This window comes from Electrophorus electricus, chromosome 7, assembly GCF_013358815.1.
Source record: "Electrophorus electricus isolate fEleEle1 chromosome 7, fEleEle1.pri, whole genome shotgun sequence".
In the NCBI taxonomy this organism is placed as follows: Eukaryota; Metazoa; Chordata; class Actinopteri; order Gymnotiformes; family Gymnotidae; genus Electrophorus; species Electrophorus electricus.
In genome coordinates, this window is record NC_049541.1 from 17,726,726 (window position 1) to 17,870,904 (window position 144,179).

The 144,179-nt window shown below is 40.6% G+C and overlaps 3 protein-coding genes and 10 long non-coding RNA genes across 14 annotated transcripts; all 13 read right to left on the reverse strand.

The window, feature by feature from the left end:
* Nucleotides 1-274: 274 nt before the first annotated feature.
* LOC113568344 (scavenger receptor cysteine-rich type 1 protein M130-like) lies at nt 275-20,997 on the reverse strand. The gene is made up of 25 exons (XM_035528181.1): nt 20,787-20,997; nt 17,380-17,493; nt 16,411-16,719; nt 15,756-16,055; nt 14,791-15,099; nt 14,136-14,435; nt 13,176-13,491; nt 12,260-12,561; nt 11,821-12,135; nt 11,384-11,716; nt 10,672-11,001; nt 6,836-7,141; nt 6,473-6,544; nt 5,899-6,210; nt 5,639-5,698; nt 5,393-5,545; nt 5,168-5,266; nt 2,868-2,930; nt 2,336-2,401; nt 2,155-2,232; nt 1,763-1,825; nt 1,597-1,659; nt 1,422-1,475; nt 1,251-1,313; nt 275-613 (listed from the first exon to the last, which is right to left on the reverse strand). The coding sequence occupies exons 1-25, from the start codon at nt 20,995-20,997 to the stop codon at nt 498-500; spliced, it is 4,707 nt and encodes a 1,568-aa protein (XP_035384074.1). The 3' UTR covers nt 275-497.
* Nucleotides 20,998-24,958: 3,961 nt separating this feature from the next.
* LOC113569032 lies at nt 24,959-26,075 on the reverse strand. Of its 2 annotated transcripts, none has more exons than XR_004776275.1 (3): nt 26,007-26,075; nt 25,138-25,257; nt 24,959-25,046 (listed from the first exon to the last, which is right to left on the reverse strand). It is a non-coding gene; the product is annotated as an uncharacterized LOC113569032 (long non-coding RNA). The 2 variants fall into 2 exon arrangements; XR_004776274.1 differs by lacking the exon at nt 26,007-26,075 and adding an exon at nt 25,553-25,630.
* Nucleotides 26,076-30,062: 3,987 nt separating this feature from the next.
* On the reverse strand, nt 30,063-30,995 carry LOC118241655. The gene is made up of 4 exons (XR_004776276.1): nt 30,983-30,995; nt 30,776-30,844; nt 30,284-30,370; nt 30,063-30,104 (listed from the first exon to the last, which is right to left on the reverse strand). It is a non-coding gene; the product is annotated as an uncharacterized LOC118241655 (long non-coding RNA).
* A 562-nt stretch (nt 30,996-31,557) lies between these two features.
* On the reverse strand, nt 31,558-32,037 carry LOC118241660. Its single transcript, XR_004776283.1, has 3 exons — nt 31,898-32,037; nt 31,652-31,759; nt 31,558-31,571 (listed from the first exon to the last, which is right to left on the reverse strand). It is a non-coding gene; the product is annotated as an uncharacterized LOC118241660 (long non-coding RNA).
* A 2,326-nt stretch (nt 32,038-34,363) lies between these two features.
* LOC118241668 lies at nt 34,364-34,929 on the reverse strand. Its single transcript, XR_004776295.1, has 3 exons — nt 34,854-34,929; nt 34,659-34,718; nt 34,364-34,404 (listed from the first exon to the last, which is right to left on the reverse strand). It is a non-coding gene; the product is annotated as an uncharacterized LOC118241668 (long non-coding RNA).
* Nucleotides 34,930-35,388: 459 nt separating this feature from the next.
* On the reverse strand, nt 35,389-35,782 carry LOC118241670. Its single transcript, XR_004776297.1, has 3 exons — nt 35,747-35,782; nt 35,588-35,641; nt 35,389-35,450 (listed from the first exon to the last, which is right to left on the reverse strand). It is a non-coding gene; the product is annotated as an uncharacterized LOC118241670 (long non-coding RNA).
* Nucleotides 35,783-48,431: 12,649 nt separating this feature from the next.
* LOC118241675 lies at nt 48,432-48,837 on the reverse strand. The gene is made up of 3 exons (XR_004776302.1): nt 48,813-48,837; nt 48,553-48,612; nt 48,432-48,461 (listed from the first exon to the last, which is right to left on the reverse strand). It is a non-coding gene; the product is annotated as an uncharacterized LOC118241675 (long non-coding RNA).
* A 9,750-nt stretch (nt 48,838-58,587) lies between these two features.
* LOC118241715 (antigen WC1.1-like) lies at nt 58,588-97,116 on the reverse strand. The gene is made up of 14 exons (XM_035528182.1): nt 96,902-97,116; nt 95,147-95,451; nt 94,707-95,021; nt 94,258-94,590; nt 93,698-94,027; nt 90,731-91,036; nt 90,371-90,442; nt 89,808-90,122; nt 89,551-89,610; nt 89,307-89,459; nt 89,082-89,180; nt 87,151-87,213; nt 58,908-58,978; nt 58,588-58,638 (listed from the first exon to the last, which is right to left on the reverse strand). Exons 1-14 carry the CDS (start codon nt 97,114-97,116, stop codon nt 58,588-58,590), a joined length of 2,688 nt encoding a protein of 895 aa, XP_035384075.1.
* Nucleotides 66,786-67,149, reverse strand: LOC118241653. The gene is made up of 2 exons (XR_004776272.1): nt 67,078-67,149; nt 66,786-66,967 (listed from the first exon to the last, which is right to left on the reverse strand). It is a non-coding gene; the product is annotated as an uncharacterized LOC118241653 (long non-coding RNA).
* LOC113568970 lies at nt 85,882-86,461 on the reverse strand. The gene is made up of 3 exons (XR_004776294.1): nt 86,432-86,461; nt 86,042-86,104; nt 85,882-85,938 (listed from the first exon to the last, which is right to left on the reverse strand). It is a non-coding gene; the product is annotated as an uncharacterized LOC113568970 (long non-coding RNA).
* Nucleotides 97,117-102,701: 5,585 nt separating the features above from the next.
* On the reverse strand, nt 102,702-103,296 carry LOC118241651. The gene is made up of 2 exons (XR_004776270.1): nt 103,225-103,296; nt 102,702-103,114 (listed from the first exon to the last, which is right to left on the reverse strand). It is a non-coding gene; the product is annotated as an uncharacterized LOC118241651 (long non-coding RNA).
* Nucleotides 103,297-121,943: 18,647 nt separating this feature from the next.
* Nucleotides 121,944-133,255, reverse strand: LOC118241716 (antigen WC1.1-like). Its single transcript, XM_035528183.1, has 16 exons — nt 133,041-133,255; nt 131,285-131,589; nt 130,845-131,159; nt 130,396-130,728; nt 129,836-130,165; nt 126,868-127,173; nt 126,508-126,579; nt 125,945-126,259; nt 125,688-125,747; nt 125,444-125,596; nt 125,219-125,317; nt 123,284-123,346; nt 122,746-122,811; nt 122,565-122,642; nt 122,175-122,237; nt 121,944-122,071 (listed from the first exon to the last, which is right to left on the reverse strand). The coding sequence occupies exons 1-16, from the start codon at nt 133,253-133,255 to the stop codon at nt 121,944-121,946; spliced, it is 2,901 nt and encodes a 966-aa protein (XP_035384076.1).
* Nucleotides 133,256-138,841: 5,586 nt separating this feature from the next.
* LOC118241652 lies at nt 138,842-139,436 on the reverse strand. The gene is made up of 2 exons (XR_004776271.1): nt 139,365-139,436; nt 138,842-139,254 (listed from the first exon to the last, which is right to left on the reverse strand). It is a non-coding gene; the product is annotated as an uncharacterized LOC118241652 (long non-coding RNA).
* Nucleotides 139,437-144,179: the final 4,743 nt, after the last annotated feature.

A 144,179-nucleotide genomic window follows, 5' to 3' on the forward strand; every position in this document is an offset into this window, starting at 1 on the left:
TTTTTAGAAATGGTACTGAATGCCTTTAAGATATAATTTCCTCAAGTTTTAAAACGTTAAATGTTTTATTTAATGTGTATTTTTATGATGCGACTCATAGGTAGTACAGATTAAAAAGGAATAGGGAGCCTTTTCCAATAAACGTTAGTTTTAGGCTGTTTGTTTATTTGTTAATTTACTAGGCTGCTAAGATTGTTGAGAATTGAAAATGTAAGTTTAGGCCTCTAATAGCGTAAGCGAAGTATTCCGAATGATTAAATGTGGAGAGCTTGCAAAAGATCACGTGTTTATTTCAATAGAAGAACAAGTGAGATACATGAGATAAAGCTTTTCAGCTTTGATTATGTACTACATATTACCATTTTTAAAAATGTTGAGAAACAATTGGTGACGCATGGCTGCGAAAGAAACTTTGGTATTTTTATACCTGGGTGTGAGTCCAGCTGAAAGCTGAAATAAACAATGTCGTATAAAATGTTCCATATTGTGAAAAGAAATCATTTTTTGAGTTTGAAGAAGTTCAAATGTAATTTCCTGAGGAAAGGCGCTTGGTGTGGTCTCTTGGTCATGTGATTTATCTCTTTCTGAGGCTCCTCCTTCATGTCCTCATAGTCTGTAAAAAGAGTACATTCACATTTTTCTTTCTAAAATCTTAAAATAGCTGAAAATATTTTATTTTTGTATTATACACATATTAAATCAGCTTGTAAAATGTTAATGAGTGAGAAAACAGAAATTGCCTCAGTGTTTATCTAATCACCACTATAGTGCTAAGAAATTCCATGATTTCCAAGAAATATAATATATGAAGATGTACAAATACTGTGCCTTAAATAAAATATCTTAAGAATAAAATGTAGCCTATTATCATTTATGACAACCAGCTCTGTTTTACTTTTAAGCCTCTGCATGATTCAAGGTACCAGACACATCATTTGTAGATCGCACTTAGACAGACGCAGCATTTGTAGGACACAATTAGACAGATGTAGATGGTACTGAACTCCAGTACTGTCTCAATCGTCTCCACTTGTATAAATATGGGTGCAATTGTTATATAAGTGAAGGGAGACTGTAGTTGATATATAAATAGGAGTCCTCTGTCATGCATCAACATTATTACATTTCCATCTCATGTCATCACTAATGTGACCATGTTTTCACTGTGCTGCCTGTGTTCTTGATTTGACACACCGACTCCACCATACAGGTGGAATGTAGTGGAGGACACAACAAGGGAAGACACTCACCATTTACACCTCCTACGTCCTGTCCAGCAGTGATGATGTCATCACTGTTCTCTGGTGTGTCCACTACACCAACATGCAAAGATCAATTATGATGTTAAAATGTAACGAATATATATAATATAAATATATATTTACAGAATTACAGTTTCTACATTTTAAAAAAATACTTACTTTCTGTAACATTTGGGTTTGTTCCAGCATCATTACAGTCTTCTGGTGTGGCCACTATACCAACAGGAGAAGACATATGATACTGATATCAATAAAATATTTGTTACAATACACAATCTATTGTTCTGATTCAGTGCCTCCATTTGACATAAATGGCCTTGTAATAAAATCTTACTCGCTGTAATGTTTGGGTTTAGTCCAGTGGTAATAACGTCATCATAGTTCTCTGTCATCTCCTCTGTTATAGAGGAGATATAGAGGAAAATACCAGTACATTAGCATTTATTTCATTAACTGCTTTCATGTATGAGGCTACAATGTTGTAACATTACTAGTCATACCTGTCACAACAGCAGAGTTCTGATCATCAGTAATGACGTCATCATAATTCTCAGATACGTCCTCTACACCAAAACACAGATGTACCGAGACAAACGGATGTAACTGAGATGGCAGCTCTTAAAGCAGAGAAAGGCTCCATAAAAGTAGCACAGGCATCATTCATTTACAGATGATTTAATGATTTTCTTTTCTTTTTTATTGATTTATTTGTTTGGTTATTTATTAATTTTTATTTTATTTGTGATCTCAGATGTTTTTAATGATGACTGAATATAAAAGTGCTCCCCATACAAATTCATACTTGTATTCACACCAAACAAATGAACAGTTATGGGTTTGTAGTAAGAATGTTTGTTCTGTCTGACAGACAATCCCCAATACAGAACCATACCTGCTACAATATCAGGGCTGGGCCCAGCAGTGATGACATCATCGTAGTTCTCTGGTATGTCCTCTCTTTCTATGTCACCTAAGTTCAGTAAAAGCAGACTGTCTTTAAAACAGTCCAGTCATCTTTTCATAGTTTGGTTTAAGGAAGTAGAATCACATGATCAGTTAATAAAGGAACTCACTTATGAGGTCACCGGTGGTGGTGACATCATCGTAATACTCAGGCTGGTCCACAGTCACAGACTTTTCTGGAAAAAGATGATAACTGTTTTTTACACAACTTAAAACAAACTACTGTAATGAGAATGATGTACAAACAGTCATTCTGTGATAGGTCTTTTGTAAACTACTGCATGACTCTGGTTAGAATATGGGGGTCGCACTTCTGCAAAACATCTTCTGATCTACAGATGAATAAAATGTTTAACCAGTGCAGTAAATCAGACTCTGAGACAGAGAAGCTCTCATTTATCTAACAAAGAGGAACACACACTACCAGATAGACTCATATGAGACAAAGTGGAAATCTAAAAGAACAAATAAATATTTCATGCTAGGTAAAATTTTACATTTTCTGTAACCATTCATCACAGAATATTATAAATAAGGTTCAGCTAGGTGAGTTTTAATAATAAATTATTTTATTGCTTATCCATCATTCTAATATTTCTAAATGGGATCCAATTTGACACACACATGCGGTGGCCCTGTTACCTGAGACAAACGCCTGATCCACATCCTCATATCCTGAATGCTGGGATTCAGAAAGGACACTTCCTGTTAGAGGAGAGCAGAACAGTCATGTGACAGGTACAGAACACCAAATCAACCACAAACTGACTCATGTGGTCATAATCAACTGGGTTGGATACAGGAAGATGGAAATAATATCACTGCAGCCAGTAGAGGGCAGCCTAAGACCCCACACCAGAAGACACATACACTGACAAGTGCACACACACACACACACACACACACACACACACACACACACACACACACACACACACACACAGCCAAACTTACCTGCATAATAGAAATTTGGGGACACTGCTTTCCATGGTGTACAGAGATGTATAGAGTGTATAGAGGCTACACAAACACCCCTCTTTCATTCACTTACACTCAATCTCTCTCTCTCTCTCTCTCTCTCTCTCTCTCTCTCTCTCTCTCTCTCTCTCTCTCTCTCTCTCTCTCTCTTTCTCGTCCTGCACACACCTTCTGCTCTGTGGTTTTCTCATCCTGTACCTAAACTAAAGGTGTACAGGAATAATATAGTTGAGCTTCCCCTGCCTAATAGATGATTATCAGCAGAATTACCACACTCCTCACATGCAGTCACAGACACATTTACTCTAATACACATTCACCACTCACTTTACTGACAGTCTCTCATTATTTTAAATTATTTTCTTATTTGTGCAGCTCAGAAAAATTAGGAAGCATTTGGAAAAACAAACACACACACACTCTCTCTCTCTCTTCTATTTTCTTATGTCTCTCACACAAAACTAACTGCAGGCACAGACACTCTCACACACACATACACAAACACACAAGCATGTACACATTTTCTCTCCTTTTTCTCCCCTCTATCTCCCACAACTATGTAAGCCTTTACACACAAGCTCTCTCTGTCTCACAAACACATACACGCACGCCCACACATACACGCACGCACGCCCACACACACACACACACACACACACACACACACACACACACACACACACACACACACACACACACACATGCACACACTTTCTCTCACTTACACACTATCTCCCTCCCTCCGGTCTCCCACCCTCTCTCTCTCTCTCTCTCTCTCTCTCTCTCTCTACACACACCTGCTGCTCTGTGGTTTTCTCATCCTGTATCTAAACTAAAGGTGTACAGGAATAATATAGTTGAGCTTCCCCTGCCTAATAGATGATTATCAGCAGAATTACCACACTCCTCACATGCAGCCAAAGACACATTTATTCTAATACACATTCAACGTTCCTTTCACCCACTGGCACCTATTATTTCACATTATTTTATTACTATTTGTACACCTGAGAAAAATTCCAAAGCATCTGGAAAATCAAACACAATCTCTCTCTCTCTCTCTCTCTCTCTCTCTCTCTCTCTCTCTCTCTCTCTCTCTCTCTCTCTCTCTCTCTCTCTCATTTTATCTTGCTTCGTCTCTCTCTCTCATGTCCAAACGCTATTATTACCATTTTACGCCATTACACACAAGCTCTCTCGGTCATGCACACACACACACACACACACACACACACACACACACACACACACACACACACACACACACACACACACACACAGACACACACACACACGCTTTGTCTCTCTCTCTCTCTCTCTCTCTCTCTCTCTCTCATTGTTTTATATGTAACGTTGGGAGGCAGAGGCAGGATGCCGAGCTGAGTCGTTGTTGTGATGAACACAGACATTTGCATACAAATGCAAATAAAACAAAATAAAATAAAGCAAATAAAATAAAACCCAAACACAAAGAAAACTAAGTGATAACAGGACACACAAATGGTTAAACAAGAGGTTAAACAAGAGATCAAGCAAGGGGTCAAACACCGACAAAAGACATACTTACAACAGAACCTTAAATACGCACACTATCAAGAAAGATAATGACAGACAATGACAGATAGTGACATAACCAGTTAATGAGATCGGGGCATGGTGATGAAGACACACACACACACACACACACGCACACACACACACACACACACACACACACACACACACACACGGACGGACTTGGGGAGGACTTGTGGAGGAGGGGGCTGTGCCGTTACATTATATAATTTTCTTATTTGCGCTGCACAACAAAACTACAAAGAATTTTGGAAATTAAATATTGTTTTGATCACTGGGCATGCATTCAGATGTGTTTGGTTATTCGATTATTTGGAAGAAACCTCTCAATTATAATATAAATATAATTCAGTAAGTCTCAGTTTGAAGACTTCACAAATATCACCCACCCCTTCGAGTGGAGACACGGGTTCTTTTATTGATGTATCTGTGGTTGATTTCCTCATAGACTGCCTCAGGCAGAGTCTTACGCCTCCTCTTAGAGATCACTGGGTGGAGACAGACAGAAACATGGTGTCACTTCAGTGTAACAGAAGACAGACAGACTCAAGGATTAATGATGTTCAGAGAATGTCCAGAAACTGGACTGTAGATGATGTGTGAATGTGTCCCACCTCTCCTGAGGACTCTGTTCTGGTAAACCAGCCCAGAGAGAAGCACTAAGGCCAGGAAGAGCAGCACTCCCAGTACCAGCAGGACCACTGTAGGGGTGGTGCACGGAACAGCTGCTGATGTAGTTTGTAGAGGACTGGATGCCTTCTGAACATCTGGAAAGAAAAATACACACCAGCAACTCTGAAGAACAAGCAATAATGTTTCCACAGTCACTTATGAAAATGACCAAGAGACAAAGAGCTAACCTGTAATGGTGGAGGTGCTTGTGGTTGTTCTTGGTGTAGTAGTAGGAGTCACATAAGGGTCTGTCAATATAAAAACAGAACACCCAGACATTCATACATGTTCATGTTCTCCAGGAAGTTGGACAGAAATTAAGCACTTTTTGATTTAACTCTCATTAGCCAAAATGACAATTAAAATAAACTTTTGCAGATTATTATGAATGGGAGAAAAGATTTTTGCATGGAACTTGAAACCCCAGAATCAAGCAAAATCCTCTGACCTGCACAGGTGACTCCAGCATCCTCTTTGTGGGAGCAGTCAGTGTGTTTCTTCAGTGAATAACTGCAGTCCCACAGGTGAATCTCATCCCCTCTATACTTCACTCTGTTCAGCCAGATCACCCCTTCACCAGCACCAAAAGTACTCCCATCAGCCCTCAGTGCCTTCCCACAGCCCAGCTGTCTGCAGACCACCTCAGCGTCCCTGATGTCCCACTGATCATCACAGATAGAGCCCCATGTAGCATTATGGTAAACCTCCAGTCTCCCAGAGCAGCTTCTTTCTGCTCCCCTCAGCCTGAGAGGCAGGTGATCTACCTCACAGACACACACACACACACACACACAGACACATACACACACACAAAACATTAGGAGCCAAAGTCACACCAACAACGTTAGCTGCAGAAATCATAACAGAATAGTAATATAGTAAATTATGGATTTTTCTGTAATTTGAACATGTCAGATTCACACATTTATTGATCATGGTGAGGAGAGGACTGACACTTGTAGCATTTGTGATTAATGCTCTCCTGAGTCAAATGTGGACCTTCTTTGTGTGAGAATCCTTACTGGAGCACTGGCTCTGGGAGGAAGAGGAGGAGCATTTCACATGACTTTGCTGCAGATGATCATTTCTCTCTCCTGTGTGTAGAGCAAGACACAGATTGGACTTCCAAGAGCATCCAGTTCTGTAGTTATTTACGTTTACATTTATGGCATTTAGTAGACAATCCAGAGCAAATTACAAAAGCTCTTTGTCATCTTATCTTGCCAGTACAGTAGGTTGGTAGCAATATTAGACAGTTATATTTCATTTTGTAATGGCATTGATTATTGCCAAAGTAATAGACAGGAAACAACTCTATACAGTTTACTCATCAGTACAGTAAAAGTACATAAAACCAGTACAAACTGGAGAGAGAATCTGACTACCTGTACAAGTAATTTGAGCCACCTCATTGTGATTTTCACAGCTGTTCTGCCCCCAGGGTTGAGATGGGCAGTGCCACAGAGTGGAGTCATGTTTCCTACATTTCACCTGATCCAGCCAGTTAGGAGATGATTCCACTCTTGCTCTGGATTGGGATTGACTGCCTGTTCTTCCACAGTTCAGCTCTCGACAGACCAAACTTACTGTTTCTTCACTCATCCCATTCACACACACATTCCCCCAGGTTCCATTGTAGAACACTTCCAGATTCCCTTTACAACCCTCACTGAGTCTCATTTCTTTGAATTCTGGTGAGGGGAGAGAAAGATGAAAACTATGAAATGAATGAATGAACACTATTGTCACTGTATATAGTACAACAAAATCCTATGCTGTACTCTCAACATGAACCAGGTTAAAAGAGATACACAACAGCACAAATAAACAAAAACCTAATCAATTATAGCAGCAGACAGCGGTAACGTACAAGAGTAAATACAGTAATGTGCAACATAGGTGCATGCGCAAGGGTCCAACAGAAATGTGTCACAGTGTCCAGAAACGGGTGTGTGTGTACAGATGGGGTGATGGAGTTCACAGCTCTAGGGATAGAGCTGTTCCTTTTTCTACTGGTCCAAGTTTTTATTGTTGGAAATCTCGATCCTAAAGGCAAGGAACAAACAGTGTGTGGTCTTGGTACCGCACGCCATCTTCATGATGTGGTCAGCATACGCTGAGTTCAGGTCGGGGAGCGGGTATCCCGCAATCCCACCATCCTGAATTCAGATCAGAAAGTGGGCATCCTGCTATTCTCACCCAAGCCAAGTCCTTCCTGTCTTGTGCTGTACAGCTGGCAGACCATACAGTCATAGAGACAGAGAATACTTTCAAATGGTGCTTCTATAGAAGTTTGGAGGAGAGTCCAGCCTGCTTGAGCCTCCTCAGGAAAAAAAGTTTTTACTGGACCTTCTTCACCAGGTGGGAGATGTTCAATGCCAAGGTAAGGCTGGCTGTAATGTGGAGTCCCAGGTACTTTTATGTTGTCCACACACTCTACTTCCATGAATAATGAAGCATGCCCTGTTCTTATGTTTGTTCTGTAACACACAATGACCTTTTGGTCTTGGTAGTTTTCGGTACCATATTGTTGCTCGAGGACCATCTGGCTATGAGATAGATCTCCTCTCTGCAGTGAGTCTCATCATTATTTGATATGAGACCTATTACTGTGATGTCATCTGTGCACTTCACAATAGTGTTGGAAGCATGGATGGGGGTGCAGTCGTGTGTGAAAAGGAAGAAGAGGATCAGGCTAAGCACACATCCCTGCAGTGCACCTGTATTTAGGATGAGCAGAGATGATGCATAGTCCCCTATTCTCACCTCCATGTGTTAGGAAGTTCTAGGTGAGACAGGGCTATGTAGAGCACTATGGAAATGACATCATCTGTGGGCCAATTCCCCCTACAGCCAGATACAGTGAGAGGTTGAAAATACCCAGAAATGATCATTTAATGCTTGTTGAGGGAGTCAGGTAGTGCGTGATCATCTGCTGATCAGGATCTATTGGTGGCTGCATTTGTAGTCTGTAATAATCTTAATGCTTCTACAGATAAGAGGTTTGTAGGTAGGGGTTCGTTCTAGCACAATGTGATCAGACATGCTGAGGTGCACAGATGCTGCAGCTTTGTAAGCCCCCAGGATTTTAGTGTAGACTTGGTCCAGTATATTATTGCCTCTGGTTGGGAAATTGACATTTTTAAAGCTGGTCTATGTGGTTCAGCATGTAGCTTAGCATGTAGGTCTCCTCTTTTGTCCCTTCTTTACTTCCGATCCCAACTCAGCCTCCTCCTCCACCACTGTGGGTGTTATGAATGCATACACACATGAGGAAGAGGATCCAGTTGCTAGAGGTTTTATTGAAGAAACGGGGCAGGTTAGAGGAGTCAGGTGGGTACTCATATTCAGTTCGGTGCGAGGTTGAAAATGCTGGTCAGAGTCGACAGGCAACCAGGGGTCATGGAGGAGATGAGGTCTGAAACACAGGCAGGATTCCACGTATATGGAAGGCTCGGTATGCAACGTGGCAATAGCAATACTTTGCAAAGAGAGTGTGAGGGAGGGGATCTTAAATAGGGAGAGAAATTAAGAGAATATTTATCGGGTGTGTAACTAGTACTCCGGCGAACCAGACCAGAGATGTCCGTCAGAAGATGTAGGCATGGCAGTGCGTGTATGAGTGTGGTTCCAGGAGTTCATGACAGTGGCATAGCTTTGCTGGGATAAAATCCCGTTTCTCCGTTGTATAAAGTTGGCATCATCTACCAATATCTAAAAGTTCAGTTCCCCCAAACAGGATTAACACCTGAAGTGTCCAAACAGGCAGACAAAACACACAGTAGGACAAAAAACTGAGAGTACCCAGCCACTGCTGTAAGGGTTGGCACCAGGCCAAGGCCTCCTCTGGCCGCCAGAGTGAGGCCTCAAGTCAGGCACACTACTAATCAAGCTTGATGCCCAACAGCTGGGCTAGATCTATATAAGCCCAGTCACCCAGTCACTCAGTGCTGGGTCTTTGCTAAAGTTTTGAGCCAAGCTCCTAGCCGATAACTCTGGGTATCAAGGTCCGCGAGCCCTTGTGCTAGGCCTCTTTTCTGCTCTGCGAGGGTATCTGTTTTTACACATCCCCTCCCTTCTCCAGTTTTCCCCTCTCGAGTCTGTCTCTCTCCCAAGGCTCCTCTTAGCCATTAAAGTTCCTCCCTATTTTCTGGTTTTGTTTGGGAACTTTTAGTTTGGTTTTCCCGAGTGCATGGGGACTGCTATTCTTTCCGTGGCATCTTTTGTTCTCTCTTTTTCCACGCTCGGCGTGGTGTTTAGTTTTTCCTCTCATTTTGTCCTCCTCCATTCCTTTTAAGTGCGATATACATGCAGGTCATTTCGATGGCCACTGCAGTCTAGCAGGAGTTCATTTGCCGCACAGCAAAGCGGCAGGGTCCAACTCCCCACCTTTTTTTTTCTGCTCTCATTTTACCTGTTCTAAGATCTAACTGTTTTGCTCATGGGCCCCCCATCATTAAAGCATGGTGGCTCACCCAGTGGACTGTTGGAGTCATCACCTATCAGACCTGGGTTTGAATACCATTACAGCTGCATTTCCCCTTAATAATTATTCATTCAATAAAAATGTAACAACAATTGTTCCCTCAAAATTAATATTTAACATGGGTGTCACTAGAACTGATGTAGCAAGTGACTCAGTAAAATGTTTCCATGCACCAGTATAATCATGCAGTCTTAATGCCTTCTGCTGTATTGCTGATCAGATCTAGCTACAAAACAAAAGCATTAACACACACAAATTAACTACAGGTACTACATTTCCCATAATGACCCAGCATATTTCCAAACTCTTGAGCAGCTAAAACCTTCAGTCAGAGCCAGTGTCAAGTATTTAAAAGCAAGTTAGCCATGTAGAAGATAATAGTAATGGATATGTTTTAAGGTTAGTCCCTTATAACCACAGCAAAGTAGTAACACAAGGTAATGACACAATGTAATAATTATACAATTACAAAATAGCATCATTCTGTAAAGCACATTTACACATTTAAGGGTATTTGTATGTACCAATATACCATGTTTATTCTTCTTCTTATGTTGTTACAGTGTTATTAGACTTATTTTACTGGAACAAAACAATTATATAATTGTCATATTTTATACAAAAATGAATGAAGATAAAAAAAAAAATCATGATTGTGATCACTATATACACAACTTTGAAAGACAATCAGCCACATCAGGGTGATTGAGAACAGCAGCAGTCAGCACACTTTACCTGAACACACCACTCCTACATCCTCTTGATGTCCACACTCATCTTCTCCACAGAGTTGATACCTACAGTTCCACAGGGATGTCTCGTTCCCCTCACACTGCACCTTATTCAGCCATATGGGCCCAGTTCCAGGACCAAACCAGGCTGGTACGTGGGCACTGAAGGCCACTCCACACTGCAGCTGCCTGCACACCACCTGAGCATCCTCAATATCCCATGAGTCATCACACACTGTCCCCCAAGAGCCGTTCAGGAAAACCTCCATCCTTCCTGCACAATCTCCCCCAGAACCAACCAGTCTGATGGAGCTGTGGTCTGAGTTAAACACACCTAAACACACACACACACACACACACACACACACACACACACACACACACACACACACACACACACACACACACTGTGCAATCACATCTTAAGTGTACAAGATGTGCAGACAGTTTAACCTATCTGGTTTTGTTAATACTTGGAATTGTTTTACCAAAATAATGAAGTTATTTTTGTTGCTGTGAAATAAAAATCAGAAATCATCACATAATTTGGATATAGTTTAATGTAGATTAGGTGTCCATGTTGTTATGTTCAGTTATCAGTTATTATTAATATTAAATTTGTAAACCACTTTTTAAGGGTAATGTAGCGCATAATAGGTACCTCTGTTACTAATATTGTTAACAATTATCTATTTTTAGGTTAATGTAACACTTACCAGAGCAGGTGATTGACAGCTGTTCCCTGGAGCTGCAGGAGAGGTTGAGAAGGTTTGCACTGCTGCAGTTCCCCAGATGAGCTTCACTCCCAGAACAACTGAAACCCGTCACACATATGTGGCTGTGTTGCTCAGGACTGGATGGAGGGAAGCTGGAGAATTTCAGCACAGAGCCACAGCCCAGCTGTCTGCACACCACAGAGGCCTCAGACACAATCCGGGAGTCCAGGAGAACTCTCCACCAGTCCTGGATGAAGTAAACCTCCACCTGCCCCTCACACTCCCTCCCTCCAGACAACCGCACTCGCCCCTCATGAAAGGCCTGAGAGGAACCTGAATGGGAATATAATTAAACATGGAAATTAATTAGCTATTTTTTTAGCCTGCAAAACATCACTAATTTCACTAATGTGGTGAACATGAGTGGAAGAGCTCACCATTGCAGATGACTCCAGCATCCTGTTTATGAGAGCATGCTGCTCGACTCCATGATGAGATGGGACATTCTGATAGGTGTGTCTCGTTCCCATGACAATCAAACACATCAGCCCAGATGTGGCCACTCCCCTCCCCAAACCAGTCCGCCCCCAACACAGCCACAGCACTCCCACACTTCAGCTGTCCACAGAGGACACTGGCAGCTCTCATATCCCAGCTATCACCACAAACTGAACCCCAGTCACTGAGGTACTGGAGCTCCAATCGACCAGAACAGGAGTCCCAGCCATTAACCAGATGTGCCGCTGTGTAACCTGAACACATAACTGACATCTTAGTGCAACAGCATTCAATTCCTATTTATTTCATTATACATGTATGCAAATGTAAATACATGGTATGTAAATAGCAAGAAAGAGATAAATATTGACATATAACCTGAACATATGAGTCCCACATCATTATCATGGGAACAGTTGTGTTTGGGCGAAGACGTTGTTGGACAGAAGTAAATCTCAGATTCGTTGCCTCTACACTGAAGCTCCTCTGTCCACACCTGGCCCTCCCCTCTGCCAAAAGCAACTGTTCCCAGCACCTCTACAGGACGCCCACAGCCCAGCTCTCTACACACAACCTCTGCATCTTGCTTGTCAAAGTCAGCATCACACACTCTGGTCCAGGTCTTCCCATGAAGCACCTCCACTCTCCCAGAGCACAGGTGAGAACCGTCAGTAAGTCTGGATTTCCTGTGAGCTGAGCATTTAATTGATTTAAATTATTAAACTGAGTAGTGCACACAAGAAGTGACATATTTCACTAATTCCTTTTAGACTGTAATAGCATTAGATTTATTGTTTATAATAATGTATAATCAGTATCATATTGTCTCAAATCAATTATAAAGGCTGTGAAACACTTCTCACTGCACAGGTGAGAACTGTATATTTGGACTTTCTGCTATTTATATAATCTGATATGTAGATCCATTATTCATTTTGAATATATATTTGAAATATTCATTTTAATAACCATTAGTATAAAAAGTTAATGACATACAAATTCAAATTTTATTGCATCATAAATTTTTTCTGACTCTTGCCTTGGAGCTGCAGTGGTGATGAATATTCTCTGTTAGAAATGTTTGGCTCATTTTTTGCTAATAATTGTATGAGAAACTCAAAATATGAGCAAGAACTGCTTTAATAACAGTTGATTAAATTAAATTATTTTAATGTTGATTAAATGTTAGAAGTGAAAAATTCTGATAACCTAATTCAAAATAAAATTGGTATGATAAAGATATTTTTTTTATATTTGATGTGATATTTTTTATATTTTTGTATAGATTTATTAAATCTTACCTGAACAGATGACTCCAGCATCTAAAGCATGATTACAGTTATGTTTACCCCATCCTGTTGATCTACAGTTCTTGAGTGTAGACTCTGATTCACTACAGTCCACATCATCCATCCAGATTGGTCCTGATCCTGCTCCAAAGTGAGCATTAAACAATATATCTACAGCCTCCCCACAGCCCAGCTCTCTACACACCACTGCAGCATCTCTCATATCCCAGTCATCATCACACACTGTTCCCCACTGTCCTCTGTGAAGAACCTCCACTCTCCCAGCACAGCGACTACCACCATTCACCAGCCTCACACTGTCTGTTAAAGGAGACAGAAGTGTATGTGAGAGAGAGAGAGATTATAATCAGTTATAATTAATTGATTTAAACAGAACACATTTCAAATGGAGATCTAACTACTACTAAAAGAAATGTTGAAAATTAAAATGCTAAAAGATTTCAAATTAAACATTTTGTCACGGTACGCTCGCCTATCATGAGTCACGTGGTTTGGCCTGCCACGTGCAGTGGGAGGATCTTTGTTTGCAACCATGCCTGCACACATCTGCACCTTGTTTGTCTTCGTGTATTTAAACCCACATCAGTGTGTGCAGTGTTGTTTGTCATTATTGATGTAGCGTGTTGTTTGTCAGTTAATATCTGAATGTAACATTCGTAATCATGTTTGTCTAGCTCGTGTTAATGTTAAAAATGGTTAGTGTTAAGTGTGTCTATGTTCACTGTTTGTGTTACACTGGAGTGCCACTATAGTCTTTATGTTTTATGTAAATAAATGTTTGTCCACGTTGAGAGAGTCTGTGTGTCCTGCTCCACACCCTTTGGCACTTGAGCCATACGTTACACATTTAAAGAGCTGAGACAAAATAAAATAAAAACTTTCAATTAAGAATGAAAAGTTTAAAGGTAAGCAAATAATGAGAAAGAGATAAATATTGACATCACCTGAACATATTAGTCCCACATCATTATCATGGGAACAGTGTTTGGGTGAAGATGTTGTTTCACAAGAGTAAATCTCAGATTCGTTGCCTCTACACTGAAGCTTCTCTGTCCACACCTGGCCCTCCCCTCTGCCAATAGCAGCTGCTCCCAGCACCTCCACAGGAGGCCCACAACCCAGCTCTCTACACACAACCTCTGCATCCTGCTGGTCAAAGTCAGCATCACACACTGTGGTCCAGGTCTTCCCAAGAAGTACCTCCACTCTCCCAGAACAGCGAGGACCACCGACCAGTCTGACTCCTAAAATGTTAGTACAGGGTATAGAGACAAATGTAAATTTTTGTAATGACTAAGAAATGCTTAACCAGATTAATATTAAGGTAATGCACTAATTAATGGATGGCTCATGTATTTTTCTTTAATGTCATAAAATATCAGTACAAATCTTTAGGTAAAAATTATATATTGCCAACATAGAAGATATGACTAAAACTAATATTCAAGAAAGTTTAAGAATTTTATATCTAACCATAGCATCAAAATTTGCCAAAGACATTTGAAAGTAGAATCATAGTGACTAAAACTTTTAGTTTACTATATTAGGTTGTGAATTAAAGTCATTACAGATGTCATATGTAGATGTAATGTGGTTTACCTGAGCAGATGATCCCAACATTGTTAGTTTGATTACAGTTATGTTTACCCCATCCTGCTGATGTACAGTTCTTCAGTGTAGACTCTGATCCACTACAGGTCACCTCATCCATCCAGATTGGTCCTGATCCTGGTCCAAAGTGAGAATTACCCAGTACATCTACAGCCTCCCCACAGCTCAGCTCTCTACACACCACTGCAGCATCTCTCATATCCCAGCCAGCACCACACACTGTTCCCCACTGTCCTCTATGAAGAACCTCCACTCTCCCAGAACAGCGACCACCACCATCCACCAGCCTCACACTGTCTGTTAAAAGAGACAGAAGTGTATGTGAGAGAGAGAGAGAGAGAGAGAGAGAGTGATTATAATCAAAATTAATTGATTTAAACAGAACAAATTTCAAATGGAGATCTAACTACTACTAAAAGAAATGTTGAAAATTAAAATGCTAAAAGATTTCAAATTAAACATTTTGTCACGGTACGCTCGCCTATCATGAGTCACGTGGTTTGGCCTGCCACGTGCAGTGGGAGGATCTTTGTTTGTAACCATGCCTGCACACATCTGCACCTTGTTTGTCTTCGTGTATTTAAACCCACATCAGTGTGTGCAGTGTTGTTTGTCATTATTGATGTAGCGTGTTGTTTGTCAGTTAATATCTGAATGTAACATTCGTAATCATGTTTGTCTAGCTCGTGTTAATGTTAAAAATGGTTAGTGTTAAGTGTGTCTATGTTCACTGTTTGTGTTACACTGGAGTGCCACTATAGTCTTTATGTTTTATGTAAATAAATGTTTGTCCACGTTGAGAGAGTCTGTGTGTCCTGCTCCACACCCTTTGGCACTTGAGCCATACGTTACACATTTAAAGAGCTGAGACAAAATAAAATAAAAACTTTCAATTAAGAATGAAAAGTTTAAAGGTAAGCAAATAATGAGAAAGAGATAAATATTGACATCACCTGAACATATTAGTCCCACATCATTATCATGGGAACAGTGTTTGGGTGAAGATGTTGTTTCACAAGAGTAAATCTCAGATTCGTTGCCTCTACACTGAAGCTTCTCTGTCCACACCTGGCCCTCCCCTCTGCCAATAGCAGCTGCTCCCAGCACCTCCACAGGAGGCCCACAACCCAGCTCTCTACACACAACCTCTGCATCCTGCTGGTCAAAGTCAGCATCACACACTGTGGTCCAGGTCTTCCCAAGAAGTACCTCCACTCTCCCAGAACAGCGAGGACCACCGACCAGTCTGACTCCTAAAATGTTAGTACAGGGTATAGAGACAAATGTAAATTTTTGTAATGACTAAGAAATGCTTAACCAGATTAATATTAAGGTAATGCACTAATTAATGGATGGCTCATGTATTTTTCTTTAATGTCATAAAATATCAGTACAAATCTTTAGGTAAAAATTATATATTGCCAACATAGAAGATATGACTAAAACTAATATTCAAGAAAGTTTAAGAATTTTATATCTAACCATAGCATCAAAATTTGCCAAAGACATTTGAAAGTAGAATCATAGTGACTAAAACTTTTAGTTTACTATATTAGGTTGTGAATTAAAGTCATTACAGATGTCATATGTAGATGTAATGTGGTTTACCTGAGCAGATGATCCCAACATTGTTAGTTTGATTACAGTTATGTTTACCCCATCCTGCTGATGTACAGTTCTTCAGTGTAGACTCTGATCCACTACAGGTCACCTCATCCATCCAGATTGGTCCTGATCCTGGTCCAAAGTGAGAATTACCCAGTACATCTACAGCCTCCCCACAGCTCAGCTCTCTACACACCACTGCAGCATCTCTCATATCCCAGCCAGCACCACACACTGTTCCCCACTGTCCTCTATGAAGAACCTCCACTCTCCCAGAACAGCGACCACCACCATCCACCAGCCTCACACTGTCTGTTAAAAGAGACAGAAGTGTATGTGAGAGAGAGAGAGAGAGAGAGAGAGAGAGAGAGATTATAATCATAATTAATTGATTTAAACAGAACAAATTTCAAATGGTGATCTAACTACTACAAAAAGAAATGTTGAAAATTAAAATGCTAAAAGATTTCAAATTAAACATTTTGCCACAGAATGCTCGCCTCTCGCGAGTCACGTGGTTTGGCCTGCCACGTGCAGTGGGAGGATCTTTGTTTGCAACCATGCCTGCACACACCTGCACCTTGTTTGTCTTTGTGTATTTAAACCCACATCAGTGTGTGCAGTGTTGTTTGTCATTGTTGATGTAGCGTGTTGTTTGTCAGTTAATATCTGAATGTAACATTCGCAATCATGTTTGTCTCGCTCGTGTTAATGTTAAAAATGGTTAGTGTTAAGTGTGTCTATGTTCACTGTTTGTGTTACACTGGAGTGCCACTATAGTCTTTATGTTTTATGTAAATAAATGTTTGTCCACGTTGAGAGAGTCTGTGTGTCCTGCTCCACACCCTTTGGCACTTGAGCCATACGTTACACATTTAAAGAGCTGAGACAAAATAAAATAAAAACTTTCAATTAAGAATGAAAAGTTTAAAGGTAAGCAAATAATGAGAAAGAGATAAATATTGACATCACCTGAACATATTAGTCCCACATCATTATCATGGGAACAGTGTTTGGGTGAAGATGTTGTTTCACAAGAGTAAATCTCAGATTCGTTGCCTCTACACTGAAGCTTCTCTGTCCACACCTGGCCCTCCCCTCTGCCAATAGCAGCTGCTCCCAGCACCTCCACAGGAGGCCCACAACCCAGCTCTCTACACACAACCTCTGCATCCTGCTGGTCAAAGTCAGCATCACACACTGTGGCCCAGGTCTTCCCAAGAAGTACCTCCACTCTCCCAGAACAGCGAGGACCACCGACCAGTCTGACTCCTAAAATGTTAGTACAGGGTATAGAGACAAATGTAAATTTTTGTAATGACTAAGAAATGCTTAACCAGATTAATATTAAGGTAATGCATTAATTAATGGATGGCTCATGTATTTTTCTTTAATGTCATAAAATATCAGTACAAACCTTTATGTAAAAATTATATATTGCCAACATAGAAGATATGACTAAAACTATTATTCAAGAAAGTTTAAGAATGTAATATCTATCCATAGCATCAAAATTTGCCAAAGACATTTGAAAGTAGAATCATAGTGACTAAAACTTTTAGTTTACTATATTAGGTTGTGAATTAAAGTCATTACAGATGTCATATGTAGATGTAATGTGGTTTACCTGAGCAGATGATCCCAACATTGTTAGTTTGATTGCAATTATGTTTACCCCATCCTGCTGATCTACAGTTCTTGAGTGTAGACTCTGATCCACTACAGGTCACCTCATCCATCCAGATTGGTCTTGAGCCTGGTCCAAAGTGAGCATTATATACAGCATCTACAGCCTCCCCACAGCCCAGCTCTCTACACACCACTGCAGCATCTCTCATATCCCAGCCAGCACCACACACTGTTCCCCACTGTCCTCTATGAAGAACCTCCACTCTCCCAGAACAGCGACCACCACCATCCACCAGCCTCACACTGTCTGTTAAAGGAGACAGAAGCGTATGTGAGAGAGAGAGAGAGAGAGAGAGAGAGAGAGAGAGAGAGAGAGAGAGAGAGAGAGAGAGAAGGAGTATTTTGGGTGTTAGGTCCATGGTTGGAATACCAAGAGCAGCATCTATAGGAAGGACCAATAAATGCTGTTGATTCTAATTGATCTGTTTTATGTCTGATTAAAGAGGATCACATGAACTTTATTGATTCTCAGAGGGAATGTGAAATATAACCAAACAGAAATTAATACAAGTCAACGCAAGCAGAATGAAAAACATCACATCACACACAAGAGAATATGTGAGATCACGTCCAGGTACAAGGTACATCTACTCAGACACCTGGTGTAGGTCATTACTCCAATGTCTGGATTTGTAACTGATGTATTCGTATTATCTAAACTATGTGAAATTGAATCAAACAAGAATGAATATTAAAAGAAAAGTGCATGTGTACCACCTGTTGTGGTGGGGGAGTGAATATTAAGATCAGCTGCAGCCTACCTGAACAGATGACTCCAGCATCTTCAGCATTAGACTCACAGTAGTCATTATTATGACCAATGAAACATTCATTCAGTGTAGACTCTGATCCCCCACAGTTTATAAACCCCTTCAGTACTGGTCCTGGTCCAAAGTGAGCATTACGTACTGCATCTACAGCCTTCCCACAGCTCAGCTCTCTACACACCACTGCTGCATCTCTCATATCCCAGCCAAAACTACACACTGTTCCCCACTGTCCTTCATAAAGAACCTCCACTCTGCCAGCACAGCGACTACCACCATTCACCAGCCTCACACTGTCTGTTAAAGGAGAGGGGGGGGGGAGAGAGGAGGATTTAGGGTGGTAGGATCATGGTTGGAATACCAGGAGCAGCATCTAGAGGAAGGAACAATAAAGGCAGCTGATTCTAATTCAGCTGCTTTACTTTTGATAAGAGAAGAGAAGATGATAACATGAACTTTACTGATTCCCAAAGTAATGTGAGGTATAGCAGAGAAACCTAAAATACACACATTCATACATAAATAAATAGTGGTAGCTCAGTGGTTTAGTTACTGGACTTGTAATTGGAAGGTTGCTTCTTCAACTCCCACCAGTGACAAATTGCCACTGTGGGGCCCCTAAGCAAGGCCCTTAACCCTCAATTGCTCAAGTCTGACTCAGTCATAGTTGTAAATCTCTTTGGATTAAAGTGTCAGATAAATGTCATAAATGTAAAATCTAGAGGAAGGAACAATAAAGGCAGCTGATTCTAATTGATCTGCTTTACTTCTGATAAGAGAAGATTGTAAAATTAACTTTATTGATACCCAGAAGTAATGTGACGTTTAACGACATTGAAATGACCCCAAGTGAAAACAATTACACTGAAAAACACCACATCAAAACAAGCAAGAATATGGGAGACCACATCTAGATATTCATAGAAGGTTAATCTACTCTCTTGGAGATCTGGTGGAGGTCATTATTCTAATATCTGGGTTTATAACCTATATATTAGTATTATCTAAACAGTGTGACATTTAATCAAATAAGAATAATGAAATACTTCATATAGTACATTATCTATATACTTGAGAAACTGGATTTCTTCATAACTACAAGTAAACACACTCACTTCAGGAGTACTACATTTAACAGATCCAATATATATTGCAGATTTATGTTAAAATTACCACAACAGTAACGTTCTTTTTGTGCATATTATGACTACATCAAAACAATACAAATAGTATAGTTGCTGTGTTGGACATTCATGGTTGTGGCAGAGTAATTAATTGGTAAAAAACATACAAGTGAATGTGTACCACATGGTGTAATAAAGCTACAGCCTACCAGAACAGATGACTCCAGCATCTTCTTCATGATACTCATTAATTAATTTCATTAATTCCTTTTAGACTGTAATAGCATTAGATTTATTGTATATAATAATGTATAATCAGTATCATATTGTCTTGAATCACCTCTAAAGGCTGTGAAACACTTCTCACTGCACAGGTAATAAACTGTAAATTTGGACTTTCTGCTAATTATATAATCTGATATGTAGAGCCATTATTCATTTTGAATATATTTTGAAATATACATTTTAATAACAATTAGTATAAAAAGTTAATGATATACAAATGCAAATTCTATTGCATCATTATTTTTTTCTGACTCTTGCCTTGGAGTTGCAGTGGTGATGAGTATTTTCTGTTAGACATGTTTGACACATTTTTGGCTAATAATTGTATGAGAAACTAAAAATATGAGAATTAACTGCTTTAATAACAGTTGATTAAATACAATGATTTTAATGTTGATTAAATGTTAGAGTTAAGTGAAAAATTTTGAAAACCTAATTTAAAATGAAATTGGAATGATAATGATATTTTTGTGATATTTGATGTGATATTTTTGCATGTATTTTTAAATCTTACCTGAACAGATGACTCCAGCATCTTCACCATGATCACAGTAATGTTCGCCCCACCCTGCAGATCTACAGTTCTTGAGTGTAGACTCTGATCCACTACAGGTCACCTCATCCATCCAGATTGGTCCTGATCCTGGTCCAAAGTGAGCATTTCCCAATACATCTACAGCCTTCCCACAGTCCAGCTCTCTACACACCACTGCAGCATCTGGCATATCCCAGAGAAAACTACACACTGTTCCCCACTGTCCTTCATGAAGAACCTCCACTCTCCCAGCACAGCGACTACCACCATCCACCAGCCTCACACTGTCTGTTAAAGGAGACAAAAGTGTGTGTGTGTATGTGAGAGAGGGGGGGTGGGAGGGGGTGGATTTAGCATGTTAGGTTCATGGTTGGAATACCAAGAACAGCATCTAGAAGAAGGAACAATAAACACTGCTGATTCTAACTCTGATAAAATAAGATAATATGAACTTTATTAATTTCCAGAGGTAATGTGACAAAATAGCATATGACACTATGAATAGTATATATACAAATGCATACACTAGCTCCAAAATACCAGTTATTGACTGTATAAATAATGAACAGAGAGTATTCACATGTACTGAACTGTACTGGAACATGAGTCACTTAGAACTGCTCTTGAGGAGACATAGATGACCTACTGATAAAAACTCCTGCAGACGTCTGTGTGATGAGATATTACTGTGTGTACACAAACCAGGGAGAAATGGTGGCATCTCCCATTAGCACTGATAATGTGAAGGAGTGAAGGTCTGAAAGAGGGTTGAAGACGTTCAGTGTTGCTCTCTGTCCTGATGAAGGGGACTGAAGGAGCTCCTGAGCTCTACCAGTGTACTGTGCAGTGGGGGAGGGAGGGAGGAGCTCAGGAACTGAGTGCAGTTTCTCCTCCTCCTCCTCCTCCTCCTCCTCCTCCTCCTCTCTGTCACAGCTTGTGGAGAGTCCAGGCTTCACCCCACTACACACTCCACTTTCTACACCAGCTTATCCAGCCTGTTCATACTGGTGATCACTACTGTCTCAACTAACTCTGATTAATTACAGAGTTGAGTCACATTTATAGTTTCTTATATATCAATTTGTTAATCCAACTTGATTTCTATAGCACTTTTCATAAACAGTGGCAAATCTAAGCGCTTCACATAAAATATTAAAATTATAAACAGTAACAATAATAAACAATTCATAAACAATTATAAATAATAGATTTAAACATAAATTTCAAACGAAGATCTAACAACTAAAAGAAATGTTAAAAATTAAAATGCTAAAAGATTTCAAATTAAACATGTAAAGAGCTGAGACAAAATCAAATAAAGACAATCAATTAAGAATGAAAAATATAAAAGTGCATTTTAATTATGAAAATTAATTTAAACATTTTAAATTCAAAAATGCTCTGTACTAATCTGACTTGAAGTCTTAAAATGAAAGGGGTTTTGTACAGACTTAAAAGTATCTAGTATCGGGGCTCGTCTAATACTCTGTGTCTACTGGCTCCTTTTAAGAGCTAAACACTTTCTCTCCATGATTAGTCTTTACCTTGGGCAGCACTAACTGACTAATTCCTACTGATCTGAGAATGTTTGTATAATTGAGTGTGTACTTACCAGTAGTAGTGAGTGAGACTGTGGACATCAGAAGAATTAAAGTCAGACAGCTGTCCATCTCCCTCTGCCCTGCACACACTCTGTTCAACTCAGCAGGAAACACGAGCTTCACCTCCACTACCCCAGAGAGACTGAAGGAACTGTTTCCCCTCAGCCCCCTATAGAGAGAGAGAGAGAGAGAGAGAGAGAGAGAGAGAGAGAGAAAGAGAGAGAGAGAGAGAGAGCTCCTCACAGTTGCCAATCACAATCACTGTTACCTTATTAGACAGAGAAGGGGAAATCATCAAACATTCTCCAGTGACAAATCAGAGGATGCATGTTTGACTTACTCCATATATATCAAAAGAACGTCAGCGCGGATGAACAGAACTCCACCTCTCGTGTCTAGAGGCGTCTGACTGAGGAGAGTGTGGTGAGAAAGTCACCAGCATACAGGAGACTGATTTCAGAGAGAGGAAGCATTCAGTGTAGATTCAGCTTTAATGCCACCTGCGCAGAGCTGATCTAAACACTGATTAATACTGTATCTGACAGACAAACACACAGCTAGTTTGGGTAAGGTTACAGATTTAGAAAGACACTAGTTTATCACTCAAAGCACTAGTTTATTACTCGAAATAAACTAAATTGAATAGAATAAACATCCAAAGACTTATATTTTAATAGCCTAAAGTGAGAAAGATGACGCTTGGTTTTCAGTTATTTGAAAGGAAGCATATAATAATGAAAATATGACTGCAAAATAGTAAAACAGTAGATAATTTAATAAAGACTTTAGAATATATGTTTTATTACAATTCAATTTAAAAGTTTTAAAAACCTTTATATAGATAAATGATAAGATATGACAAAATCATTTTTGCCGTATAACTGTAATACATGATTCATCCACAAGATGGCAGAAGAGGATTATAAATTTTATAATTACGGCGGTGAAACATATTTTATTCTACTGACAGAAAAAAGTGAGAAAAATTCGCCCTCACTAAAAACACATAATAAATGCTCTATTCTTCAATGATCAGTTTTTAAAATAAACCAAGAGAGAAAGAGAACAAGTGATAATGGCATAGAGAGTATTATTGTATTCTAAAAGGATTTTGAATACAGCTTTCAAAATGCATCAAAGACTAAATACACACTTTTTTCTATCAGATAAGACTTGTATTTATAACCCTGTTATAACCCAGTCCAGAGTATCTGAAACTTGCACCATTCTGGCTTGTTCCCAAATCACAGACTGTGTGCAGTGTTGGATTCTGGACCAGGCTACACATATGAGAAGACAGTGGCAGAAGGGCTAGGGGGACATTATAGCCTCGACTTTTGTCTCAACTTATCCAGCTGATTAGAAATTTGTGTTCAGTTAAATATCCCTTAGAGTTTATGAATCACAACTGATACAAATTCTTTTGTTTGTTTATTTGTACATGTAGTGGTAACATGAACATAAACTTGACAAACATGTAAACATTCAACCACACAACACATGCACACAGAGACGTAAACAGTTTTACACACATAATCACAAAAGTACTTCCCATTTTACTGGGTCGTCAATGTCCAGTTCATTTCAGTTCAGCTTTATGAAACTGCCATTCAATCTTTGTTCTTTTTTTCTTTGGCCCTCTTATGGTCTTCTAAAGTACTGCAGCACTTGAGTGTCCTGCTGCTCTACAGCAGTTCAGGCTCTGAGCTGTACGGAGAGTGTCTGAGTGAGATCCCACAACTCTTCAGCTATCCTGCAGAAGATCATAAGAGCCACTGGCAACCACCTGCTGCTCGTCAGTCTGTAACTGTAATTATGCATAACTGTAATCTGTAACTAATTCTTTTACTTACCTCATGTGCTGGGAGGTGGGGGTCAGTTGGGGCAGGTGTGGAAGGGCTGCTGTCTTCATTCTCATCTTCCTGAAATCCAAACACACATATTTGCATACTGCATATACACACTAACAGTCTAATTCATTTTCCTTTTATTAAATCTTTCTTCACATGTTTGGAATAATTTTTCTGTTTGCATATTAAAAACATGTTGCTATCTTGTGATGCACCGTGTCCACACTAACCTTGAAGTAGTGGAACTGGAAAGGCTTGGATTGCTGGGTGTAGAAATGGTAGGCCACAAATGCTCCAGCCACGATAAGGATGACGAGTAACAGAACACCGATGCCCATCCCTGCCTTGTGGGCGGGGTGGAGGGAGGGGCCGAAGGGGGTGGAGCTTTCAGTGGTCCATGCATCACATGGATGATCCCATTGGATGCAAAAATGTCAGATTCGGTAATGTAACGGTCATTGACATATCCAGAGGAAGCCTGGAGGCAGAAAGGATTTGTTAAACTTTGTTGGTAATTATTTGCATCCACTAACACAGTTTTCAGGAGACATTGTGCATGCCTGATTTAGACTTGAAGTAAATGTAATTGTTTAGAACATCCACTAACTATAATGTAGCATAAATTATTTAAATATTTACCAGTGTCTGGGGGCTCTGCAGGCTAGGACCCCTTTCACACTGAGTGTATGTCCCAGATGTATTCGAACATGGCTGACGTTAATGAGAGCTTGCAGCACCAGAGCTCTCCCATCCAGCAGGTGGTGCTCTAAATCCCTGTAGGACAGTGTCTATTCCAGAGAGAGGGGGAGTGTGAAACACCTTTAATCTTGACTCATGAAGAATGCAGACATCTGTGTGGTATGGAGAGGACGAAAATACCTCGTTCTCATAGAGACCGTCATTATCAGGCACAAACAGGGTGGACTGGGTGGTTATGTTGCTGAGACGCCTCACAAACTCTTGACCTGATGCTGAAGTTCTGGAGCAATTCAAGATTTGCTGGGGATGGGAATAATTTATGAGACCAGTCAGTGTCAGTTACTGGGGAACATCAGAGCCAAATCTGGTGGCAACAGTCTGATATGAGTGCATCTGATATCAGTGCATCAATGTACACAGCATAGAATGCTAGTCCTCAAGAACTACTCTGATAAAACCAGAAGTAATATGTTCTGGTAACAACAAACTGGCTGTAATGCAGTTTACTCAGGAGTGTTTTCTTCAATACTCCAGGGATTCTGTTTGGAAAGTGCAGAACATGTTTTTCATGCAGCTTGTAAGCTGTTATACTCACTGACATAAAGTTGGAAAAGTTGGGCTTGGAGTAGAGAACCTGTAGCAGGTTTCCAGTGCAAGTGTATCCATCACCAATGTACCCCATCTTACACTCACATTTCACATCTGGTAAAACAATAATATTAACAAATAAATAAACATGCACGCGCGTACACACACACACACACACACACACACACACACACACACACACACACACCCACACACACACACACACACACCATCTATATTTAACAGCATAGATTGTTGTATTAAATGCAAACTTGAGGCTCAGTATAGTTTGGCTTGAAGTTGAAATTAAGGTTTAAGGTTGGTGTTATAGTTAAATATGGGGATTATGGTTTGAGGCTGAGGTTATGGTTTGAGTTTGGAGTCATAGTTGAACTATGGGGTTTAACATGTTTAACATGTTTTATGTTTGTCATACACCGTCATAAGCTGCATGGTCTTACCCTTTGGCCGGTAGCAGAACGTGTCCCAGGTCCTGCTCAGGTCAGTTTGTTTGCCGTAGTCCACGATGCCCACATGACCAAAGCCACATTTGAGGTGGGAATAGCTCATGGGATAGGCCACGCGCTCCTGTTCGAGCCATCCGGCAGAACACAGACTGTACCCAGCCTGCGTGGCCCACAGATAGGACGTCAAACATACCACACAGCTATCTCTATCTCTTGCTCAGATGCTCAGTGTGCCTACTTGCATCTACACCCACCTGCTGAGCATAGGACAGTTGTGTGTATGTAGCAATAGTGCCTCCCTCCTGCTTGCAGGCCTCCTGGGCCTGTGTGTAGTTGAGTTTGTACACTCCCAGTGGAGAACGGTAGTGGAAGACCCCAACGGTCTTATCTGAGGTAAAGCAGATAAAGTGTAGATTACACATTTAGCCTCAACCCTACAATTTCACCCTGATGGCCATGAAATAAACAATTTTCCATACAGTTACTTATATTTCACTCAAATAGAGAAACAATGTGAGAACCTTCATTCTTGCAGGGTTTCCCTAGTACAAACCAAAGAAAGTTGATATTCTGAACAAATATTATTACAGACAGTATTTTATTACAAAACAAATATGGTAGGCAATGACTGGGAAACCTTGAGAGGATTGACTGGGAGGAATGTTCTGCCCAATCTGAAGCAAGAGGCGGGATGTTTTTTGACTTCTGTACTATCCATAACTGGTGTACAACAAAGACAAAGTCTGAACACAAAGCTGCTCATAAGTGTACATATTATCAGAGCACCTTGGGACAAAGGTCAGTGATTAACTTTGTGGTTGTTTCATCTGACCTGAGGCCATGTTTTGAACACTCATGTGGAGAGGTGTGTAGCTGTCAATAGATCACAATCTGGTGCTGAATTGGATCAGATGGCAGGGAACATTCTCGGTCAGACCTGGTAGCCCCAAACATATAGTGAGGGTCTGCTTGGAAACACTTTCCCAAATGATTTGAAGAGAGCTTCTTGTACTTTCTGGAGTAATTGGGGACACTGAGTATGGGTGGACTCTGTTCAAAATCTCCATTGTGGAAGCAGGTTCATTGTGGCTAAATCTTTTTCAGTGCCTGGTATAGCGTCAACCCAAAAACCCAGTTGTGGACTTTAACAGTGAGGGACACCATTAAGCAGAAAAGGAGGCAAGTTGAAGGACATGGTGATCTCCTGGGAAAGAGTGGCGCACTCTCTCTGGGCGAGAACCTGACCCCAAGTGGATGAGTTTAAGTAACTCAGGTCACAAGTGATGGCAAGAGGAATTGTGATATCAACCATAGGATAAGTTCAGCAATTTCTGTAATGTGGTCACTGTGGCAGACTGTAGCTGTGAAGATGGAGCTGAGCTATAAATTCAAGTTCTCAATTTACTATTTCCCAACCATAACCTGCTCATGAACTTTGGAGGAGCGTAAAGCAGAGCTGCTGTTAAGAACAGCCAGTTGAAGTGGTTCAGGCATCTGATAAGGATGCCATGTGGTCACCTCCTGCCGTAGGTATACCAAACATGGCCAACAGGGAGGAGGACTATGGGTAGACCAAGGACATTCTGGAGGGACTACGTCTTCAAGCTGGCCTGGGGAAGCCTGGATCCCACAAAATATATACTAGTAGTCAACTGGTATTAGTCAACCTGGTTGGAGATAAAATCACGCAAAAGTGTCCAAGGTCTTGTTGGAACATTAAGCCTTTCTTAATACCCTTATAGTTTCTTAATATTCATTTGATATGGCCAGTAAAGGTCAGTCCTGGGTCTATTAGATCTCCAAGAACTTTCTAAGGCTGAGATTTCTTACTACATTTTTAGATCCCTAGATTCACGATGGGGAACAATTTAGAGATTCTCTGCTCTGTTGTCAAATATCATAACCTCTGTTTTGTCTTTATTTACTTTCAGGAAATTCTGTCATTCAGTTATTTATGTGCTACAAACAGAGACAGAGTGTCTATTAGGATAATCATCCAGTGAGAGAACTAAGTGTATATGTGTGTGTCATCTGCATAACATTGATAGGAAATCTTATTGTGTTGTAGAACTGGCCTAATCGGAGCATGTATAGCTTAAATAAAAGTGGACCAAGAACAGATCCCTGGGGATTCCACATTACAGCTGTCTTCATTACTACCTATCTGGACAAAGGGAACTCCAGACTTCTTAATATGATCCAGAACACTTTAGGAGAGGTCCTAAAATATCAGTTAGTTAGTTGATCGCCACTTTAAGGTAGAAATGGCCAGTGCACAGTTAGAGACTGAATATCTGGTTGCTGTACATAGTTTATGTTGGCCATCATTAAACTCTTGATTAATGGTATGATTTACAAGGCTGCAGCTGACTGGTTAATTTTGGTCGGTGGATCTCAGTTCCACATGTAAAAACCCCAGCAACACTCCTGTGCATGATAACACTCTGTACCTAATATCTAGTGAGTGTAAGTACAAGATAGTCTGCTGAGTGCATTTTACCGGCAAATGGGTTTTGCTGTGCTGGGCTTAGTCCAGAGGCTTTCTTACCTTGTAACACAAATTGATAGGATTACACTGCTGTCCATTTCCAGAGTAGCCTGCTTTGCACACACATGCTGTCTGAAAGCATAGTGAACAGTGCTTTTATTTCTTCACTTAATTTTTGCGATTGAAGTCAAATTCAGGTATTTAAAACCAACTGGGTTGCAGCCTCCATTACTGAGAATCAGAAGCTGGTTCATAAGTTAAGTTTGTTACATAAGTTAATATTAGTTTTAGAAGTATTAGTATTAATAATAGTAGTAGTATTAGTATTAATAGAAGTACTAGTAGTAGCATTAGTTTTAGTATTAGAATAAGTATTTGTAGTAGTAGTAGTAGCAGTAGTAGTAATAGTAGTCATAGTTGTTGTTGTTGTGAATCTACTAAAAAGCAATACTCTAGCATTCTGTCAGGATCTCCTCTGTCTTTTTTGTCTTTGGTGTTGGCACCTCTCGGGTCTTTCTACCTAACCATACACCTCCTGCTTTGGTTTTGGCTCCTTGCTCCTCCTGGGAGGTGTTCTTTACTCCTCCTCTAAGTAGTCCTCTTTAGCTGTCCATTCCCTTGGTTGCTTGTATACTCCCCTGTTGTATTTGGCGTTAAGCTGTAAGTCTTATGTTCACTCTCTCAAGTGTTCTTAGCCTGTAATGCTCTGCTTGTTAGATTGCTTAATGGCAGGGTTTTGATTGTTTTGTGCTGCCCTTACGACCCCTAGGTTACACATATGAAAACCAAGCACAGATGCACATCCGCATGCACTTGGTCGGGGAACAAACCTTGTTTGGGCCTGTGTGTACACAGTCTGCATAAGCACTGCAGCTTCCACTACTGTCCAGACATGGATTGATTGCTGGAGAATGAGAGGGCCAAAGTCATCAACATGACGCACAAAGGAATGGACAGTACACTGGCCCGAACAGCACATTACAGTGCCCAAACACACACACACACACACACACACACACACACACACACACACACACACACACACACACACATGCACACTCAAGCATGCACACAAACATGCACACTCAAGAAACATCACAACTGAAACTGAGACATGTCAGACTTACACACACACACTTTTCCATCCCCTGCATAACCTGGGTTACACACACACTTCCTGCGTCCTGGGATACTTATCTTACACACAGCGCTGGAGGAGCATCCGCCATTATCCTTCGCGCAAGCGTTCACCGCTGAGGAAACACACACCCACACACAAATACAAACAGAGCCGCGTCTCAAATTTCACTTTGTAACGTGACAAGGGGCAAAGCTTTAAACCACTACCTATCTGTACAGTATGTACCGTTGCCCTGGTAACCAGCTGCACATCTACAGTAATATGAATTATCTGCTACGTTCAGTAGACAACCAGCCGTCTGGCAGGACTCGCAGGCTGTGCCGTTAAAGCCAGGGTTGCACCGACACGCTCCTGTACCATTAATACCGTCCACACACACACCGTTACCAAAACAGGGCTGGCCTTCTGGTCCTGGACAGCGCTCACAGTTAACACCATAAAAGCCCTCGCAACACTTCCTTACCTACAGAGAGGGAGGGAGAGAAAACAAGAGAGGGAACCTCCCTCCAATCAAAACTTAATGATGACAAAATAACAGTAAAATCACATCAGTGTTAAAACATACTCAATCCAACATGTGCAAAATTCAGCACCATCATTTAAACAACTTACAGAAGAAAGGAATTTAAAAATCTCACGTACGATGGTCCGTTTTTGACAGGAAGCCTCACAGCCAATGAACATCCCGTGTTTCCTCCTGCTATATGCACATTTGGTCCTTTTTATGGACTTTGGGCAAAAAAAAAGAGACAAAATCAGGACATATCAGTCTGCTCCATTTAAATGTTCATTTTACCCAGAAAACCCAGCTGAGACTGAAGTCTTATTAACAATACAGTGACACCGATAAAAACAAAATTATATGAACAAGAACATAATATTGAATTCAATGCAAAAATGTAAAAATGGAAATTTAAATGTAAAAACAGTAAATGTAATGTAAATGTAAAAATACCATTAGCCACATCTATGAAACACAGCCACACTCCCAAATGAGCACTGAATGGATTTAAAAAGCTAAACTAATGTTTGGTTAAACTGACTAGATTATGGTTGTAAACAGTGGCACATAAAGTAATTAATGTGTGTGTTTCAGATGAATAGCTTGTTTTAGAGATGTGCCATTGATTTTACCGTGAATACTTGCTGGGTTCCAGGGGGACAACGGCTCTCGGTTGGGTGAAAGCAGTCCATGCACTGCCCCTGCATACAGTGTTATTCCAGAAGATCACAAACTCATGCCTGACAAACAGCTCAGCAAAGTGGGTCTGCCCTGTTGCCTGTGAAGGCGTGCGGCGGGTGAGAGAGTCTGGGAGAGCTGTGCACAGCAGAGGGAATCACCTGGACGATCTTGGTGGGCACTGTGTCACAGCGGTTCCTGGGCACCTTCAGTACAGCAGACACTTCATGGATGATCCCCTTAGAAGTCAAAATGTCTGTAGCAGTCACCAGAGCCTTATTCACCCACCACTGAGAAGGAAAGACAGAAGGAGAGAGAGAGATTTATTAAGTGTGCGGCTCTCGATGCCCTCTTTGTATGAAAGGGTTCGACTGTTCCTCATTCACTAGCGTTACTGTGGGAAGACGGAGACATGTTTGTGTGGGTCTGTGAGTGTCTTTGAGTCTCTGTCTGTGAGTGTCTGTCTGCATGTCTGTGAGCATTTAGGCTCCATTTTCCACAACTGACTGGGAACAGAGTAGCTGTTCTCATGGGTACTGGGTGGTTTAACGCACATCTCTCCTACATCCCATATGTTCCTATGATTTCCCCGTTCACAGGGGTAAAGAGTCGACCTACGTTACTGTCTTTGCAGAAAATGCCTATCTGATAGGAGAAACCCAGCATGGTGTCTTTGTACAGGCCATCCTGCAGGTCCGCCTGCCTCAGGGTGTCACCCAGCACAATGTGGTAACGTGTCACATTCAGGTCCTAGTTTGGAGAAATCACACACTATCACATATAAACAAACATCAAACGTGTGTGTGTGTGTGTGTGTGTGTGTACAGTACCAATGAGCTTTCACCGGTGTTCTTCAGATATTCAGTAATAGCACTGTCCGTAGGTGCGAACAATGTAAAACCAGAGGCGCTCTCCATTTCCTCAGTCAAGTTGAATTTCTAAAGCACCAGAAAAGCTCAATTTAATCATGTTAATGATGCTTACACCATAAAAGCTAAGGAGAGACAATCATATCCTTCCCTGTGAGAGACTGGCAGTATGACAGACCTACAAGAAGAGCATTAGGGGATACCCACAAGAAGCATGTCCCTGAAGAGAGAGAACTGTGGTCTCTGGTTCAGCACCTCAAGTAAACCTTCGCTCAGCTTACGATCAGAGATGAGAACCTGGCAAAGAAACACCAGTCTATCATTTCCACTACATAACAGTACGAGGATTCCACTGCATTTCTGAGGGTTTTTTTTTAATACTTGCTATGTCGATCAGGTGAATGAGTCCACTCTTGGCAACAATGTCTGCTGATACAATTTTAGCTCCAGCCACTCTGGTGGTCTAATGAATAATATACTCAGTGAGAAAATCCCCTTCATTACAGCCTTTTTTTTAAATGAAATTGCTTGGAATGTGTAGGTGTTGGTGTGTGTGTGTGTGTCACACTAACATGCTGATGACATCCTCTCATTTGATCTATACACTGATTGATAGCCTCACAATCTTTCCCATTTCCATGGTAATTCTTCTTGCACATACAGTAATTTTGGAAAAAAATAGAAAGAATGACTGACAAGCTCAGCAAACACAGAGGCTGAATGATTGTCTGGATGGATGGATGTATGGAACATTGGAGAAATGTACAAAGGACTGATGTAGAGTAGGCAAAAGTGGCTCTAAGGCAACATCCATGACACAATATGCTGTGCAAGTGCCCTTAGTCTAGAGTCTGTGCTGGACTGAGTGTCTGGGTTAAGCAGCAGCCTGTCTCACCTGTCCTGGGCCTACGTGGACGCATGACACGTTAGGATGGCACCCGCCTCTAGAGGGCTCCACACAGTTATTGACAGGCTGGCATTCATCTCCATCCTCTTTCCACCCCTTCAGACACTCACACCTGCGGGTGCCTGGTACAGTTTTTATACACCTAGCCTGAGAGAGAGAGAACAAAGACATTCAGAAACACACACACGCATTCACACATGTGTGCGCGGACCAACACACACAAATGCTTTCTTGACCTACGTTGTTACTGCAGCCTACGTTGGGAGGTGAAGTACACGGGTCGCTCTCCACACACAGGAATCCATTCCCTTTGAAACCCAGCTTACACACACACCTTGAACAAAGATACACAAGTAAAATTAAACACACCCCTCCCTGACTGGAAAAATTTGTTCCTTCACATCTTCATACCATATGATGAAGTGAATAAAAAAAACCAGCCTTACTTCTATCTTAACCGAAACCAAACCTATTACAACCCTTGACTAAAAGAAGAAAAGTCTTACTTGCCTTTAAACATCACTACCAAGTCCCAGGGTGGAGCTTTCCCTCCTGCTTCTCTAACCACTCAAGTTGGTTAACGGTAGTGTAAGGGTGGGGTTAAGGGCAGATTAAGGACGGGGCAAAGGTGGGGCACTCACATGAGCTCTCCTTCGCTGTAGACACAGTCAGCATGGGCGTGGTACGGCTGCTTGGGCCTGCAGGGCTGGGTGTGCTTATCACAGAGCTGCCCAGAGAAACCTGGCTTGCAGGAGCCTGACTTACACGTGCCGTGGGCTTCTTGGCGGTTGTCACACATGCCCTGCACACACCAGAAGGCCGGGGTACAGGAAAGAGAGGTGAAGGGAGATTACTGAAGCTCTTATGACAGTCGAGGCTGATAAAGATGGATCTGATCTATGGATATGGGAGGGTACTCCGATGCTTCTTGAGTCGCACTTTGGTCACAGGATGGGCCGTATTTGTTGGGGTGAGCACAGTACTGGCAATGGGACCCTTTGAAGTTGGGCTCACACTGACAAGTGCCATTGCCACCTATACCCTCGAAGCACTGAAACAAAGGGAGAGTTGTGAAGTGGGGTGTGCCTATGTGCACACATGTATGTGTGTGTGTGTGTGTGTGTGTGTGTGTGTGTGTGTGTGTGTGTGTACCATGCCATGAGAGGAGCAGGGGGCAGTGAATCCACCAGGCCAAAGGGAAAAGTCTGATCCAAAAAAGCCTTTACAGCATTGTGGGGTCTTCACAACATGGAGAAAGAGAGACATCATGTTCTACTTTAGCTTCAGTTTTAATACAAAACACCCAAAATGCTGTAGATGTACATAGTACTGTAGATGTACAATGTACAAATCTACTCTGCTCTTAAGTAATTAGTGTCAAGATTCAGGGATAAACGTATCTACTGGAGGTTTATTTTATGACAGTGTGACTTTGTGCCCTGAGTATATGTAAGTGTGTAAGACCGAACTGCTGCACATGCGTTTGCTGGATTTTCTCTTATTATAAATGAAACAAAGAAGTTGGCATGTTGAATCTGTGGAGGTAAAGCCTAATAATGAACCCAGTCTCACCAGTCCCAGAAACTTTGGGTTATTGTATTGTATTGTATTATTGTTGAAACTGACATTTCGATGACCAGCTCCTATAAGGCTGCTGCAATGCTTGCTAGAGCAGATCTGGGACACATGAAGTGATTGGTGTTGGTTCTCATACTCACAGTATGGTACTCACTGCAATACAGGCCAGAACAGGAACATTCAGGTCTAGAGACTTTTTCATGTACACACAGCCCCTGGAAAACGTGTTCTTCACACAAGAGCCACAAGGGAGAGAAATGTAGATATACACAGATAATTTAGATATGCACCTTGAGATAGACACTAAAAACCTCAAACACAATCAACCTTAAACTCTTTTCCATCACTCAGACAAACATGCAGCTATAATGATTACTAGGTATTTGTAAATCCTCTGTAAACCTGTTAATGATAAAATGTTTTGAATTATATAACTTCAGTCGGCGTACAATAATAAAAGTTATGAAGAAGGCATCTTCTTACCATTGAGACACCTGTTGGACAGGTGGACCTGGTGACTGATGAACAGCTCACACACAGACCCTGGAGACAAAAGACAAAATGGTCTTCCACAGAAGCTCTCACTCCAACAAGCAATAGTAGCTTTTTTTCTTAGATGATGTGGGATTCTGCAGATTTAAATCAAACGTAACTTCTAGATGCATGGCCAAAACTCACCTTATATTTAACATTTTCAGTAATGTCACACCGATGAGGGAGGATGGGTTCTATGGTGGGCGGGATTAGAATCTCATCTAGCGAATAGAGACGTCCATTCTTTGCCTCAACATCTGTCTCAACCACTGCTACCCCGTTGATCAAAATTTGACCCTGATTATGAGCAGAAACCATATTGGGAAATGTCCATCCAACACAAACACTACTTACATACCTAAACATGAATGAGAATCAGCCAGAGACTTTATGACCGAATAATAAATGGGAATAACTGACATGCCAGAACAGACAAAAAGCTAATAGCTTTTCTACATTTTTGTGGTGTTTGTTGGATGGTACAGTATGTTTAATCACACAGTGTACCAGACATTCCTATTTGAATAACTGTAAATTCAGCTAGAGGTGGTCAGCATGTGTGTGTTTGTTGACTGACTCCTTCTCATAAATTTTAGCAATGCCAACATTTCCTGGTGAAGTGTTACATGAAATGAAGTGTGAAAATTCTTGAGTACTCACAACAAGGGTGATGTTAAACGCTAGAACTTGATTAGCCATGGACACAGTCTGCGCACTTGAGATGATGTAGCTAACACTCAGCTGATTTCAATGCAAGAAAATAAGACATGAGTGTAATTACAGAAAAAGATGTTTGGTAGCATCATGTGAAAAGATTCAATATGCTATACAGAAGGAACACCACATTCCTACTACATTCTCCAAGCAGAAACACAAACCTGAGCAGAGGAAACAATATGGTTTCTCATCAGTTCCAGTAGTTTTGAATTGCCCTTCAGAGATGAAAGGAACAGAAATATAAAGGCAAAGATCAACTTGTTTCCAGTTAAGTGATGCTAAATATAAAATACTGCAGAAATTTTGCAGTGCAGACCCACCTCATCAGACACAAGGTAGTATAGGTAACCGTCCTTCAGTAAAGAAAAGGCGGTGTTTGTTGGAGCAAACACTGTGTACAGCCACCATGTTGGTTTTCTGATGCAAAGAGACAGACTTAGAGTTTCATACATGCACATTTACAATGTCCCGATATCTCAAGAAGAGACTTAAATTGGGAGAACTTTCCATTGTCAGAAAGAATCTTCATCAGGTTTTCCTGAATTCAAAGAGCAAATTATAAAAAAAGAGTTTTATTTTACTTAATAACTCAGAAAGAAGGATTTCCTGATTTACGTCAGTATTATTAAAAGCATCTGGCTTGTCTGAAAAACACACCTGACTGTCACTTATAACAGTAGGAGGGTCCGTGTCCATCATTTTATCAGTGATGTGGATCACTCCATTCGAAAGAATAATATTGGATTCCAGAAGTAGGCCTTTCCTACGGCTGCCATGGATACGGACTTTAACCTGCTCAGACTTAGGAGAGAAAGAAAGAGAAAGAGAAAGAGAGAAAGAAAGAGAGAAAGAGACAGTGAGACACAGTGAGAGACAGTGAGAGACAGTGAGAGAGTGCTATTTCTATAATATTCAATTTTTGTTCTCCCTCCCTCCCTCCCTCCCTCCCTCCCTCACACACACACTCCCCTACCTCAGTTACTGATTCAGCAGTTTTCCCTGTCAGCGTGTAATAGAGTATTCCATTCTTCAGAGTGTCAGAGTTCATTTCCACAGCGACCATGTGCAACTTGACAAGGTATCGGGCCTTCGCCTCATCTGCCACCAGAGTTTTCACCTGCAGCAGCAGAACAGTACGATGCACATGGGTGTGTGTGTGTGTAACATGGATGTGTTTTGCACTTTTTTATCATTTACACTACTACTTCAAAAGTTTGGGTTCCTATATTTATGCAACTTTATGCAATGTAGGTCTAAATAATGTATGTAGATATGTCATTCTAAACTATCATTTAGTATTTTAGTGAACTAAAGGTCATTAACTATTGAATAATTCATTAAATTGAATTTAATGCAATTTCTCCTGAAATAATCTGCCTCAAGATTTGATCATTGCTTTCCACCCCTTTGTGAAGTATTCTGGATATTAATTTTATTATTAACTCTCTCCATACATGTCTATGAAGCATTTTGGAGTCATCTGCACAATTCTACATAATTCTGGACAAAACTATTTGTGTATTTATGTGCTTCCTAAAAGTTATTGGAAAATTCATGAATTTTTAAATTCTAGTATCACATTATAATAATTTTATGTACATATCCACAAAAAGGTGGATTATTGAGAACACAGATGCAGTGATTCCAAAGTTTTGAACAGTAGTGTATATGTAATTTTATGATTGATGGTCTGTATAACTGAACTCACAGATGTTGATTTGAAAGCTTTGTTGCTTGGTACAAAAACAGTGAACAGTCCACGTGACGTCAGAGGCCAGGACATGACTGCTTCTGAAATACCAACAAGGCACAGCAGAACGTGTGTGACTCTCTGAGCTTCAAGTCAAGCACAGCTCTTTCTTGACCTTAGATCTTCTGTAAATTATATGACCAACCAACGAAATTTCACTAAAAGCCATGCTAGCATTGGACAGCCAGTGTCACTCACCACGCAGATCAATCGCATTGAGCAGGTGACATGTCACTCACCAAAAGACTGATGGCACTGGACAGCTAGGGTTAGGCCTCCAGGTTCTGAGTTCAGATCTTGCAGTCTCTGCATTATATTGCCAAAGCAGATTTTTCCATTGCTAAGGAACCCCTCCAGTCATGTACACCTGTCAGGCAAGAAAAGAAGTACGTACAGTGGTGTGAAAAAGTGTGTCCCCTTCCTGATATTTTTTTGCATGTTTGTCACACATCTTTCAGATCGAACAAATTTAAATATTAGACAAAGATAACACAAGTAAACAAAAAATGCAGTTTTTAAATGAAGGTTTTTATTATTAAGGGGGAAAAAAATCCAAACCTACATGGCCCTGTGTGAATAAGTGATTGCCCCCTAAACCTAATAACTGGTTGGTCCACCCTTAGCAGCAACAACTGCAATCAAGCGTTTGCGATAACTAGCAATGAGTATTTTACTGAACTGTGGAGGAATTTTGGCCCATTCATCTTTTCAGAATTGTTGTAATTCAGCCACATTTGAGGGTTTTCGAGCAAGAACCACCTTTTTAAGGTCATGCCACAGCATCTCAATCGGATTCAGGTCAGGACTTTGACTAGGCCACTCCAAAGTCTTCATTCAGTTTTTCTTAAGCCATTCAGAGATGGACTTGCTTGTGTGTTTTGGATCATTGTCCTGCTGCAGAACTCAAGTGTGCTTCAGCTTGAGGTCACAAACATATGGCTGGACATTCTCCTTCAGGATCTTTTGGTAAACAGCAGAATTCATGGTTCCATTTACCACAGCAAGTCCATGAAGCAGCAAAACTGTCCCAGACCATCACACTACCACCACCATATTTTACTGGTGGTATGATGTTCCTTTTCTGAAATGCTGTGTTACTTTTACGCCAGATGTAATGGGACATACACCTTCCAAAATGTTCAACTTTTGTCCCATCAGTCCACAGAGTATGAACACTGACATTAACTAAGGCAAGTGAGGACTGCAGTTCTTTGGATGTTGTTGTGGGGTCTTTTGTGACCTCTGGGATGAGTCATCGCTGCACTCTTGGGGTAATTTTTGTTGGCCACTCCTGGGAAGGTTCACCACTATTCCATGTTTTTGCCATTTGGGGACAACAACTTTCATTGTTGTTCGCTGGAGTCCCAAAGCCTTAGAAATGGCTTTATAACCTTTTCCAGACTCATAGATCTCAATTACTTTGTATTTCATTTGTTCCTGAATTTTTTCGGATCACAGCATGATGTCTAGTTTTTGAGGATCTTTTGGTCTACTTCACATTGTCAGGCAAGTGCTATTTAAGTGATTTCTTGATTGAGAACAGGTGTGGCAGTAATCAGTCCTGGGTGTGGCTAGAGAAATTGAACTCCACTTTCCAAATATGTGATAAACCACACTTAATTTATGTTTTAACAGGGTGGGGGGGTGCAATCACTTTTTCACAAGGGGCCATGTAGGTACAAGGTTCAATAAAGCCTGCTTTTAAAAGGTTTGGACAACACTGTCTTAATTGCACAGAAATTCAGATTAAATTAATTACAGAAATTCAAGAGACATTAATGCCTTTATACCCCTGACAGAAAAAAGTCATCAAGCAAACCTACTCCACTGTTCCTGTTGCCACTATTCTACAGAGAAGAATCAAACCAAATGACAGTTTGGCAGCTTTAGCAGCTTAAAGTTTCTCCATCCCTGCTATGAGGGCTGTTTCTAGCATGAAGTTTCTCCGTCACTGCTATGAGGGCTGTTTCTGTAGAATGTGCCTGTTTGTAGCCAGACTGACTAGATGAAAGGAAGCAGATCTCCTGAGATTGTCTGGAACAGAGTGGAAGGCCTTGGATCCAGTGGACATGTAGATGGATTGCAGGAAGTCAGGAGTTGAAGAATTTCATCTGAGGAGAGAGGAGAAAAATAAGTCAGAGAGTTGGATGTTGGGGAATGCACACTGGTTGGAAGAGTGGGAACAGAGGAAAAGGACTGGCAGATTGCTACAATGTTCTCCTCAAAGAGGGTGATGAAATCCTAAGGAGTAAGAGATGAGGAAGGAGTGGGAGGGGGGATTAAGGAGAAAAGAAAAATAGTGAAGAGCTTGCGTGGATCAGATGCTGATTATTCAAATTTTCCTCTGTAGTAGGATGACTTTGCAGATGTTATGTCCAATGAGAACTTGGAAAAGAGAGACTGGTATAAGCTGAGGTCTGAATCTAGGTGAGATTTCTTCCACCACCTCTCTGCAGTCCTTAGTTCTCTCCTGTGGCAGCGGAGTGTTTCTGTTGGTGAGGGGGCATGTGGGGAGGACTTTACAGGTCTATAGGAGAGAGAGCACAGAAGAATCATTGATGAGGAGAGTGTAAAAATGAAAGAATCTGTAACTGCCTCCAAAGAGAGAGAGGACAGAGAGTCATGGTGGAAGGGTGGACAAACTAGTAGGGAGTAGGGAATAGTAGGGAAAACGCATTCAAGTCCATAACTCCTACACAGTCATACAGACAGACACACATGTAATGAACCAGTTATGACATTGGGAGGCTCTACAGTGCACAGTTACCTACTTTGCACTTCACAGGACTTGTATTTAAACCTAAATGGGCAGAAGTCAATAAAAGTAGTTCACATCAATACTTGCAATTATATCAAACATGTAATTATAGTATGATGTTGCCTGCAATGTTTGAGTGCATGGCTCAACCTACAAGAGACTTCAGATACTTGTTCACAAAAAATTCCTTAAGCCCTCCAGTAAGACTGGTATGAATGTATATGATACAATGTAACAATTAATGAAGTTTAATGCCATACCATATAGAACATCACAGTAAACAGGGCTACCTAATTGTACTTGCAGTCATATTAACATATAATCAGTGCAGGTTATAACAGCAACATGGTACAGTTCTTATGTTTTTATACTATCACCAAAACTAAACTCAGAAATTCCCCACCAATTCACATTAGACCCAAAATGCCAGTTTGTGCATTGTAAACACCTTGACTTGTCTTGGTTGCAAAGAGACAGGGTGTTTTCATAAAACATTCACAAATGTGATGTAACCAGACACATGCATATAGCCTTTCACTCAGTTCCATATCAACTAACCAGTCAGGCATCCACAACTTCCAGTATGGTGCAACAAACAATAGAACAGCACTGAATATTTCAATTTTAGACCATCATCAAAAACTCAGTCACCAGCTTTTCTCATTATATGCAAATTGCTATTGTATACATTTTAAAACCTTTAATGACTGGATGGAGGGCATGGGATATTCCAATCTATACATGTATATGTCTATGTCTGTACATTTTTATTAACTTAGGAAGCTCCTCAATCAAATTTCCAGTTCATCAAAACACTTTATTTCATTGTCACCTAACCTCAAACACCTTTTTCACGGCATCTTCAGGAAATAGTGGACACAGTCAGAATGTTATGTGTCCACGGAAGGTGATTTCTGCATCCATGTTGCTTCATGTCAGACTGGCAAGACTGTGCTTGGCCCCGGAAGTGCTGCTCACATCTATATTTATTGTTATTGTTATTATTGGTAGTAGTGTTAATGTTTTTATTATTGTTGTTATTATTATTACTAGTAGTATTATTGTTATTAGTATTAGTAGTATTAGTATTATTATTAATAATAATAATAGTAATACTGTTATTATTATTATTATTATTATTATTATTATTATTATTATTGATTTTGTAATGTTTATTTCTATTATTTTGTGAAGTTAAAATATAAACATTTTCAATGCCTTGGCAATATTGTATTTTATAAAAATCCCATCAGTCAGTCTGGCTACGTAACACTGCTAGTCTCTGGAATTTAATGTTGATATTATTACTCACCAGAACCTACTTTAACATTATAGTGTCATTACACTGGGCTTTGAATTAGGCAGTTTTGGTATTCTGGATTAAGATTTCGGTGGTTCTCCTGGCAACAGCATCACCTGGTAATTGATGTGTTTTAGTTATTGTGTGTGCCCTGTGTTTCATGTGCTCCGCCTCCTTATTGTACTCACCCGTGTCCTGTTTATCCCCTTGTTAGCAAGACAGTTATGGAGTTGATGAGATTCTTTATTCTCTGTAACGTAAACAACAACAAGCTCACTGGTGAGCTAACTCAGTAATAAAAAGGAAACTGAAATAAGCAGTTTTTATGTATAATGTGTTACTGTAAAAGTGTAATTATACTAAATCATGCACCCATTACATTATGTCTCTCTGTTCTTACACACGTTACATGATGACTTTGCCCAAGATGCAAAATAACCAAAACAGCTTCATACTTTTTGGTCTTCATTTTTTGGTTAAATTTCATTCTGCAAGCAATCTGAACAAGGAGTAAAAAGGGATCTGAGCAAGTGAGTGTGTATCAGCATCATTAATCTACATGTAATCTGAATTACAGGAGACGGGCTGGTTGTCACATTTTTTATTATGGCTCTAACCTCCCAATCGTATAATTTCCATCAGACAAACATAGACATCATGAACTAGCAGAGTGTCTCCCTGCACAAAGGGAGTAGAACCTTAACAGTTCCACCATTGGTATAATGAGCTATTAGATTTTCAATACATGTTGTGCATTTGTGAAGACCTGCTGCATGGTGGGATTGGTAGTCACAGCATAGGGCTGGTTGTCATGGTGAAATTTGTCACGAAGGGTCGGCCTCTCCACAGGGGAACCACGCCCACTCACCGTGAGATACAAGGGAAACGCCTACTTCGTTCCCAATCACCTGCCTACTAACCCGGTGCACCTGTTCTTTGTCTCTCCTATCACCTATTTCAACCCGCAGGTCGGTAGGGAGGATGCTGCGCATTAATGGCTTACCTTGAGAGGAGTTACCAAGCCAAGCCAAGCCAAACCAAACCATACCAAGCAAAGCATTCTTCTTTCCTGATTTTCATTTTCGCTACCAGACTTTTGTGCATTCACCTATGGAGAATAAAGAGCACTTTCTGGCAACCTCACCTCTTGCTCCCTCTGTGCCGCCACCATCACAAAATTATATTAGCCCTTTAATAAATGACTGTACAAAACAGAATAACACCTTTTAACAAAATTTCATTCTCATTTAAGAGAAATGAATGAAAAATTTACCAAATATTTCTGTGAATAAATATCAATAGAAGTGAATCTAACACTGTTCAGTTCACTTAATCTAATGCTTCGAGTAGAATATTTACAGTTGTGGCAAATTGTTTGATTGATATTTGCACCATAAATTCAAGGAAAAAGAACACACCTTGAAATGACACACCTTGAGATGACATCATCCTCATCATGAATGTGACAACCACTACCACTAAGACAGTTACAATAAAGGGCATGTTAATGACATTTGAGGAAACAGTTCAAACTAATAACTGTTACTACAACACTGTCTCCACTGTTTTAAGTGAAATAGTTGATTTCAAGGTATTTTAGTTTCCTCTCAATATATGATTGCAAAATACAAACTTTATGGTATGAAAAATCACAAAACTGATCTTACATCAGGTCTCTTCGGGTCAAAGAGAGAGAACTATGGCTAATGGTTTCTGCCCTCAAATCTGAACATTTCAGTGTCAATACTTCTATAGAGATCTCCATAGTTTACAGAATATAAGTAATGTGACAACCAACCCGGGTGTCAACCAACCCTGGTCTCCCCTATGCAGACAAATTAGAAAAATGACATGCTTGTAATGAGTCAAGAATACTTTTGGGGGGAAAAAAATAATTAAATTGATACTTTTTCATGTATTACCCTACGTGATTATAAACACATTGAAGTAATTATCTTTACTCAACAATCATACAACATAATTTTTCTACACAAAAATAAATAAATAAATAAAATGGTTAGGAGGTCGGTAAAACATTTTCGTATTGAAGCACAGCTCATTGCAACCTCTGCACACCAAAGACTTTCTGCTGCCAAAAATATTCATTCAGTTCTGAAAAACATTCTTGGAGGAAACTAATATGATGACTGGACTACCTAATGCCAATCGCTAAGGTCTTCCACTTCATACAGTGTAGCATGTGTTTAGTTGTCTTTAATTACCCTTAATATTAGCCAAAACCTTAGAATATTATGTTATGATAAATGAAGTCAGTTATTAAGTCTTTACATTTTGATTAAATAGTGTCACGGAGCCCCCACTAGTCACCTGGTACGGCCCACCGCGTGCAGTGGCCGTTAATCGTCTTGTTTGTAGCCACGCCTTTGTACTGAGCACGAGCCTGCACGTGGTTAGTCTGCTAATGTCTGCGTGCACTTGCACCGCTGTGGGACGCTGTTTCGCTGGCGGTTATTGATCACGTTCACGATGGTCATGTTGTCTGTGTTAATGTTCACATCGGTAATGTTAGTCGTTGTGTGTTCACGTTCACCGTTGACGTTATATGTGAGTGCCGTTGTGTTTTCGTATGTTAATAAATGTCTCCGTCGAGTGTATGTCCTGCACTTGCGCTGCACTAGAATACAAATACTCAGTGGTACATGTAGGTTTTATGGCTCCATTTTATTTATGTTTCTTAAATTCATAATATAAATTTGAATTTAATCTCAGCTAAATACCATAAATGTAAGAGTGTTGTGTGTGACACTACCAATGCTTTTGACACCTAAAATAAATAACTTATTCTAGTGTAACAAATTAATAGTACAACATTGTCCTTGGCTTTCACTCATAATTTATCATTAGTTTAAATATAAAGTAAATCTATTTAGCCCTACTACGCTTATAAATTAATTATAAAAACGATTATATTACTAATTTGATTTTAGGATATATAATAAGCTATCCATATGTGATTTCTCCTTTTCTATTTGTTTTGAAAAAAAAAAGACTGATATTTGAATCGCGTCATGTAACTTTTGTGCCATTTTGTGCCATCCTTTTTATCTTAAACTCAGAAACTGCGCAGATCACCGAATTCTGAAATGTGTGAAAGTGTAGATGAAGAAAAAAAAGTAGGATTACATAAAATACTACAAAATATCAGAGGTTGTAAAATTCATTTTTAGAAATAGTACGGAATGCCTTTAAGGTGTCATTTCCTCGCTAAAAATAAAAGTTCTAAAACGTTAAATGTTTTATTTCATGTGTATTTTTATGATGCGACTCCTAAGTAGTACGGATTAAAAACGAATAGGGAGCCTTTTCCAATAAACGTTAGTTTTATTTAGGCTATTTGTTTATTTGTTAATTTACTAGGCTGCTAAGATTGTTGAGAATTGAAAATGTAAGTTTAGGCCTCTAATAGCGTAAGCAAAGTATTCAGAATGATTAAATGTGGAGATCTTGCAAAAGATCACGTGTTTATTTCAACAGAAGAACAAGTGACATAGATGAGATAAAGCTTTTCATCTTTGATTATGTACTACATATTACCATTTTAAAAAATGTTGAGAAAATTGGTGACGCTTGGCTGCGAAAGAAACTTTGGTATTTTTATACCTGGGTGTGATTCCAGCCGAAAGCTGAAATAAACAATGTATAAAATGTTACATATTGTGAAAAATGTTAGAAATCATTTTTTGAGTTTGAAGAAGTTCAAATGTAATTTCCTGAGGAAAGGCACTTGGTGTTGTCTCTTGGTCATGTGATTCATCTCTTTCTGAGGCTCCTCCTTCATGTCCTCATAGTCTGTAAAAAGAGTACATTCAAATTTTTCTTTCTAAAATCTTAAAATAGCTTAAAATATTTTATTTTTGTATTATGCACATATTAAATCAGCTTGTAAAATGTTAATGAGTGAGTAAAACAGAAATTGCCTCAGTGTTTATCTAATCACCACTACAGTGCTAAGAAATTCTATGATTTCCAAGAAATATAATATATGAAGATGTACAAATGCTGTGCCTTAAATAAAATATCTTAAGAATAAAATGTAGCCTATTATCATTTATGACAACCAGCTCTGTTTAGTTTTAAGCCTTTGCATGATTCAAGGTACCAGACACATAATTTGTAGATTGTACTTAGACAGACGCAGCATTTGTAGGACAGTTAGACAGATGTAGATGGCACTGAATTCCAGTACTGTCTCAGTCATCTCCACTTGTATAAATATGGGTGCACTTGTTATATAAGTGAAGGGAGACTTTAGTTGATATATAAATAGGAGTCCTCTGTCATGCATTAACATTATTACATTTTCATCTTATATGAGCACTAATGTGACCATGTTTTCACTGTGCTGCCTGTGTTCTTGATTTGACACACTGACTCCACCATACAGGTGGAATGTAGTGGAGGACACAACAAGGGAAGCCGCTCACCATTTACACCTCCTACGTCCTGTCCAGCAGTGATGACGTCATCACTGTTCTCTGGTGTGTCCACTACACCAACAGGCAAAGATCAATTATGATGTTAAAATATAATGAATATATATATATATATATATATATATATATATATATATATATATATATATATATATATATATATATATATATATATATATATATATATATATATATACACACAGCATTACAGTTTCTACATTTAAAAAAAAATACTTATTTTCTGTAACATTTGGGTTTGTTCCAGCATCATTACAGTCTTCTGGTGTGGCCACTATACCAACATGAGAAGACATATGATACTGATATCAATAAAATGTGTGTTACATTACAACCTATTGTTCTGATTTAGTGCTTCCATTTGACATAAATGGCCACGTATTAAAATCTTACTTGCTGTAATGTTTGGGTTTAGTCCAGTGGTAATAACGTCATCATAGTTCTCTGTCATCTCCTCTGTTATAGAGGAGATATAGAGGAAAATACCAGTACATTAGCATTTATTTCATTAACTGCTTTCATGTATGAGGTTACAATGTTGTAACATTACAAGTCATACCTCTCACAACAGCAGCGTTCTGATCATCAGTAATGACATCATCATAATTCTCAGATACGTCCTGTACACCAAAACACAGATGTACCGACAAACAGATGTTACTGAGCTGGCGGCTCTTAAAGCAGAGAAAAGCTCCAAAAAAGTAGCACAGGCATCATTCATTTACAGATCATTTAATGATTATCTTTTCTTTTTTATTGATTTATTTGTTTGGTTATTTATTAATTTTTATTTTATTTGTGATCTCAGATGTTTTTAATGATGACTGAATATAAAAGTGCTCCCCATACAAATTCATACTTGTATTCACACCAAACAAATGAACAGTTATGGGTTTGTAGTAAGAATGTTTGTTCTGTCTGACAGACAATCCCCAATACAGAACCACACCTGCTACAATATCAGGGCTGGGTCCAGCAGTGATGACATAATCGTAGTTCTCTGGTATGTCCTCTCTTTCTATGTCACCTAAGTTCAATAAAAGCAGACTGTCTTTAAAACAGTCCAGCCATCTTTTCATAGTTTGGTTTAAGGAAGTAGAATCACATGATCAGTTAATAAAGGAACTCACTTATGAGGTCACCGGTGGTGGTGACATCATCATAATACTCAGCCTGGTCCACAGTCACAGACTTTTCTGGAAAAAGATGATAACTTTGTTTTTTACACAACTTAAAACAAACTACTATAATGAGAATGATGTACAAACAGTCATTCTCTGATAGGTCTTTTGTAAACTACTGCATGTGACTCTGGTTAGAATATGGGGGAAGCACTTCTGCAAAACATCTTCTGATCTACAGATGAATAAAATGTTAACCAGTGCAGTAAATCAGACTCTGACACAAAAAAGCTCTCATTCATCTAACAAAGAGGAACACACACTACCAGATAGACTCATATGAGACAAAGTGGAAATCTAAAAGAACAAAAATATTTCATGCTAGGTAAAATTTTACATTTTCTGTAACCATTCATCACAGAATATTATAAATAAGGTTCAGCTAGGTGAGTTTTAATAATAAATTATTTTATTGCTTATCCATCATTCTAATATTTCTAAATGGGATCCAATTTGACACACACATGCAGTGGTCCTGTTACCTGAGACAAACGCCTGATCCACATCCTCATATCCTGAATGCTGGGATTCAGAAAGGACACTTCCTGTTAAAGGAGAGCAGAACAGTCATGTGACAGGTACAGAACACCAAATCAACCCCAAACTGACTCATGTGATCATAATCAACTGGGCTGGTTACAGGAAGATGGAAATAATAACACTGCAGGCAGTAGAGGGCAGCCTAAGACCCCACACCAGAACACACACACACACACACACACACACACACACACACACACACACACACACGTACTTAAGGAGGACTTGAAGAGGAGGGGGCCATGCCGTTACATTATATAATTTTCTTATTATTTGCGCAGCATAACAAATTACAAAGAATTTTTGAAATTAAATATTGTTTTGATCACTGGGCATGGATTCAGATGTGTTTGGTTATTAGATTATTTGGAAGAAACTTCTCAATTATAATATAAATATAATTCAGTAAGCCTCATTTAGAAGACTCCACAAACATCACCCACCCCTTCGGGTGGAGACACGGGTTCTTTTATCAAGTTCAAGTTCAAGTTCAAGTTCAAGTTTGGTTTATTCGTCACATACATAGTCATACACAGTATAACTCGCAGTGAAATGGTGGAGAGCGCTCTGTCCAAACTGAGGAAAAGAAAACAAGGGTGCATAGAGAAATATAGATATTCTCTATATGTGAAATATATATATGCAAGATAAATATATATTCTATGTATGTACAAAATATATTTTATTGATGTATCTGCAGTCGATCTGCTCATAGACTGCCTCAGGCAGAGTCTTATGCCTCCTCTTAGAGATCAATGGGTGGAGACAGACAGAAACATGGTGTCACTTCAGTGTAACAGAAGACAGACAGACTCAAGGACTAATGATGTTCAGAGAATGTCCAGAAACTGGACTGTAGATGATGTGTGAATGTGTCCCATCTCTCCTGAGCACTCTGTTCTGGTAAACCAGCCCAGAGAGAAGCACTAAGGCCAGGAAGAGCAGCACTGCCAGTACCAGCAGGACCACTGTAGGGGTGGTGCACAGAACAGCTGCTGATGCAGTTTGTAGAGGACTGGATGTCTTCTGAACATCTGGAAAGAAAAATACACACCAACAACTCTGAAGAACAAGCAATAATGTTTCCACAGTCACTTATGAAAATGACCAAGAGACAGAGCGAACCTGTAAAGGTGGAGGTGCTTGTGGTTGTTCTGGGTGCAGTTGTAGGAGACACATATGGGTCTGTCAATATAAAAGCAGAACACCCAGACATACAAAATACATGTTCATGTTCTCCAAGAAGATGAGCAGAAATTAAGCACTAACCGATTTAACTCTCATTAGCCAAAATGACAATGAAAATAACCTTTTGCAGATTAGCAACGGGAGAAAAGACTTTTGCATGGAACTTGAAACACCAGAATCAAGCAAAATCCTCTGACCTGCACAGGTGACTCCAGCATCCTCTATGTGGGAGCAGTCAGTGTGTTTCTTCAGAGAATAACTGCAGTCCCACAGGTGAATCTCATCCCCTCTACACTTCACTCTGTTCAGCCAGATCACCCCTTCACCAGCACCAAAGGCAGCACTCCCATCAGCCCTCAGTGCCTTCCCACAGCCCAGCTGTCTGCAGACCACCTCAGCATCCCTGATGTCCCACTGATCATCACAGATGGAGCCTCCAACAGCGTTATGGTAAACTTCCAGCCTCCCAGAGCAGCTTCTCTCTGCTCCCCTCAGCCTGAGAGGCATGTGATCTACATCACACACACACACACACACACACACACACACACACACACACACACACACACACACACACACACACACACACAAATGAATAGGCATGGCAACAGTAATTAATGGCCTAATCATGCCAAAAACACATTGACTTTATAGTCAATTTATTTCCTTACTTGAGCACTGTCTCTGGTAGGAAGATGAGGAGCACTTCAGATGACTTCGCTGCACCTGAATATTTTCCTTTTCTGCAGTTGTGATAAGGTACTTCATTAATCATTGAGCTGTTATACTTAAAGCTTTGAATTTCCAGTGGTATTCAGTGTTGTTGCTATTTCAGCCAGTTTAATATTTTCTGGGCAAAGACATCAGTTAATTTCAAATCAATGAAAGGTTGTCCCTACCTGTGCAGGTAATGCGAGCCACATGCGAGCTGCATGTTTCTTTCCCCCAGGAGGAAGATGGGCAGTGCCACAGAGTGGAGTCATGTTTCCTGCATTTCAGATCATCCAGCCAGTCAGGAGATGATTCCACTCTTGGTTTGTCATTATTCTCACTGCCAGATGTTCCGTAATTAAGCTCTTGACAGATTAAAGTTGCTATTTCTTCATCTAGTCTATTTTCACACACATTTCCCCAGGTTCTGTTGTAGAACACTTCCAGATTTCCTTCACAGCCCTCTGTAAGTCTGATCTCTTTAAACTCTGAGGGCAGAAGGAGAGTTTATGAAAAGATTAAATAACACTTGTTTAAACTTAGTGTTTTGTATGTTATAGGAATTGCTAATGTAATTCAATTTTAAATATTTTCTGTTACCACAAGAAGCTATACAAGCATTACTGCTTGTATAAACTAGTGCACATGCTGAATAACTTAACTACAAAGGGTGGAAACGCATCAATAACCGCAGCAGTCAGAACACTTTACCTGAACACACCACTCCTACATCCTCTTAATGTCCACACTCATCTTGTCCACAGAGTTGATACCTGCAGTTCCACAGGGATGTCTCGTTCCCCTCACACTGCACCTCATTCAGCCATATGGGCCCAGTTCCAGGACCAAACCAGGCTGGTATGTGGGCACTGAGGGCCACTCCACACTGCAGCTGCCTGCACACCACCTGAGCATCCTCAATATCCCATGACTCATCACACACTGTCCCCCAAGAGCCACTGAGGAAAACCTCCAGCCTTCCTCCACAGTCTCCCCCAGAACCAACCAGTCTGATGGAGCTGTGGCCTGAGTTAAACACACCTAAACACACACACACACACACACACACACACACACACGCACGCACGCACACACGCACACAAAGAGACACATGGAATTGTTTTTACCAAAATAATGATTCAGGTTCTTATTTTTGATACTAAGTGATAAATGTCATAAATCCTCACACAACAGGGATACATTTTAGAGCGTATTAGGTACCCATGTTTTGGGTTAATGTAACACATACCAGAGCAGGTGATTGACAGCTGTTCCCTGGAGCTGCAGGAGAGGTTGAGCAGTTTTGCACTGCTGCAGTTCCCCAGATGAGCTTCACTCCCAGAACAATTGAAACCCATCACACACATGTGGATGTATTGATCAGGACTGGATGGAGAGGAGCTGGAGAAGTTCAACACAGAGCCACAACCCAGCTGTCTGCAGACCACTGAGGCCTCAGACACACTCCAGGAATCCAGGAGAACTCTCCTCCAGTCCTGACTGAAGTAAACCTCAACCTGCCCCTCACACTCCCTCCCTCCAGACAACCTCACTCGCCCCTCATGAAAGGCCTGAGAGGAACCTGAATTGGAATATAATTAAATCTGAAAATTAAAACGGTTTTTATTTTAGCATGCAAAATATATTTAATGTTTTAAAACTTCAGTAATGTGGTGTACATGAGTGGAAGAGCTCACCATTGCAGATGACTCCAGCATCCTGTTTATGAGAACATGCTGTTCGACTCCATGATGAGATGGGACATTCTGACAGGTGTGTCTCGTTCCCATGACAATCAAACACATCAGCCCAGATGTGGCCACTTCCTTCCCCAAACCAGTCCACCCCCAACACAGCCACAGCACTCCCACACTTCAGCTGCCCACAGAGGACACAAATATGAAAAAATAGCATATAATGCTATAAATAGTATATATACACAAATGTATACACTAGCTCCAAAATACCAGTTATTGACTGGTATTTTTATTGATTATCTGTGTGATTAGATATTACTGTGTGTACACAAACCAGGGAGAAATGGTGGCATCTCCCATTAGCACTGAGAATGTGAAGGAGTGAAGGTCTGAAAGAGGGTTGAAGACGTTCAGTGTTGCTCTCTGTCCTGATGAAGGGGACTGAAGGAGCTCCTGAGCTCTACCAGTGTACTGTGCAGTGGGGGAGGGAGGGAGGAGCTCAGGAACTGAGTGCAGTTTCTCCTCGTCCTCCTCCTCCTCTCTGTCACAGCCTGTGGAGAGTCCAGGCTTCACCCCACTACACACTCCACTTTCTACACCAGCTTATCCAGCCTGTTCAGATTGGTCATCACTACTGTCTCAACTAACTGATTCATTACAGAGTTGAGTCACATTTATAGTTCCTAATTTAGCAATTTGTTAATCTAAATTTATTTCTATAGCAATTTTCATAAACAGTGGCAATTCTAAGTATTTCACATAAAATATTACAATTATAAACAGTAACAATGATCAATCATAATCAATTATAAATAATAGATTTAAGCAGAACAAATTTAAAATCTAACTACTACTAAAAGAAATTAAAATGCTAAAAGATTTCAAATTAAACATTTAAAGAGCTGAGACAAAAACAAATAAAGACAGAATCAATTAAGAATGAAAAATCTAAAAGTACATTAATTACATAAATTAAAATTTTACTTAATTACAAAATTAAGTACAAAATTAATTTAAACATTTTAAATTAAATTCAAAAGTACTGTGTACTAATCTGAGTTAAAATCTTAAAAGTAAAGGGGTTTTGTACAGACTTAAAAGTATCTAGTATCAGGGCTCGTCTAATACTCTGTGTCTACTGGCTCCTTTAAGAACAGTATAATTGCTAAACACTGCCTCTCCATGATTAGTCTTTACCTTAGGCAGGACTAACTGACTAGTTCCTACTGATCTGAGAATGTTTGTATAATTGAGTGTGTACTTACCAGCAGTAGTGAGTGAGACTGTGGACATCAGAAGAATTAAAGTCAGACAGCTGTCCATCTCCCTCTGCCCTGCACACACTCTGTTCAACTCAGCAGGAAACACAAGCTTCACCTCCACTACCCCAGAGAGACTGAAGAAACTGAAGGAAGGAACTCAGCCCTCTATAGAGAGAGAGAGAGAGAGAGAGAGAGAGAGAGAGAGAGAGAGAGAGAGAGAGAGAGCTCCTCACAGCTGCCAATCACGCTCACTGTTACCTTATTAGACAGAGAAGGGCAAATCTTCAAAGATCCTTCAGTGACAAATCAGAGGATGCATGTTTGACTTACTCCATATATATCAAAAGAACGTCAGCGCGGATGAACAGAACTCCACCTCCCATCTATAGAGGCGTCTGATTGAGGAGAGTGTGGTGAGAAAGTCACCAGCATACAGGAGACTGATTTCAGAGAGAGGAAGCACTCAGTGTAGATTCAGCTTTAATGCCACCTGCACAGAGCTGATCTAAACACTGATTAATAACTGCCAAAGGAAAACAATCAAGTCTATTTTTAGGTTAGAATAAAATACAAAAAAAAATATTATATTATCACTCAGATTAAACTAGTGTTCAGAATAATCTAAAATAAATCCAATACTTGTTGAAATGAAAATTATTTTAAAAGCCTTGTCTGAGAAACACAAGACTTTGTTTTTAATTACCTGGTCACACAGAAAGTATAAAGTATAAAGATTGTGGAAGAGAAAAATAGAAAATTGTAATTTTTATCACAATTTAAAATGTGTAATTAATTTACCAGTTATGTAAACTGTTCAACACTTAATCCTAACCAATCCATTACAAAAAGCATGGTGAATTTTCATATTTAGTGCACAAGATGGCAGTAAAGGATTATACATTCTGCAACTGTGACTTACATGTCACTCAACAGCTGATGTCTTGACTTCTGCGTTCTCCCATGCAACTGGAAATATAAAAGAGAAACTTAAAATATTTTGATCACATTTCAGTCTTTTTTAATGTATCTTCACTTTAACATATAACACAGAATAATAACTATCAAGAAAGTCAATAAAATAAAAATTAATAATAATCATCTAGTTATCAATAACATGAAAATTAGGGGAAGCAGCATGTAATGGGTTTTATTCTCAGGTGATGTGCAATATTTTTTCATTACTTCAATGCAATAATAACAACAACAACAATAAAAACCTTACATTTTAGAAATATAAATTGTAAAATCCTGTCTATGACAGTTATGTGGAAGGAAAAAAAGCAGTGTAATGAATGAACAGTTTAATTTTTATGGCACTTGGCTTATATAATCCTTATCATGAATGACTGGAGGCCTTGCAAAAAGCAGCAACAATCAAACTTCTGTTAATATCAGAAGTTCCTGGAGTAAAATCTTAGAATAAAATGGTAAAAATCTTTTTTCCCCTTAACATGCCTGCATGCTGAGAAAAGGTGTAGAGAAAAAGAGCTGTTATGGTCGCAGAGAGGGAGCGAGGTGTGAGTGCAGTTGAGAAGAGTTTTTATTCTCCACTGCAAGAAAGACAAAAAGAAACAGTGTCGTGCTGGGTACATATGTACTTGTAGTCAGGGAGAAATTAATCAAATGGTTCAATCAGGGATAATTAAATCAAATCTCTAAGACCCCAGAGGGAGGACAAGGTCTTCCTCTGAACCTCACGGCTGGTGATGCCACAGTCATGCTCTGAGAAGCTGCTCTGTAACAAAAGCTGAAGAACTCGAACCCAAAGCCAACCTCTGATCATGGGACCAGCTCTCTGGATTAGCAGCCAGAGTACCAATTTAACCATCCTAAGTGACGGTCTCCATCACACCATTCTCCCCTTTGGATAGTGACAGTCTCTGTTGCAATGCCTTCACCTCTGGGGAGTGCCTCTGCACATGACACTGTCCATGTGTCCCTCTGCACACAACTGCCCTTTCCATCAGGGCCACACCCGTGACCTTCATCAGGGGTCCTCACACTGGGCTTGACCATCCCTTTACAGCAGGTGTGGGTTCATCAACCTGGAGCACACTCCCAATGGCCTCACTGCCATCCCACGTACAAAAGCTGAAGGCAGCCACCCTAACCAGGACTGAAAGGAAGTAAACATGAGCCCTGACCACTGGACCAAATGGCCAGCTCGCTGGAATAGCAGCCAGAGCACCCGATTAACATTCCTAAGTGACAGTATCTATCACATGCTCCAAATATTAATTCCTCACTAATAAAATTTCAAGTAAAGAATCAAAATTGAAAAATCTCATTTTCCTAAGGGGCCTGGTGTAAACCTGGGCCTTGTCAAGTTACTCACATGATGGCTCTCAGATAAGGTCATTGCAAGAGGAAGACCTAGACATTTCCAAAGTAGTGGCCATCCAGACATGCCAGTAGTTGCTTCAGCCCCTTCTCCCTCATACATGGACGTGAAGCACAGGTTCCTGCAGATGTGCTTGCGCCCTCCCGAATCCTGAAGCCTGCAGGCTTTGAGTCTCATGCACAGTTTGTGTCGTCTCTTGTAGAGTAGCTAGAGACGGCATTCACTGCTGCCAGAGTGAACATGGCCAAGGCTCAGGAGAAACAGAAGCTGTTTCATGGCGTGAGTATTCAGCATTGTGTGCTTGTGAGTAGATGACTTGGTGTGGCTCAATAAGCCCACAGAGAGCCGTATGGTGCTGGGACCTCACTGGAGAAGCCCCTATCAGGTGCTGATTTCTGGTGGAAAAGTGGGATTGACATACTGCATTGTCATACCCCTGGACCTAGGTGAACAGTCCCAAGTGGTTCACCACTTAGACTACAATCATATACCTTACCTCTGCCATCTTAGTGTGGGACTCCCTAATTTATACTTCTCCAGTGGATCGGAACAGTATTCCCAAATACATACTGTGCCATGCATGGAAACAGCTTACAGAGGATACATAAGTTCTTATTTTAGCATTTCAAACCCCTAAGCATAGTGGTCTGTGAGACACCTAGAATAATGTAAAAATGTTTGGACTCCACAGAAGCAGCCAAAGTTTTCCACTGATGTAAGATACCCATACCAGTATATTGCTCACTTGCTGCATTGCATTACATTGATCAGTCATAATGTAACACAGAGCAAGGCAAGACAGGATGCAAACACAAGAAGAGCAAGCTTTATTTAGGACAAATCCAAACTTATTATCCATGCAACAGTTAATGGTTGAGTAACCGGAAGAGAGGGAAACAAAACCAGAAAACAACTACACAAAGCATAAAAAAACCATGATAAACTATGGAAACACAGAATTCATGCTGGGAATTTACAATTACCAACAAACTAAGTCAGGAAGACACAGGATATAAATATATAACTAGACTGGGGAAGATGAAACACAGGTTCAGACAAGGAAGGGTGGGTGGTAAAAACTGGGGACCAAAACAAGAACAAACTAAACTTTTTTATAATGGTGCTGTATGTCAGAAGGGGTAAGTTCCTCATTCAAAGCACTGTCCACTCTGTTTCTCTCTCTTAAAAGCTGAAATCATGTTACACTAAAACTGCCTATTAATCATGAAATATTTTAAGAGTTGCTCATATATAAATTAGGCTACACAGCACTTACCTATACCAGTAATTACATACCAGAAATAAAGCAGAATGATCATTTTTGCCACCCACCAACTGACAATATTTATTATTATTTTAACTTTCAAACTTGAACATTTTAAATATATAAACAAAACTAACTATAAATGAAAAGGGATCATTTTACAGAAAACATCAGTGGATTATTTATTAATTGCTCTTTAGTTTGGTCATTAACTTGCTTGTTAAAAAACATGTTGAGAATTGAATCATTCAAAATGCTTTCAAGGTGTTGTACATTTATCTGATGCTTTTATCCAAAGCAGCTCCCAAATATGACTAAGTATAATTTGAGCAATTGATGATTAATGGGACTTGCTCAGGGGTCCAACAGTGGCAGCTTGGCAGTGGTGGTGCTTAATCAAGTACCCTAACCACTGAGATGTGTCCATAAATGTTTCTAAATTTTGATTATATAACAACATTGAAAGAACATCGTGAAAGGAAGTTTAGTGACTAGGAGATTTTTTACCCACAAGCTGTTCATACACTATTTGAGATGTGGGTATGTGAAAAATAGCCAATTTCAAACCATTCATGTTCACATCATATTTGATTTGTGAAAAGATAAAAAAAAATGTTATTTAAACACAAAATTTTCTGAATTCAAAGAAATTCAAATGTTTTCTGAAGTTTTCAGAAAAGGTTTCCATCTTCCTGCAGCTTCTGTATCCTGTACTCATGATCTGTAAAAAGTGCAAAATTAAACATTTTGCTGCTTGAAATATATTGTTTATCTTGTTTTAATACACATTGGAGCAGCTTCTATAAACAGCTCCAAGAAAGCTAAGATAGGCACTTGTTATGTCCATAAACATAAAGTTCAGCTCATGTTACTCACTAAATGAAAAAATTAATGAACAAATTCTCGTTTTATTTGACACACTGACTCCACCCTCCCCACTCACATACAAGTGGAATGTAGTAGAGAACACAACAAGGGAAGCCACTCACCATTTACACCTCTTACATCCTGTCCAGCATTGATGACGTCATCACTGTTCTCTGGTGTGTCCACTACACCAACAGGCAAAGATCAGTTATGTCAAAACATAATAAAACCCATATATTAACAGCCTAATTTCACTTTAAAATAAATGTTCTACAATGAAAACATACTTACTCACTAAAATGCTTTCATTTTTTTCACAAATTCCTACCTGCTATAATGTTGAGGTTTAGTCCAGTGCTAATAACATCATCATAGTTCTCTGTCATCTCCTCTGTCAAAAGGTGGAAGTAGATACAATTGCATTAGCATGTACTTCAACAATGATTGATTTTTTAAATATTTGAGGTTACAATTTTAAAAGTCACACCTGTCACAACAGCAGAGTCCTGATCAGCAGTAATGACATCATCATAATTCTCAGCTACGTCCTCTACACCAGGGCCATGCAAAGACTCTGAAAGGGGCAGGTGCACCAAGTTAATAAGGTGCACAAGGATCAAGATATTCAAAGACCAGCTACACCATCACCTGCTGATCAAACTGCAGCTCTTTTTAATCAGGCTTATAACAGCTGCACTGCATTTCACTGCTTCTGTCCTTAGCTTTTTTAGTTTAAGAATTATAAATATTTAAAATATTGAACAATGAAAGACAATCGGGTGCTAATAAGCAGCAAAGTCAACTATGAAAGACAATCAGGTTTTGAATAAAAGAGTTGCAAAGCTAGACAACATGATGCGACAGAATGAAAAGCATGTTATTGCTAAACACATCCATGTCCAAACTAGCAAACAATCAAAGACAGAGATCTTTGACACAATGAGCCAACATGAATGCCATTTAAATTCTGAATTTTTAATTTTGTTAAACAAAACTCATCTCCGCTTTTCTAATTGTATCACACATATAGGGCCAATAAATTGTGGCTGCAACATGGCATATCACGTGATGTAAACACACAGATAACCAAGGTATTTTAGGCTATTTATAGTTAAATTATTATTCATTGAAACATCTTCTCTCCAACACCAATCAAACAAATAAATAAACCTATTTAAAAAAAGAGTAAAATTACTCTTTTTAACAGAACATTTTGATGATGTCAGAATATAAAAATGCTCCCCAAACATTTTTATACTTGTAAGTATCCCAAACCACTGAACAGATATGTTTTTGTAATGAGAATATTTAATGTTTTTTTCTGACTGGCTGGGGCTGGGCTGTTGGCTAGGCCATCTTCAGCCGCCAGAGGGAAGCATAGAGACGCCTCACAGTAATCAGAGGCAATCAGCCACACCTGTCATCCAGCCCACAGCCTCACTCCTCCCTGGTGCTCAGTTTTTGTTCAGAGTTCTGGTGAGTGATAAAGCCTGTAATCCAGGTAGAGATGTCAAGGGCTGTCTGTTGATTCCTATTTTCTTCTTGCTCAAGTTATCCTTCCTTGGTTGGGAAAGCTATTTTGAGCAGTTTAAGTTTTACTTTTTCTCTCCCTGTTTAAATATTTCAGCTCCTTCTCCTCACATCTTTAGCTGTTTAGGTTCTTCATGCACTCTTGCTGGTGTGCTGGTAGCATCCTGGCTTGGTCAACATGAGAGTTGTTGTTTGGTAGCTGGTTCACTGTATTCAGGAATGAGGCTTCAGGTTGTATCAACCCATCAAACTAACAGAAAATCTTCAATATGGAGACACACCTGCTACAATATCAGCATTTTATCCAGCAGTGGTGACATCCTCATAGTTTTCTTGTGTGCCATCTCTTACCATATCAATTAACTTTAATTTTTGGCTCAATTTAAATAATTTAAACTATTCTTGTCATTTGCAACTTTGTATTTAATGTTATCATTCATGTATAACAACTGAGAATTAATTTTCTTTCCCTAAATGTGCAAAATAAAGAAAGTGCCAGCAACACCATTGTTATGGGTTTGATTCCCAAGGACGCACATACTGATAAATGTGGTAAGGTTCCTCTGGTTAAGAGGGTCAGGTAAATAAGGGATTACTGTGTTAAGAGGTAAATGAGTTTGACTGTTACCTGAGAGAAGCTCCTGATCCACATCCTCATATCCTGAATGCTGGGCTTCAGAAAGGACACTTCCTGTTAGAGGAGCGCAGAACAGTCATATGACAGGTACAGAACACCAAATCAACCACAAACCTCTGACTTAGGTGGCTCATAGTCAACTGGATTGATTTCAGGAAGACAGAAATAATATGCAATGCAGCAAGTAAATCAGACACCACACTAACACACAAAACACATGCAAACACACAAACTCCCTCTCTGTCATTATATAGTACTCATTACAATTAGCACAATGTCTAAATTCATTCAAAGGTTTTTTATCTTTAATACAGATGTATCAACAGGAAAGGCATTTGGAAAATATCAAACATTATTTCAATCACAGAGCGTGCATTGAGGTGTTCTGCATTTGACCATTTAATATTTTCCAAATGCCTTTCCTGTTGATACATGTGTATTAAAGATCTAAAAATCTCAAAATCTCAAAAATATAATTCACCAAGCTTCATGTTAAACACTACACATCCTACTCACCCCTTTGAGCAGAGTTATTGGTTCTTTTAATGATGAGTCTGTGGTTGATCTCCTCATAGACTGCATTAGATAGAACGTTGAACCTGGGGGTGTAACGACTAAAGAGCACTGGGTGGAGACAGACACAAACATTGTGTCACATCAGAGTAACAGAAGACAGACAGATTGAAGGACTAACGATGTTCAGAGGCTAGACTGTAGATGACTTGTGAATGTGTCCCACCTCTACTGAGCACTCTGTTCTGGTAAACCAGCCCAGAGAGAAGCACTAAGACCAGGAAGAGCAGCACTCCCAGGAGAACCACCGAAAGGAGGGACAGAGCAGCTGCTGGTGGAGTTTGTGGGCAACTGGCTGTTGTCCTCTGACCAACTGCACAAAGAAATAAACAATAAAGCTTTGTAGAACATGGAATGATGTGTTCAGAAACATTTAGATAAACAAAAAACCAAGACAAAACAGACTAGTGAACCTGTGGTGCTGGGGTTTCTGGTGGTTGTTCTGGAGCTAGCAGTGGGGGGCAAAGGTTGCTCTGTAAATAGAGAAGCACATTTAGACATTGAGACAAAACACATGTACACACTCTTCCAGATTTTTGGCAGTGCCGTGTTCACACTCTCACTAGAGTGTATTAAACATTGTGAACAGAGCACACGTGAACACAAGCACATTGAAAAACAATACATCAAAGACACAAGAATATGAGAGACTCCATTAAAGGTTTCCTACAAGGTAAATCTACTCTCTCAGACACCTGGTAGACGATATTACTCCAACGTATATGTTTGTAACTGATGTGTTAGCATTGTCTAAATAGTGTGAGATTCACACAGTCAAACAAGAATAATGATAAATTTGGTGATCTGACATGTGCACTGAAATTGTTTTAATAATAATTACACTAATCACAAAACAAAACAGTGATACACCTTCTAAATTCTTTCTGGCGATGATAGAATTTGTAATAAATTGATGTTCATAATAAATGTACAGTCCAGCTCTCAACAAACAACATCTGTAACTTTGTAATGTTGAGCGATATGGAGGTGGACACATGCGGAGAGGAGCAAGATTTATTATGGGTAAATCTAAAATCAGAGTCATTAAGGCAGTCCAGGGTCAAAGAGCCGAAACAGAGAGTACGGGGATACATGATTAACAAAACAAACACACGGAGGCAAACGGGAAGCAGGCTATAACAGACTAGGGGAAACTCAGGGCTAAGAAAAACGAAGGTTAGATTACAAACTTACAGGCTTTGCAAAAACATCAAAATAACCAAACACATTCACAATCACATAAACACAAACATTCAAATGAACAGCAAAACACTGGGATCCAGACAGTTTAAATACCTGAACTTAATATTAGAAACGAGGGACTGGTGTGGAAAATCAAACGACGGGAGGAAAAAACGAAACTATGGAATGTAACTAAAACACACAAGACAGGGAAAACACGGAACACGGAACCTGGGAGGGGCAAACCTGCTGGCCAAAAGTCTTCAAACACCTCTTAAAGTCCTGAAACACCTTTACTATCTCAAAGCACCAGTGAGGACCATTTGTACAAGTAAGCACACACAGACAGAAACACTCCATCAAAACATGAGAATTTGTGAGACAATGTCCAGTCATTCCTATAAGGTAAATCTACTCTCCCAGAGACCTGGTGCAGGTCATTAGTTAAGACTGGGATTGAAATCTATGTATTATAATGATAAACCACAGGAACATTAAAAAGGAATAATAAAACCCTTCTATATATACACAAAGTACTTGAATTGGATTTCTTCATAACTACAAGTGGACACACCAATTTACTGAGTTTTGTATTTAATAGATCTGCTAAACATTACAGATTTAAAATAAACACAAACAGTAAAGTTCTATTTGTGTGTATCATGACTACATAAAACAATGTAAACAATATAGTTGATGTGTTGGACATTCATGGTTTTCTCAGAGTAATTACTTGGTATGACAAAAGGTTTAAAAGACATACAAGTGCATGTGTACCACCTTTTGTGATGGGGGAGTGAATATTAAGATCAGCTGCAGCCTACCTGAACAGATGACTCCAGCATCTCCAGCATGAGACCCACAGTAGTAATTATTATGACCAATGAAACATTCATTCAGTGTAGACTCTGATCCCCCACAGTTTGCATACCCCTTCAGTACTGGTCCTGATCCTGGTCCAAAGTGAGCATTATGTACTGCAGCTTCAGCCTCCCCACAGCCCAGCTCTCTACACACCACTGCAGCATCTCTCATATCCCAGCCATCACTACACACTGTTCCCCACTGTCCTTCATGAAGAACCTCCACTCTGCCGGCACAGCGACTACCACCATTCACCAGCCTCACACTGTCTGTTAAAGGAGAGGGGGGGGGGGGGGGGAGGAGGATTTAGGGTGTTAGGATCATGTTTGGAATACCAGGAGCAGCATCTAGAAGAAGGAACAATAAAGGCAGCTGATTCTAATTCATCTGCTTTACTTCTGATAAAGAAGAGAAGATGATAACATGAACTTTACTGATTCCCAGAGTAATGTGAGGTATATCAGAGAAACACAGAATACACACATTCACACATAAATAAATAAATACATATGTAAAAAAAAAAAAAGCATATAATACACAATAGCTCAGAAATACCAGGTAATGACCAGCTAATAATGAACAGAGTTTTCACATGTACTGAACTGTACTGGAACATGAGTAACCTAGAACTGCTCTTGAGGAGACACAGATGACCTACTGATAAAAACTCCTGCAGACGTCTGTGTGATCAGATATTACTGTGTGTACACAAACCAGGGAGAAATGGTGGCATTTCCCATTAGCACTGAGAATGTGAAGGAGTGAAGGTCTGAAAGAGGATTGAAGACGTTCAGTGTTGCACTCTGTCCTGATGAAGGGGACTGAAGGAGCTCCTGAGCTCTACCAGTGTACTGTGCAGTGGGGGTGGGAGGGAGGAGCTCAGGAACTGAGTGCAGTTTCTCTCCTCCACCTGCTCCTCTCTTTCATAGCCTGTGGAGAGTCCAGGCTTCACCCCACTACACACTTCACTTTCTACACCAGCTTATCCAGCCTGTTCAGACTGGTGATCACTACTGTCTCAACGAACTCTGATTCATTACAGAGTTGAGTCACATTTATAGTTTCTTATATAGCAATTTATTAATCTAACTTTATTTCTATAGCACTTTTCATAAACAGTGGCAATTCAAATAAGGGGGAGAGAGAGAGAGAGAGAGAGAGAGAGAGAGAGAGAGAGAGAGAGAGTGAGCAAGAGAAAGAGAGCGAGAAAGAGAGCGAGAGCTAGAGAGAGAGGAGGAGGATTTAGGGTGTTATGTCCATGGTTGGAATACCAGGAGCAGAATCTAGAGGAAGGAACAATAAGAACAGCTGATTCTAATTGATCTGCTTTACCTCTGATAAGAGAAGACTGTAAAATTAACTTTATTGATACCCAGAGGTAATGTGAGGTTTAACAATATTGAAATTTCCCCAAGTAAAAACAATTACACTGAAAAACACCACATCAAAACAAGCAAGAATATGGGACACCACATCCAGAAATTTATAGAAGGTAAATCTGGTCTCTTGGAGATCTGGTGGAAGTCATTATTCTAATATCTGGGTTTATAACCTATGTATTAGTATTATCTAAACAATGTGACATTTAATCAAATAAGAATAATGAAATACTTCATATGGTACAGTATCTATATACTTAAGTAACTGAATTTCTTCATAACTACAAGTAAACACACTCACTTCAGGAATATTACATTTAACAGATCTAATATACATTGCAGATTTAAGTGAAAATTACCACAACAGTAAAGTTATTTTTGTGCATATTATGACTACATCAAAACAATGCAAACAGTATAGTTGCTGTCTTGGACATTCATGGTTGCGTCAGAGTAATTAATTGGTAAAAGACATACAAGTGCATGTGCACAACATGGTGTAAAATAGCTACATCCTACCAGAACAGATGACTCCAGCATCTTCTTCATGAGACTCACAGCTCTGTATATCAATATAATCAATATAATCAAAATATCCACTATATTCATTATCTCCAATGTATTCACTATTTTTACTATTTGCATTATATTCAAATCTACATTCATTCAGTGTAGACTCTGATCCATTACAGTGTGTAAATCCCTTCAGTACTGGCCCTGATCCTGGTCCAAAGTGAGCATCACGCACTGCAGCTTCAGCCTCCCCACAGCCCAGCTCTCTACACACCACTGCAGCATCGCTCATATCCCAGTCATCACTACAAACTGTTCCCCACTGTCCTTCATGAAGAACCTCCACTCTGGCAGCACAGCGACTACCACCATTCACCAGCCTCACACTGTCTGTTAAAGGAGAGAGAGAGAGAGAGAGAGAGAGAGAGAGAGAGAGAGAGAGGAGGATTTAGGGTGTTAGGTTGGAATACCAGGAGCAGCATCTAGAGGAAGGAACAATAAAGGCAGCTGATTCTAATTCATCTGCTTTACTTCTGATAAAGAAGAGAAGATGATAACTTGAACTTTACTGATTCCCAGAGTAATGTGAGATATATCAGAGAAACACAGAATACACACATTCACACATAAATAAATAAATGCATATGTAAAAAAAAAGCATATAATACACAATAGCTCAGAAATACCAGGTAATGACCAGCTAATAATGAACAGAGAGTATTCACATGTACTGAACTGTACTGGAACATGAGTAACTTAGAACTGCTCTTGAGGAGACACAGATGACCTACTGATAAAAACTCCTGCAGACGTCTGTGTGATTAGATATTACTGTGTGTACACAAACCAGGGAGAAATGGTGGCATCTCCCATTAGCACTGAGAATGTGAAGGAGTGAAGGTCTGAAAGAGGGTTGAAGACGTTCAGTGTTGCTCTCTGTCCTGATGAAGGGGACTGAAGGAGCTCCTGAGCTCTACCAATGTACTGTGCAGTGGGGGAGGGAGGGAGGAGCTCAGGAACTGAGTGCAGTTTCTCCTCCTCCTCCTCCTCCTCCTCCTCTCTGTCACAGCCTGTGGAGAGTCCAGGCTTCACCCCACTACACACTCCACTTTCTACACCAGCTTATGCAGCCTGTTTAGACTGGTGATCACTACTGTCTCAACTAACTCTGATTCATTACAGAGTTGAGTCACATTTATAGTTTCTTATATAGCAATTTGTTAATCTAACTTTATTTCTATAGCACTTTTCATAAACAGTGGCAATTCTAAGTGCTTCACATAAAAGATTAAAACTATAAAGAATAAATCATAATCAATTATAAATAATAGATTTAAGCAGAACAAATTTCAAATGAACATCTAACTACTACTAAAAGAAATTAAAATGCTAAAAGATTTCAAATTAAACATGTAAAGAGCTGAGACAAAATCAAATAAAAACAGAATCAATTAAGAATGAAAAATATAAAAGTGCATTTTAATTATGAAAATTAATTTAAACATTTTAAATTAAATTCAGAAATGCTCTGTACTAATCTGAATTGAAATCTAGTATCAGGGCTCGTCTAATACTCTGTGTCTACTGGCTCCTTTTAAGAGCTAAACACTGTCTCTCCAAGATTAGTCTTTACCTTGTGCAGCACTAACTGACTAGTTCCTACTGATCTGAGAATGTTTGTATAATTGGGTGTGTACTTACCAGCAGTAGTGAGTGAGACTGTGGACATCAGAAGAATTAAAGTCAGACAGCTGTCCATCTCCCTCTGCCCTGCACACACTCTGTTCAACTCAGCAGGAAACACAAGCTTCACCTCCACTACCCCAGAGAGACTGAAGGAACTATGTCCCCTCAGCCCCCTATAGAGAGAGAGAGAGAGAGAGAGAGAGAGAGAGAGAGAGAGAGAGAGAGAGAGAAAGAGAGAGAGAGAGAGCTCCTTACAGCTGCCAATCACAATCACTGTTACCTTTTTAGACAGAGAAGGGGAAATCATCAAACATTCTACAGTGACAAATCAGAGGATGCATGTTTGACTTACTCCATATATATCAAAAGAACGTCAGCGCGGATGAACAGAACTCCACCTCCCTTCTGTAGAGGCGTCTGACTGAGGAGAGTGTGGTGAGAAAGTCACCAGCATATAGGAGACTGATTTCAGAGCGAGGAAGCATTCAGTGTAGATTCAGCTTTAATGCCACCTGCACACAGCTGATCTAAACACTGATTAATACTGTATCTGACAGACAAATACACAGCTAGTTTGGGTAAGGATACGGATTTAGAAAGACACTGGTTTATCACTCAAAGCACTAGCTTATCTCTCGAAATAAACTAAATTGAATAGAATAAACATCCAAAGACTTATATTTTAATAGCCTAAAGTGAGAAAGATGACGCTTGGTTTTCAGTTATTTGAAAGGAAGCATATAATAATGAAATTATGACTGCAAAAATAGAAAAACAGTAGATAATTTAATAAAGACTTTAGAATATATGTTTTACTACAATTCAATTTAAAAGTTTTAAAAACCTTTATATAGATAATGATAAGATGTGACAAAATCATTTTGCCGTATAACTGTAATACATATTTCATCCACAAGATGGCAGAAGAGGATAATGAATTTTATAATCACGGCGGTGAAACAGATATTTTATTCTACTGACAGAAAAAAAGAGAGAAAAATTCGCCCTCACTAAAAACACATAAGAAATGCTCTATTCTTCAATGGGCAGTTTTTTTAAAGTAAACCAAGAGAACGAGAACAAGTAATAATGGCACAGAGAGTATTATTGTATTCTGAAAGGATTTTGAATACAGCCCTTTCAAAATGCATCAAAGACTAAATACACACTTTTTTTCCTATCAGATAAGACTTGTATTTATAACCCTGTTATAACCCAGTCCAGAGTATCTGAAACTTGCACCATTCTGGCTTGTTCCCAAATCACAGACTGTGTGCAGTGTTGGATTCTGGACCAGGCTACACACATGAGAAGACAGTGGCAGAAGGGCTAGGGGGACATTATAGCCTCAACTTTTGTCTCAAGTTATCCAGCTGATTAGAAATTTGTGTTCAGTGAAATATACCTTAGAGTTTATGAATCACAACTGATACAAATGCTTTTGTTTGTTTATTTGTGCATGTAGTGGTAACATGAACATAAACTTGTTCTACCAAAGGAATAATCAAGGCCAACAAACATGTAAACATTCAACAACACAACGCATGCACACAGAGACATAAACAGTTTTACACACAATCACAAAAGTACTTCCCATTTTACTGGGTCGTCAATGTCCAGTTCATTTCAATTCAGCTTTATGAAACTGCCCTTCAATGCCCTTCTTTTTTTTCTTCGGCCCTCTTATGGTCTGCTAAGGTACTGCAGCACTTGAGTGTCCTGCTGCTCTACAGCAGTTCAGGCTCTGAGCTGTACGGAGAGTGTCTGAGTGAGATCCCACATCTCTTCAGCTATCCTGCAGAAGATCATAAGAGCCACTGGCAACCATCTGCTGCTCGTCATCCTTCTGTAACACAGTCCAGTGTTAGAACCGGGCAGCACAAAGTTTTGTTCTGTTTCAGTCTGTAACTGTAATTATGCATAACTGTAATCTGTAACTGTAATTCTTTTACTTACCTCATCTGCTGGGAGGTGGGGGTCAGTGGGGGCAGGTGTGGACTCATACGTGGGGTTGGAGATGTACAGGGCTGATCCAGAAGGGCTGCTGTCTTCATTCTCATCTTCCTGAAAGCCAAACACACATACTTGCATACTGCATATACACACTATAACAGTCTAATTCATTTTCCTTTTATTAAATCCTTCTTCACATGTTTGGATTAATTTTTCTGTTTGCATATTAAAAACATGTTGCTATCTTGTGACGCACCGTGTCCACACTAACCTTGAAGTAGTGGAACTGGAAAGGCTTGGATTGCTGGGTGTAGAAATGGTAGGCCACAAATGCTCCAGCCACAATAAGGATGATGAGTAACAGAACACCGATGCCCATCCCTGCCTTGTGGGCGGGGTGGAGGGAAGGAGCCGGAGGGGGTCGAGCTTTTAGCGGTCCATGCAGCACATGGATGATCCCATTGGATGCAAAAATGTCAGATTCGATAATGTAACGGTCATTGACATATCCAGAGGAAGCCTGGAGGCAGAAAGGATCTATTAAACTTTGTTGGTAATTATTTGCATCCACTAACAGTTTTCAGGAGACATTGTGCATGCCTGATTTAGACTTGAAGTAAATGTAATTGCTTAGAACATCCACTAACTATAATGCAGCTTAAATGAGGTAAATGTTTACCAGTGCCTGGGGGCTCTGCAGGCTAGGAACCCCTTTCAAACTGAGTGTATGTCCCAGATGTGTTCGAACATGGCTGACGTTAATGAGAGCTTGCAGCACCAGAGCTCTCCCATCCAGCAGGTGGTGCTCTAAATCCCTGTAGGACAGTGTCTATTCCAGAGAGAGGGGGAGTGTGAAACACCTTTAATCTTGACTCATGAAGAATGCAGACATCTGTGTGGTATGGAGAGGACCAAGCTACCTCGTTCTCATAGAGACCGTCATTATCAGGCACAAACAGGGTGGACAAGGTGGTTATGTTGCTGAGACGCCTCACAAATTCTTGACCTGATGCTGAAGTTCTGGAGCAATTCAAGATTTGCTGGGGATGGGAACAATTTATGAGACCAGTCAGTGTCAGTTACTGGGGAACATCAGAACCTGTAGCAGGTTTCCAGTGCAAGTGTATCCATCACCAATGTAGCCCATCTTACACTCACATTTGACATCTGGTAAAACAATAATATTAACAAATAAATAAACATGCGAGCACACACACACACACACACACACCATTTATATTTAGCAGCATGTGTCACGGCTGACCGGTCCCCTAAAGAGTGAGACACGCCCCCACCAGACCAGGACCATACCACTCACCTTCCCTGCTCACAATCACCTGTCTTCTGACAGGAGACACCTACGAGTCATTAACCAGTACGCATATTTATACACCCACAGGTTCGGAGGGACAACGCTGCACATTAGCGGTCAAGACCACACAAGTCTACTGCGAGCCACTACCCCGTTCCTGGAAGGCCAATAGCCTTGCCATCGTTGCTTATATTAAAAATGGATAATAAAGAACCTGTTGCTGGAACTTCACCTCTTGCGAAGCAAGCAGCCCTGAATGGGTTCACCTGTTGGCTGTCCAGATGGCAACGCTAGAGTAGCAGAAACAGGAGATTGGAGAGGTTCGCTCTGTGGTACAGACGCTCGGCCAGCGCATCCATCACACGACTTTGAGTACCGAGCACAGAACGAGCTCCCCCGTCAACCCGCCAGTACACGAGGGGGTTAAAGGGTTGATTGCCTCCCCCGAGGCATACGGCGGGGACCCCGATACTTGCGAGGGGTTCACTGTGCAGTGTGAGCTGTTTTTCGGATATCAGCCGCGACTGTCCGACCATGCTAAAGTTTCGTTTGTCATCTCAAGACTTATGGGAAAGGCACGAGTATGGTGTGCGGCATTGGTAACAAATAACTCGCCATTTACGAACGATTATGCAGGATTTATTGGAGAACTACGTGTGGTGTTCAACCATCCCCATCAGGGAAAGCTCTGTGGGCTTTCACTGTTGTGCCTAAGGCAGGGGTTGAGATCTGCAGCCAACTACGCAATGGAATTCCGAACCTTAGTGGCAGGAACCCGCGCAGATTGATGTGTTTATGAACGGAGACCGGACCCGCCCGGCAAACCAACACTCCTGAGGAGCCCATGCAGCTGGATGCAGCCGGGGTACAGTGAGGAGGAGGCAACAGTAGGGTGAGTTGTTCTTCCTCTCATCCCATGTTTAAGATCTGGTCCAGGTATCGTGCAAAGGCCGTGTACTGTCAGCTTTTGACCTAGTGGATTTGGGAGGTGCTGGGAAAGTCATGGACTGGGGCTTTGCAAGGAGGCTAGGTATTAAGGCCATCACTCTGCCCTCCTCACTAAGCGTACAGGCCTTGGATTGGGGTGTGGTAGGTCTAGGTTACATCATCCATGTGACCCCCAGGGTTCTCCTTGTCACCGGGGGGGGGGGGGGGGGGGGGACGACATACTGAACGCATCAGTTTCTTCCTCCTACCAGGCCTGTCTCACACTTTCACCCTAGGTTTACCTTGGCTGTGTACGCACAATCCACAGATGCTGTGGGCAAAAAAAACTGATCCGGCAGTGGGCCATGTCCTGCTATCGGAGGTGCTTCCCAAACAAGGCAGTACCCCTCCAGGCTACTTCCATAGAGAGTCCTGAAGCCGGGAAGCAGGTGCCTATTCCTTTAGAGTACCAGGACCTGGAGTAGGTCTTCAGCCCCAGCAAAGCCACACAGCTTCCACCGCATTGAGACTGGGATTGCGCGGTAACACTCAAGGAGGGAGTGGTGCCCTCCCGGTGCAGAATCTACTCCCTCTCTCAGGAGGAGGAGCAGGCTATGGCACAGTATATTAGAGGCTCTGCAACAAGTGTATGTCAGACCCTCGACCTCTCCGGCATCTGCAGGAGTCTTCTTCGTAAAGAAGAGGGACAGGGCCCTGAGACGTTGTGCGGATTAGAGGACTCAACAAGCTGCTGGTGCAGTACCCGTATCCCCTCCCCCTGGTATCAGGAGTGTTTGAACAACTGTGAGGGGCCAGATATTTTACGAAACTTGATTTGCGCAGCGCATACAGCCTAATCCAGATCAAGGAAGGAGACGAGTGGAAAATAGCCTTCAGCACCTCCACAGACCACTATGAGTATTTGGTTCTGCCGTACGGTTTGGCAACAGCCCCGGCGATATTCTAGGCCTACATTAACGAGGTTCTTAGGGAGTTTTTGGGAAGATCCGTCGTCGCGTATATCGATGACATTTTGATCTATTCCCCCTCCTGGAACCAACATGTACTCGATGTGCGGGCCATGCTACAGACCTTATTACAGAACCACATGTATTGCAAGGTGGAGAAATGCAAATTCCATCGCAAGGAGGTCAACTTCCTAGGGTACGCCATTGAACAAGGGTGTGTGAGTATGCAACCAGGCAAGGTGGAGGCTGGGCCAAGACCACTTATACGAAAAGCACTACAACGCTTTCTAGGCTTCGCCAACTTTTATAGGAGGTTTATTAAGTCCTTCAGTTCGCTGGCAAGGCCCCTCACTGACCAGCTTTGGGGACCTGTGCGAAAGATTAAGAGGACCCAGGAGCTCAAGAATGCCTTTGCAACTGCTCCCCCCTCCCACTCCACCTGAAAATGCTCTTCATGGATATGATTATGGCACAGTACTTGTGCCATTCATGTGTGGAAAGCTGAATGTATAATGAAATCATACTAGCAAAAAGTCTAGTTAGGTGCATAAATAAAATCACACGTTGTAGTACACAGCTCAGCTTTGCAAACACTTTTCAACTAGATTATTAAATGTTCAGTAGAGAATGTGACCTTTGCACTCTGGTCCAAAGTGGCCATCTATGCATAATTCACAGGGCACTCCCTGGAACCCAGGAAAACATGTGCAGGTGCCGTTGCCTAGGTGATCCTCATCACACTGTCCATGGTTACTGCAGGGGGATCTTGGCCCTCCAGGACAGGCTGGAGAACAGGTTGTAGTGAGAATATCACACACACAATGCCACTATCACTTTCACTGTTATTATGCAAAAGCAACAATGTTTAAGAACCCAGAAGGGCCCAAATATAGCTGCCATCAACAACATGATTAATGAGTTGTAGTAAAATGTGAATGAAGTCTGGATTACTGTACCGAGACAATCCCTGCAGTACTAACCTGAGCAGCACTTGGGTTTCCATATGACCATGGTGTGCACAAACTGACATCCACCATTCAAAGATGAGAAGCGTCTGGGCAGGTCGCACCTCTGTATAGACGGCATTCCAAAAACATGTTACATTTAACTTATATAGAAATGATTAGCTTTAAGTCAACTCAAGGAACATATTAAATGAGAGATCTTTATGGAAAAATACATATAAAATAAATGTAATATCTTTCAAATAGTGTTTGTATAAGCTGGATGAAGTATTTATGATTTTTTTTTATAAAGGTAGTCATTTATGTGTATATAGTGAAATGGGCATGGATTTGTGAAAAGTACATTTGGTTTACTTATTGAAGGGCAATCAGATGATACTGTAACAGCACAATATCTGCAAGGCATCTGTCATAGAAACATAAACCATTTATATAATCTATATATAATACAAAATGAGAGTGTAGCATAGCTAAGAAACATTTTTAATATGGGAAGTATATAATTTGCATATAATATGCATGCTGCATATCAGTAGAGGATTTTGTCAGCATATCTTGGAATTATGTGGAACTTACTGTGATGTCTACAGTGTCCTTCTGATCACAGTGCCCCCCAAGGCTGGGAGGTGTTAACAAGCAGTCAAAACCATAAACCAAACCTCTATTGAACTTTAGATTCCTGTTTACAATCTGACAACTTTTGACACTGATGTTCACCCTAAAAAAGAGTGGGTGATATCAATAATATTAAGTATGGTAAAGTAGCCAACTTAACTTTAGAAATAACATTCAATCCTTTTCAGCCCATGCTCACATACAGCACAACACTACAGATTGGAAAGTGCTCCCTGTTCCCTGATTGGTCCTTGCTCACCTGAATCTCCTCTCCTGAGTCCAAGACTTTTCCATCACTCACTATTTGGTCCTCTCCGACGCAGCTCACAGAGACGTCAGAGCCCTGAAGAGCCCTGTCTTCACTGAACTGAAATGAATCATTTCTGCAGACTGCATCTAAACAAGACACATAAAAAATCATTGCATATATACCCAGGATTACAAGGGCACAAGCTTCGTTTCCTCTATAGCTGGACCCTCCATCAGAAACAATGCACAGCAGGCATGTGGCGCTCTAAACAGTGACGTAGGTCCTCCTGAGCTCTGCTGAACTGGGTCCAGCCTGCTACCATCTGCACAGAAAGAACTTACTGCCGTACGGTTTGGCAACAGCCCCGTCGATATTCTAGGCCTACATTAACGAGGTTCTTAGGGAGTTTAAGTGCCACCATCATCTGCCACCAGAGTTTTCACCTGCAGCAGCAGAACAGTACGATGCACATGTGTGTGTGTGTGTGTGTGTGTGTGTGTGTGTGTGTGTGTGTGTGTGTGTGTGTGTGTGTAACATGGATGTCTTTTGCACTTTTTTATCATTTACACTACTACTTCAAAAGTTTGGGTTCCCATATTTATGCAACTTTATGCAATGTAGGTCTAAATAATGTATGTAGTAAATAAAATATGTAATAAAATATGTCATTCTAAACTATCATTTAGTATTTTAGTGAACTAAAGGTCATTAACTATTGAATAATTCATTAAATTGAATTTAATGCAATTTCTCCTGAAATAATCTGCCTCAAGATTTGATCATTGCTTTCCACCCCTTTGTGAAGTATTCTGGATATTAATTTTATTATTAACTCTCTCCATACATGTCTATGAAGCATTTTGGAGTCATCTGCACAATTCTACATAATTTTGGACAAAATTATTTGTGTATTTATGTGCTTCCTAAAAGTTATTGGAAAATTCATGATTTTTTAAATTCTAATATCACATTATAATAATTTTATGTACATATCCACTAAAAGGTGGATTATTGAGAACACTGATGCAGTGATTCCAAAGTTTTGAACAGTAGTGTATATATAATTTTATGATTGATGGTCTGTATGACTGAACTCACAGATGTTGATTTGAAAGCTTTGTTGCTTGGTAGAAAAACAGTGAACGGTCCACGTGACATTAGAGGCCAGGACATGACTGTTTCTGAAATACCAACAAGGCACAGCAGAACATGTGTGAATCTCTGAGCTCTAAGTCAAGCACAGCTCTTTCTTGACCTTAGATTTTCTGTAAATTATATGACCAACCAACCAAATTTCACTAAAAGCCATGCTAGCATTGGACAGCCAGTGTCACTCACCACGCAGATCAATCGCATTGAGCAGTTGACATGTCACTCACCAAACAGACTGATGGCACTGGACAGCTAGGGTTAGGCCTCCAGGTTCTGAGTTCAGATCTTGCAGTCTCTGCATTATATTGCCAAAGCAAATTTTTCCATTGCCAAGGAACCCCTCCAGTCATGTACACCTGTCAGGCAAGAAAAGAAGTACGTACAGTGGTGTGAAAAAGTGTGTCCCCTTCCTGATATTTTTTTGCATGTTTGTCACACATCTTTCAGATCGAACAAATTTAAATATTAGACAAAGATAACACAAGTAAACAAAAAATGCAGTTTTTAAATGAAGGTTTTTATTATTAAGGGGGAAAAAAATCCAAACCTACATGGCCCTGTGTGAATAAGTGATTGCCCCCTAAACCTAATAACTGGTTGGTCCACCCTTAGCAGCAACAACTGCAATCAAGCGTTTGCGATAACTAGCAATGAGTATTTTACTGAACTGTGGAGGAATTTTGGCACATTCATCTTTTCAGAATTGTTGTAATTCAGCCACATTTGAGGGTTTTCGAGCAAGAACCGCCTTTTTAAGGTCATGCCACAGCATCTCAATCGGATTCAGGTCAGGACTTTGACTAGGCCACTCCAAAGTCTTCATTCAGTTTTTCTTAAGCCATTCAGAGATGGACTTGCTGGTGTGTTTTGGATCATTGTCCTGCTGCAGAACTCAAGTGTGCTTCAGCTTGAGGTCACAAACATATGGCTGGACATTCTCCTTCAGGATCTTTTGGTAAACAGCAGAATTCATGGTTCCATTTACCACAGCAAGTCCATGAAGCAGCAAAACTGTGCCAGACCATCACACTACCACCACCATATTTTACTGGTGGTATGATGTCCCTTTTCTGAAATGCTGTGTTACTTTTACGCCAGATGTAATGGGACAAACACCTTCCAAAATGTTCAACTTTTGTCCCGTCAGTCCACAGAGTATTTTCACAAAAGTCTTGGGGATCATCAAGTTTTCTGGTAAAATTGAGATGAGCCGTTATATTCTTTTTGCTCAGCATTGGTTTTTGTCTTGGAACTCTGCCATGCAGTCCATTTTTGCCCAATCTTATTATGGTGGAGTCATGAACACTGACCTTAACTGAGGCAAATGAGGACTGCAGTTCTTTGGATGTTGTTGTGGGGTCTTTTGTGACCTCTGGGATGAGTCATCGCTGCGCTCTTGGGGTAATTTTTGTTGGCCACTCCTGGGAAGGTTCACCACTATTCCATGTTTTTGCCATTTGGGGACAAAAGCTTTCATTGCAGTTCGCTGGAGTCCCAAAACCTTAGAAATGGCTTTATAACCTTTTCCAGACTCATAGATCTCAATTACTTTGTATTTCATTTGTTCCTGAATTTTTTCGAATCACAGCATGATGTCTAGTTTTTGAGGATCTTTTGGTCTACTTCACATTGTCAGGCAAAGCTTCTAAACCCTGCCTCTACTTAGAGATTATTTACAAACAAGCACTAAAATTAATAAAAAATACAAGAGTGCACACATACACCTTTCCAGGGCCATCGTAAACACATTGAGTGGAGTTGCTGTGGCGGGAGTCTGCAGGCATGTAGCCGTCTCCCTGATAGCCCTCGGCACACATGCATGAGTGCTGATTTGGGCCGGTGTGTATACACACTGTGTGCTCATGACACACTTTCCTCAGACATGGGTTAATCACTGCAAACAACAACAGTGACAAACATGATGACGATTACAACTGTCCTATTATGCCTTTGCACATGTTACATGTAAAGTTACACATAATGTCTTATTATAAATGGCACCACATCCAATGCCTGAAACAAAAATAGTGACAAACCAGTCAGAGGATTTTTCAAAAGAATGAAGGCAGCTGGCTTGGTTACATTTTGGATTTGAGCCTTATATAAAGTCATTTGTATAAGACACGTTGTTGACAGACACATCTAACTGATAACCAAATTTGTCAGAAAGTGCTCAGATTAGGGATTTCACCTCTTCCTGACAACAGTACCAGAGCAAAAGCTGTATAAAAAGTGCTCTGCTCTGTTCTGATGGAAATGAAAGAGCAGCTCCCAGGAAGTCCATCAAACAGGTACTCACACGTGCTTTGGACCCCATTACCAAAGAAACCAGGTTTGCATTTTCATACCAGTTTTCCAGAGGAAATGTTTTCAAAAGAGAGTGCATTCTGCCCACAGTGCAACACAGCACAAATGGGGAGCTCTGTGAGCACACACACACACACACACACACACACACACACAATTAAGACACAAGGACTACATAGCTCCAGAATTGTGAGGATGCTTAAAGAATCATCTTTGTCACCATTGTTGCACGCGTGTCCAAACATGTTCTCCTCACATTTCTCACATGCTGTTCCCACAAAACCTGCCTGGGAAACACATGCAAAACAGATACAATATGGCTGGGTGGCCACAGCTCATGCATGTGCATTGTGTGTGTGTGTATGTGCATGCACGTTTGCATGTAAAAACTGACACCTACAAGGCTACTATTTTTATTAGGGTCCAAGCACTTATAGTGCTTATTATTATCATTATTATTATTATTATTATTATTATTATTATTATTATTTAAAACAAATTGTGCAGACCAAACCATAAGTCCTACAGACATGAAACTTGGTCAGTAGGTAATAGTCTCTGCTGCTACAGATGACGCTACAGCACACTCATTTACATTTACATTTACATTTACATTTATGGCATTTAGCAGATGCTCTTATCCAGAGCAATTAACAAAAGTGCTTTATCATTTACTCATAGAATATATCCTAGCCTGTACAGTAGGTTAGAGTCCAAGATACTAATGATCTAGCATACTGTACAAATACAGGGATCACTGCTGATGCCTAGAAGTACAAAATACATAAGGTCAATCTTAAACAATGATAATTGTAATAAACAATAAGTACTAGAGATTGTTAAACAACATCAGTATAATAAACAATACTATTAATTTAGTCAGTCAATAAAGGAGCAGAGTCAGTTGTCATTGAAATATTCCATGAATAGATAGATCTTCAGTCTGCATTTGAAGACAGCAAGGGACTCTGTTGTCCAGACAGCAAGTGGAAGTTCATTGCACCATCTTGGAGCCAGGACAGAATGCTTGTCTTCCATGAGATGCTTGTCTTCCATGAGATTTGAAGCATGGTATTTCAAGCTGAGCCGTACTTGAGGTTCGAAGTACTTGAGATACGGATCGGTTTCAAGTTTCAAGTTTCAAGTTTGGTTTATTTGTCACATACATAGTCATACACAGTATAACTCGCAGTGAAATGGTTGAGTGCTCTGTCCAACCTAAGGAAAAAGTAAAACAGGGGTGCATAGAGAAATATATATTCTATATATATATATATATATATATATACAAAAATATATTAGCAATGTATGTACAATATATGTATATTATGTTTATATACACAATGTACAATGTATATATGGATATGTATGTACACAATGTCCCATCTTGTAATTGACATTTACAGTTATGTTACATGGTGGTAATTGAACATATTTACAGTTATGTTACATTGTGGTGGTGGTCCCCACAGTTTATCAGTTTCCCTGATTCAGGGCCCGAATTGCCTGTGGGAAGAAGCTCCTCTTCAGTCTCTCTGTCTTGGTCTTCAGGGAGCGAAAGCGCTTCCCTGACCTCAAAAGAGAGAACAGCCTATTGTTGGGATGGGTGGGTTCCTTCACAATCCTCCTGGCCTTGGTCTGGCACCGCTTGTAGTAAATGGTGTGCAGGTCAGGAAGTTCCGTACGAGTGATGCATTCTCCTGAACGCACCACCCTTTGGAGTGCTTGTCTGTCCTGCTTGGTGCTGTTCCCAAACCAGACTGTGATGTTCCCCGTGAGGATGCTCTTGATAGTGCAGGTGTAGAAGTTCCGCAGTACCTTGGAGGGCAGTCTGAAGTATCTTAGGTGTCTGAGGTGGTAAAGACGCTGACGAGCCTTCTTTGCCAGGGGGTTGGTATGGCGGGACCAGGACAGGTCCTGCGAGATGTGAACACCAAGGTACCTGAAACTATCTACTCTCTCCACCGTGGTTCCACTGATCCTCACAGGTTGGTAGTGCCGCTCCTGCTTCTTGCTGCAATCCACAATCAGCTCCTTTGTCTTACTGACGTTTAGGAGGAGATTATTTTCCTGGCACCAGTTTTCCAGCTGTTTAATCTCCTCCAGGTAGGCCCTCTCATCGTTGTCCGAGATCAGGCCCATGACAACGGTGTCATCAGCAAACTTGACAATGATGGTGGAGCTGGAAGTGGCTGTGCAGTCGTAGGTGTACGACAAGGCTTTGACCATTGACCTCATGTATGAAGGGGCTGGTCCATTTCTGGCTTTGTAGGCAAATATCAAGGTTTTAAATCTGATGTGTGCAGCTACTGGAAGCCAATGAAGGGAGCGCAGCAGCAGAGTAACTTATGAACCTTTGAAGATTGAAGACCAGTCATGCTGCTGCATTCTGGACAAGTTGTTTAGGTTTGATGGCTCTTAGAGGAAGACCAGCAAGTAGTGAGTTGCAGTAGTCTAGCTTTGAGATCACAAAAGACTGCACAAGCACCTGGGCAGCTTCCTGCAGGAGAAAGGGCTGAATCCTTCATATGTTACAAAGAACCGGGTCAGATTAGAAACATTGAGTTGAGAATGACAACTAGTTGTCCAAAGTTATGGCCAGGCTACAGGCAGCTTCGGATGGTGATACCAGGGAGTTCTCATAGGAAACAGTGAGGTCATGGTAAGGCTTGGGAGTACCGAGATGTACAGAAGCTCGATTTTACTGAGGTTAAGCTTCAAGTCATGGGCTGTCATCCATGACGCAATGTCAGTCAAGTATGCTGAGATACGTCTGGAGACCTGTGTGTCAGAGGGTGGAAAATAAAGAAATAATTGAGTGTCATCAGCATAGCAGTGGTAGGAGAAGATCATCACCAAGAGAACGAGTATATAAAGAGAAGAGAAGGGGACCTAATACTGAGCCCTGTGGAACACCAGTGGAGAGTCTACATGGTTTGATTGTGGATTCTTTCCTTGTCTCCTGATATTACCGTCCCTCCAGATGGGACTGAAACCATTTCCATGCAGAACTAGTCACACCAAGCCTGGGGAGACAGTTAGAGAGGAGAATGGTGTGTTTTACTGTGTCAAAGGCTGCTGAAAGGTCTAGAAGAATCAAAACAAATGACAGTTTGGCAGCTTTAGCAGCTTAAAGTTTCTCCGTCCCTGCTATGAGGGCTGTTTCTAGCATGAAGTTTCTCCATCACTGCTATGAGGGCTGTTTCTGTAGAATGTGCCTGTTTATAGCCAGACTGACTGGGATCATGCAGCTGGTTCTGGGTGAGGAAAAGAGATAAATGAGGAAAGGCTTTTGAGAGGAAAGAGAGAAGTGATACCGGTCTGTAGTTGGCAATGTTGGAGCCATCGAGATCAGAGGATTGCTACCACCTTGGCGATTTTGAATGCAGTTGGCACATATCCAGAAGATACAGAGTTGTTGATGATGACAGAGATGAAAGGAAGCAGATCTCTTGAGATTGTCTGGAACAGAGTGGAAGGACTTGGATCCAGTGGACATGTAGATGGATTGCAGGAAGTCAGAAGTTGAAGAATTTCATCTGAGGAGAGAGGAGAAAAAGAAGTCAGAGAGTTGGATGTTGGGGAATGCACACTGGTTGGAAGAGTGGGAACAGAGGAAAAGGACTGGCAGATTGCCGCAACGTTCTCCTCAAAGAGGGTGATGAAATCCTAAGGAGTAAGAGATGAGGAAGAAGTGGGAGAGGGGATTAAGGAGAGAAGAAAAATAGTGAAGAGCTTGCGTGGATCAGATGCTGATTATTCAAATTTTCCTCTGTAGTAGGATGACTTTGCAGATGTTATGTCCAATGAGAACTTGGAAAAGAGAGACTGGTATGAGCTGAGTTCTGAATCTAGGTGAGATTTCTTCCACCACCTCTCTGCAGTCCTTAGTTCTCTCCTGTGGCAGCGAGGGGAGAGGTGGGGACTTTACAGGTCTATAGGAGAGAGAGCACAGAAGAATCATTGATGAGGAGAGTGTAAAAATGAAAGAATCTGTAACTGCCACCAAAGAGAGAGAGGACAGAGAGTCATGGTGGAAGGGTGGACAAAATAGTAGGGAGTAGGGAATAGTAGGGAAAACGCATTCAAGTCCATAACTCCTACACAGTCATACAGACAGACACACATGTAATGAACCAGTTATGACACTGGGAGGCTCTACAGTGCACAGTTACCTACTTTGCACTTCACAGGACTTGTATTTAAACCTAAATGGGCAGAAGTCAATAAAAGTAGTTCACATCAATACTTGCAATTATATCAAACATGTAATTATAGTATGATGTTACCTGCAATGTTTGAGTGCATGACTCAACCTACAAGAGACTTCAGATACTTGTTCACAAAAAATTCCTTAAGCCCTCCAGTAAGACTGGTATGAATGTATATGATACAATGTAACAATTAATAAAGTTTAATGCCATACCATATAGAACATCACAGTAAACAGGGCTACCTAATTGTACTTGCAGTCATATTAACATATAATCAGTGCAGGTTATAACAGCAACACGGTACAGTTCTTATGTTTTTATACTATCACCAAAACTAAACTCAGAAATTCCCCACCAATTCACATTAGACCCAAAATGCCAGTTTGTGCATTGTAAACACCTTGACTTGTCTTGGTTGCAAAGAGACAGTTGGAAAGAGACAGGGTGTTTTCATAAAACATTCACAAATGTGATGTAACCAGACACATGCATATAGCCTTTCATTCAGTTCCATATCAACTAACCAGTCAGGCATCCACAACTTCCAGTATGGTGCAACAAACAATAGAACAGCACTGAATAGTTCAATTTTAGACCATCATCAAAAACTCAGTCACCAGCTTTTCTCATTATATGCAAATTGCTATTGTATACATTTTAAAACCTTTAATGACTGGATTGAGGGCAGGGGATATTCCAATCTATACATGTATATGTCTATGTCTGTACATTTTTATTAACTTAAGAAGCTCCTCAATCCAATTTCCAGTTCATCAAAACACTTTATTTCATTGTCACCTAACCTCAAACACCTTTTTCACGGCATCTTCAGGAAATAGGGGACACAGTCAGAATGTTATGTGTCCACGGAAGGTGATTTCTGCATCCACGTTGCTTCATGTCAGACTGGCAAGACTGTGCTTGGCCCCGGAAGTGCTGCTCGCATCTATATTTATTGTTATTATTATCATTGGTAGTAGTGTTAGTGTTTTTATTATTGTTGTTATTATTATTAGTAGTAGTAGTATTGTTATTAGTAGTAGTATTAGTATTATTATTATTAATAATAGTAATACTGTTATTATTATTATTATTATTATTATTATTATTATTATTATTATTGATTTTGTACAATTTATTTCTATTATTTTGTGAAGTTAAAATATAAACATTTTCAAAGCCTTGGCAATATTGTATTTTATAAAAATCCCATCAGTCAGTCTGGCTACGTAACACTGCTAGTCTCTGGAATTTAATGTTGATATTATTACTCACCAGAACCTACTTTAACATTATAGTGTCATTACACTGGGCTTTGAATTAGGCAGTTTTGGTATTCTGGATTAAGATTTCGGTGGTTCTCCTGGCAACAGCATCACCTGGTAATTGATATGTTTTAGTTATTGTCTGTGCCCTGTGTTTCATGTGCTCCGCCTCCTTATTGTACTCACCCATGTCCTGTTTTCCCCTTGTTAGCAAGACAGTTATGGAGTTGATGAGATTCTTTATCCTCTGTAACGTAAACGACAACAAGCTCACTGGTGAGCTAACTCAGCAATAAAAAGGAAACTGAAATAAAATTCTCATACACGTTACATGATGACTTTGCCCAAGATGCAAAATAACCAAAACAGCTTCATATGGTCTTAATCATTTTTGGTCTTAACCTTTTGGTCAAATTTCATTCTGCAAGCAATCTGAACAAGGAGTAAAAAGGGATCTGAGTAAGTGAGTGAATATCAGCATCATTAATCTACATGTAATCTGAATTACGGGAGACGGGCTGGTTGTCACATTTTTTATTATGGCTCTAACCTCCCAATCGTATAATTTCCATCAGACAAACCTAGACATCATGAACTAGCAGAGTGTCTCCCTGCACAAAGGGAGTAGAACCTTAACAGTTCCACCATTGGTATAATGAGCTATTAGATTTTGAATACATGTTGTGCATTTGTGAAGACCAGCTGCATGGTGGGATTGGTAGTCACAGCATAGGGCTGGTTGTCATGGTGAAATTTGTCACGAAGGGTCGGCCTCTCCGCGGGGGAACCATGCCCACTCACCGTGAGACACAACGGAAACGCCTACTTCGTTCCCAATCACCTGCCTACTAACCCGGTGCACCTGTTCTTTGTCTCTCCTATCACCTATTTCAACCCGCAGGTCGGTAGGGAGGATGCTGCGCATTAATGGCTTACCGTGAGAGGAGTTACCAAGCCAAGCCAAGCCAAGCCAAGCAAAGCCAAACCAAACCAAACCAAACCATACCAAGCAAAGCATTCTTCTTTCTTGATTTTCATTTTCGCTACCAGACTTTTGTGCATTCACCTATGGAGAATAAAGAGCACTTTCTGGCAACCTCACCTCTTGCTCCCTCTGTGCCGCCACCATCACAAAATTATATTAGACCTTTAATAAATGACTGTACAAAATAGAATAACACCTTTTACCAAAATTTCATTGTCATTAAAGTGAAATGAATGAAAAATTTACCAAATATTTCTGTGAATAAATATCAATAGAAGTGAATCTAACACTGTTCAGTTCACTTAATCTAATGCTTTGATTAGAATATTTACAGTTGTGGCAAATTGTTTGATTGATATTTGCACCATAAATTCAAGGAAAAAGAACACACCTTGAGATGACACACCTTGAGATGACATCATCCTCACCATGAATGTGACAACCACCACCACAAAGGCAGTTCCAATAAAGGGCATGTTAATGACATCAACATTTGAGGAAACAGTTCAAACTAATAACTGGTACTACAATAGTCCCCACTGTTTTAAGTGAAATAGTTGATTTCAAGGTATTTTAGTTTCCTCTCAATATATGATTGCAAAATACAGACTTTATGGTATGAAAAATCACAAAACTGATCTTACATCAGGTCTCTTCGGGTCAAAGAGAGGAAAATATGGCTAATGGTTTCTGCCCTCAAATCTGAACATTTCAGTGTCAATACTTCTATAGAGATCTCCATAGTTTACAGAATATAAGTAATGTGACAACCAACCCAGGTGTCAACCAACCCTGGTCTCCCCTATACAGACAAATTAGAAAAATGACATGCTTGTAATGAGTCAAGAATACTTTTTTTTTTGGGGGGGGGGGGGGGATAATTAAATTGATACTTTTTCATGTATTACCCTACATGATTATAAACACATTTAAGTAATAATCTTTACTCAACAATCATACAAAATATTTTACACAAAAATAAATAAATAAATAAATAAAATGGTTAGGAGGTGGGTCAAACATTTTCGTATTGAAGCACAGCTCATTGCAACCTCTGCACACCAAAGATTTTCTGCTGCCAAAAATATTCATTCAGTTCTGAAAAACATTCTTGGAGGAAACTAATATGATAACTGGACTACCTAATGCCAACTCATCCACTTCATATAGTGTAGCATGTCTTTAGTTCCCTTTAATTACCCTTAATATTAGCCAAAACCTTAGAATATTATGTTATCATAAATGACGTCAGTTATTAAGGCTTTACATTTTGATTAAATACTGTCACGGAGCCCCCACTAGTCACCTGGTACGGCCCACCGCGTGCAGTGGCGCCTAATCGTCTTCTTTGTAGCCTTTGTACTGAGCACGCGCCTGCACGTGGTTAGTCTGCTAATGTCTGCGTGCACTTACACCGCTGTGGGACGCTGCTTCGCTGGCGGTTATTGATCACGTTAACTATGGTCATGTTGTCTGTGTTAATGTTGACATCGGTAATGTTAGTCGTTGTTCACCGTTTACGTTATACGTGAGTGCCGTTGTGTTTTTCGTATGTTAATAAATGTCTCCGTGGAGGGAGTCTGTACGTCCTGCACTTGCCCTGCGGCACTCGGGCCGATACAAATACTCAGTGGTACGTGTAGGTTTTATGGCTCCATTTTATTTATGTTTGTTAAATTCATAATAGAAATTTGAATTTAATCTCAGCTAAATACCATAAATGTAAGAGTGTTGTGTGTGACACTACCAATGCTTTTGACACCTATAATAAATAACTTATTCTAGTGTAACAATAAGTTAATAGTACAACATTGTCCTTGGCTTTCACTCATAATTTATCATTAGTATAAATATAAAATGAATCTATTTAGCCATACTACGCTTATAAATTAATTATAAAAACGATTATATTACTAATTTCATTTTAGGATATATAATAAGCTTTCCATATGTGATTTCTCCTTTTCTATTTTGAAAAGAAAATGACATAATTGAATCGCGTCATGTAACTTTTGTGCCATTAACAAAACTCTCCTTTTTATCTTAAACTCAGAAACTGCATAGATCACCGAATTCTGAAATGTGTGAAAGTGTAGATGAAGAAAAAAAGTAGGATTACATAAAATACTACAAAATATCACAGAAGTTGTAAAATTCATTTTTAGAAATGGTACTGAATTAAGGTGTAATTTCCTCGCTAAAAATAAAAGTTTTAAAACGTTAAATGTTTTATTGCATGTGTATTTTTATGACGCGACTCTTAAGTAGTACAGATTAAAAAGGAATAGGGAGCCTTTTCCAATAAACGTTAGTTTTATTTAGGCTATTTGTTTATTTGTTAATTTACTAGGCTGCTAAGATTGTTGAGAATTGAAAATGTAAGTTTAGGCCTCTAATAGCGTAAGCAAAGTATTCAGAATGATTAAATGTGGAGATCTTGCAAAAGATCACGTGTTTATTTCAATAGAAGAACAAGTGAGATAGATGAGATAAAGCTTTTCAGCTTTGATTATGTACTACATATTACCATTTTTAAAAATGTTGAGAAACAATTGGTGATGCTTGGCTGCGAAAGAAACTTTGGTATTTTTATACCTGGGTATGATTCCAGCTGAAAGCTGAAATAAACAATGTCGTATAAAATGTTCCATATTGTGAAAAATGTTAGAAATCATTTTTTGAGTCTGAAGAAGTTCAAATGTAATTTCCTGAGGAAAGGCACTTGGTGTTGTCTCTTGGTCATGTGATTCATCTCTTTCTGAGGCTCCTCCTTCATGTCCTCACAGCCTGTAAAAAGAGTACATTCAAATGTTTCTTTCTAAAATCTTAAAATAGCTTAAAATATTTTATTTTTGTATTATGCACATATTAAATCAGCTTGTAAAATGTTCATGAGTGAGTAAAACAGAAATTGCCTCAGTGTTTATCTAATCACCACTACAGTGCTAAGAAATCCTATGATTTCCAAGAAATATAATATATGAAGATGTACAAATACTGTGCCTTAAATAAAATATCTTAAGAATAAAATGTAGCCTATTATCATTTATGACAACCAGCTCTGTATTAGTTTTAAGCCTTTGCATGATTCAAGGTACCAGACACATCATTTGCAGATCACACTTAGACAGACGCAGCATTTGTAGGACAGGATTAGACAGATGTAGATGGCACTGAACTCCAGTACTGTCTCATTCGTCTCCACTTGTATAAATATGGGTGCACTTGTTATATAAGTGAAGGGAGACTGTAGTTGATATATAAATAGGAGCCCTCTGTCATGCATCAACATTATTACATTTCCATGTCATGTCATCACTAATGTGACCATGTTTTCACTGTGCTGCCTGTGTTCTTGATTTGACACACCAACTCCACCATACAGGTAGAATGTAGTGGAGGACACAACAAGGGAAGCCACTCACCATTTACACCTCCTACGTCCTGTCCAGCAGTGATGATGTCATCACTGTTCTCTGGTGTGTCCACTACACCAACATGCAAAGATCAATTATGATGTTAAAATATAACGAATATATATATATATATATATATATATATATATATATATATATATATATATATATATATATATATATATATATAATATAATATAAATATATATTTACAGCATTACAGTTTCTACATTTGAAAAAAAAAATACTTACTTTTTGTAACATTTGGATTTGTTCCAGCATCATTACAGTCTTCTGGTGTGGCCACTATACCAACAGGAGAAGACATATGATACTGATAGCAATAAAATATGTGTTACATTACAACCTATTGTTCTGATTCAGTGCTTCCATTTGACATAAATGACCTTGTATTAAAATCTTACTTGCAGTAATGTTTGGGTTTGGTCCAGTGGTAATAACATCATCAGAGTTCTCTGTCATCTCCTCTGTTATAGAGGAGATATAGAGGAAAATACCAGTACATTAGCATTTATTTCATTAACTGCTTTTATGTATGAGGCTACAATGTTGTAACATTACTAGTTATACCTGTCACAACAGCAGCGTTCTGATCATCAGTAATGACATCATCATAATTCTCAGATACGTCCTCTACACCAAAACACAGATGTACCGACACACAGATGTTACTGAGCTGGCAGCTCTTAAAGCAAAGAAAAGCTCCATAAAAGTAGCACAGGCATCATTCATTTACAGATCATTTAATGATTCTCTTTTCTTTTTTATTGATTTATTTTTTTGGTTATTTATTAATTTTTATTTTATTTGTGATCTCAGATGTTTGTAATGATGACTGAATATAAAAGTGCTCCCCATACAAATTCATACTTGTATTCACACCAAACAAATGAACAATTATGGGTTTGTAGTAAGAATGTTTGTTCTGTCTGACAGACAATCCCCAATACAGAACCACACCTGCTACAATATCAGGGCTGGGTCCAGCAGTGATGACATCATCGTAGTTCTCTGGTATGTCCTCTCTTTCTATGTCACCTAAGTTCAATAAAAGCAGACCGTCTTTAAAACAGTCCAGTCATCTTTGCATAGTTTGGTTTAAGGAAGTAGAATCACATGATCAGTTAATAAAGGAACTCACTTATTAGGTCACCGGTGGTGGTGACATCATCATAATACTCAGGCCGGTCCACAGTCACAGACTTTTCTGGAAAAAGATGATAACTTACTTTGTTTTTTACATAACTTAAAACAGACTGCTGTAATGAGAATGATGTACAAACAGTCATTCTGTGATAGGTCTTTTGTAAACTACTGCATGTGACTCTGGTTAAAATATGGGGGAAGAACTTCTGCAAAACATCTTCTGATCTACAGATGAATAAAATGTTTAACCAGTGCAGTAAATCAGACTCTGAGACAGAAAAGCTCTCATTTATCTAACAAAGAGGAACACACACTACCAGATAGACTCATATGAGACAAAGTGGAAATCTAAAAGAACAAATAAATATTTCATGCTAGGTAAAATTTTACATTTTCTGTAACCATTCATCACAGAATATTATAAATAAGGTTCAGCTAGGTGAGTTTTAATAATAAATTATTTTATTGCTTATCCATCATTATAATATTTCTAAATGGGATCCAATTTGACAAAAACATGCAGTGGCCGTTACCTGAGACAAACGCCTGATCCACATCCTCATATCCTGAATGCTGGGATTCAGAAAGGACACTTCCTGTTAGAGGAGAGCAGAACAGTCATGTGACAGGTACAGAACACCAAATCAACCACAAACTGACTCATGTGATCATAATCAACTGGGCTGGTTACAGGAAGATGGAAATAATAACACTGCAGCCAGTAGAGGGCAGCCTAAGACCCCATACCAGAAGACACATATACACATATACACACACACACACACACACACACACACACAGCCAAACTTACCTGCATAATAAAAATTTGGGGACACTGCTTTCCAGGGTGTACAGAGATGTATAGAGTGTATAGAGGCTACACAAACACCCCTCTTTCATTCACTTACACTCAATATCTCTCTCTCTTTCTCTCTCTACACACACTTGCTGCTCTGTGGTTTTCTCATCCTGTACCTAAACTAAAGGTGTACAGGAATAATATAGTTGAGCTTCCCCTGCCTAATAGATGATTATCAGCAGAATTACCACACTCCTCACATGCCGTCACAGACACATTTACTCTAATACACATTCACCACTCACTTTACTGACAGTCTCTCATTATTTTAAATTATTTTCTTATTATTTGTGCAGCTCAGAAAAATTAGGAAGCATTTGGAAAAACAAACACACACACACACACTCTCTCTCTCTCTCTTCTCTTTTCTTATGTCTCTCACACAAAACTAGCTGCAGGCACAGACATTCTCTCTTACACACATACACAAACACACAAGCATGTACACACCTGCTGCTCTTTGGTTTTCTCATCCTGTACCTAAACTAAAGGTGTACAGGAATAATATAGTTGAGCTTCCCCTGCCTAATAGATGATTATCAGCAGAATTACCACACTCTTCACATGCAGCCAAAGACACATTTACTCTAATTCACATTCAACGCTCTTTTCACCCACTGGCTCCTATTATTTTACATTATTTTATTACTATTTGTACACCTGAGAAAAATTCCAAAGCATCTGGAAAATCAAACTATATCTCTCTCTCTGTCTCTCTCTGTCTCTCTCTCTCTCTCTCTCTCTCTCTGTCTCTCTCTCACTCATTTTATCTCGCTTCATCTCTCTCTCTCATGTCCAAACGCTATTATTACCATTTTACACCATTACACACAAGCTCTCTCTGTCATGCACACACATACACACACACGCTCTCTCTCTATCTCTCTCTCTCTCTCTCTCTCTCTCTCTCTCTCTCTCTCTCTCTCTCTCTCTCTCTCATTGTTTTATATGTAACGTTTGGAGGCAGAGGCAGGATGCCGAGGTGAGCCGTTGTTGTGACGAACACAGACATTTAACGCACACAGCAAATAAAACAAAACCCAAACACAAAGAAAACTAAGTGATAACAGGACACACAAATGGTTAAACAAGAGGTTAAACAAGGGATCAAGCAAGGGGTCAAACACCGACAAAAGACATACTTATAACAGGACCTTAAATACGCACACTATCAAGAAAGATAATGACAGACAATGATAGATAGTGACATAACCGATTAATGAGGTCGGCGCATGGTGATGAAGACACACACAAACAAACACACACACACACAAGGACACACACACACACACACACACATGCGCACACACACACACACACGCACACACACACACACACACACACACACACACACACACACACACACACACATATGTACTTGAGGAGGACTTGAAGAGGAGGGGCCCATGCCATTACATTATATAATTTTCTTATTTGTGCTGCACAACAAAATTACAAAGAATTTTGGAAATTAAATATTGTTTTGATCACTGGCCTTGCATTCAGATGTGTTTGGTTATTCGATTATTTGGAAGAAACCTCTCAATTCTAATATAAATATAATTCAGTAAATCTCAGTTTGCAGACTTCACAAACATCACCCACCCCTTCGAGTGGAGACACGGGTTCTTTTATTGATGTATCTGTGGTTGATTTCCTCATAGACTGCCTCAGGCAGAGTCTTACGCCTCCTCTTAGAGATCACTGGGTGGAGACAGACAGAAACATGGTGTCACTTCAATGTAACAGAAGACAGACAGACTCAAGGACTAATGATGTTCAGAGAATGTCCGGAAACTGGACTGTCGATGATGTGTGAATGTGTCCCACCTCTCCTGAGCACTCTGTTCTGGTAAACCAGCCCAGAGAGAAGCACTAAGGCCAGGAAGAGCAGCACTCCCAGTACCAGCAGGACCACTGTAGGGGTGGTGGAGGAAACAGCTGCTGATGTAGTTTGTAGAGGACTGGATGTCTTCTGAACATCTGGAAAGAAAAATACACACCAACAACTCTGAAGAACAAGCAATAATGTTTCCATGGTCAATTATGAAAATGACCAAGAGACAGAGCGAACCTATAAAGGTGGAGGTGCTTGTGGTTGTTCTGGGTGCAGCAGTAGGAGACACATAAGGGTCTGTCAATATAAAAGCAGAACACCCAGACATTCAAAATACATGTTCATGTTCTCTAAGAAGTTGGACAGAAATTAAGCACTAACTGATTTAACTCTCATTACCCAAAATGACAATGAAAATAAACTTTTGCAAATTATTATCAATGGGAGAAAATATTTTTGCACAGAAACCTCAGAATCAAGCAAAATCCTCTGACCTGCACAGGTGACTCCAGCATTCTCTTTGTGGGAGCAGTCAGTGTGGTTCTTCAGTGAATAACTGCAGTCCCACAGGTGAATCTCATCCCCTCTGCACTTCACCCTGTTCAGCCAGATCACCCCTTCACCAGCACCAAAGGCAGCACTCCCATCAGCCCTCAGTGCCTTCCCACAGCCCAGCTGTCTGCAGACCACCTCAGCATCCCTGATGTCCCACTGATCATCACAGATGGAGCCCCACACAGCGTTATGGTAAACCTCCAGCCTCCCAGAGCAGCTTCTCTCTGCTCCCCTCAGCCTGAGAGGCAGGTGATCTACCTCACACACACACACAGAAACACACACAAACACAAAACATTAGGAGCCAAAGCTGCACTGACAACTTTAGCTACAGAAATCATAACAGAACAGTAATATAGTAAATTATGGATTTTTCTGTAATTTGAACATGTCAGATTCACAGACTTATTGATCATGGTGAGGAGAGGACTGACACTTGTAGCATTTGTAATTAATGCTCTCCTGAGTCAAATGTGGACCTTCTTTGTGTGAGAGTCCTTACTGGAGCACTGGCTCTGGGAGGAAGAGGAGGAGCATTTCACATGACTTTGCTGCACACGATCATTTCTCTCTCCTGCGTGTAGAGCAAGACACAGATTGAACTTCCAAGAGCATCCAGTTCTGTAGCTATTTATATTTACATTTATGGCATTTAGCAGACAATCCAGAGCAAATTACAAAAGTTCTTTGGCATCTTACCTTGCCAGTACAGTAGGTTGGTAGCAATATTAAACAGTTATATTTCATTTTGTATGGCATTGATTATTGTCAAAGTAATAGACAAGAAACAACTCTATAAAGTTTACTCATCAGTACAATAAAAGTACATAAAACCAGTACAAACTGGAGAGAATCTGCCTACCTGAACAAGTAATTTGAGCCACCTCATTGTGATTTTCACAGCTGTTATTACCCCAGGGTTCAGATGGGCAGTGCCACAGAGTGGTGTCATGTTTCCTACATTTCACCTGATCCAGCCAGTTAGGAGATGATTCCACTCTTGCTCTGGATGTGGATTCACTGCCTGTTCTTCCACAGTTCAGCTCTCGACAGACCACACTTAGTGTTTCTTCACTCATCCCATTCACACACACATTCCCCCAGGTTCCATTGTAGAACACTTCCAGATTCCCTTTACAACCCTCACTGAGTCTCATTTCTTTGAATTCTGGTGAGGTGAGAGAAAGATGAAAACTATTAAATGAATGAATGAACACTATTTTCATTGCATATATTACAACAAAATTCTGTGCTGTACCCTCAACATGACCAAGAAAACATTAAACCTTAAAAAGATATGCAAGAGCACAAACACATAATCAATTACAGAAGCACACAGCAATATGTTGCAGTGGTAAATACAAAGTACAGTAATGTGTAAAATAGGTGCATGCACAAGGTTGCAACTGAAGTGTGTCAAGTGTCTAGAGACTGAGGTGAGTGTGTACAGATGGGGTGATGGAATTCACAGCTCTGGGGAAAAAGCTGTTCCTTAGTCCACTGGTTTTTATTCTTGGAAATCTTGATCCTGAAGGCAGGTGGACAAACAATCTGTGGTCTTTGTGCCGCAGGCTATCTTCTGAAGGTGGGCAGCATACACTGAGTTCAGGTCGGGGAGCGGGTATCCCGCAATCCCATGATCCTGAGTTCAGGTTGGAATGTGGGCATCCTGCCATCCTCTAGGCTACTCTCACCAGCATTCTTGAACCACCTCAGGAGAAAGAGCTTTTACTGGGCGTTGTTTTCCAGGTGGGAGATGTTCAATGCCAAGGTAAGGCTGGCTGTAATGTGGAGTTCTAGGTACTTTTATGTTGTCCACATGTTCCACTTCCATGAATAATGGAGCATGCCCTGTTCTTCTGGTTGTTCTGTAAAACACAATGAACTCTTTGGTCTTGGTAGTGTTCAGAACCAGATTGTTGCTTGAGGACCATCTGGCAATGTGAGAGATCTCTCTGTAGTGAGTCTCATCATTATTCTTTATGAGACCTATTACTGTGATGTCATCTGTGAACTTCACAATGGTGTTGGAAGCATGGATGGGGGTGCAGTCATGTGAAAAGGAAGAAGAGGATCAGGCTAAGCACACATTCCTGCAGTGCACCTGTATTTAGGATGAGCAGAGATGATGCATAGTCCCCTATTCTCACCACCATATGTTAGGAGGTTCTAGGTGAGACAGGGCTGTGTGGAGCACTATGGCATCATCTGTGGGACAATTCCCCCCTACAACCAGATACAGTGAGAGGTTGAAAATACCCAGAAATGATCATTTAATGCTGGTTCAGGGAGTCAAGTAGTGCTCGATCATGGTGGATCTGCTGGTAACTGCATTTGTAGTCTTTAATAATTTTAAGGCCTCTACAGATAAGAGGTTTGTAAGTAGCGGTTCATTCTAGCACAATGTGTTCAGACATGCTGAGCTGCGCGGATGCTGCAGCTTTGTAAGCCCCCGGGATGTTAGTGTAGATTTGGTCCAGTATATAATTGCGTCTGGTTGGGAAATTGACATTTTTAAAGCTGGTCTATGTGCTTTAGCATGTAGTTTAGCAGTTCTCCTCTTTTGTCTCTCCTTTACGTCCAATCCCTCCTCGGCCTCCTCCTCCACCACTGTGGGTGTTATGAATGCACAAACACAAAGGAGAGGATCCTGTTGCTAGAGGTTTTATTGAAGAAACGGGGCAGGTTAGAGGAGTCAGGTGGGTACTCGTAGTCAGGTTGGTCTGAAGTCAAAAACGTGGGGCTGAGTCAACAGGCAACCAGGGGTCATGGAGGAGACGAGGTCTGAAACACAGGCAGGATACGGAAACCAGGAAGACAAACACGTATATGGAAGGCTCGGTATGCAACATGGGAATGGCAATACTTCACAAAGAGAATGTGAGGGAGGGGAGCTTAAATAAGGGGAGTAATGAGGAGAATAGTTATCAGGTGTGTAATTACTACTCTGGCAAACCAGATCAGAGATGTCGGTGAGAAGAGGTAGGCATGGCAGTGCGGGGATGAGTGTGGTTCCAGGAGTTCGTAACAGTGGGATAACTTCACTGGGATAAAATTCAGTTTATCAGGTGTATAAAGTTGGCATCATCTACCAATTTCCAAATGTTCAGTTCTCCCAAAGAGGAATAATGCCTCGAGTGTCCAAACAGGCAGACAAAACACACAGTAGGACAAAAAACTGAGAGTACCCAGTCGCTGCATTTTCCCTTAGCAATTATTCATTCAATAATGGTAATAATACTGTTCCCTCAAAATTGTTATTTAACAGGGGCATCACTAGAAATGATATAGCAAGTGACTCAGTAAAATGTTTCCATGCACCAAAGCATTAACACCACATAAATTAACTACAGGTACTACATTTCCCATAGTGACCCAGCATATTTCCAAACACTTGAGCAGCTAAAAGTCAGAGACAGTGTCGAGTATTTAAAAGCAAGTCAGCCAAGTAAAAGATAATGGTAATGCATACATTTTAAGGCTAGCCACTTATAACCACAGCAATGTAGTTACACAAGGTAATAACACAATGTAATATTTATACAATAACAACATAGCATAATTCTGTAAAGCCATTTACAAATTTAAGGGTATTTGTATGTACAAATATACTATGATTTTCTTCTTTTTCTTGTTACAGTGTTACTGTGCTTATTTTACTGGAACAAAACAATTAAATAATTGTCATATTTTGTACAAAAATGAATGAAGATAAGAAAAATTCATGATTGTGACAAGCCTATTTTTTAATGATCACTATATACAGAACTTTGAAAGACAATCAGCCACATCAGACTGATTGAGAACAGCAGCAGTCAGCAAACTTTACCTGAACACACCACTCCTACATCCTCTTGATGTCCACACTCATCTTGTCCACAGAGTTGATACCTGCAGTTCCACATGGAAGTCTCGTTCCCTTCACACTGCACCTCATTCAGCCATTTGGGGCCAGTTCCAGGACCAAACCAGGCTGGTACGTGGGCACTGAGGGCCACTCCACACTGCAGCTGCCTGCACACCACCTGGGCATCCTTAATGTCCCATGAGTCATCACACACTGTCCCCCAAGAGCCGTTGAGGAAAACCTCCAGTCTTCCTGCACAATCTCCCCCAGAACCAACCAGTCTGATGGAGCTGTGGCCTGAGTTAAACACACCTAAACACACACACACACACACACACACACACACACACACACACACACACACACACACACACACACACGCACGCACACACAGAAAGAGAGACATGGAATTGTTTTACCAAAATAATGATTCCAGGTTCTTATTTTTGATACTAAGTGATAAATGTCATAAATCCTGACACAACAAGGATACATTTTAGAGCGTATTAGGTACCCATGTTTTAGGTTAATGTAACACATACCAGAGCAGGTGATTGACAGCTGTTCCCTGGAGCTGCAGGAGAGGTTGAGGAGGTTTGCACTGCTGCAGTTCCCCAGATGAGCTTCACTCCCAGAACAATTGAAACCCGTCATACACATGTGGCTGTGTTGTTCAGGGCTGGATGGAGAGGAGCTGGAGAAGTTCAACACAGAACCACAACCCAGCTGTCTGCAGATCACTGAGGCCTCAGACACACTCCGGGAGTCCAGGAGAACTCTCCTCCAGTCCTGGATGAAGTAAACCTCAACCTGCCCCTCACACTCCCTCCCTCCAGACAACCGCACTCGCCCCTCATGAAAGGCCTGAGAGGAACCTGAATGGGAATATAATTAAATCTGAAAATTAAAAAGGTTTTTATTTTAGCATGCAAAAATATATTTAATGTTTTAAAACTTCAGTAATGTGGTGTACATGAGTGGAAGAGCTCACCATTGCAGATGACTCCAGCATCCTGTTTATGAGAACATGCTGTTCGACTCCATGATGAGATGGGACATTCTGACAGGTGTGTCTCGTTCCCATGACAGTGAAACACATCAGCCCAGATGTGGTCACTCCCCTCCCCAAACCAGTCTGCCCCCAACACAGCCACAGCACTCCCACACTTCAGCTGTCCACAGAGGACACTGGCAGCTCTCATATCCCAACCATCACCACAAACTGAGCCCCAGTCACTGAGGTACTGGAGCTCCACTCGACCAGAACAGGAGTCCCAGCCATTAACCAGATGTGCCGCTGTGTAACCTGAACACATAATTGACATCTTAGTGCAACAGCATTCAGTTCATATTTATTGTCATTATACATGCATGCAAATGTACATACATGGTATGTAAATAGTAAGAAAGAGATAAATATTGACATATAACCTGAACATATTAGTCCCACGTCATTATCATGGGAACAAAGTTTGGGTGAAGACGTTATTGGACAGGAGTAAATATCAGATTCGTTGCCTCTGCACTGAAGCTCCTCTGTCCACACCGGGCCCTCCCCTCTGCCAAAAGCAGCTGCTCCCAGCACCTCCCCAGGAAGCCCACAGTCCAGTTCTCTACACACAACCTCTGCATCCTGCTGGTCAAAGTTAGCATCACACACTGTGGTCCAGGTCCCATTATGAAGTAACTCCACTCTCCCAGAGCACAGGTGAGGACCGTCAGTAAGTCTGGATTTCCTGTGAGCTGCAAATTTGTATTAAACATTGTGAACAGAGCACACGTGAACACAAGCACATTGAAAAACAATACATCAAAGACACAAGAATATGAGAGACTCCATTAAAGGTTTCCTACAAGGTAAATCTACTCTCTCAGACACCTGGTAGACGATATTACTCCAACGTATATGTTTGTAACTGATGTGTTAGCATTGTCTAAATAGTGTGAGATTCACACAGTCAAACAAGAATAATGATAAATTTGGTGATCTGACATGTGCACTGAAATTGTTTTAATAATAATTACACTAATCACAAAACAAAACAGTGATACACCTTCTAAATTCTTTCTGGCGATGATAGAATTTGTAATAAATTGATGTTCATAATAAATGTACAGTCCAGCTCTCAACAAACAACATCTGTAACTTTGTAATGTTGAGCGATATGGAGGTGGACACATGCGGAGAGGAGCAAGATTTATTATGGGTAAATCTAAAATCAGAGTCATTAAGGCAGTCCAGGGTCAAAGAGCCGAAACAGAGAGTACGGGGATACATGATTAACAAAACAAACACACGGAGGCAAACGGGAAGCAGGCTATAACAGACTAGGGGAAACTCAGGGCTAAGAAAAACGAAGGTTAGATTACAAACTTACAGGCTTTGCAAAAACATCAAAATAACCAAACACATTCACAATCACATAAACACAAACATTCAAATGAACAGCAAAACACTGGGATCCAGACAGTTTAAATACCTGAACTTAATATTAGAAACGAGGGACAGGTGTGGAAAATCAAACGACGGGAGGAAAAAACGAAACTATGGAATGTAACTAAAACACACAAGACAGGGAAAACACGGAACACGGAACCTGGGAGGGGCAAACCTGCTGGCCAAAAGTCTTCAAACACCTCTTAAAGTCCTGAAACACCTTTACTATCTCAAAGCACCAGTGAGGACCATTTGTACAAGTAAGCACACACAGACAGAAACACTCCATCAAAACATGAGAATTTGTGAGACAATGTCCAGTCATTCCTATAAGGTAAATCTACTCTCCCAGAGACCTGGTGCAGGTCATTAGTTAAGACTGGGATTGAAATCTATGTATTATAATGATAAACCACAGGAACATTAAAAAGGAATAATAAAACCCTTCTATATATACACAAAGTACTTGAATTGGATTTCTTCATAACTACAAGTGGACACACCAATTTACTGAGTTTTGTATTTAATAGATCTGCTAAACATTACAGATTTAAAATAAACACAAACAGTAAAGTTCTATTTGTGTGTATCATGACTACATAAAACAATGTAAACAATATAGTTGATGTGTTGGACATTCATGGTTTTCTCAGAGTAATTACTTGGTATGACAAAAGGTTTAAAAGACATACAAGTGCATGTGTACCACCTTTTGTGATGGGGGAGTGAATATTAAGATCAGCTGCAGCCTACCTGAACAGATGACTCCAGCATCTCCAGCATGAGACCCACAGTAGTAATTATTATGACCAATGAAACATTCATTCAGTGTAGACTCTGATCCCCCACAGTTTGCATACCCCTTCAGTACTGGTCCTGATCCTGGTCCAAAGTGAGCATTATGTACTGCAGCTTCAGCCTCCCCACAGCCCAGCTCTCTACACACCACTGCAGCATCTCTCATATCCCAGCCATCACTACACACTGTTCCCCACTGTCCTTCATGAAGAACCTCCACTCTGCCGGCACAGCGACTACCACCATTCACCAGCCTCACACTGTCTGTTAAAGGAGAGGGGGGGGGGGGGGGAGGAGGATTTAGGGTGTTAGGATCATGTTTGGAATACCAGGAGCAGCATCTAGAAGAAGGAACAATAAAGGCAGCTGATTCTAATTCATCTGCTTTACTTCTGATAAAGAAGAGAAGATGATAACATGAACTTTACTGATTCCCAGAGTAATGTGAGGTATATCAGAGAAACACAGAATACACACATTCACACATAAATAAATAAATACATATGTAAAAAAAAAAAAAAGCATATAATACACAATAGCTCAGAAATACCAGGTAATGACCAGCTAATAATGAACAGAGTTTTCACATGTACTGAACTGTACTGGAACATGAGTAACCTAGAACTGCTCTTGAGGAGACACAGATGACCTACTGATAAAAACTCCTGCAGACGTCTGTGTGATCAGATATTACTGTGTGTACACAAACCAGGGAGAAATGGTGGCATTTCCCATTAGCACTGAGAATGTGAAGGAGTGAAGGTCTGAAAGAGGATTGAAGACGTTCAGTGTTGCACTCTGTCCTGATGAAGGGGACTGAAGGAGCTCCTGAGCTCTACCAGTGTACTGTGCAGTGGGGGTGGGAGGGAGGAGCTCAGGAACTGAGTGCAGTTTCTCTCCTCCACCTGCTCCTCTCTTTCATAGCCTGTGGAGAGTCCAGGCTTCACCCCACTACACACTCCACTTTCTACACCAGCTTATCCAGCCTGTTCAGACTGGTGATCACTACTGTCTCAACGAACTCTGATTCATTACAGAGTTGAGTCACATTTATAGTTTCTTATATAGCAATTTATTAATCTAACTTTATTTCTATAGCACTTTTCATAAACAGTGGCAATTCAAATAAGGGGGAGAGAGAGAGAGAGAGAGAGAGAGAGAGAGAGAGAGAGAGAGAGAGAGAGAGTGAGCAAGAGAAAGAGAGCGAGAAAGAGAGCGAGAGCTAGAGAGAGAGGAGGAGGATTTAGGGTGTTATGTCCATGGTTGGAATACCAGGAGCAGCATCTACAGGAAGGACCTAAAAATGCTGTTGATTCTAATTTATCTGTTTTACCTCTGATTAAAGAACATAACATGAACTTTCTTGATTCTCAGAGGGAATGTGAAGTATAACCAAAGAGAAATTAATACAAGTCAACGTAAGCAGAATGAAAAACATCATATCAAACACAAGAGAATATGTGAGATCACGTCCAGGTACAAGGTAAATCTACTCAGACACCTGGTGTAGGTCGTTACTCCAATGTCTGGATTTGTAACTGATGTATTCGTATTATCTAAACTGTGTCAAAGACAAGTGCATGTGTACCACCTGTTGTGTTGGGGGAGTGAATATTAACATCAGCTGCAACCTACCTGAACAGATGACTCCAGCATCTTCAGCATGAGACTCACAGTAGTCATTATTACGATGAGTGAAACATTTATTCAGTGTAGACTCTGATCCATTACAGTGTGCAAACCCCTTCAGTACTGGTCCTGATCCTGGTCCAAAGTGAGCATTATGTACTGCAGCTTCAGCCTCCCCACAGCCCAGCTCTCTACACACCACTGCAGCATCTCTCATATCCCAGCCATCACTACACACTGTTCCCCACTGTCCTTCATGAAGAACCTCCACTCTGCCAGCACAGCGACTACCACCATTCACCAGCCTCACACTGTCTGTTAAAGGATAGTGAGAGAGAGAGAGAGAGAGAGAGAGAGAGAGAGGAAGAGGAGGATTTAGGGCGGTAGGATCATGGTTGGAATACCAGGAGCAGAATCTAGAGGAAGGAACAATAAGAACAGCTGATTCTAATTGATCTGCTTTACCTCTGATAAGAGAAGACTGTAAAATTAACTTTATTGATACCCAGAGGTAATGTGAGGTTTAACAATATTGAAATTTCCCCAAGTAAAAACAATTACACTGAAAAACACCACATCAAAACAAGCAAGAATATGGGACACCACATCCAGAAATTTATAGAAGGTAAATCTGGTCTCTTGGAGATCTGGTGGAAGTCATTATTCTAATATCTGGGTTTATAACCTATGTATTAGTATTATCTAAACAATGTGACATTTAATCAAATAAGAATAATGAAATACTTCATATGGTACAGTATCTATATACTTAAGTAACTGAATTTCTTCATAACTACAAGTAAACACACTCACTTCAGGAATATTACATTTAACAGATCTAATATACATTGCAGATTTAAGTGAAAATTACCACAACAGTAAAGTTATTTTTGTGCATATTATGACTACATCAAAACAATGCAAACAGTATAGTTGCTGTCTTGGACATTCATGGTTGCGTCAGAGTAATTAATTGGTAAAAGACATACAAGTGCATGTGCACAACATGGTGTAAAATAGCTACATCCTACCAGAACAGATGACTCCAGCATCTTCTTCATGAGACTCACAGCTCTGTATATCAATATAATCAATATAATCAAAATATCCACTATATTCATTATCTCCAATGTATTCACTATTTTTACTATTTGCATTATATTCAAATCTACATTCATTCAGTGTAGACTCTGATCCATTACAGTGTGTAAATCCCTTCAGTACTGGCCCTGATCCTGGTCCAAAGTGAGCATCACGCACTGCAGCTTCAGCCTCCCCACAGCCCAGCTCTCTACACACCACTGCAGCATCGCTCATATCCCAGTCATCACTACAAACTGTTCCCCACTGTCCTTCATGAAGAACCTCCACTCTGCCAGCACAGCGACTACCACCATTCACCAGCCTCACACTGTCTGTTAAAGGAGAGAGAGAGAGAGAAAGAGAGAGAGAGAGAGAGAGAGGAGGATTTAGGGTGTTAGGTTGGAATACCAGGAGCAGCATCTAGAGGAAGGAACAATAAAGGCAGCTGATTCTAATTCATCTGCTTTACTTCTGATAAAGAAGAGAAGATGATAACTTGAACTTTACTGATTCCCAGAGTAATGTGAGATATATCAGAGAAACACAGAATACACACATTCACACATAAATAAATAAATGCATATGTAAAAAAAAAGCATATAATACACAATAGCTCAGAAATACCAGGTAATGACCAGCTAATAATGAACAGAGAGTATTCACATGTACTGAACTGTACTGGAACATGAGTAACTTAGAACTGCTCTTGAGGAGACACAGATGACCTACTGATAAAAACTCCTGCAGACGTCTGTGTGATTAGATATTACTGTGTGTACACAAACCAGGGAGAAATGGTGGCATCTCCCATTAGCACTGAGAATGTGAAGGAGTGAAGGTCTGAAAGAGGGTTGAAGACGTTCAGTGTTGCTCTCTGTCCTGATGAAGGGGACTGAAGGAGCTCCTGAGCTCTACCAATGTACTGTGCAGTGGGGGAGGGAGGGAGGAGCTCAGGAACTGAGTGCAGTTTCTCCTCCTCCTCCTCCTCCTCCTCCTCTCTGTCACAGCCTGTGGAGAGTCCAGGCTTCACCCCACTACACACTCCACTTTCTACACCAGCTTATGCAGCCTGTTTAGACTGGTGATCACTACTGTCTCAACTAACTCTGATTCATTACAGAGTTGAGTCACATTTATAGTTTCTTATATAGCAATTTGTTAATCTAACTTTATTTCTATAGCACTTTTCATAAACAGTGGCAATTCTAAGTGCTTCACATAAAAGATTAAAACTATAAAGAATAAATCATAATCAATTATAAATAATAGATTTAAGCAGAACAAATTTCAAATGAACATCTAACTACTACTAAAAGAAATTAAAATGCTAAAAGATTTCAAATTAAACATGTAAAGAGCTGAGACAAAATCAAATAAAAACAGAATCAATTAAGAATGAAAAATATAAAAGTGCATTTTAATTATGAAAATTAATTTAAACATTTTAAATTAAATTCAGAAATGCTCTGTACTAATCTGAATTGAAATCTAGTATCAGGGCTCGTCTAATACTCTGTGTCTACTGGCTCCTTTTAAGAGCTAAACACTGTCTCTCCAAGATTAGTCTTTACCTTGTGCAGCACTAACTGACTAGTTCCTACTGATCTGAGAATGTTTGTATAATTGGGTGTGTACTTACCAGCAGTAGTGAGTGAGACTGTGGACATCAGAAGAATTAAAGTCAGACAGCTGTCCATCTCCCTCTGCCCTGCACACACTCTGTTCAACTCAGCAGGAAACACAAGCTTCACCTCCACTACCCCAGAGAGACTGAAGGAACTGTGTCCCCTCAGCCCCCTATAGAGAGAGAGAGAGAGAGAGAGAGAGAGAGAGAGAAAGAGAGAGAGAGAGAGCTCCTTACAGCTGCCAATCACAATCACTGTTACCTTTTTAGACAGAGAAGGGGAAATCATCAAACATTCTACAGTGACAAATCAGAGGATGCATGTTTGACTTACTCCATATATATCAAAAGAACGTCAGCGCGGATGAACAGAACTCCACCTCCCTTCTATAGAGGCGTCTGACTGAGGAGAGTGTGGTGAGAAAGTCACCAGCATATAGGAGACTGATTTCAGAGCGAGGAAGCATTCAGTGTAGATTCAGCTTTAATGCCACCTGCACACAGCTGATCTAAACACTGATTAATACTGTATCTGACAGACAAATACACAGCTAGTTTGGGTAAGGATACGGATTTAGAAAGACACTGGTTTATCACTCAAAGCACTAGCTTATCTCTCGAAATAAACTAAATTGAATAGAATAAACATCCAAAGACTTATATTTTAATAGCCTAAAGTGAGAAAGATGACGCTTGGTTTTCAGTTATTTGAAAGGAAGCATATAATAATGAAATTATGACTGCAAAAATAGAAAAACAGTAGATAATTTAATAAAGACTTTAGAATATATGTTTTACTACAATTCAATTTAAAAGTTTTAAAAACCTTTATATAGATAATGATAAGATGTGACAAAATCATTTTGCCGTATAACTGTAATACATATTTCATCCACAAGATGGCAGAAGAGGATAATGAATTTTATAATCACGGCGGTGAAACAGATATTTTATTCTACTGACAGAAAAAAAGAGAGAAAAATTCGCCCTCACTAAAAACACATAAGAAATGCTCTATTCTTCAATGGGCAGTTTTTTTAAAGTAAACCAAGAGAACGAGAACAAGTAATAATGGCACAGAGAGTATTATTGTATTCTGAAAGGATTTTGAATACAGCCCTTTCAAAATGCATCAAAGACTAAATACACACTTTTTTTCCTATCAGATAAGACTTGTATTTATAACCCTGTTATAACCCAGTCCAGAGTATCTGAAACTTGCACCATTCTGGCTTGTTCCCAAATCACAGACTGTGTGCAGTGTTGGATTCTGGACCAGGCTACACACATGAGAAGACAGTGGCAGAAGGGCTAGGGGGACATTATAGCCTCAACTTTTGTCTCAAGTTATCCAGCTGATTAGAAATTTGTGTTCAGTGAAATATACCTTAGAGTTTATGAATCACAACTGATACAAATGCTTTTGTTTGTTTATTTGTGCATGTAGTGGTAACATGAACATAAACTTGTTCTACCAAAGGAATAATCAAGGCCAACAAACATGTAAACATTCAACCACACAACACATGCACACAGAGACATAAACAGTTTTACACACAATCACAAAAGTACTTCCCATTTTACTGGGTCGTCAATGTCCAGTTCATTTCAATTCAGCTTTATGAAACTGCCCTTCAATGCCCTTCTTTTTTTTCTTCGGCCCTCTTATGGTCTGCTAAGGTACTGCAGCACTTGAGTGTCCTGCTGCTCTACAGCAGTTCAGGCTCTGAGCTGTACGGAGAGTGTCTGAGTGAGATCCCACATCTCTTCAGCTATCCTGCAGAAGATCATAAGAGCCACTGGCAACCATCTGCTGCTCGTCATCCTTCTGTAACACAGTCCAGTGTTAGAACCGGGCAGCACAAAGTTTTGTTCTGTTTCAGTCTGTAACTGTAATTATGCATAACTGTAATCTGTAACTGTAATTCTTTTACTTACCTCATCTGCTGGGAGGTGGGGGTCAGTGGGGGCAGGTGTGGACTCATACGTGGGGTTGGAGATGTACAGGGCTGATCCAGAAGGGCTGCTGTCTTCATTCTCATCTTCCTGAAAGCCAAACACACATACTTGCATACTGCATATACACACTATAACAGTCTAATTCATTTTCCTTTTATTAAATCCTTCTTCACATGTTTGGATTAATTTTTCTGTTTGCATATTAAAAACATGTTGCTATCTTGTGACGCACCGTGTCCACACTAACCTTGAAGTAGTGGAACTGGAAAGGCTTGGATTGCTGGGTGTAGAAATGGTAGGCCACAAATGCTCCAGCCACAATAAGGATGATGAGTAACAGAACACCGATGCCCATCCCTGCCTTGTGGGCGGGGTGGAGGGAAGGAGCCGGAGGGGGTCGAGCTTTTAGCGGTCCATGCAGCACATGGATGATCCCATTGGATGCAAAAATGTCAGATTCGATAATGTAACGGTCATTGACATATCCAGAGGAAGCCTGGAGGCAGAAAGGATCTATTAAACTTTGTTGGTAATTATTTGCATCCACTAACAGTTTTCAGGAGACATTGTGCATGCCTGATTTAGACTTGAAGTAAATGTAATTGCTTAGAACATCCACTAACTATAATGCAGCTTAAATGAGGTAAATGTTTACCAGTGCCTGGGGGCTCTGCAGGCTAGGAACCCCTTTCAAACTGAGTGTATGTCCCAGATGTGTTCGAACATGGCTGACGTTAATGAGAGCTTGCAGCACCAGAGCTCTCCCATCCAGCAGGTGGTGCTCTAAAGCCCTGTAGGACGGTGTCTATTCCAGAGAGAGGGGGAGTGTGAAACACCTTTATTCTTCACTCATGAAGAATGCAGACATCTGTGTGGTATGGAGAGGACCAAGCTACCTCGTTCTCATAGAGACCGTCATTATCAGGCACAAACAGGGTGGACAAGGTGGTTATGTTGCTGAGACGCCTCACAAATTCTTGACCTGATGCTGAAGTTCTGGAGCAATTCAAGATTTGCTGGGGATGGGAACAATTTATGAGACCAGTCAGTGTCAGTTACTGGGGAACATCAGAACCTGTAGCAGGTTTCCAGTGCAAGTGTATCCATCACCAATGTAGCCCATCTTACACTCACATTTGACATCTGGTAAAACAATAATATTAACAAATAAATAAACATGCGAGCACACACACACACACACACACACCATTTATATTTAGCAGCATGTGTCACGGCTGACCGGTCCCCTAAAGAGTGAGACACGCCCCCACCAGACCAGGACCATACCACTCACCTTCCCTGCTCACAATCACCTGTCTTCTGACAGGAGACACCTACGAGTCATTAACCAGTACGCATATTTATACACCCACAGGTTCGGAGGGACAACGCTGCACATTAGCGGTCAAGACCACACAAGTCTACTGCGAGCCACTACCCCGTTCCTGGAAGGCCAATAGCCTTGCCATCGTTGCTTATATTAAAAATGGATAATAAAGAACCTGTTGCTGGAACTTCACCTCTTGCGAAGCAAGCAGCCCTGAATGGGCTCACCTGTTGGCTGTCCAGATGGCAATGCTAGAGTAGCAGAAACAGGAGATTGGAGAGGTTCGCTCTGTGGTACAGACGCTCGGCCAGCGCATCCATCACACGACTTTGAGTACCGAGCACAGAACGAGCTCCCCCGTCAACCCGCCAGTACACGAGGGGGTTAAAGGGTTGATTGCCTCCCCCGAGGCATACGGCGGGGACCCCGATACTTGCGAGGGGTTCACTGTGCAGTGTGAGCTGTTTTTCGGATATCAGCCGCGACTGTCCGACCATGCTAAAGTTTCGTTTGTCATCTCAAGACTTATGGGAAAGGCACGAGTATGGTGTGCGGCATTGGTAACAAATAACTCGCCATTTACGAACGATTATGCAGGATTTATTGGAGAACTACGTGTGGTGTTCAACCATCCCCATCAGGGAAAGCTCTGTGGGCTATCACTGTTGTGCCTAAGGCAGGGGTTGAGATCTGCAGCCAACTACGCAATGGAATTCCGAACCTTAGTGGCAGGAACCCGCGCAGATTGACGTGTTTATGAACGGAGACCGGACCTGCCCGGCAAACCAACACTCCTGAGGAGCCCCTGCAGCTGGATGCAGCCGGGGTACAGTGAGGAGGAGGCAACAGTAGGGTGAGTTGTTCTTCCTCTCATCCCATGTTTAAGATCTGGTCCAGGTATCGTGCAAAGGCCATGTACTGTCAACTTTTGACCTAGTGGATTTGGGAGGTGCTGGGAAAGTCATGGACTGGGGCTTTGCAAGGAGGCTAGGTATTAAGGCCATCACTCTGCCCTCCTCACTAAGCGTACAGGCCTTGGATTGGGGTGTGGTAGGTCTAGGTTACATCATCCATGTGACCCCCAGGGTTCTCCTTGTCACCGGGGGGGGGGGGGGGACGACATACTGAACGCATCAGTTTCTTCCTCCTACCAGGCCTGTCTCACACTTTCACCCTAGGTTTACCTTGGCTGTGTACGCACAATCCACAGATGCTGTGGGCAAAAAAACTGATCCGGCAGTGGGCCATGTCCTGCTATCGGAGGTGCTTCCCAAACAAGGCAGTACCCCTCCAGGCTACTTCCATAGAGAGTCCTGAAGCCGGGAAGCAGGTGCCTATTCCTTTAGAGTACCAGGACCTGGAGTAGGTCTTCAGCCCCAGCAAAGCCACACGGCTTCCACCGCATTGAGACTGGGATTGCGCGGTAACACTCAAGGAGGGAGTGGTGCCCTCCCGGTGCAGAATCTACTCCCTCTCTCAGGAGGAGGAGCAGGCTATGGCACAGTATATTAGAGGCTCTGCAACAAGGGTATGTCAGACCCTCGACCTCTCCGGCATCTGCAGGAGTCTTCTTCGTAAAGAAGAGGGACAGGGCCCTGAGACGTTGTGCGGATTAGAGGACTCAACAAGCTGCCCCTGGTATCAGGAGTGTTTGAACAACTGTGAGGGGCCAGATATTTTACGAAACTTGATTTGCGCAGCGCATACAGCCTAATCCAGATCAAGGAAGGAGACGAGTGGAAAATAGCCTTCAGCACCTCCACAGACCACTATGAGTATTTGGTTCTGCCGTACGGTTTGGCAACAGCCCCGGCGATATTCTAGGCCTACATTAACGAGGTTCTTAGGGAGTTTTTGGGAAGATCCGTCGTCGCGTATATCGATGACATTTTGATCTATTCCCCCTCCTGGAACCAACATGTACTCGATGTGCGGGCCATGCTACAGACCTTATTACAGAACCACATGTATTGCAAGGTGGAGAAATGCAAATTCCATCGCAAGGAGGTCAACTTCCTAGGGTACGCCATTGAACAAGGGTGTGTGAGTATGCAACCAGGCAAGGTGGAGGCTGGGCCAAGACCACTTATACGAAAAGCACTACAACGCTTTCTAGGCTTCGCCAACTTTTATAGGAGGTTTATTAAGTCCTTCAGTTCGCTGGCAAGGCCCCTCACTGACCAGCTTTGGGGACCTGTGCGAAAGATTAAGTGGACCCAGGAGGTTGACAAGGCCTTCAAGGAGCTCAAGAATGCCTTTGCAACTGCTCCCCCCTCCCACTCCACCTGAAAATGCTCTTCATGGATATGATTATGGCACAGTACTTGTGCCATTCATGTGTGGAAAGCTGAATGTATAATGAAATCATACTAGCAAAAAGTCTAGTTAGGTGCATAAATAAAATCACACGTTGTAGTACACAGCTCAGCTTTGCAAACACTTTTCAACTAGATTATTAAATGTTCAGTAGAGAATGTGACCTTTGCACTCTGGTCCAAAGTGGCCATCTATGCATAATTCACAGGGCACTCCCTGGAACCCAGGAAAACATGTGCAGGTGCCGTTGCCTAGGTGATCCTCATCACACTGTCCATGGTTACTGCAGGGGGATCTTGGCCCTCCAGGACAGGCTGGAGAACAGGTTGTAGTGAGAATATCACACACACAATGCCACTATCACTTTCACTGTTATTATGCAAAAGCAACAATGTTTAAGAACCCAGAAGGGCCCAAATATAGCTGCCATCAACAACATGATTAATGAGTTGTAGTAAAATGTGAATGAAGTCTGGATTACTGTACCGAGACAATCCCTGCAGTACTAACCTGAGCAGCACTTGGGTTTCCATATGACCATGGTGTGCACAAACTGACATCCACCATTCAAAGATGAGAAGCGTCTGGGCAGGTCGCACCTCTGTATAGACGGCATTCCAAAAACATGTTACATTTAACTTATATAGAAATGATTAGCTTTAAGTCAACTCAAGGAACATATTAAATGAGAGATCTTTATGGAAAAATACATATAAAATAAATGTAATATCTTTCAAATAGTGTTTGTATAAGCTGGATGAAGTATTTATGATTTTTTTTTATAAAGGTAGTCATTTATGTGTATATAGTGAAATGGGCATGGATTTGTGAAAAGTACATTTGGTTTACTTATTGAAGGGCAATCAGATGATACTGTAACAGCACAATATCTGCAAGGCATCTGTCATAGAAACATAAACCATTTATATAATCTATATATAATACAAAATGAGAGTGTAGCATAGCTAAGAAACATTTTTAATATGGGAAGTATATAATTTGCATATAATATGCATGCTGCATATCAGTAGAGGATTTTGTCAGCATATCTTGGAATTATGTGGAACTTACTGTGATGTCTACAGTGTCCTTCTGATCACAGTGCCCCCCAAGGCTGGAAGGTGTTAACAAGCAGTCAAAACCATAAACCAAACCTCTATTGAACTTTAGATTCCTGTTTACAATCTGACAACTTTTGACACTGATGTTCACCCTAAAAAAGAGTGGGTGATATCAATAATATTAAGTATGGTAAAGTAGCCAACTTAACTTTAGAAATAACATTCAATCCTTTTCAGCCCATGCTCACATACAGCACAACACTACAGATTGGAAAGTGCTCCCTGTTCCCTGATTGGTCCTTGCTCACCTGAATCTCCTCTCCTGAGTCCAAGACTTTTCCATCACTCACTATTTGGTCCTCTCCGACGCAGCTCACAGAGACGTCAGAGCCCTGAAGAGCCCTGTCTTCACTGAACTGAAATGAATCATTTCTGCAGACTGCATCTAAACAAGACACATAAAAAATCATTGCATATATACCCAGGATTACAAGGGCACAAGCTTCGTTTCCTCTATAGCTGGACCCTCCATCAGAAACAATGCACAGCAGGCATGTGGCGCTCTAAACAGTGACGTAGGTCCTCCTGAGCTCTGCTGAACTGGGTCCAGCCTGCTACCATCTGCACAGAAAGAACTTACTGCCGTACGGTTTGGCAACAGCCCCGTCGATATTCTAGGCCTACATTAACGAGGTTCTTAGGGAGTTTAAGTGCCACCATCATCTGCCACCAGAGTTTTCACCTGCAGCAGCAGAACAGTACGATGCACATGTGTGTGTGTGTGTGTGTGTGTGTGTGTGTGTGTGTGTGTGTGTGTGTGTGTGTGTGTGTGTGTGTGTAACATGGATGTCTTTTGCACTTTTTTATCATTTACACTACTACTTCAAAAGTTTGGGTTCCCATATTTATGCAACTTTATGCAATGTAGGTCTAAATAATGTATGTAGTAAATAAAATATGTAATAAAATATGTCATTCTAAACTATCATTTAGTATTTTAGTGAACTAAAGGTCATTAACTATTGAATAATTCATTAAATTGAATTTAATGCAATTTCTCCTGAAATAATCTGCCTCAAGATTTGATCATTGCTTTCCACCCCTTTGTGAAGTATTCTGGATATTAATTTTATTATTAACTCTCTCCATACATGTCTATGAAGCATTTTGGAGTCATCTGCACAATTCTACATAATTTTGGACAAAATTATTTGTGTATTTATGTGCTTCCTAAAAGTTATTGGAAAATTCATGATTTTTTAAATTCTAATATCACATTATAATAATTTTATGTACATATCCACTAAAAGGTGGATTATTGAGAACACTGATGCAGTGATTCCAAAGTTTTGAACAGTAGTGTATATATAATTTTATGATTGATGGTCTGTATGACTGAACTCACAGATGTTGATTTGAAAGCTTTGTTGCTTGGTAGAAAAACAGTGAACGGTCCACGTGACATTAGAGGCCAGGACATGACTGTTTCTGAAATACCAACAAGGCACAGCAGAACATGTGTGAATCTCTGAGCTCTAAGTCAAGCACAGCTCTTTCTTGACCTTAGATTTTCTGTAAATTATATGACCAACCAACCAAATTTCACTAAAAGCCATGCTAGCATTGGACAGCCAGTGTCACTCACCACGCAGATCAATCGCATTGAGCAGTTGACATGTCACTCACCAAACAGACTGATGGCACTGGACAGCTAGGGTTAGGCCTCCAGGTTCTGAGTTCAGATCTTGCAGTCTCTGCATTATATTGCCAAAGCAAATTTTTCCATTGCCAAGGAACCCCTCCAGTCATGTACACCTGTCAGGCAAGAAAAGAAGTACGTACAGTGGTGTGAAAAAGTGTGTCCCCTTCCTGATATTTTTTTGCATGTTTGTCACACATCTTTCAGATCGAACAAATTTAAATATTAGACAAAGATAACACAAGTAAACAAAAAATGCAGTTTTTAAATGAAGGTTTTTATTATTAAGGGGGAAAAAAATCCAAACCTACATGGCCCTGTGTGAATAAGTGATTGCCCCCTAAACCTAATAACTGGTTGGTCCACCCTTAGCAGCAACAACTGCAATCAAGCGTTTGCGATAACTAGCAATGAGTATTTTACTGAACTGTGGAGGAATTTTGGCACATTCATCTTTTCAGAATTGTTGTAATTCAGCCACATTTGAGGGTTTTCGAGCAAGAACCGCCTTTTTAAGGTCATGCCACAGCATCTCAATCGGATTCAGGTCAGGACTTTGACTAGGCCACTCCAAAGTCTTCATTCAGTTTTTCTTAAGCCATTCAGAGATGGACTTGCTGGTGTGTTTTGGATCATTGTCCTGCTGCAGAACTCAAGTGTGCTTCAGCTTGAGGTCACAAACATATGGCTGGACATTCTCCTTCAGGATCTTTTGGTAAACAGCAGAATTCATGGTTCCATTTACCACAGCAAGTCCATGAAGCAGCAAAACTGTGCCAGACCATCACACTACCACCACCATATTTTACTGGTGGTATGATGTCCCTTTTCTGAAATGCTGTGTTACTTTTACGCCAGATGTAATGGGACAAACACCTTCCAAAATGTTCAACTTTTGTCCCGTCAGTCCACAGAGTATTTTCACAAAAGTCTTGGGGATCATCAAGTTTTCTGGTAAAATTGAGATGAGCCGTTATATTCTTTTTGCTCAGCATTGGTTTTTGTCTTGGAACTCTGCCATGCAGTCCATTTTTGCCCAATCTTATTATGGTGGAGTCATGAACACTGACCTTAACTGAGGCAAATGAGGACTGCAGTTCTTTGGATGTTGTTGTGGGGTCTTTTGTGACCTCTGGGATGAGTCATCGCTGCGCTCTTGGGGTAATTTTTGTTGGCCACTCCTGGGAAGGTTCACCACTATTCCATGTTTTTGCCATTTGGGGACAAAAGCTTTCATTGCAGTTCGCTGGAGTCCCAAAACCTTAGAAATGGCTTTATAACCTTTTCCAGACTCATAGATCTCAATTACTTTGTATTTCATTTGTTCCTGAATTTTTTCGAATCACAGCATGATGTCTAGTTTTTGAGGATCTTTTGGTCTACTTCACATTGTCAGGCAAAGCTTCTAAACCCTGCCTCTACTTAGAGATTATTTACAAACAAGCACTAAAATTAATAAAAAATACAAGAGTGCACACATACACCTTTCCAGGGCCATCGTAAACACATTGAGTGGAGTTGCTGTGGCGGGAGTCTGCAGGCATGTAGCCGTCTCCCTGATAGCCCTCGGCACACATGCATGAGTGCTGATTTGGGCCGGTGTGTATACACACTGTGTGCTCATGACACACTTTCCTCAGACATGGGTTAATCACTGCAAACAACAACAGTGACAAACATGATGACGATTACAACTGTCCTATTATGCCTTTGCACATGTTACATGTAAAGTTACACATAATGTCTTATTATAAATGGCACCACATCCAATGCCTGAAACAAAAATAGTGACAAACCAGTCAGAGGATTTTTCAAAAGAATGAAGGCAGCTGGCTTGGTTACATTTTGGATTTGAGCCTTATATAAAGTCATTTGTATAAGACACGTTGTTGACAGACACATCTAACTGATAACCAAATTTGTCAGAAAGTGCTCAGATTAGGGATTTCACCTCTTCCTGACAACAGTACCAGAGCAAAAGCTGTATAAAAAGTGCTCTGCTCTGTTCTGATGGAAATGAAAGAGCAGCTCCCAGGAAGTCCATCAAACAGGTACTCACACGTGCTTTGGACCCCATTACCAAAGAAACCAGGTTTGCATTTTCATACCAGTTTTCCAGAGGAAATGTTTTCAAAAGAGAGTGCATTCTGCCCACAGTGCAACACAGCACAAATGGGGAGCTCTGTGAGCACACACACACACACACACACACACACACACAATTAAGACACAAGGACTACATAGCTCCAGAATTGTGAGGATGCTTAAAGAATCATCTTTGTCACCATTGTTGCACGCGTGTCCAAACATGTTCTCCTCACATTTCTCACATGCTGTTCCCACAAAACCTGCCTGGGAAACACATGCAAAACAGATACAATATGGCTGGGTGGCCACAGCTCATGCATGTGCATTGTGTGTGTGTGTATGTGCATGCACGTTTGCATGTAAAAACTGACACCTACAAGGCTACTATTTTTATTAGGGTCCAAGCACTTATAGTGCTTATTATTATCATTATTATTATTATTATTATTATTATTATTATTATTATTTAAAACAAATTGTGCAGACCAAACCATAAGTCCTACAGACATGAAACTTGGTCAGTAGGTAATAGTCTCTGCTGCTACAGATGACGCTACAGCACACTCATTTACATTTACATTTACATTTACATTTATGGCATTTAGCAGATGCTCTTATCCAGAGCAATTAACAAAAGTGCTTTATCATTTACTCATAGAATATATCCTAGCCTGTACAGTAGGTTAGAGTCCAAGATACTAATGATCTAGCATACTGTACAAATACAGGGATCACTGCTGATGCCTAGAAGTACAAAATACATAAGGTCAATCTTAAACAATGATAATTGTAATAAACAATAAGTACTAGAGATTGTTAAACAACATCAGTATAATAAACAATACTATTAATTTAGTCAGTCAATAAAGGAGCAGAGTCAGTTGTCATTGAAATATTCCATGAATAGATAGATCTTCAGTCTGCATTTGAAGACAGCAAGGGACTCTGTTGTCCAGACAGCAAGTGGAAGTTCATTGCACCATCTTGGAGCCAGGACAGAATGCTTGTCTTCCATGAGATGCTTGTCTTCCATGAGATTTGAAGCATGGTATTTCAAGCTGAGCCGTACTTGAGGTTCGAAGTACTTGAGATACGGATCGGTTTCAAGTTTCAAGTTTCAAGTTTGGTTTATTTGTCACATACATAGTCATACACAGTATAACTCGCAGTGAAATGGTTGAGTGCTCTGTCCAACCTAAGGAAAAAGTAAAACAGGGGTGCATAGAGAAATATATATTCTATATATATATATATATATATATATACAAAAATATATTAGCAATGTATGTACAATATATGTATATTATGTTTATATACACAATGTACAATGTATATATGGATATGTATGTACACAATGTCCCATCTTGTAATTGACATTTACAGTTATGTTACATGGTGGTAATTGAACATATTTACAGTTATGTTACATTGTGGTGGTGGTCCCCACAGTTTATCAGTTTCCCTGATTCAGGGCCCGAATTGCCTGTGGGAAGAAGCTCCTCTTCAGTCTCTCTGTCTTGGTCTTCAGGGAGCGAAAGCGCTTCCCTGACCTCAAAAGAGAGAACAGCCTATTGTTGGGATGGGTGGGTTCCTTCACAATCCTCCTGGCCTTGGTCTGGCACCGCTTGTAGTAAATGGTGTGCAGGTCAGGAAGTTCCGTACGAGTGATGCATTCTCCTGAACGCACCACCCTTTGGAGTGCTTGTCTGTCCTGCTTGGTGCTGTTCCCAAACCAGACTGTGATGTTCCCCGTGAGGATGCTCTTGATAGTGCAGGTGTAGAAGTTCCGCAGTACCTTGGAGGGCAGTCTGAAGTATCTTAGGTGTCTGAGGTGGTAAAGACGCTGACGAGCCTTCTTTGCCAGGGGGTTGGTATGGCGGGACCAGGACAGGTCCTGCGAGATGTGAACACCAAGGTACCTGAAACTATCTACTCTCTCCACCGTGGTTCCACTGATCCTCACAGGTTGGTAGTGCCGCTCCTGCTTCTTGCTGCAATCCACAATCAGCTCCTTTGTCTTACTGACGTTTAGGAGGAGATTATTTTCCTGGCACCAGTTTTCCAGCTGTTTAATCTCCTCCAGGTAGGCCCTCTCATCGTTGTCCGAGATCAGGCCCATGACAACGGTGTCATCAGCAAACTTGACAATGATGGTGGAGCTGGAAGTGGCTGTGCAGTCGTAGGTGTACGACAAGGCTTTGACCATTGACCTCATGTATGAAGGGGCTGGTCCATTTCTGGCTTTGTAGGCAAATATCAAGGTTTTAAATCTGATGTGTGCAGCTACTGGAAGCCAATGAAGGGAGCGCAGCAGCAGAGTAACTTATGAACCTTTGAAGATTGAAGACCAGTCATGCTGCTGCATTCTGGACAAGTTGTTTAGGTTTGATGGCTCTTAGAGGAAGACCAGCAAGTAGTGAGTTGCAGTAGTCTAGCTTTGAGATCACAAAAGACTGCACAAGCACCTGGGCAGCTTCCTGCAGGAGAAAGGGCTGAATCCTTCATATGTTACAAAGAACCGGGTCAGATTAGAAACATTGAGTTGAGAATGACAACTAGTTGTCCAAAGTTATGGCCAGGCTACAGGCAGCTTCGGATGGTGATACCAGGGAGTTCTCATAGGAAACAGTGAGGTCATGGTAAGGCTTGGGAGTACCGAGATGTACAGAAGCTCGATTTTACTGAGGTTAAGCTTCAAGTCATGGGCTGTCATCCATGACGCAATGTCAGTCAAGTATGCTGAGATACGTCTGGAGACCTGTGTGTCAGAGGGTGGAAAATAAAGAAATAATTGAGTGTCATCAGCATAGCAGTGGTAGGAGAAGATCATCACCAAGAGAACGAGTATATAAAGAGAAGAGAAGGGGACCTAATACTGAGCCCTGTGGAACACCAGTGGAGAGTCTACATGGTTTGATTGTGGATTCTTTCCTTGTCTCCTGATATTACCGTCCCTCCAGATGGGACTGAAACCATTTCCATGCAGAACTAGTCACACCAAGCCTGGGGAGACAGTTAGAGAGGAGAATGGTGTGTTTTACTGTGTCAAAGGCTGCTGAAAGGTCTAGAAGAATCAAAACAAATGACAGTTTGGCAGCTTTAGCAGCTTAAAGTTTCTCCGTCCCTGCTATGAGGGCTGTTTCTAGCATGAAGTTTCTCCATCACTGCTATGAGGGCTGTTTCTGTAGAATGTGCCTGTTTATAGCCAGACTGACTGGGATCATGCAGCTGGTTCTGGGTGAGGAAAAGAGATAAATGAGGAAAGGCTTTTGAGAGGAAAGAGAGAAGTGATACCGGTCTGTAGTTGGCAATGTTGGAGCCATCGAGATCAGAGGATTGCTACCACCTTGGCGATTTTGAATGCAGTTGGCACATATCCAGAAGATACAGAGTTGTTGATGATGACAGAGATGAAAGGAAGCAGATCTCTTGAGATTGTCTGGAACAGAGTGGAAGGACTTGGATCCAGTGGACATGTAGATGGATTGCAGGAAGTCAGAAGTTGAAGAATTTCATCTGAGGAGAGAGGAGAAAAAGAAGTCAGAGAGTTGGATGTTGGGGAATGCACACTGGTTGGAAGAGTGGGAACAGAGGAAAAGGACTGGCAGATTGCCGCAACGTTCTCCTCAAAGAGGGTGATGAAATCCTAAGGAGTAAGAGATGAGGAAGAAGTGGGAGAGGGGATTAAGGAGAGAAGAAAAATAGTGAAGAGCTTGCGTGGATCAGATGCTGATTATTCAAATTTTCCTCTGTAGTAGGATGACTTTGCAGATGTTATGTCCAATGAGAACTTGGAAAAGAGAGACTGGTATGAGCTGAGTTCTGAATCTAGGTGAGATTTCTTCCACCACCTCTCTGCAGTCCTTAGTTCTCTCCTGTGGCAGCGAGGGGAGAGGTGGGGACTTTACAGGTCTATAGGAGAGAGAGCACAGAAGAATCATTGATGAGGAGAGTGTAAAAATGAAAGAATCTGTAACTGCCACCAAAGAGAGAGAGGACAGAGAGTCATGGTGGAAGGGTGGACAAAATAGTAGGGAGTAGGGAATAGTAGGGAAAACGCATTCAAGTCCATAACTCCTACACAGTCATACAGACAGACACACATGTAATGAACCAGTTATGACACTGGGAGGCTCTACAGTGCACAGTTACCTACTTTGCACTTCACAGGACTTGTATTTAAACCTAAATGGGCAGAAGTCAATAAAAGTAGTTCACATCAATACTTGCAATTATATCAAACATGTAATTATAGTATGATGTTACCTGCAATGTTTGAGTGCATGACTCAACCTACAAGAGACTTCAGATACTTGTTCACAAAAAATTCCTTAAGCCCTCCAGTAAGACTGGTATGAATGTATATGATACAATGTAACAATTAATAAAGTTTAATGCCATACCATATAGAACATCACAGTAAACAGGGCTACCTAATTGTACTTGCAGTCATATTAACATATAATCAGTGCAGGTTATAACAGCAACACGGTACAGTTCTTATGTTTTTATACTATCACCAAAACTAAACTCAGAAATTCCCCACCAATTCACATTAGACCCAAAATGCCAGTTTGTGCATTGTAAACACCTTGACTTGTCTTGGTTGCAAAGAGACAGTTGGAAAGAGACAGGGTGTTTTCATAAAACATTCACAAATGTGATGTAACCAGACACATGCATATAGCCTTTCATTCAGTTCCATATCAACTAACCAGTCAGGCATCCACAACTTCCAGTATGGTGCAACAAACAATAGAACAGCACTGAATAGTTCAATTTTAGACCATCATCAAAAACTCAGTCACCAGCTTTTCTCATTATATGCAAATTGCTATTGTATACATTTTAAAACCTTTAATGACTGGATTGAGGGCAGGGGATATTCCAATCTATACATGTATATGTCTATGTCTGTACATTTTTATTAACTTAAGAAGCTCCTCAATCCAATTTCCAGTTCATCAAAACACTTTATTTCATTGTCACCTAACCTCAAACACCTTTTTCACGGCATCTTCAGGAAATAGGGGACACAGTCAGAATGTTATGTGTCCACGGAAGGTGATTTCTGCATCCACGTTGCTTCATGTCAGACTGGCAAGACTGTGCTTGGCCCCGGAAGTGCTGCTCGCATCTATATTTATTGTTATTATTATCATTGGTAGTAGTGTTAGTGTTTTTATTATTGTTGTTATTATTATTAGTAGTAGTAGTATTGTTATTAGTAGTAGTATTAGTATTATTATTATTAATAATAGTAATACTGTTATTATTATTATTATTATTATTATTATTATTATTATTATTGATTTTGTACAATTTATTTCTATTATTTTGTGAAGTTAAAATATAAACATTTTCAAAGCCTTGGCAATATTGTATTTTATAAAAATCCCATCAGTCAGTCTGGCTACGTAACACTGCTAGTCTCTGGAATTTAATGTTGATATTATTACTCACCAGAACCTACTTTAACATTATAGTGTCATTACACTGGGCTTTGAATTAGGCAGTTTTGGTATTCTGGATTAAGATTTCGGTGGTTCTCCTGGCAACAGCATCACCTGGTAATTGATGTGTTTTAGTTATTGTCTGTGCCCTGTGTTTCATGTGCTCCGCCTCCTTATTGTACTCACCCATGTCCTGTTTTCCCCTTGTTAGCAAGACAGTTATGGAGTTGATGAGATTCTTTATCCTCTGTAACGTAAACGACAACAAGCTCACTGGTGAGCTAACTCAGCAATAAAAAGGAAACTGAAATAAAATTCTCATACACGTTACATGATGACTTTGCCCAAGATGCAAAATAACCAAAACAGCTTCATATGGTCTTAATCATTTTTGGTCTTAACCTTTTGGTCAAATTTCATTCTGCAAGCAATCTGAACAAGGAGTAAAAAGGGATCTGAGTAAGTGAGTGAATATCAGCATCATTAATCTACATGTAATCTGAATTACGGGAGACGGGCTGGTTGTCACATTTTTTATTATGGCTCTAACCTCCCAATCGTATAATTTCCATCAGACAAACCTAGACATCATGAACTAGCAGAGTGTCTCCCTGCACAAAGGGAGTAGAACCTTAACAGTTCCACCATTGGTATAATGAGCTATTAGATTTTGAATACATGTTGTGCATTTGTGAAGACCAGCTGCATGGTGGGATTGGTAGTCACAGCATAGGGCTGGTTGTCATGGTGAAATTTGTCACGAAGGGTCGGCCTCTCCGCGGGGGAACCATGCCCACTCACCGTGAGACACAACGGAAACACCTACTTCGTTCCCAATCACCTGCCTACTAACCCGGTGCACCTGTTCTTTGTCTCTCCTATCACCTATTTCAACCCGCAGGTCGGTAGGGAGGATGCTGCGCATTAATGGCTTACCGTGAGAGGAGTTACCAAGCCAAGCCAAGCCAAGCCAAGCAAAGCCAAACCAAACCAAACCAAACCATACCAAGCAAAGCATTCTTCTTTCTTGATTTTCATTTTCGCTACCAGACTTTTGTGCATTCACCTATGGAGAATAAAGAGCACTTTCTGGCAACCTCACCTCTTGCTCCCTCTGTGCCGCCACCATCACAAAATTATATTAGACCTTTAATAAATGACTGTACAAAATAGAATAACACCTTTTACCAAAATTTCATTGTCATTAAAGTGAAATGAATGAAAAATTTACCAAATATTTCTGTGAATAAATATCAATAGAAGTGAATCTAACACTGTTCAGTTCACTTAATCTAATGCTTTGATTAGAATATTTACAGTTGTGGCAAATTGTTTGATTGATATTTGCACCATAAATTCAAGGAAAAAGAACACACCTTGAGATGACACACCTTGAGATGACATCATCCTCACCATGAATGTGACAACCACCACCACAAAGGCAGTTCCAATAAAGGGCATGTTAATGACATCAACATTTGAGGAAACAGTTCAAACTAATAACTGGTACTACAATAGTCCCCACTGTTTTAAGTGAAATAGTTGATTTCAAGGTATTTTAGTTTCCTCTCAATATATGATTGCAAAATACAGACTTTATGGTATGAAAAATCACAAAACTGATCTTACATCAGGTCTCTTCGGGTCAAAGAGAGGAAAATATGGCTAATGGTTTCTGCCCTCAAATCTGAACATTTCAGTGTCAATACTTCTATAGAGATCTCCATAGTTTACAGAATATAAGTAATGTGACAACCAACCCAGGTGTCAACCAACCCTGGTCTCCCCTATACAGACAAATTAGAAAAATGACATGCTTGTAATGAGTCAAGAATACTTTTTTTTTTGGGGGGGGGGGGGGGGGATAATTAAATTGATACTTTTTCATGTATTACCCTACATGATTATAAACACATTTAAGTAATAATCTTTACTCAACAATCATACAAAATATTTTACACAAAAATAAATAAATAAATAAATAAAATGGTTAGGAGGTGGGTCAAACATTTTCGTATTGAAGCACAGCTCATTGCAACCTCTGCACACCAAAGATTTTCTGCTGCCAAAAATATTCATTCAGTTCTGAAAAACATTCTTGGAGGAAACTAATATGATAACTGGACTACCTAATGCCAACTCATCCACTTCTTATAGTGTAGCATGTCTTTAGTTCCCTTTAATTACCCTTAATATTAGCCAAAACCTTAGAATATTATGTTATCATAAATGACGTCAGTTATTAAGGCTTTACATTTTGATTAAATACTGTCACGGAGCCCCCACTAGTCACCTGGTACGGCCCACCGCGTGCAGTGGCGCCTAATCGTCTTCTTTGTAGCCTTTGTACTGAGCACGCGCCTGCACGTGGTTAGTCTGCTAATGTCTGCGTGCACTTACACCGCTGTGGGACGCTGCTTCGCTGGCGGTTATTGATCACGTTAACTATGGTCATGTTGTCTGTGTTAATGTTGACATCGGTAATGTTAGTCGTTGTTCACCGTTTACGTTATACGTGAGTGCCGTTGTGTTTTTCGTATGTTAATAAATGTCTCCGTGGAGGGAGTCTGTACGTCCTGCACTTGCCCTGCGGCACTCGGGCCGATACAAATACTCAGTGGTACGTGTAGGTTTTATGGCTCCATTTTATTTATGTTTGTTAAATTCATAATAGAAATTTGAATTTAATCTCAGCTAAATACCATAAATGTAAGAGTGTTGTGTGTGACACTACCAATGCTTTTGACACCTATAATAAATAACTTATTCTAGTGTAACAATAAGTTAATAGTACAACATTGTCCTTGGCTTTCACTCATAATTTATCATTAGTATAAATATAAAATGAATCTATTTAGCCATACTACGCTTATAAATTAATTATAAAAACGATTATATTACTAATTTCATTTTAGGATATATAATAAGCTTTCCATATGTGATTTCTCCTTTTCTATTTTGAAAAGAAAATGACATAATTGAATCGCGTCATGTAACTTTTGTGCCATTAACAAAACTCTCCTTTTTATCTTAAACTCAGAAACTGCATAGATCACCGAATTCTGAAATGTGTGAAAGTGTAGATGAAGAAAAAAAGTAGGATTACATAAAATACTACAAAATATCACAGAAGTTGTAAATTCATTTTTAGAAATGGTACTGAATTAAGGTGTAATTTCCTCGCTAAAAATAAAAGTTTTAAAACGTTAAATGTTTTATTTCATGTGTATTTTTATGACGCGACTCTTAAGTAGTACAGATTAAAAAGGAATAGGGAGCCTTTTCCAATAAACGTTAGTTTTATTTAGGCTATTTGTTTATTTGTTAATTTACTAGGCTGCTAAGATTGTTGAGAATTGAAAATGTAAGTTTAGGCCTCTAATAGCGTAAGCAAAGTATTCAGAATGATTAAATGTGGAGATCTTGCAAAAGATCACGTGTTTATTTCAATAGAAGAACAAGTGAGATAGATGAGATAAAGCTTTTCAGCTTTGATTATGTACTACATATTACCATTTTTAAAAATGTTGAGAAACAATTGGTGATGCTTGGCTGCGAAAGAAACTTTGGTATTTTTATACCTGGGTATGATTCCAGCTGAAAGCTGAAATAAACAATGTCGTATAAAATGTTCCATATTGTGAAAAATGTTAGAAATCATTTTTTGAGTCTGAAGAAGTTCAAATGTAATTTCCTGAGGAAAGGCACTTGGTGTTGTCTCTTGGTCATGTGATTCATCTCTTTCTGAGGCTCCTCCTTCATGTCCTCACAGCCTGTAAAAAGAGTACATTCAAATGTTTCTTTCTAAAATCTTAAAATAGCTTAAAATATTTTATTTTTGTATTATGCACATATTAAATCAGCTTGTAAAATGTTCATGAGTGAGTAAAACAGAAATTGCCTCAGTGTTTATCTAATCACCACTACAGTGCTAAGAAATCCTATGATTTCCAAGAAATATAATATATGAAGATGTACAAATACTGTGCCTTAAATAAAATATCTTAAGAATAAAATGTAGCCTATTATCATTTATGACAACCAGCTCTGTATTAGTTTTAAGCCTTTGCATGATTCAAGGTACCAGACACATCATTTGCAGATCACACTTAGACAGACGCAGCATTTGTAGGACAGGATTAGACAGATGTAGATGGCACTGAACTCCAGTACTGTCTCATTCGTCTCCACTTGTATAAATATGGGTGCACTTGTTATATAAGTGAAGGGAGACTGTAGTTGATATATAAATAGGAGCCCTCTGTCATGCATCAACATTATTACATTTCCATGTCATGTCATCACTAATGTGACCATGTTTTCACTGTGCTGCCTGTGTTCTTGATTTGACACACCAACTCCACCATACAGGTAGAATGTAGTGGAGGACACAACAAGGGAAGCCACTCACCATTTACACCTCCTACGTCCTGTCCAGCAGTGATGATGTCATCACTGTTCTCTGGTGTGTCCACTACACCAACATGCAAAGATCAATTATGATGTTAAAATATAACGAATATATATATATATATATATATATATATATATATATATATATATATATATATATATATATATATATAATATAATATAAATATATATTTACAGCATTACAGTTTCTACATTTGAAAAAAAATACTTACTTTTTGTAACATTTGGATTTGTTCCAGCATCATTACAGTCTTCTGGTGTGGCCACTATACCAACAGGAGAAGACATATGATACTGATAGCAATAAAATATGTGTTACATTACAACCTATTGTTCTGATTCAGTGCTTCCATTTGACATAAATGACCTTGTATTAAAATCTTACTTGCAGTAATGTTTGGGTTTGGTCCAGTGGTAATAACATCATCAGAGTTCTCTGTCATCTCCTCTGTTATAGAGGAGATATAGAGGAAAATACCAGTACATTAGCATTTATTTCATTAACTGCTTTTATGTATGAGGCTACAATGTTGTAACATTACTAGTTATACCTGTCACAACAGCAGCGTTCTGATCATCAGTAATGACATCATCATAATTCTCAGATACGTCCTCTACACCAAAACACAGATGTACCGACACACAGATGTTACTGAGCTGGCAGCTCTTAAAGCAAAGAAAAGCTCCATAAAAGTAGCACAGGCATCATTCATTTACAGATCATTTAATGATTCTCTTTTCTTTTTTATTGATTTATTTTTTTGGTTATTTATTAATTTTTATTTTATTTGTGATCTCAGATGTTTGTAATGATGACTGAATATAAAAGTGCTCCCCATACAAATTCATACTTGTATTCACACCAAACAAATGAACAATTATGGGTTTGTAGTAAGAATGTTTGTTCTGTCTGACAGACAATCCCCAATACAGAACCACACCTGCTACAATATCAGGGCTGGGTCCAGCAGTGATGACATCATCGTAGTTCTCTGGTATGTCCTCTCTTTCTATGTCACCTAAGTTCAATAAAAGCAGACCGTCTTTAAAACAGTCCAGTCATCTTTGCATAGTTTGGTTTAAGGAAGTAGAATCACATGATCAGTTAATAAAGGAACTCACTTATTAGGTCACCGGTGGTGGTGACATCATCATAATACTCAGGCCGGTCCACAGTCACAGACTTTTCTGGAAAAAGATGATAACTTACTTTGTTTTTTACATAACTTAAAACAGACTGCTGTAATGAGAATGATGTACAAACAGTCATTCTGTGATAGGTCTTTTGTAAACTACTGCATGTGACTCTGGTTAAAATATGGGGGAAGAACTTCTGCAAAACATCTTCTGATCTACAGATGAATAAAATGTTTAACCAGTGCAGTAAATCAGACTCTGAGACAGAAAAGCTCTCATTTATCTAACAAAGAGGAACACACACTACCAGATAGACTCATATGAGACAAAGTGGAAATCTAAAAGAACAAATAAATATTTCATGCTAGGTAAAATTTTACATTTTCTGTAACCATTCATCACAGAATATTATAAATAAGGTTCAGCTAGGTGAGTTTTAATAATAAATTATTTTATTGCTTATCCATCATTATAATATTTCTAAATGGGATCCAATTTGACAAAAACATGCAGTGGCCGTTACCTGAGACAAACGCCTGATCCACATCCTCATATCCTGAATGCTGGGATTCAGAAAGGACACTTCCTGTTAGAGGAGAGCAGAACAGTCATGTGACAGGTACAGAACACCAAATCAACCACAAACTGACTCATGTGATCATAATCAACTGGGCTGGTTACAGGAAGATGGAAATAATAACACTGCAGCCAGTAGAGGGCAGCCTAAGACCCCATACCAGAAGACACATATACACATATACACACACACACACACACACACACACACACAGCCAAACTTACCTGCATAATAAAAATTTGGGGACACTGCTTTCCAGGGTGTACAGAGATGTATAGAGTGTATAGAGGCTACACAAACACCCCTCTTTCATTCACTTACACTCAATATCTCTCTCTCTTTCTCTCTCTACACACACTTGCTGCTCTGTGGTTTTCTCATCCTGTACCTAAACTAAAGGTGTACAGGAATAATATAGTTGAGCTTCCCCTGCCTAATAGATGATTATCAGCAGAATTACCACACTCCTCACATGCCGTCACAGACACATTTACTCTAATACACATTCACCACTCACTTTACTGACAGTCTCTCATTATTTTAAATTATTTTCTTATTATTTGTGCAGCTCAGAAAAATTAGGAAGCATTTGGAAAAACAAACACACACACACACACTCTCTCTCTCTCTCTTCTCTTTTCTTATGTCTCTCACACAAAACTAGCTGCAGGCACAGACATTCTCTCTTACACACATACACAAACACACAAGCATGTACACACCTGCTGCTCTTTGGTTTTCTCATCCTGTACCTAAACTAAAGGTGTACAGGAATAATATAGTTGAGCTTCCCCTGCCTAATAGATGATTATCAGCAGAATTACCACACTCTTCACATGCAGCCAAAGACACATTTACTCTAATTCACATTCAACGCTCTTTTCACCCACTGGCTCCTATTATTTTACATTATTTTATTACTATTTGTACACCTGAGAAAAATTCCAAAGCATCTGGAAAATCAAACTATATCTCTCTCTCTGTCTCTCTCTGTCTCTCTCTCTCTCTCTCTCTCTCTCTCTGTCTCTCTCTCACTCATTTTATCTCGCTTCATCTCTCTCTCTCATGTCCAAACGCTATTATTACCATTTTACACCATTACACACAAGCTCTCTCTGTCATGCACACACATACACACACACGCTCTCTCTCTATCTCTATCTCTCTCTCTCTCTCTCTCTCTCTCTCTCTCTCTCTCTCTCTCTCTCTCATTGTTTTATATGTAACGTTTGGAGGCAGAGGCAGGATGCCGAGGTGAGCCGTTGTTGTGACGAACACAGACATTTAACGCACACAGCAAATAAAACAAAACCCAAACACAAAGAAAACTAAGTGATAACAGGACACACAAATGGTTAAACAAGAGGTTAAACAAGGGATCAAGCAAGGGGTCAAACACCGACAAAAGACATACTTATAACAGGACCTTAAATACGCACACTATCAAGAAAGATAATGACAGACAATGATAGATAGTGACATAACCGATTAATGAGGTCGGCGCATGGTGATGAAGACACACACAAACAAACACACACACACACAAGGACACACACACACACACACACACACATGCGCACACACACACACACACGCACACACACACACACACACACACACACACACACACACACACACACACACACATATGTACTTGAGGAGGACTTGAAGAGGAGGGGCCCATGCCATTACATTATATAATTTTCTTATTTGTGCTGCACAACAAAATTACAAAGAATTTTGGAAATTAAATATTGTTTTGATCACTGGCCTTGCATTCAGATGTGTTTGGTTATTCGATTATTTGGAAGAAACCTCTCAATTCTAATATAAATATAATTCAGTAAATCTCAGTTTGCAGACTTCACAAACATCACCCACCCCTTCGAGTGGAGACACGGGTTCTTTTATTGATGTATCTGTGGTTGATTTCCTCATAGACTGCCTCAGGCAGAGTCTTACGCCTCCTCTTAGAGATCACTGGGTGGAGACAGACAGAAACATGGTGTCACTTCAATGTAACAGAAGACAGACAGACTCAAGGACTAATGATGTTCAGAGAATGTCCGGAAACTGGACTGTCGATGATGTGTGAATGTGTCCCACCTCTCCTGAGCACTCTGTTCTGGTAAACCAGCCCAGAGAGAAGCACTAAGGCCAGGAAGAGCAGCACTCCCAGTACCAGCAGGACCACTGTAGGGGTGGTGGAGGAAACAGCTGCTGATGTAGTTTGTAGAGGACTGGATGTCTTCTGAACATCTGGAAAGAAAAATACACACCAACAACTCTGAAGAACAAGCAATAATGTTTCCATGGTCAATTATGAAAATGACCAAGAGACAGAGCGAACCTATAAAGGTGGAGGTGCTTGTGGTTGTTCTGGGTGCAGCAGTAGGAGACACATAAGGGTCTGTCAATATAAAAGCAGAACACCCAGACATTCAAAATACATGTTCATGTTCTCTAAGAAGTTGGACAGAAATTAAGCACTAACTGATTTAACTCTCATTACCCAAAATGACAATGAAAATAAACTTTTGCAAATTATTATCAATGGGAGAAAATATTTTTGCACAGAAACCTCAGAATCAAGCAAAATCCTCTGACCTGCACAGGTGACTCCAGCATTCTCTTTGTGGGAGCAGTCAGTGTGGTTCTTCAGTGAATAACTGCAGTCCCACAGGTGAATCTCATCCCCTCTGCACTTCACCCTGTTCAGCCAGATCACCCCTTCACCAGCACCAAAGGCAGCACTCCCATCAGCCCTCAGTGCCTTCCCACAGCCCAGCTGTCTGCAGACCACCTCAGCATCCCTGATGTCCCACTGATCATCACAGATGGAGCCCCACACAGCGTTATGGTAAACCTCCAGCCTCCCAGAGCAGCTTCTCTCTGCTCCCCTCAGCCTGAGAGGCAGGTGATCTACCTCACACACACACACAGAAACACACACAAACACAAAACATTAGGAGCCAAAGCTGCACTGACAACTTTAGCTACAGAAATCATAACAGAACAGTAATATAGTAAATTATGGATTTTTCTGTAATTTGAACATGTCAGATTCACAGACTTATTGATCATGGTGAGGAGAGGACTGACACTTGTAGCATTTGTAATTAATGCTCTCCTGAGTCAAATGTGGACCTTCTTTGTGTGAGAGTCCTTACTGGAGCACTGGCTCTGGGAGGAAGAGGAGGAGCATTTCACATGACTTTGCTGCACACGATCATTTCTCTCTCCTGCGTGTAGAGCAAGACACAGATTGAACTTCCAAGAGCATCCAGTTCTGTAGCTATTTATATTTACATTTATGGCATTTAGCAGACAATCCAGAGCAAATTACAAAAGTTCTTTGGCATCTTACCTTGCCAGTACAGTAGGTTGGTAGCAATATTAAACAGTTATATTTCATTTTGTATGGCATTGATTATTGTCAAAGTAATAGACAAGAAACAACTCTATAAAGTTTACTCATCAGTACAATAAAAGTACATAAAACCAGTACAAACTGGAGAGAATCTGCCTACCTGAACAAGTAATTTGAGCCACCTCATTGTGATTTTCACAGCTGTTATTACCCCAGGGTTCAGATGGGCAGTGCCACAGAGTGGTGTCATGTTTCCTACATTTCACCTGATCCAGCCAGTTAGGAGATGATTCCACTCTTGCTCTGGATGTGGATTCACTGCCTGTTCTTCCACAGTTCAGCTCTCGACAGACCACACTTAGTGTTTCTTCACTCATCCCATTCACACACACATTCCCCCAGGTTCCATTGTAGAACACTTCCAGATTCCCTTTACAACCCTCACTGAGTCTCATTTCTTTGAATTCTGGTGAGGTGAGAGAAAGATGAAAACTATTAAATGAATGAATGAACACTATTTTCATTGCATATATTACAACAAAATTCTGTGCTGTACCCTCAACATGACCAAGAAAACATTAAACCTTAAAAAGATATGCAAGAGCACAAACACATAATCAATTACAGAAGCACACAGCAATATGTTGCAGTGGTAAATACAAAGTACAGTAATGTGTAAAATAGGTGCATGCACAAGGTTGCAACTGAAGTGTGTCAAGTGTCTAGAGACTGAGGTGAGTGTGTACAGATGGGGTGATGGAATTCACAGCTCTGGGGAAAAAGCTGTTCCTTAGTCCACTGGTTTTTATTCTTGGAAATCTTGATCCTGAAGGCAGGTGGACAAACAATCTGTGGTCTTGGTGCCGCAGGCTATCTTCTGGAGGTGGGCAGCATACACTGAGTTCAGGTCGGGGAGCGGGTATCCCGCAATCCCATGATCCTGAGTTCAGGTTGGAATGTGGGCATCCTGCCATCCTCTAGGCTACTCTCACCAGCATTCTTGAACCACCTCAGGAGAAAGAGCTTTTACTGGGCGTTGTTTTCCAGGTGGGAGATGTTCAATGCCAAGGTAAGGCTGGCTGTAATGTGGAGTTCTAGGTACTTTTATGTTGTCCACATGTTCCACTTCCATGAATAATGGAGCATGCCCTGTTCTTCTGGTTGTTCTGTAAAACACAATGAACTCTTTGGTCTTGGTAGTGTTCAGAACCAGATTGTTGCTTGAGGACCATCTGGCAATGTGAGAGATCTCTCTGTAGTGAGTCTCATCATTATTCTTTATGAGACCTATTACTGTGATGTCATCTGTGAACTTCACAATGGTGTTGGAAGCATGGATGGGGGTGCAGTCATGTGAAAAGGAAGAAGAGGATCAGGCTAAGCACACATTCCTGCAGTGCACCTGTATTTAGGATGAGCAGAGATGATGCATAGTCCCCCTATTCTCACCACCATATGTTAGGAGGTTCTAGGTGAGACAGGGCTGTGTGGAGCACTATGGCATCATCTGTGGGACAATTCCCCCCTACAACCAGATACAGTGAGAGGTTGAAAATACCCAGAAATGATCATTTAATGCTGGTTCAGGGAGTCAAGTAGTGCTCGATCATGGTGGATCTGCTGGTAACTGCATTTGTAGTCTTTAATAATTTTAAGGCCTCTACAGATAAGAGGTTTGTAAGTAGCGGTTCATTCTAGCACAATGTGTTCAGACATGCTGAGCTGCGCGGATGCTGCAGCTTTGTAAGCCCCCGGGATGTTAGTGTAGATTTGGTCCAGTATATAATTGCGTCTGGTTGGGAAATTGACATTTTTAAAGCTGGTCTATGTGCTTTAGCATGTAGTTTAGCAGTTCTCCTCTTTTGTCTCTCCTTTACGTCCAATCCCTCCTCGGCCTCCTCCTCCACCACTGTGGGTGTTATGAATGCACAAACACAAAGGAGAGGATCCTGTTGCTAGAGGTTTTATTGAAGAAACGGGGCAGGTTAGAGGAGTCAGGTGGGTACTCGTAGTCAGGTTGGTCTGAAGTCAAAAACGTGGGGCTGAGTCAACAGGCAACCAGGGGTCATGGAGGAGACGAGGTCTGAAACACAGGCAGGATACGGAAACCAGGAAGACAAACACGTATATGGAAGGCTCGGTATGCAACATGGGAATGGCAATACTTCACAAAGAGAATGTGAGGGAGGGGAGCTTAAATAAGGGGAGTAATGAGGAGAATAGTTATCAGGTGTGTAATTACTACTCTGGCAAACCAGATCAGAGATGTCGGTGAGAAGAGGTAGGCATGGCAGTGCGGGGATGAGTGTGGTTCCAGGAGTTCGTAACAGTGGGATAACTTCACTGGGATAAAATTCAGTTTATCAGGTGTATAAAGTTGGCATCATCTACCAATTTCCAAATGTTCAGTTCTCCCAAAGAGGAATAATGCCTCGAGTGTCCAAACAGGCAGACAAAACACACAGTAGGACAAAAAACTGAGAGTACCCAGTCGCTGCATTTTCCCTTAGCAATTATTCATTCAATAATGGTAATAATACTGTTCCCTCAAAATTGTTATTTAACAGGGGCATCACTAGAAATGATATAGCAAGTGACTCAGTAAAATGTTTCCATGCACCAAAGCATTAACACCACATAAATTAACTACAGGTACTACATTTCCCATAGTGACCCAGCATATTTCCAAACACTTGAGCAGCTAAAAGTCAGAGACAGTGTCGAGTATTTAAAAGCAAGTCAGCCAAGTAAAAGATAATGGTAATGCATACATTTTAAGGCTAGCCACTTATAACCACAGCAATGTAGTTACACAAGGTAATAACACAATGTAATATTTATACAATAACAACATAGCATAATTCTGTAAAGCCATTTACAAATTTAAGGGTATTTGTATGTACAAATATACTATGATTTTCTTCTTTTTCTTGTTACAGTGTTACTGTGCTTATTTTACTGGAACAAAACAATTAAATAATTGTCATATTTTGTACAAAAATGAATGAAGATAAGAAAAATTCATGATTGTGACAAGCCTATTTTTTAATGATCACTATATACAGAACTTTGAAAGACAATCAGCCACATCAGACTGATTGAGAACAGCAGCAGTCAGCAAACTTTACCTGAACACACCACTCCTACATCCTCTTGATGTCCACACTCATCTTGTCCACAGAGTTGATACCTGCAGTTCCACATGGAAGTCTCGTTCCCTTCACACTGCACCTCATTCAGCCATTTGGGGCCAGTTCCAGGACCAAACCAGGCTGGTACGTGGGCACTGAGGGCCACTCCACACTGCAGCTGCCTGCACACCACCTGGGCATCCTTAATGTCCCATGAGTCATCACACACTGTCCCCCAAGAGCCGTTGAGGAAAACCTCCAGTCTTCCTGCACAATCTCCCCCAGAACCAACCAGTCTGATGGAGCTGTGGCCTGAGTTAAACACACCTAAACACACACACACACACACACACACACACACACACACACACACACACACACACACACACACACACGCACGCACACACAGAAAGAGAGACATGGAATTGTTTTACCAAAATAATGATTCCAGGTTCTTATTTTTGATACTAAGTGATAAATGTCATAAATCCTGACACAACAAGGATACATTTTAGAGCGTATTAGGTACCCATGTTTTAGGTTAATGTAACACATACCAGAGCAGGTGATTGACAGCTGTTCCCTGGAGCTGCAGGAGAGGTTGAGGAGGTTTGCACTGCTGCAGTTCCCCAGATGAGCTTCACTCCCAGAACAATTGAAACCCGTCATACACATGTGGCTGTGTTGTTCAGGGCTGGATGGAGAGGAGCTGGAGAAGTTCAACACAGAACCACAACCCAGCTGTCTGCAGATCACTGAGGCCTCAGACACACTCCGGGAGTCCAGGAGAACTCTCCTCCAGTCCTGGATGAAGTAAACCTCAACCTGCCCCTCACACTCCCTCCCTCCAGACAACCGCACTCGCCCCTCATGAAAGGCCTGAGAGGAACCTGAATGGGAATATAATTAAATCTGAAAATTAAAAAGGTTTTTATTTTAGCATGCAAAAATATATTTAATGTTTTAAAACTTCAGTAATGTGGTGTACATGAGTGGAAGAGCTCACCATTGCAGATGACTCCAGCATCCTGTTTATGAGAACATGCTGTTCGACTCCATGATGAGATGGGACATTCTGACAGGTGTGTCTCGTTCCCATGACAGTGAAACACATCAGCCCAGATGTGGTCACTCCCCTCCCCAAACCAGTCTGCCCCCAACACAGCCACAGCACTCCCACACTTCAGCTGTCCACAGAGGACACTGGCAGCTCTCATATCCCAACCATCACCACAAACTGAGCCCCAGTCACTGAGGTACTGGAGCTCCACTCGACCAGAACAGGAGTCCCAGCCATTAACCAGATGTGCCGCTGTGTAACCTGAACACATAATTGACATCTTAGTGCAACAGCATTCAGTTCATATTTATTGTCATTATACATGCATGCAAATGTACATACATGGTATGTAAATAGTAAGAAAGAGATAAATATTGACATATAACCTGAACATATTAGTCCCACGTCATTATCATGGGAACAAAGTTTGGGTGAAGACGTTATTGGACAGGAGTAAATATCAGATTCGTTGCCTCTGCACTGAAGCTCCTCTGTCCACACCGGGCCCTCCCCTCTGCCAAAAGCAGCTGCTCCCAGCACCTCCCCAGGAAGCCCACAGTCCAGTTCTCTACACACAACCTCTGCATCCTGCTGGTCAAAGTTAGCATCACACACTGTGGTCCAGGTCCCATTATGAAGTAACTCCACTCTCCCAGAGCACAGGTGAGGACCGTCAGTAAGTCTGGATTTCCTGTGAGCTGCAAATTTGTATTAAACATTGTGAACAGAGCACACGTGAACACAAGCACATTGAAAAACAATACATCAAAGACACAAGAATATGAGAGACTCCATTAAAGGTTTCCTACAAGGTAAATCTACTCTCTCAGACACCTGGTAGACGATATTACTCCAACGTATATGTTTGTAACTGATGTGTTAGCATTGTCTAAATAGTGTGAGATTCACACAGTCAAACAAGAATAATGATAAATTTGGTGATCTGACATGTGCACTGAAATTGTTTTAATAATAATTACACTAATCACAAAACAAAACAGTGATACACCTTCTAAATTCTTTCTGGCGATGATAGAATTTGTAATAAATTGATGTTCATAATAAATGTACAGTCCAGCTCTCAACAAACAACATCTGTAACTTTGTAATGTTGAGCGATATGGAGGTGGACACATGCGGAGAGGAGCAAGATTTATTATGGGTAAATCTAAAATCAGAGTCATTAAGGCAGTCCAGGGTCAAAGAGCCGAAACAGAGAGTACGGGGATACATGATTAACAAAACAAACACACGGAGGCAAACGGGAAGCAGGCTATAACAGACTAGGGGAAACTCAGGGCTAAGAAAAACGAAGGTTAGATTACAAACTTACAGGCTTTGCAAAAACATCAAAATAACCAAACACATTCACAATCACATAAACACAAACATTCAAATGAACAGCAAAACACTGGGATCCAGACAGTTTAAATACCTGAACTTAATATTAGAAACGAGGGACAGGTGTGGAAAATCAAACGACGGGAGGAAAAAACGAAACTATGGAATGTAACTAAAACACACAAGACAGGGAAAACACGGAACACGGAACCTGGGAGGGGCAAACCTGCTGGCCAAAAGTCTTCAAACACCTCTTAAAGTCCTGAAACACCTTTACTATCTCAAAGCACCAGTGAGGACCATTTGTACAAGTAAGCACACACAGACAGAAACACTCCATCAAAACATGAGAATTTGTGAGACAATGTCCAGTCATTCCCTATAAGGTAAATCTACTCTCCCAGAGACCTGGTGCAGGTCATTAGTTAAGACTGGGATTGAAATCTATGTATTATAATGATAAACCACAGGAACATTAAAAAGGAATAATAAAACCCTTCTATATATACACAAAGTACTTGAATTGGATTTCTTCATAACTACAAGTGGACACACCAATTTACTGAGTTTTGTATTTAATAGATCTGCTAAACATTACAGATTTAAAATAAACACAAACAGTAAAGTTCTATTTGTGTGTATCATGACTACATAAAACAATGTAAACAATATAGTTGATGTGTTGGACATTCATGGTTTTCTCAGAGTAATTACTTGGTATGACAAAAGGTTTAAAAGACATACAAGTGCATGTGTACCACCTTTTGTGATGGGGGAGTGAATATTAAGATCAGCTGCAGCCTACCTGAACAGATGACTCCAGCATCTCCAGCATGAGACCCACAGTAGTAATTATTATGACCAATGAAACATTCATTCAGTGTAGACTCTGATCCCCCACAGTTTGCATACCCCTTCAGTACTGGTCCTGATCCTGGTCCAAAGTGAGCATTATGTACTGCAGCTTCAGCCTCCCCACAGCCCAGCTCTCTACACACCACTGCAGCATCTCTCATATCCCAGCCATCACTACACACTGTTCCCCACTGTCCTTCATGAAGAACCTCCACTCTGCCGGCACAGCGACTACCACCATTCACCAGCCTCACACTGTCTGTTAAAGGAGAGGGGGGGGGGGGGGAGGAGGATTTAGGGTGTTAGGATCATGTTTGGAATACCAGGAGCAGCATCTAGAAGAAGGAACAATAAAGGCAGCTGATTCTAATTCATCTGCTTTACTTCTGATAAAGAAGAGAAGATGATAACATGAACTTTACTGATTCCCAGAGTAATGTGAGGTATATCAGAGAAACACAGAATACACACATTCACACATAAATAAATAAATACATATGTAAAAAAAAAAAAAAGCATATAATACACAATAGCTCAGAAATACCAGGTAATGACCAGCTAATAATGAACAGAGTTTTCACATGTACTGAACTGTACTGGAACATGAGTAACCTAGAACTGCTCTTGAGGAGACACAGATGACCTACTGATAAAAACTCCTGCAGACGTCTGTGTGATCAGATATTACTGTGTGTACACAAACCAGGGAGAAATGGTGGCATTTCCCATTAGCACTGAGAATGTGAAGGAGTGAAGGTCTGAAAGAGGATTGAAGACGTTCAGTGTTGCACTCTGTCCTGATGAAGGGGACTGAAGGAGCTCCTGAGCTCTACCAGTGTACTGTGCAGTGGGGGTGGGAGGGAGGAGCTCAGGAACTGAGTGCAGTTTCTCTCCTCCACCTGCTCCTCTCTTTCATAGCCTGTGGAGAGTCCAGGCTTCACCCCACTACACACTCCACTTTCTACACCAGCTTATCCAGCCTGTTCAGACTGGTGATCACTACTGTCTCAACGAACTCTGATTCATTACAGAGTTGAGTCACATTTATAGTTTCTTATATAGCAATTTATTAATCTAACTTTATTTCTATAGCACTTTTCATAAACAGTGGCAATTCAAATAAGGGGGAGAGAGAGAGAGAGAGAGAGAGAGAGAGAGAGAGAGAGAGAGAGAGAGAGAGAGAGAGAGAGAGAGAGAGAGAGAGAGAAAGAGAGCGAGAGCTAGAGAGAGAGGAGGAGGATTTAGGGTGTTATGTCCATGGTTGGAATACCAGGAGCAGCATCTACAGGAAGGACCTAAAAATGCTGTTGATTCTAATTTATCTGTTTTACCTCTGATTAAAGAACATAACATGAACTTTCTTGATTCTCAGAGGGAATGTGAAGTATAACCAAAGAGAAATTAATACAAGTCAACGTAAGCAGAATGAAAAACATCATATCAAACACAAGAGAATATGTGAGATCACGTCCAGGTACAAGGTAAATCTACTCAGACACCTGGTGTAGGTCGTTACTCCAATGTCTGGATTTGTAACTGATGTATTCGTATTATCTAAACTGTGTCAAAGACAAGTGCATGTGTACCACCTGTTGTGTTGGGGGAGTGAATATTAACATCAGCTGCAACCTACCTGAACAGATGACTCCAGCATCTTCAGCATGAGACTCACAGTAGTCATTATTACGATGAGTGAAACATTTATTCAGTGTAGACTCTGATCCATTACAGTGTGCAAACCCCTTCAGTACTGGTCCTGATCCTGGTCCAAAGTGAGCATTATGTACTGCAGCTTCAGCCTCCCCACAGCCCAGCTCTCTACACACCACTGCAGCATCTCTCATATCCCAGCCATCACTACACACTGTTCCCCACTGTCCTTCATGAAGAACCTCCACTCTGCCAGCACAGCGACTACCACCATTCACCAGCCTCACACTGTCTGTTAAAGGATAGTGAGAGAGAGAGAGAGAGAGAGAGAGAGAGAGAGGAAGAGGAGGATTTAGGGCGGTAGGATCATGGTTGGAATACCAGGAGCAGAATCTAGAGGAAGGAACAATAAGAACAGCTGATTCTAATTGATCTGCTTTACCTCTGATAAGAGAAGACTGTAAAATTAACTTTATTGATACCCAGAGGTAATGTGAGGTTTAACAATATTGAAATTTCCCCAAGTAAAAACAATTACACTGAAAAACACCACATCAAAACAAGCAAGAATATGGGACACCACATCCAGAAATTTATAGAAGGTAAATCTGGTCTCTTGGAGATCTGGTGGAAGTCATTATTCTAATATCTGGGTTTATAACCTATGTATTAGTATTATCTAAACAATGTGACATTTAATCAAATAAGAATAATGAAATACTTCATATGGTACAGTATCTATATACTTAAGTAACTGAATTTCTTCATAACTACAAGTAAACACACTCACTTCAGGAATATTACATTTAACAGATCTAATATACATTGCAGATTTAAGTGAAAATTACCACAACAGTAAAGTTATTTTTGTGCATATTATGACTACATCAAAACAATGCAAACAGTATAGTTGCTGTCTTGGACATTCATGGTTGCGTCAGAGTAATTAATTGGTAAAAGACATACAAGTGCATGTGCACAACATGGTGTAAAATAGCTACATCCTACCAGAACAGATGACTCCAGCATCTTCTTCATGAGACTCACAGCTCTGTATATCAATATAATCAATATAATCAAAATATCCACTATATTCATTATCTCCAATGTATTCACTATTTTTACTATTTGCATTATATTCAAATCTACATTCATTCAGTGTAGACTCTGATCCATTACAGTGTGTAAATCCCTTCAGTACTGGCCCTGATCCTGGTCCAAAGTGAGCATCACGCACTGCAGCTTCAGCCTCCCCACAGCCCAGCTCTCTACACACCACTGCAGCATCGCTCATATCCCAGTCATCACTACAAACTGTTCCCCACTGTCCTTCATGAAGAACCTCCACTCTGCCAGCACAGCGACTACCACCATTCACCAGCCTCACACTGTCTGTTAAAGGAGAGAGAGAGAGAGAAAGAGAGAGAGAGAGAGAGAGGAGGATTTAGGGTGTTAGGTTGGAATACCAGGAGCAGCATCTAGAGGAAGGAACAATAAAGGCAGCTGATTCTAATTCATCTGCTTTACTTCTGATAAAGAAGAGAAGATGATAACTTGAACTTTACTGATTCCCAGAGTAATGTGAGATATATCAGAGAAACACAGAATACACACATTCACACATAAATAAATAAATGCATATGTAAAAAAAAAGCATATAATACACAATAGCTCAGAAATACCAGGTAATGACCAGCTAATAATGAACAGAGAGTATTCACATGTACTGAACTGTACTGGAACATGAGTAACTTAGAACTGCTCTTGAGGAGACACAGATGACCTACTGATAAAAACTCCTGCAGACGTCTGTGTGATTAGATATTACTGTGTGTACACAAACCAGGGAGAAATGGTGGCATCTCCCATTAGCACTGAGAATGTGAAGGAGTGAAGGTCTGAAAGAGGGTTGAAGACGTTCAGTGTTGCTCTCTGTCCTGATGAAGGGGACTGAAGGAGCTCCTGAGCTCTACCAATGTACTGTGCAGTGGGGGAGGGAGGGAGGAGCTCAGGAACTGAGTGCAGTTTCTCCTCCTCCTCCTCCTCCTCCTCCTCTCTGTCACAGCCTGTGGAGAGTCCAGGCTTCACCCCACTACACACTCCACTTTCTACACCAGCTTATGCAGCCTGTTTAGACTGGTGATCACTACTGTCTCAACTAACTCTGATTCATTACAGAGTTGAGTCACATTTATAGTTTCTTATATAGCAATTTGTTAATCTAACTTTATTTCTATAGCACTTTTCATAAACAGTGGCAATTCTAAGTGCTTCACATAAAAGATTAAAACTATAAAGAATAAATCATAATCAATTATAAATAATAGATTTAAGCAGAACAAATTTCAAATGAACATCTAACTACTACTAAAAGAAATTAAAATGCTAAAAGATTTCAAATTAAACATGTAAAGAGCTGAGACAAAATCAAATAAAAACAGAATCAATTAAGAATGAAAAATATAAAAGTGCATTTTAATTATGAAAATTAATTTAAACATTTTAAATTAAATTCAGAAATGCTCTGTACTAATCTGAATTGAAATCTAGTATCAGGGCTCGTCTAATACTCTGTGTCTACTGGCTCCTTTTAAGAGCTAAACACTGTCTCTCCAAGATTAGTCTTTACCTTGTGCAGCACTAACTGACTAGTTCCTACTGATCTGAGAATGTTTGTATAATTGGGTGTGTACTTACCAGCAGTAGTGAGTGAGACTGTGGACATCAGAAGAATTAAAGTCAGACAGCTGTCCATCTCCCTCTGCCCTGCACACACTCTGTTCAACTCAGCAGGAAACACAAGCTTCACCTCCACTACCCCAGAGAGACTGAAGGAACTGTGTCCCCTCAGCCCCCTATAGAGAGAGAGAGAGAGAGAGAAAGAGAGAGAGAGAAAGAGAGAGAGAGAGAGCTCCTTACAGCTGCCAATCACAATCACTGTTACCTTTTTAGACAGAGAAGGGGAAATCATCAAACATTCTACAGTGACAAATCAGAGGATGCATGTTTGACTTACTCCATATATATCAAAAGAACGTCAGCGCGGATGAACAGAACTCCACCTCCCTTCTATAGAGGCGTCTGACTGAGGAGAGTGTGGTGAGAAAGTCACCAGCATATAGGAGACTGATTTCAGAGCGAGGAAGCATTCAGTGTAGATTCAGCTTTAATGCCACCTGCACACAGCTGATCTAAACACTGATTAATACTGTATCTGACAGACAAATACACAGCTAGTTTGGGTAAGGATACGGATTTAGAAAGACACTGGTTTATCACTCAAAGCACTAGCTTATCTCTCGAAATAAACTAAATTGAATAGAATAAACATCCAAAGACTTATATTTTAATAGCCTAAAGTGAGAAAGATGACGCTTGGTTTTCAGTTATTTGAAAGGAAGCATATAATAATGAAATTATGACTGCAAAAATAGAAAAACAGTAGATAATTTAATAAAGACTTTAGAATATATGTTTTACTACAATTCAATTTAAAAGTTTTAAAAACCTTTATATAGATAATGATAAGATGTGACAAAATCATTTTGCCGTATAACTGTAATACATATTTCATCCACAAGATGGCAGAAGAGGATAATGAATTTTATAATCACGGCGGTGAAACAGATATTTTATTCTACTGACAGAAAAAAAGAGAGAAAAATTCGCCCTCACTAAAAACACATAAGAAATGCTCTATTCTTCAATGGGCAGTTTTTTTAAAGTAAACCAAGAGAACGAGAACAAGTAATAATGGCACAGAGAGTATTATTGTATTCTGAAAGGATTTTGAATACAGCCCTTTCAAAATGCATCAAAGACTAAATACACACTTTTTTTCCTATCAGATAAGACTTGTATTTATAACCCTGTTATAACCCAGTCCAGAGTATCTGAAACTTGCACCATTCTGGCTTGTTCCCAAATCACAGACTGTGTGCAGTGTTGGATTCTGGACCAGGCTACACACATGAGAAGACAGTGGCAGAAGGGCTAGGGGGACATTATAGCCTCAACTTTTGTCTCAAGTTATCCAGCTGATTAGAAATTTGTGTTCAGTGAAATATACCTTAGAGTTTATGAATCACAACTGATACAAATGCTTTTGTTTGTTTATTTGTGCATGTAGTGGTAACATGAACATAAACTTGTTCTACCAAAGGAATAATCAAGGCCAACAAACATGTAAACATTCAACCACACAACACATGCACACAGAGACATAAACAGTTTTACACACAATCACAAAAGTACTTCCCATTTTACTGGGTCGTCAATGTCCAGTTCATTTCAATTCAGCTTTATGAAACTGCCCTTCAATGCCCTTCTTTTTTTTCTTCGGCCCTCTTATGGTCTGCTAAGGTACTGCAGCACTTGAGTGTCCTGCTGCTCTACAGCAGTTCAGGCTCTGAGCTGTACGGAGAGTGTCTGAGTGAGATCCCACATCTCTTCAGCTATCCTGCAGAAGATCATAAGAGCCACTGGCAACCATCTGCTGCTCGTCATCCTTCTGTAACACAGTCCAGTGTTAGAACCGGGCAGCACAAAGTTTTGTTCTGTTTCAGTCTGTAACTGTAATTATGCATAACTGTAATCTGTAACTGTAATTCTTTTACTTACCTCATCTGCTGGGAGGTGGGGGTCAGTGGGGGCAGGTGTGGACTCATACGTGGGGTTGGAGATGTACAGGGCTGATCCAGAAGGGCTGCTGTCTTCATTCTCATCTTCCTGAAAGCCAAACACACATACTTGCATACTGCATATACACACTATAACAGTCTAATTCATTTTCCTTTTATTAAATCCTTCTTCACATGTTTGGATTAATTTTTCTGTTTGCATATTAAAAACATGTTGCTATCTTGTGACGCACCGTGTCCACACTAACCTTGAAGTAGTGGAACTGGAAAGGCTTGGATTGCTGGGTGTAGAAATGGTAGGCCACAAATGCTCCAGCCACAATAAGGATGATGAGTAACAGAACACCGATGCCCATCCCTGCCTTGTGGGCGGGGTGGAGGGAAGGAGCCGGAGGGGGTCGAGCTTTTAGCGGTCCATGCAGCACATGGATGATCCCATTGGATGCAAAAATGTCAGATTCGATAATGTAACGGTCATTGACATATCCAGAGGAAGCCTGGAGGCAGAAAGGATCTATTAAACTTTGTTGGTAATTATTTGCATCCACTAACAGTTTTCAGGAGACATTGTGCATGCCTGATTTAGACTTGAAGTAAATGTAATTGCTTAGAACATCCACTAACTATAATGCAGCTTAAATGAGGTAAATGTTTACCAGTGCCTGGGGGCTCTGCAGGCTAGGAACCCCTTTCAAACTGAGTGTATGTCCCAGATGTGTTCGAACATGGCTGACGTTAATGAGAGCTTGCAGCACCAGAGCTCTCCCATCCAGCAGGTGGTGCTCTAAAGCCCTGTAGGACGGTGTCTATTCCAGAGAGAGGGGGAGTGTGAAACACCTTTATTCTTCACTCATGAAGAATGCAGACATCTGTGTGGTATGGAGAGGACCAAGCTACCTCGTTCTCATAGAGACCGTCATTATCAGGCACAAACAGGGTGGACAAGGTGGTTATGTTGCTGAGACGCCTCACAAATTCTTGACCTGATGCTGAAGTTCTGGAGCAATTCAAGATTTGCTGGGGATGGGAACAATTTATGAGACCAGTCAGTGTCAGTTACTGGGGAACATCAGAACCTGTAGCAGGTTTCCAGTGCAAGTGTATCCATCACCAATGTAGCCCATCTTACACTCACATTTGACATCTGGTAAAACAATAATATTAACAAATAAATAAACATGCGAGCACACACACACACACACACACACCATTTATATTTAGCAGCATGTGTCACGGCTGACCGGTCCCCTAAAGAGTGAGACACGCCCCCACCAGACCAGGACCATACCACTCACCTTCCCTGCTCACAATCACCTGTCTTCTGACAGGAGACACCTACGAGTCATTAACCAGTACGCATATTTATACACCCACAGGTTCGGAGGGACAACGCTGCACATTAGCGGTCAAGACCACACAAGTCTACTGCGAGCCACTACCCCGTTCCTGGAAGGCCAATAGCCTTGCCATCGTTGCTTATATTAAAAATGGATAATAAAGAACCTGTTGCTGGAACTTCACCTCTTGCGAAGCAAGCAGCCCTGAATGGGCTCACCTGTTGGCTGTCCAGATGGCAATGCTAGAGTAGCAGAAACAGGAGATTGGAGAGGTTCGCTCTGTGGTACAGACGCTCGGCCAGCGCATCCATCACACGACTTTGAGTACCGAGCACAGAACGAGCTCCCCCGTCAACCCGCCAGTACACGAGGGGGTTAAAGGGTTGATTGCCTCCCCCGAGGCATACGGCGGGGACCCCGATACTTGCGAGGGGTTCACTGTGCAGTGTGAGCTGTTTTTCGGATATCAGCCGCGACTGTCCGACCATGCTAAAGTTTCGTTTGTCATCTCAAGACTTATGGGAAAGGCACGAGTATGGTGTGCGGCATTGGTAACAAATAACTCGCCATTTACGAACGATTATGCAGGATTTATTGGAGAACTACGTGTGGTGTTCAACCATCCCCATCAGGGAAAGCTCTGTGGGCTATCACTGTTGTGCCTAAGGCAGGGGTTGAGATCTGCAGCCAACTACGCAATGGAATTCCGAACCTTAGTGGCAGGAACCCGCGCAGATTGACGTGTTTATGAACGGAGACCGGACCTGCCCGGCAAACCAACACTCCTGAGGAGCCCCTGCAGCTGGATGCAGCCGGGGTACAGTGAGGAGGAGGCAACAGTAGGGTGAGTTGTTCTTCCTCTCATCCCATGTTTAAGATCTGGTCCAGGTATCGTGCAAAGGCCATGTACTGTCAACTTTTGACCTAGTGGATTTGGGAGGTGCTGGGAAAGTCATGGACTGGGGCTTTGCAAGGAGGCTAGGTATTAAGGCCATCACTCTGCCCTCCTCACTAAGCGTACAGGCCTTGGATTGGGGTGTGGTAGGTCTAGGTTACATCATCCATGTGACCCCCAGGGTTCTCCTTGTCACCGGGGGGGGGGGGGGGGACGACATACTGAACGCATCAGTTTCTTCCTCCTACCAGGCCTGTCTCACACTTTCACCCTAGGTTTACCTTGGCTGTGTACGCACAATCCACAGATGCTGTGGGCAAAAAAACTGATCCGGCAGTGGGCCATGTCCTGCTATCGGAGGTGCTTCCCAAACAAGGCAGTACCCCTCCAGGCTACTTCCATAGAGAGTCCTGAAGCCGGGAAGCAGGTGCCTATTCCTTTAGAGTACCAGGACCTGGAGTAGGTCTTCAGCCCCAGCAAAGCCACACGGCTTCCACCGCATTGAGACTGGGATTGCGCGGTAACACTCAAGGAGGGAGTGGTGCCCTCCCGGTGCAGAATCTACTCCCTCTCTCAGGAGGAGGAGCAGGCTATGGCACAGTATATTAGAGGCTCTGCAACAAGGGTATGTCAGACCCTCGACCTCTCCGGCATCTGCAGGAGTCTTCTTCGTAAAGAAGAGGGACAGGGCCCTGAGACGTTGTGCGGATTAGAGGACTCAACAAGCTGCCCCTGGTATCAGGAGTGTTTGAACAACTGTGAGGGGCCAGATATTTTACGAAACTTGATTTGCGCAGCGCATACAGCCTAATCCAGATCAAGGAAGGAGACGAGTGGAAAATAGCCTTCAGCACCTCCACAGACCACTATGAGTATTTGGTTCTGCCGTACGGTTTGGCAACAGCCCCGGCGATATTCTAGGCCTACATTAACGAGGTTCTTAGGGAGTTTTTGGGAAGATCCGTCGTCGCGTATATCGATGACATTTTGATCTATTCCCCCTCCTGGAACCAACATGTACTCGATGTGCGGGCCATGCTACAGACCTTATTACAGAACCACATGTATTGCAAGGTGGAGAAATGCAAATTCCATCGCAAGGAGGTCAACTTCCTAGGGTACGCCATTGAACAAGGGTGTGTGAGTATGCAACCAGGCAAGGTGGAGGCTGGGCCAAGACCACTTATACGAAAAGCACTACAACGCTTTCTAGGCTTCGCCAACTTTTATAGGAGGTTTATTAAGTCCTTCAGTTCGCTGGCAAGGCCCCTCACTGACCAGCTTTGGGGACCTGTGCGAAAGATTAAGTGGACCCAGGAGGTTGACAAGGCCTTCAAGGAGCTCAAGAATGCCTTTGCAACTGCTCCCCCCTCCCACTCCACCTGAAAATGCTCTTCATGGATATGATTATGGCACAGTACTTGTGCCATTCATGTGTGGAAAGCTGAATGTATAATGAAATCATACTAGCAAAAAGTCTAGTTAGGTGCATAAATAAAATCACACGTTGTAGTACACAGCTCAGCTTTGCAAACACTTTTCAACTAGATTATTAAATGTTCAGTAGAGAATGTGACCTTTGCACTCTGGTCCAAAGTGGCCATCTATGCATAATTCACAGGGCACTCCCTGGAACCCAGGAAAACATGTGCAGGTGCCGTTGCCTAGGTGATCCTCATCACACTGTCCATGGTTACTGCAGGGGGATCTTGGCCCTCCAGGACAGGCTGGAGAACAGGTTGTAGTGAGAATATCACACACACAATGCCACTATCACTTTCACTGTTATTATGCAAAAGCAACAATGTTTAAGAACCCAGAAGGGCCCAAATATAGCTGCCATCAACAACATGATTAATGAGTTGTAGTAAAATGTGAATGAAGTCTGGATTACTGTACCGAGACAATCCCTGCAGTACTAACCTGAGCAGCACTTGGGTTTCCATATGACCATGGTGTGCACAAACTGACATCCACCATTCAAAGATGAGAAGCGTCTGGGCAGGTCGCACCTCTGTATAGACGGCATTCCAAAAACATGTTACATTTAACTTATATAGAAATGATTAGCTTTAAGTCAACTCAAGGAACATATTAAATGAGAGATCTTTATGGAAAAATACATATAAAATAAATGTAATATCTTTCAAATAGTGTTTGTATAAGCTGGATGAAGTATTTATGATTTTTTTTTTATAAAGGTAGTCATTTATGTGTATATAGTGAAATGGGCATGGATTTGTGAAAAGTACATTTGGTTTACTTATTGAAGGGCAATCAGATGATACTGTAACAGCACAATATCTGCAAGGCATCTGTCATAGAAACATAAACCATTTATATAATCTATATATAATACAAAATGAGAGTGTAGCATAGCTAAGAAACATTTTTAATATGGGAAGTATATAATTTGCATATAATATGCATGCTGCATATCAGTAGAGGATTTTGTCAGCATATCTTGGAATTATGTGGAACTTACTGTGATGTCTACAGTGTCCTTCTGATCACAGTGCCCCCCAAGGCTGGGAGGTGTTAACAAGCAGTCAAAACCATAAAC

What these genes read in the sequence shown, in the direction of transcription:
- LOC113568344 (XM_035528181.1), bottom strand. Translation starts at nt 20,997, where the DNA reads ATGCCAGATGCTGCAGTGGTGTGTAGAGAGCTGGACTGTGGGAAGGCT. An exon ending in GAACTCTGCTGTTGTGACAG is followed by an intron (nt 1,660 to 1,762) that starts GTATGACTAGTA and finishes CCTCTATAACAG; the next exon opens with AGGAGATGACAGAGAACTAT. An exon ending in AAACCCAAATGTTACAGAAA is followed by an intron (nt 1,314 to 1,421) that starts GTAAGTATTTTT and finishes ATGTTGGTGTAG; the next exon opens with TGGACACACCAGAGAACAGT.
- LOC118241715 (XM_035528182.1), bottom strand. Translation starts at nt 97,116, where the DNA reads ATGAGAGATGCTGCAGTGGTGTGTAGAGAGCTGGGCTGTGGGGAGGCT. An exon ending in TGCTGGAGTCACCTGTGCAG is followed by an intron (nt 89,611 to 89,807) that starts GTCAGAGGATTT and finishes TTATATTGACAG; the next exon opens with ACCCTTATGTGTCTCCTACT. An exon ending in CCGTGTCTCCACTCGAAGGG is followed by an intron (nt 87,214 to 89,081) that starts GTGGGTGATGTT and finishes CTCCTCTAACAG; the next exon opens with GAAGTGTCCTTTCTGAATCC.
- LOC118241716 (XM_035528183.1), bottom strand. Translation starts at nt 133,255, where the DNA reads ATGAGAGATGCTGCAGTGGTGTGTAGAGAGCTGGGCTGTGGGGAGGCT. An exon ending in CGTGGGACTAATATGTTCAG is followed by an intron (nt 131,160 to 131,284) that starts GTTATATGTCAA and finishes TTATGTGTTCAG; the next exon opens with GTTACACAGCGGCACATCTG. An exon ending in GCTGTCAATCACCTGCTCTG is followed by an intron (nt 130,166 to 130,395) that starts GTATGTGTTACA and finishes GTGTGTGTTTAG; the next exon opens with GTGTGTTTAACTCAGGCCAC.